The 142,342-nt window shown below is 44.1% G+C and overlaps 6 protein-coding genes and 2 long non-coding RNA genes across 26 annotated transcripts in view; 4 read left to right on the top strand and 4 right to left on the bottom strand.

Moving 5' to 3' along the window:
* LOC139532484 (uncharacterized) overlaps positions 1-4,714 on the bottom strand; it is a 6,919-nt gene extending 2,205 nt beyond the window's left edge. Inside the window, exons 1-2 of the long non-coding RNA XR_011666582.1 lie at positions 4,579-4,714; positions 4,069-4,256 (exon numbers count right to left, since the gene is read on the bottom strand). This is a non-coding gene — a long non-coding RNA (uncharacterized lncRNA). The remainder of the gene's footprint in view (positions 1-4,068; positions 4,257-4,578) is intronic.
* spega (striated muscle enriched protein kinase a) overlaps positions 1-13,417 on the top strand; it is a 59,024-nt gene extending 45,607 nt beyond the window's left edge. For 6 of the 10 annotated variants that reach the window (XM_071330107.1, XM_071330106.1, XM_071330109.1 and 3 more), the window contains 15 exons: positions 99-125; positions 396-548; positions 703-814; positions 926-3,572; positions 4,632-4,775; positions 4,942-5,058; positions 5,397-5,564; positions 7,948-8,070; positions 8,875-9,039; positions 9,210-9,912; positions 10,097-10,336; positions 10,463-10,686; positions 10,833-10,908; positions 11,019-11,168; positions 11,800-13,417. In XM_071330107.1, coding sequence (XP_071186208.1) covers positions 99-125; positions 396-548; positions 703-814; positions 926-3,572; positions 4,632-4,775; positions 4,942-5,058; positions 5,397-5,564; positions 7,948-8,070; positions 8,875-9,039; positions 9,210-9,912; positions 10,097-10,336; positions 10,463-10,686; positions 10,833-10,908; positions 11,019-11,168; positions 11,800-12,028 — 5,278 coding nt within the window. In that variant the 3' untranslated portion in view covers positions 12,029-13,417. Of the gene's footprint in view, positions 1-98; positions 126-395; positions 549-702; positions 815-925; positions 3,573-4,631; positions 4,776-4,941; positions 5,059-5,396; positions 5,593-7,947; positions 8,071-8,874; positions 9,040-9,209; positions 9,913-10,096; positions 10,337-10,462; positions 10,687-10,832; positions 10,909-11,018; positions 11,169-11,799 lie in introns of those variants that run through there. The other 4 variants (XM_071330108.1, XM_071330110.1, XM_071330115.1 and 1 more) reach the window with 4 other exon arrangements.
* Positions 13,418-14,432: 1,015 nt separating this feature from the next.
* Positions 14,433-23,872, top strand: LOC139532483 (carboxy-terminal domain RNA polymerase II polypeptide A small phosphatase 1-like). Its single transcript, XM_071330121.1, has 7 exons — positions 14,433-14,780; positions 17,716-17,861; positions 18,199-18,300; positions 18,813-18,869; positions 19,436-19,528; positions 20,119-20,304; positions 20,762-23,872. The coding sequence occupies exons 1-7, from the start codon at positions 14,717-14,719 to the stop codon at positions 20,888-20,890; spliced, it is 777 nt and encodes a 258-aa protein (XP_071186222.1). The 5' UTR covers positions 14,433-14,716; the 3' UTR covers positions 20,891-23,872.
* Positions 23,330-43,423, bottom strand: obsl1a (obscurin like cytoskeletal adaptor 1a). Its single transcript, XM_071330117.1, has 25 exons — positions 42,883-43,423; positions 39,981-41,486; positions 36,561-36,830; positions 36,082-36,342; positions 35,489-35,794; positions 35,089-35,355; positions 34,609-34,884; positions 33,004-33,118; positions 32,569-32,729; positions 32,131-32,403; positions 31,609-31,884; positions 31,051-31,326; positions 30,592-30,867; positions 30,035-30,310; positions 29,376-29,645; positions 28,822-29,088; positions 28,413-28,682; positions 27,883-28,149; positions 26,949-27,215; positions 26,258-26,370; positions 25,929-26,085; positions 25,498-25,659; positions 25,233-25,337; positions 24,768-25,034; positions 23,330-24,560 (listed from the first exon to the last, which is right to left on the bottom strand). The coding sequence occupies exons 2-25, from the start codon at positions 41,365-41,367 to the stop codon at positions 24,283-24,285; spliced, it is 6,843 nt and encodes a 2,280-aa protein (XP_071186218.1). The 5' UTR covers positions 41,368-41,486; positions 42,883-43,423; the 3' UTR covers positions 23,330-24,282.
* A 10,256-nt stretch (positions 43,424-53,679) lies between these two features.
* On the top strand, positions 53,680-126,213 carry col18a1b (collagen type XVIII alpha 1 chain b). Of its 4 annotated transcripts, none has more exons than XM_071330101.1 (42): positions 53,680-53,992; positions 96,911-97,458; positions 98,411-98,491; positions 98,632-98,685; positions 98,821-98,896; positions 99,519-99,575; positions 100,414-100,568; positions 100,735-100,752; positions 100,859-101,065; positions 101,309-101,335; positions 101,528-101,590; positions 101,691-101,774; positions 101,880-101,933; positions 102,039-102,164; positions 102,304-102,360; positions 103,952-103,996; positions 104,191-104,322; positions 104,501-104,572; positions 104,662-104,688; positions 104,786-104,884; positions 105,004-105,039; positions 105,468-105,551; positions 105,647-105,676; positions 105,778-105,813; positions 106,262-106,321; positions 106,420-106,497; positions 106,627-106,662; positions 117,822-117,875; positions 118,146-118,214; positions 118,383-118,448; positions 118,634-118,664; positions 118,775-118,828; positions 118,929-118,963; positions 119,072-119,194; positions 119,347-119,506; positions 120,676-120,740; positions 120,882-121,010; positions 121,119-121,151; positions 121,287-121,874; positions 122,002-122,199; positions 122,314-122,429; positions 122,616-126,213. In XM_071330101.1, exons 1-42 carry the CDS (start codon positions 53,908-53,910, stop codon positions 122,827-122,829), a joined length of 4,362 nt encoding a protein of 1,453 aa, XP_071186202.1. In that variant the 5' UTR covers positions 53,680-53,907; the 3' UTR covers positions 122,830-126,213. The 4 variants fall into 4 exon arrangements, with proteins under 4 accessions (XP_071186202.1, XP_071186199.1, XP_071186200.1 ...); XM_071330098.1 differs by lacking the exon at positions 53,680-53,992 and adding an exon at positions 84,895-86,460; XM_071330100.1 differs by lacking the exon at positions 53,680-53,992 and adding an exon at positions 84,898-85,254.
* Positions 119,289-120,887, bottom strand: LOC139532475 (uncharacterized). The gene is made up of 2 exons (XR_011666581.1): positions 120,643-120,887; positions 119,289-119,601 (listed from the first exon to the last, which is right to left on the bottom strand). It is a non-coding gene; the product is annotated as an uncharacterized lncRNA (long non-coding RNA).
* A 546-nt stretch (positions 126,214-126,759) lies between the features above and the next one.
* Positions 126,760-137,528, bottom strand: slc19a1 (solute carrier family 19 member 1). 2 transcript variants are annotated; one of them, XM_071330102.1, is made up of 6 exons: positions 137,401-137,528; positions 135,883-136,551; positions 133,231-134,032; positions 132,103-132,295; positions 131,785-131,926; positions 126,760-131,670 (listed from the first exon to the last, which is right to left on the bottom strand). In XM_071330102.1, exons 2-6 carry the CDS (start codon positions 136,153-136,155, stop codon positions 131,467-131,469), a joined length of 1,614 nt encoding a protein of 537 aa, XP_071186203.1. In that variant the 5' UTR covers positions 136,156-136,551; positions 137,401-137,528; the 3' UTR covers positions 126,760-131,466. The 2 variants fall into 2 exon arrangements, with proteins under 2 accessions (XP_071186203.1, XP_071186204.1); XM_071330103.1 differs by having other exon boundaries at positions 135,883-137,450.
* Positions 137,529-140,088: 2,560 nt separating this feature from the next.
* LOC139532470 (poly(rC)-binding protein 3-like) overlaps positions 140,089-142,342 on the top strand; it is a 28,996-nt gene continuing 26,742 nt past the window's right edge. For 3 of the 6 annotated variants that reach the window (XM_071330066.1, XM_071330069.1, XM_071330062.1), the window contains exon 1: positions 140,109-140,406. The gene's annotated coding sequence lies outside the window, so the exon portion shown is untranslated. Of the gene's footprint in view, positions 140,407-140,523; positions 140,669-140,945; positions 141,000-142,342 lie in introns of all 6 variants that reach the window. The other 3 variants (XM_071330063.1, XM_071330064.1, XM_071330080.1) reach the window with 3 other exon arrangements.

Below are 142,342 nucleotides of genomic sequence, written 5' to 3'. Positions count from 1 at the left end.
TTAATCTATTTCCTGATTAATCATGATTTTATCGCTCTCTCCCTCTCTCCTTCATCTTGCCCTCTGAAAGTAATTCCTCTCCCTCTCTCTGTTCACAGGCCTATTGGGGTTATCACTTACCTATGGTGAGTTGTTAAGGTTCTGGTTGGACTAAGAACATGATAAATGTGTCTGGTCGAGATATTCTTAGAATTCAATACACCTTTTGCATTACATTTCTGTCAATCTTGAAATGTAATTTTTCGCCACACTCTTTAACCTCAGTAAGCAAAACACCAATGCATATCACCTGCATATTGTTTGCATATTGCCACAGGCTTCAGTTGACCCACTTAAAATGGATTTGACAGCTAGTAAACAGTCTCAGTAAAAGACATAAAATATTTCCCTTCTAGCCTGACTGGTGTGTCTCCTTTTGCTGGGGAGAACGACAGATGCACCGTCCTCAACATCAGGAACCAAAATGTGGCTTTTGAGGAGAGTATGTTTGCTGACCTCTGTAGAGAGGCCAAGGGATTCGTCATCAAACTGCTGGTGGCTGACAGACTGTGAGTGTTATTGATAATAATGCCTTGGTATAAATGGATTGTAATGAATTCCCTTATATTAGGAATACAAACAATTTCAACACAAAATAAGAACAGAAAATAAGTGTTTGGGACTTAGTGTTTAATTCGTCACCATGTGATGTTTTACTCTCAGGAGGCCTAACGCTACAGAGAGCCTTCGCCACCCCTGGTTCAAGACTTCAATAAAAGACAAGAGCATCAACACAGCGATCCTAAAGCAGGTCTTATCTCGAAGACGTTGGCAGGTAAGGCATTAATTATTTAGTAGTACATTGATTAATGCACTTCAATGAATCCCTCTAAGTACCTTCCAAATTACTCCTTTAACACATCCCTTTTTCCCTATCTCTACCCAGCGTTCCCTCATCAGCTACAAATCCAAGATGGTGATGCGCTCCATCCCTGAGCTTCTCAACGACTCGTCCAACCACATCTCCATCGCTGTGGCCCGTCACCTCAAAGAGGGATCGCCCCCACCCTCCTCATCCTCTGACTCGGACGAAGATGTGGACGAACTCCCCTTCATCCCCATGCCTCTATCTATGGTCTTCTCCGGCTCTAGGGTCTCCCTCAACGAGATACCAGGTGACGAGGACGTCACAGGACCGCCTTCCAGGTCCAATGGGACAGTGGAAGGGGCGTGGTTAACCCGGCACAGGGAACAGCCCATAGAGGAGGTGGTGTCCAAAAAGGAGGCCAAGGAATTAGGAGGAAGCAGAGGAACGAGAAAAATGGTAACAACCGAGGAAGATGGCGGGTCTTCGGAAGAGGAGAAGACTGCAGTAAAAACAAAGAGAGTCCCCCTGAAGAAGGGCTCGAGTGTGGAGGAGGATGACACTCAGACAAAGTCCCGGAGAGCGACGATGAGAAGGGGCAGTTCAGCTGACTCGGCTCTGCTTCTCCACATTGAGCCAGAGGAGGGGGCTGTGGAGGAGGGCAAGGAAGACAGCGGCAAAAAAAGCCTTAAAAAGGCAGTTTCCATGGAGCTACCAAATCGGAGCCCCAGCCCTGGGGCAGCTAAGATGAGCCAGGAGGACTATGCCCTCAAACTGGAACTGATGAGACAGAGGCTGCTGAGGGGAGGCAACAGCAAAAGCGGCCTGCGAGGTCCTCTGCTGGAGACCCTTGGAATGGACGACGAGAGGCGAACCTCGTCCTTGGACCGAAACTTGAGGAGATCCAGGGTGGGGGCGCCAGAGCGGTCGCTGGCCAGAGCAGCCTCTACTGAAAGTGCAGTGGAGGACACATCCAAAACCAAAATGTTCCAGAAGAGTTCCTCTTTCAGTCAGGGAGACTCGGAGCCCATGCCCCTACACCGGCAGTTTGGAGCCCCCTTAGAGATCCCCACTAGCACATCTAGCCAGAGTACTGAGAGGAGAGACAGTGCTGAAAGGACCCAGAGCATTGAGAGGAACACACAGGGGAAAGACCTCCAGGAGGCCACTTCCATATCAGCAATTACGGAGCAGACCAGGCTGGATTCCAGACCTTACTCTCATGGGCCCTCCTCCTCCATACAGCCCACCCCAGTCAAAGAGGACCAAGGAGCGAGAGAAGAGAAAGAGCCAGAGGAGAAGAAGAAGAGCAAGTCTGAGGAGACTTCTGAAAGAGATGAAGAGATGGAGAGAAGGACCAAAGCACAGGAGAGGGTTGATAGACACGAGTCGAAGAGGGAGATTTCCCAGGGCAGGTCTCCTACTGTGTTAGCTCCTGTGGTCGTCATAGAGGAGGAGAATACTGAGGAAGATGAACAGAAAGAAAAGCAGGAGATAGAGTTAATGAAAGAAGAGATGAAAGCAAAAGGTTATGATTCTCCATGGGTTACGCCTACAGAAAAAACGTCTGCGTATGCCAATGTGATGCAAACTATTGTAGTACCATCTGGAAAACCTGACAGCAGCCGGAGATCTCAATCAACACCTAGCCCCACATTTCCTGAACACCCTGCCGTCTTCGCCAAGGTGGCCACCGAACGCCCAACAAGCCCAACCATCTCGACTAGCTCGTCTACGGTCCCAGACCGCCCCACCACCCCACGCCAACCTACCACGCCACTCAGAACAGATATCAAGGACATCGACTCGGAGGAAGTCTTTGAATCCAGGTTCAAGAAGCGTGAGTCATCCCTTACCCGTGGGCTCCGGAGACTTACCAGGACCAAATCAGAAGAGAAGTCCCCGACCCTTCCCCGTAAGACAGGTGAGGGTGAGGAGGTATACCGGCCGGGGCGTCTGGGGGCGCCGCTGGAGATGGTGCCCCAAGGATTGCAGGAGAAGTCCAAATCCGTCCAGGACTTGAGGGAGGTGGAGAGAGACACAGGGTCCCTGGGCATCATTGGACGGTTCTCCATGCGCACCAAGAGGACCCCGTCCATAGATAAAAAGGAGGAGAAGTCAAAGGAGACTGAGCCTGCGGCCAGTAAGCGCAGGGTGTCCTGGGCCATAGGCCGCAGTAAGAGTCTGGACACGACAGAGCTGGACAATATAGAGGCTCGGAGAGAGCAGGAGGCGAGAGAACGCAAAAAGATGGAGGAGTCGTCTGTCTTCGCCATGCGGCGGAAGTTCGAGAACAAAGTAGCGGGTATCTCAGCCAGTTTGAGGAGCAAGTCAGAGGAAAGGAAGGAGGAGAAAGAGGCCAAGCGACGCGTGGAGGAAGAGAAAAGTCGGAAAGATGCAGAAGAAAAGGATTTTAAGAAGGTCAGCGATTCCCCCGTCTTGGCGATGAGGAAGAAGTTTGAGAACAAGGTGGCAGGAATTTCTGGGAAAGTCCGAAGCCAGTCAGAAGATAGGAAAGAGATGGAGGAAGAGAAGCCAGAGGGAAAGAAAACTCCACTGTTTTCCCGTCATCGACATTCCCAGTCCGAGGGAAGAGGTCTCAAAGAGATGGGGATCCCAGAGAATCAGCTAGCCAAACAGACAAACAAAGAATCCAAAGTGTCCAAGGAATCCATTGGGTCTGCATCAAGCCTTCATTCCGAAAAGTCAAACAGTCAAAAGTCGCTCAGTAAGTAATATGTATCTTGTTATATTATGCTGGCTAAGATGGCATTGGCAATTTCCATCAAATATCAATCAAATGTATTTATAAAGCCCTTTTTACATCAGTCCTCTTCTGGCTGTGCAGGGTGTATATTATACAATCTCAGAAAAAAGGATTCCCAAAGGTTTCTTCAGCTGTCCCCATAGGAGAAGCCTTTGAAAAACCCTTTTTGGTTCCAATTAGCACTCTTTTGGGTTTCATGTAAAACCCTCTCGGGAAAGGGTTCTACCTGGAACCCAATAGGGTTCTACCTGGAACCAAAAAGGGTTCTTCAAAGGCTTTTCCTATGGGGACAGCCAAAGAACCCTTTTAGGTTCTAGATAGCAATTTATTTTCTAAAAGTGTAAGAGTACATGGCTATTAAGGCCAGATCATTCTTCAACATGTTCAAACGTTCAAAGATCACCAGCAGGGTCAAATAATAATCACAGTGGTTATAGAGGGTGCAACAGGTCAGCACCTCAGGAGTAAATGTCAGTTGGCTTTTCATAGCCAAGCATTCAGAGGTCGAGACAGCAGGTGGTGGGAGAGAGAGAGGGTCAAAATAGCAGGTCCTGGATCAGCAGCACAACCAGGTGGACTGGAGACGGGGACAGCCAGGAGTCATCAGGCCAGGTAGTTCTGAGGCATGGTCCTAGGTCTCAGGTCCTATGGGACCTGAGAGTGTGTGAGTGAGTGAGTGAGTGTGTGAGTGAGTGTGTGAGTGAGTGAGTGAGTGAGTGAGTGAGTGAGTGAGTGAGTGAGTGAGTGAGTGAGTGAGTGAGTGAGTGAGTGAGTGAGTGAGTGAGTGAGTGAGTGAGTGAGTGAGTGAGAGAGAGAGAGAGAGAGAGATATGGGGGAATTAGAGAGAGCACACCTAAGATCAAAGGGCACAAGATAAGACAGGAGAATTACACCAGATAGGACAGACTGACACTAGCCCCCAGGCACATAGACTATTGCAGCATAGATACTGGAGATATTAGCTCACCTCCTCAGGTTCGTCTGTCTCAGCTGTTTGCCATTATGTCTTGTTCTCCACAGCTCCAGAGACTGACAGGCGGTCGCGGTGGGACAGGTGGGGTCTGGGCAGGAGCAGGAAGGATAAGACCCCCTCTCAGACTGACCTCCCCTCAGCCAAGGGTGAGGGGTCATCAGGCAGCCTGCAGTACTCCCGCACTTCCTCTAGTACTGTCTGCTAAATTCGGCAACCAGTTGCCTTTATGTTGAATGTGCATACAGAGTTGGAGTTTGGCAATGAAATGGAAAAGCTGCACACGGCTTTTACGTTCTAAGTTCATGCTCAATGTTCATGTTCAATATTATTATTAAGCCACACCCTTGTTTTTCCCAGACTTCCCTCCTGTGTTCCACATCAAGCTGAGGGACCACGTCTTATTGGAGGGTGACCCTGTCACTCTTAGCTGCCTCCCGGCTGGCAGCCCCCACCCACAAATCAGCTGGACAAAAGGTAAGAACTCATAGAGCTGACAGACACAACACTCTTTGCAACAGCGCTGTCTAACAAAGCATTACCGTAGGAGCTGCTGCTGAAACGTTGGTTGTTGCCTGTGAGGGGATGATATATTGTCATAACCCATCATAGCTCATACTTACATGGTGCCCTGTGTGAGCACGACTTCCTAAACTTGTGTTGATGTTGATGATTTGTGGAGATTGCTCATTATTTCCATAAAGTTTCTCATCGAATACTAGAGAAACACCTTTTGAAATAGGACTGTAAAATAAGACATTACTTTACAGGATGCCACTGTAATTATTATTGTTGATGGGTTTGATTGTCCACAGATAAGAAACCACTGGAGATGGACGACAGGATGAACCTGATCTCCTGCCCAGACGGCAGGCAGCTCGTTACGATCATGAAGACCAGCAGGAGGGACGCAGGGCTCTATGAGTGTGTGGCCAGTAACCCCTTAGCCAGCGTCACCAGCTCCTGCACACTGTCCCTGGCCTGTGAGTAACATGTTATCTACAAGAAAAGGTTATTATCAACAATAATCCCGTAATTTAGATTTGTGGAGAAACAGGAAAATACCAATTCTTTTAACCGTTATCTTCATGTGATATTCTAATATCCTGGACATGTAAAATCTATTGGATTTGAATTGCATACAAAACCTTTAGTGTAAACATGACATTTACACTGAATCGAGAAAGGGGTATTTGCCCTTCATTCTAAGCAAAAACATTTATTATTAATCTTTACGATGTGATGAACCTTGAAAGGTTTAGGTAATAGGATTTGTATTCGAGTGTGAATGCAATGCATATTAATGACATGGGCATAAATATTAATGTAGTTTACGGCTGATTAAACTAATGGCTTTTTTGCCTTGAATTTACAACCTCTTTATAATCATTCCAAGAGGAGAGTTCTGCTTATTACAAATAGAAAGATGCGCTCCCAGGCTGTAATCCAATGTGTTAGAATCAAATAATCAACTGTCACTAAGACAGTCCATCTAGCTACTACAGATACCGGATCTTAATTTGACCCAGTTTTTCACAGCAGGAAGATAATCCTGCAGCAACAGGAAATGTGAATTATTATGTGGATTATAATTAATATTATTTCTTTGTAGGGGTTTATACATTTTTCGTTAAGGCAAATAAAGTCTGACATTTTAAAGTGGAAATTACAAACTTTTTTTGTTCCTGCAACAACAGGATGATCAAATTATGATTTGGCATCTGTTGGTTCTTGTCCAGACAGCAGGCTATAAATAACAATATCAATAAAAATGTCAAATAGCCATCAGCAAAGCGACAGAACTAGGTGACTCCAGACACCTGATGGCCTCTCTCTCTTATTCAGGTGTCAGACTCAATGCGCTACATTTCAGTTCGATTTTCACAGCTTCAAATTGAATTGCTCTGGGAACACTGTCTGGGCGTCTGCATTGCTAATCCCGTCTGCTGATGCTATCTGTCTCCATTTGCCATCAATCTGTTGGGTGAGAGATTCCCCAGACTGCTCATCTTGTCTGAAGTCTGAGGCCTTGGCTCGATCAGTCTCAGCGGTGGGCAGCCTTCATTAAAATGCATCATCATATCAGGGTGAAAAGCTATTAGTGCTGTGTATGGTTTGCTTTAAAAAAATGCTCAAACCCATCTCTCTGTCCTCTGTGGTTTCTCCTCTTTCCATCGGCTATCTCCATCCTTCCACTCTGTGACACCCCACCCCATCCAAACTCTCCCCTTCTCCAAACCTCCCCCTCTGTGACACCCCACCCCATCCAAACTCTCCCCTTCTCCAAACCTCCCCTTCTGTGACACCCTAACCCATCAAAATATGTGACAATAAAACTTTTTTTATTCAAACCTCCCCCTCCACCATACCCAACATCTCCCTCTAACTTCCTATTGCTCCTAACCCTTCATCTCCCCTCCACCCCACCTTCATCTCCCCTCCACCCCACCTTCATCTCCCTTCTACCCCAACTTCATCTCCCCTACACCCCACTGTCATCTCCCCTACACCCCACCTTCATCTCCCCTCCCCTCCACCCCACCTTCATCTCCCCTCTACCCCAACTTCATCTCCCATCCACCCCAACTTCATCTCCCCTCCACCCCACCTTCATCTCCCCTCTACCCCAACTTCATCTCCCATCCACCCCAACTTCATCTCCCCTCCACCCCACCTTCATCTCCCTTCTACCCCAACTTCATCTCCCCTACACCCCACTGTGATCTCCCCTCTACCCCATCTTCATCTCCCCTCCCCTCCACCCCACCTTCATCTCCCCTCTACCCCAACTTCATCTCCCATCCACCCCAACTTCATCTCCCCTCCACCCCACCTTCATCTCCCCTCCACCCCAACTTCATCTCCCATCCACCCCAACTTCATCTCCCCTCCACCCCACTGTCATTTCCCCTCTACCCCACCTTCATCTCCCCTCTACCCCAACTTCATCTCCCATCCACCCCAACTTCATCTCCCCTACACCCCAACTTCCTCTCCCCTCCACCCCTCCTTCATCTCCCCTCTACCCCTCCTTCATCTCCCCTCTACCCCTCCTTTATCTCCCCTCCACCCCTCCTTCATCTCCCCTCTACCCCTCCTTCATCTCCCCTCTACCCCTCCTTTATCTCCCCTCCACCCCACCTTCATCTCCCACCCACCCACCTTTATCTCCCCTCCACCCCTCCTTCATCTCCCCTCCACCCCTCCTTCATCTCCCCTCTACCCCTCCTTCATCTCCCCTCTACCCCTCCTTCATCTCCCCTCTACCCCTCCTTTATCTCCCCTCCACCCCACATTCATCCTCCCCTCCACCCCACCTTCATCTCCCCTCCACCCCACCCTCCTCCCCTCTGTCACCCCCTCCAGGTGTCCCCAAAAGGCCAGGTACCCCGGAGGTTCCCCAGACATACAACAACACAGCCCTGGTGCTATGGAAACCAGCCGACACCAAGCCCCCCTGTAGCTACTCTCTGGAGAGGAAGACAGAAGGTGGGTTGACATTCATCTCCTAGCCTGGAGTCCAAACTGATGTCACGATTGACACTGAGAATATCAATTTGGATTCCAGGCTAGTCATCTGAACTGAAGCCAAATATTAATTTTGATTTATTTTACAGCCCGCTTCACCCAAATGTATTATCCTTATTGACGGTTGGATAGGAAACACCTTTGGCTGTCACTTTAAACACTACTGTGCAATGAATAACCCAAACACTGGGCAAATAGTCACAGTGGCCACATAGACTGCTAATGAGCCCTATTTCATCACGCTTTAAAAGTCATTATGGTCTCATAATACGGTGAATCATTGTAGAGCCTACATCGTTAGGATTGTATCAAAGTGGGAATGACATGAATGTTAATATGATTTCAGGACTGATTGAATTGGATGGCTTCATACCTTGTATTACCACACAGTTACTGCCAGGCTGGGCTTTGGATGATTGTTGTTGTCTGTGTTTGTTCATTGGATTGTGCCCCACTATCTCCTCATTACCATGTGAATGTTCTTTTGTTATTCTGTTATTCCTCTGTATCAGTTGTGACTATGACAGATAATTATGGCTCCACACCACCTTAGTGTACAACTGATATTGTAAACATAACCTTCATCTGTTTCATCATCAACATGAAACACTATCTCCACCTTGTGTGGATTATAAGTACTGCAACAAATGACAGTGGTGTGTAAAGTCAAAGTGACGCATATAATTTGGGTATTTGACCATATTGATATAACGTAACGCAATTGGCAATCATATAAATGAAGCATTCTTTTCATTCTCCTTTCAGGTGATGCCAACTGGCTGATCATAGCGACTGGAGTGGCTGACTGTTACTACAACGTCACAGACCTGCCACCAGGGGGCGCCTTTAGGTTCAGAGTGGCCTGCGTCAACAAGGCTGGACAGGGACCCTACAGCAACACATCGGACAAAGTCAGCCTGGACTCAACAGGTGCTGAAACACACCTTTTGGACAGGGGGTTCAAATTCTGTAAATTGTGTTAAATTGGATCAAAAGAGGTGGTAAAGAATGTTCTGCCGTTTTTTCTGTATTGTTGCATATTTGTTTCACAAAATGGTTATGATAATATGATATTGAGTAGAGATGTGTTTGCTTTGCAGTAGGCGTGTCCTCTCCAGCAGTGGCCATTGTGAAGACAATCTCCTCACCTCCCCCCCACCCTGCCCCAGCCGCTACCACCTTAGTGACTGTTATCCCAAAGGTCAAACCAGCAGTAATGCAACCTCCTGGTAAAACGGTGTCCACTGTCTCTCCCTCTTCACCCTCCCTTACACAGACCTCTCTAACCTCCCCTGCGCCCTTCCCTACTCCCACCGCAGCTCTCTCTCCCTCTACACCTTCGGCCCCCTCCAGCCCTGCCATCACAACCCCTCCAACTGAACCCCTGACGGTCACCCCTACCACCCCTCCAACTCTCCCCTCCCCGCCTGTAGTAAAACCTCCTCCCTTCGTCCTCCCCAAACCCCAGAGTCCTGTCAACGTGGTCCCACCCATGACCCAAACCCAACCCATCTCTCCGCCTCTCCCTCTCGTTACACCTCCTTCCACCCCCACCAAGCCCGTCATGGCATCCGTTCCTACCTACGCCCCTGCCGCCACTGCCCGTATGGCCCCCAGCCCCCTCCCGGCCCCCTCCTTCTCCCCCCAAGTGCTCCAGGTCAGCAGTCTGAGCCCAATAGGGGAGGGGAGGGGCACCCCTGTTCGAGGGACCCCCAGGGACCGCACCACACTCAAGCCGGGTGAGACAGCACTACGACAGGGAGTCCCACAGAAGCCCTACACCTTCCTGGATGAGAAAGCCAGGTGACTGAGATGTTAGAGATGTGGTCAATATTTCTACAGCTACAGTAGTACACTATTACACTACACAGTATTGCTATTACTACTACTACTACTTATATGGTTAATTTCAGTCAGGGAAACTGGCTTCATGTTTAACCACACATTATTTAGTGACTAAACTGCCGTATTGTCTCTGTCTGGCCAGAGGGCGGTTCGGTGTGGTCCGGGAGTGTCGAGAGAACGCCACAGGACACGTCTTCATGGCTAAGATCGTTCCCTACGACCAGGAGACTAAGAAGTCCATCCTGCAGGAGTATGAGATCCTCAAGTCTCTCCACAACGACAAGGTCATGACCCTCCACGAGGCCTACGTCACACCACGTTACCTGGTACTGGTGGCTGAGTACTGCACTGGCAAGGAGCTGCTCCACAGCCTTATAGACAGGTGTGTGGAGCATGATGCTCACACACACACACATACACATACACACACACACACATACAGACTTGCACACTGCTCTCAGCTGTGCTCTACAACATATCCGTGGAATAAACCTGTTTTCCTGCTAAGGTTCCGTTACTCGGAGGATGACGTGGTGTGTTACCTGGTTCAGCTCCTTCAGGGTTTGGAGTACCTCCACAACAGACGCATCCTCCATCTAGACATCAAGCCTGACAACGTCATGGTCACCAACCTCAATGTCATCAAGATCGTAGACTTTGGCAGCGCGCAGAACTTCAACCCTCTCTCCCTCAAACAATACAATAGCGGCCTGGGCACACTGGAGTATATGTGTGAGTTGGTAACACTTTACTGAATTTACCACTGGTATCTGGAACTGGTACACACCAAGTACTTCTTGGGTAATAAGCTGTTATCATCACATTGATCACTACTTTCCTCTGAACTCTCTCTGCTCCTTCTATGCTGGTGTGAAAAGCTCCGGAGATGGTGAAAGGTGATGTGGTCGGCCCTCCAGCTGACATCTGGAGCCTGGGGGTTCTAACCTACATCATGTAAATATACAACTTACTCATTTCATAGTCACTATTGTCATAGGTCTGTGAAGTTGTGCGATTTCTTTTTTTCTCTCAGAACTCTCATTGTCTATGACACTTTTGTTCAGGCTTAGCGGTAGACTGCCTTTTCAGGACAAAGACCCACACCAGACTGAGACCAAAATCCAGATTGCCAAGTTTGACCCGACCAAGCTCTACCCCAACATCTCCCAAAGTGCCTCGATGTTCCTCAAGAAGATGCTGAGTAGCTATGCCTGGTGAGTGCTTCAAAGAGTAGCTACATCATTATCTTATTTAACAAACCAGGAGTGGAGTGATGATCCAGGATCATTTTAGCCTTTTAGATCATAATGAATAAGATTACATGGAAAGTGGGGTCATAGCCTCCCGAGTGGTGCAGTGGTCTTAGGCCACTTCCACTAGATATCCTGGTTCGAGTCCGGGAGACCCATGGGGTGTCGTACAATTCGCCCAGTGTCGTCCGGGTTAGGGGAGGGTTTGACCGGCAGGGATGTTCTTGTCCCATCACGGTCTAGTGACTCCTGTGGCGGGGCGTGCGCAATGCACGCTGACATGGTTGCCAGATGTACGGTGTTTCCTCCGACACATTGGTGCAGCTGGCTACCGTATTAAGCGGGCATTGTGTCAAGAAGCAGTACGGCTTGGCTGGGTTGTGTTTCAGAGGACACATGATTCTCGACCTTCGCCTCTCCCGAGTCCGTACGGGAGTTGCAGCGATGAGACAAGCCTAACTACCAATTGGATACCCCGAAAAAGGGGTAAAATAAAAATTAAAACGTTTTAAAAAAGTGGGGTCATGATCCTAGATCAGTACAGGACTCCTGTGTTCTGATCCCTGATTGGACAATGTGTTTTATTGCAACGCAGGGCCCGTCCGAGCACCAAGGACTGTATCACCCACGCATGGCTGCAGGACTCGTACCTGATGAAGCTGAGGAGACAGACGCTCACCTTCACCACCACCAAGCTGAAGGAGTTCCTGGGAGAGCACCATCGACATCGCACCGAGGTCGCCACCAAACACAGGGTCCTCCTACGCTCCTACTCCAGCTCAGCTTCTTCAACCACATCGACCACACCAAACCTACCTAAGTGAAGGCATATGCCTTATGTCAGTGTTAACTGGCCACCAGAGGGTGGAGGTATGGAGGATGTGTGGTGCACAACCGTGGGCTCCATGATAGAGGGAGGGCTGAGTCCTCATCCCCCACAGTAAGTTATGGGAGTAGAGACTAGAGCCATGAGCATTGCACCAGCCCACAGACTGCATGGAGTCTCATTCTACTGAGACCTAACAGAATGAATCTTGGACAGTTCATCAACTGAGATTTTCATCCAGTTGTTGGATTGTTGGACACCACGGTTTCAAAATATTGAGTTATCGTTTGTTTTTGGACCTGGCACGATTTGTTTCTATTTCAGGTCTACTGTCTGCTAGTACTACTCCGAGCTTGCTATCGCAATGTGTGTAGAACTTTTAAATATATAAAACAGGACATTTGGTTTGGAAAATTCATTCAATACAATTAACCTGGAACACACATATTTGTCAGTTTGATTTTAGACCACAGCCTTATTTCTGCATCCTGATATTTGGTGGTGATTATGTGAATGTACCATCATTTATGCTGCTAATTTATGTTGCATTTATTTACACATTTCAAAAACGCTAAACCAAAAATAAAAACGTTTTTGTTCATGAAATTGTATGTGACCTGTTTACCTTTTTCATGTTAATTTATTTGCATGTGTGCTTTTTTTCTTCTTTTGGATGATTTTCTAAATACAATGAAAACAGTGCAAAAATATTGCTCACCATTGTGATTATACGGTTCATAAATACAGATAATAAACCTGTGAATATAGTAGAGTATCTTAGTAGTCAGTGGCGCAACCAGATGTCCTGTGGTTGATGCTCAAGTTGAACAACAGTGCAACTTCATTGATGAAAACGGTCAGACTTTGATTATGTAGATTCTAGTCTTCTATTGGATTTGTCACACCTCATCAATGTCATCACTGCGCCAATGGCTGGAGTAGAATTCTACAGTATGTTCTGTTGATTGGACAGGTTGCTCTTAGCTTGACTAGCAGTCAATTTTGCCTAAAATGGGTCAATTTACAAACTTTATCATGTAAATGTGTTGTCCATGTAAATGGCTTACTTACAGATGATGCCCAATATGTGTTCTGTTAATTTATTGAACTATTCATATCATACAATTTTGGGACACTTTTGTCAACCATTAGGCCTACTGCACAAAATGGACATAGGTGCCATGAAGAAAGAATATACAGAAAGTCCTTTTTGGTATACAGACTCCTATGTATTACTTTTCATCATACATACAGTATTTCTTTTTGTATGAATTTGGATGGTTGAATATTTGTAAATGTTTTAATTTGCAGTGTTTATAATGTGGAAATGGTTTAAAATGTTTTTATGAAATAGTCTGTAATAAACTATTGATACAATTGCAAAACACACATTCTCATTATTCTTCCCTTTAAATTGGACTCCTCTTGAACTAAAGCGGTTGTTCCGACAGTGCGTGCACTTGAACGACACTCCCTATCTTTTTCCTCTCGTCAGTCAGTTTCAAGGGTTCCCTAACTGGGCGTTCCTTTGAGAATATAAAAAGTTCTAGAGTACAGTAGGCTACGCAAAGCAACTGATGTACTCTACTACTGTAAATTGTAAACATTCGCATGGCGAATATAATTTTAAGTGTTCGAGAGAGGAGAATATAATATTACATTTATTTGCATTAAATATTAAATACTTTCTGTCAATCAAGCTACAAAGGTAATTAAAAGTGAAGGAAGGCTATGACGAACATAAAAGTCCCCAAGTCAGCGAGGAGGGTTGTAGTCGAGGTAGAAGTAGAATGCGGCGTAGTGCTTTCAACCTGTTAACAGCTTGTGGACAGCTTCTTCTCTGTCGTTAAAAGGTTTCAAGTTCCATTTTGAAAATGTATCTTTGTTTCCTTGTTAATTATGATGCGTTCATATGCAAGTGGGAAGGTGGTAATTACCAGTTGTGAAGTCGTAAATACTTGTATGGCATAAAAGTATGCCAGAGCTGCTTTCACTTTTTCTACTATAATAGATGAACAGAATCAATTTTGTAATAACAATTTGTATTTTTTTCTTACCATAAATAACAATTACTGAAGATGCCGCCATGCTTGCTGTCTTTTTTGTTGACAAACTAGGTCAGTGAGGTGCAAGTGCGAAACTCGGAGCACAGGGATGATAGACGAGTTTCCCACTAGTAATACCAGTTGGAGGTGCGTTCAATTAGATTTCTCCCAGTCATATCCTGATATTTACGAAATTAAAATATGTTATGAACGCAGAATTACAATAGGCCTATAATTATGGTTCAAGGGACCGTCGTAGTCTGTCGAGTACTCTTGCAAAAGTGGACTGCCACTCTCGGTGCACAATCATATATTTGTGTGCCACTTTAAAAGGAATGGGAAGCCTTGAAACCGCCGAGTTCCATGTTTGTATCTTCAAATTGAGAGCGGAGTTGAACTCCATGTTGAAACAAAGTTACCAACTCCCTTTTAAATGTATATAACTTTTATTTGTAGATTTTATACCGGTCTGGTACGTAATTGAATAGCCGAGAAATGTAATCGTTTGGATGCGTAATGTATTTAAATACTGTTTGCGGTTATGTAACTTAGTGCACAATTATAATTGAATGTTCCTAGTCAGCGAACAATCGAAAACGGAACAAAGTTTTTAGTTTCTATTGTGGATAAAGTCTGGTGTAATGGACCACCAGTCCTCAATAATCACGCAAGTTAGTCGAGATGAAGAGGCGAATAGAGAGAAGGGTAAGTTTTGGAGAAAGTTCTCAAGATGCACGTCAGTTGTTTTGCACCACACTCAAAACTTTTCACAGTTAGCTAGCCTAGTTCGTCGTCCATTGGGTGCTTTCAACGACGAGGACAGTGTTTACGAAACGAAACTATCAAATATGCAATCGTCTACTACCATTGTGTGACCACAATAAATGGCAACAACTAAGCTTCAAATGGCAACATTGTTGTGATACGCGACGCAACTTTTTGACAGGCAAGGTTACTGCAGTGAGGACGGACGAGCCCACTCAATCAAATCGCGTAATCTAGCTACAATTAATTGACGAGGCTGCAGTTGCTGTCTGTCATAGACCTCCTAAAAAAGCGAACACTTCTGAAATAACTTGTTGAGAGTTTTAACATTTTAAAACGCAGCTGTGTACTAGGCTACAGACTGATGCATTTATAAACGTGTGTTTTGTTTACATTAACCATTGTTCTAGAAGACTGGTTAACATGTTTTATGGGTGGTGCGTTCTTGAAAAGCTTTTCCCGCTGTTATGCAATCAGTAGTTACCACAAGAGGACTGTACAGCTTCAATAGCCTTGCCCTAGTATCTACATTATAATGACCCATTCAAAACAGAGATTAAGGCCTGCCCACGCACCTTGTACTTCCTCATTGGCAACATAAAACTCGATGGAGATGCCATCAGTTAAACTACAGCCATATACCACGGCTATATGAGAAATGCCATCTTGGTTTGTTGTCCACAACTTGGTCACAACGTTGTCGGAGTGGTAGCTAGTGTGTCTCAGTGATAGACCTCAGAGAAGTCTGGAGATAATGTGTCAAGCAAGGTGTGAGGTGGCACCAAGTAGGGATTGTATTTGGTGTGTGTGATGTAATCGTACCAGGTAGACTGTAGTTTTACTTCCTGGTATGAGTAGCTCCTCTATTTGTTTTGATAACACATTACTATACAGTTATTCTCAGAGAAGGGTTTGTTGCAGTGTTTCCCTATATTCATAGACACACTTTTTAAATGGATAGTCGTTGGCTCAATGACTGGAAGTCTATGGGAACAGCTAGCATGTTTGTAACGCCAGTAGCAATGTACCCCGTACCTTGCCACCATGGCTGAAATAAATCATAAGGGAAGCACTGTGTGAAAGCCATGCCCAGGAGACACAAATGGAGTGAGAGCCCATGACTTTGACGGACTTCCTGTTTAACGCTGTAACTTCCTGTCTCTAGCTGACCTGGGCCAATGGGCAACCTGCGTTACTGGTCACTAACCAACCCAGAGACTCTTGTTTATCAGATGTGAAAGGATTTGATAGGTAGGCAGTATCTACAGTATCTGTGATACAATAAGAGCTCCTGAAAGCTCTCTGGTTGATCTTTCAATCCTTTCATATCTGTTAGGCAGCAGACTCAACCAGGATCTAGGGCTAGGGCCTAGGGAGGGCCTGGTTTGGAATTGGGGCCCCTCTCTTAAAGATACACTATGCAGAAATCGCTCTACTATTTCCTGGTTGCCAAAATTCTAATAGTTTGTCTAATTTCAGTTTGTGACAAAACAAGCATGTATAGTGTAGGGAATCATTGTAGCATCTAAACCGCTGTGAAATATATTTCTCCATAACCAAAAACATTGTATTTTCAGCTGTTTTGAAGCTGGTGTACAAAACCAACAGTAAAAACAAAACTTAAGAATGGGAAGCATAGAAATAGTGTACATAGAACAGATCTACTGCTTCTTCAACCTGCTTTCAATGAGAATGACAGATTTATAACACACATTTATATGTGAATTTGTTCAGGTCGCCCAAAAAGTTACATATTGTAGCTTTAAAGGAGAGGTAATGGATTAGACGTATCCCTGCTGAGGCCCTATTCCCAGGCCGCTGTCTGCTCTCTGTAACCTGCCTTGTTGTGTGACATCTGATCCTGCTGCGTCAGTGATGGTGGGCTGACACGATCTGTTTCCCCCTCTGATCTGCCCCCGCATTTCCCCTTCCTGTTTTGGTTTGACCTGTACGTGGCAGTGGGCAGAGGAGGGTCACAGGTCTGGAACGGGCCGGAGAGGGATAGAAAGAAAGGGGGGACAGTGAAAGAGTTTGTAACACGGTCACGTTGCGAGTGAGAGAAAGACAGGGAATAAAGAGAATGAAAGGAGAGTTTAAGGAAAACATTTGTCCCTTTTCTGATTGGGCAGAAGTTTGCAGAGAGTGAGTAGTGGAACTCTAGAGCTTTATTATATTAAGCAAAAACTCTACATAAAAGTGAAGTCTGTTTAGTCATAAGAAAATGTTTTATTCCAAGACTGGCAGTCATAGTCAGGCAACGCTTAGAAATAGAGATTCGACATTATAATAAATTGAGTTAGATGTAATGATTTAAGTGGCTACTCAAACTGTCACTGATTTGAAGTGACATGCCCCTCTCATGACTTTCTTAGCTAAGTTTACATATTCCTCATGGAAATATTAAAGCTGCACAATCATGTCTCTCGCCTCAAGGACATTCCTCTTATAACTAATAAAACAGACTTTACTTGGTTATCTGTTAATTGTTTTTCATTCAAACCATTGGGAAAAGGGCATCGGGTTGAAGCGAAATGACCGCAATGAGGTCAAAGACTAAAGATGCTATACATTACATAAATTCTGCTGGAATGAACTTGAAAAACAACCATTACATCACATGTATTATCCTTTGAGCATACAGTATATCTGCAGAAATAGGTTGTTCGCATCGGGACAAATCCCAACTCGGGCTACAGGAATTTCCACGCATACGTTCAATCGACATCACCCCACAAGTTACGCAAGAGTTCAAACTACAGCATGTACATGTGTCTCAAGTTAAGACTCGGTGAATAAACCACATCAGGGAGAAGTGAGAGTAAATAGATACGGGAAGACTGTGTGACTGACGGATGGACCCATTCTTTTCTTCCAGGTCCCCCACCCTCGTCGTCTAAGAAGCCCAGGAGTCGAGGCCTGTTCCACAGCCTCTTCTGCTGCCTATGTCATGACCAGGCTGAGCCCCCCCCGGTCAACAACAACGCCCCGCTACTGGTGGAGGAGAACGGGACTGTCTCCAAGGTATGTACCACTGCTCTCTTTAATGGTTCAGGGATGTTTTAGAATCTATGTCTATGGTTTGCGTAGGTCCAGGTAAATGCTCTGGTCTATTTTGTATATGCAGTGTTTGTGTCGGTCCAGGTAAATGCTGTGGTCTAGTTTATATATGCAGTGTTTGCGTAGGTCCAGGTAAATGCTGTTTGTGTGTTTATGATGTCATAGTAAATGTTACCAACTAGGACGTGACTTCATGTTGGAGGTTTTTTAGGTCTATGTCACAGTGTAGTTTGTATTTTACATGTATCATGACAAATGTTAGTTTTGTGGTTTGTGTACGTTAATTGGGTGTGTGGTTCAGGTCCAAGTCAGACCGCTGCTGCCTCAGGCCAAGTCAAAAGACGCAGGGAAGATCTGTGTTGTCATAGACCTGGATGAAACACTGGTCCACAGCTCATTCAAGGTAAGACCAGGAACATACTGCCTCACCATTTACACTAGTAATATTATATAGTCACAGATGCATTTTCCCATCATCCATGAGTTCTAAAGCTATTGGTGAACTTTGATACAATTGCTGTACCATTTAATTTTGGGTTTAAGCTTTTCTTAAAAACATTTCCTATCCCTCGCAAATGCAATGGACACATGTTTTTGTGTGCCTTTTTGCATCTCCTGTTTTCTTTTTATGGAGAGAGATTTTTCCCCTCTTGTGAAAGCATGACATCACCAGGCAGTAATGTCCAATAGTAATGAGAAACACTGAGAGTGAGGAAAGAGATTGGTTTCTCCACAGTATTATTGTTGGCAGTCACAATGACATCTCAGTCTGGATGTGTGAAAGTGGCAACAATGACAATCTGTTTTTTTATTCTCAGTACACATGGTGTCTCTCATGTATACTGCGTTTCTGGTGTTTAGGATGTCTTTTCAAGTGGTTTTGTTCAAAATAATGTATCTTTATTGTTCCCACAGCCGGTGAACAATGCTGATTTTATCATTCCCGTAGAGATCGATGGAACTGTTCATCAGGTGAGCCTATCACTACGCATGGTGAAGAGCTTAACTATCACAGACCATGCAATTCATTGAAATACATTTTCACAGACCAATGCTACCTTTCCATGTTAAATCCTTTAGTATTATTAAGGTATATCATGGCTCCCTACAATACTGTATATCTGTATGTTACCAACTGCCCAGTCAGTAGCCGCTTTCCCCAGGGCTGGTTCTGGGCTGGGTTAGAATGGCATCTGAGGCCTTGGGTTTTCTACCACAAAAGGAACGTTCGAGTCACGGTGAGAGACTGTCACCACCTACATTGTTCTGAAGTTGGAGCCAACAGTGTATCTTGGGCCTGGGCCTGATTCAAGTAATCCAGGATAGGTTTGTTCAGAAAGGTAAAGCCTATTCTGCATGACTTGGTTCAGGACCATGACCCTCGGCAGCAGACCACTACGGAAAGAAGAAGTGAAAGACGGCCCAATGCATCTGAGTGGGGGGGATGTTTTTCATTTTATTAAAGACGAGAAGTGGAAAGATAATGTATTTGGTTATTTGTTTAAACCTTAAACTTAACATACAATGTATCCATCCAGGTATATGTGTTGAAGCGACCTCACGTGGATGAGTTCCTGAAGAGGATGGGAGAGCTGTTTGAATGTATTCTGTTCACAGCTAGCCTGGCTAAGGTGAGGACAACACCATGTTAAACCAGCAAATGACTCAATGCAATCAAAACAAGTTTGTTTAAAAAGGCCCATTGCTGTCAAAAGCGTGATATTTCTGTGATTTATATTTCCACGCTGTGGTTGGAATAGTAGTGTGAAAATGATAATGCCCTTTTCATGTAAGAGCTGTTTTGATAAGACTGCCTTAAATTTCAGCCTGTTTTGGTGGGATGAAGTTTTGGCCTGCCTGATGACATCACCAGGGAGTAAATTAGTTAATAGACCAATAAGAAAGAGTTCCAAACCTCACTGCCAATAACAGAGCGCATTCAGTTTCCCCTCCACACTCAGACCACTACCAAACATTTCTAGCAAAATTCTTGCTAGAGAAATGACTCTTTTCTAAAAAGCTATTTGTTTCATTTTTACAATTTTAATTGAAATCAATCACAGTAAGGTGCTTTAATTGTTACCCAAAAATTATTTGATATTGAGATGAACAGCTGCATTGGACCTTTTTAAGGCTGGTCAAAAGCTGCAAAAGACAGGAAATCACAAATGTTACTTGTTTTCCTCACCTGATACGGAGACACCTATGTGTGTTTCTCCAGTATGCTGACCCAGTGTCAGACCTGCTGGATAAGTGGGGTGCGTTCCGCGGCCGTCTGTTCCGTGAGTCGTGTGTGTTCCACCGGGGGAACTACGTGAAGGACCTGAGTCGTCTGGGCAGGGACCTGAACAAGGTCATCATCATAGACAACTCCCCAGCCTCCTACGTCTTTCACCCAGACAACGCTGTAAGAACCAATCTCCTCCTCCTCCTTGGCCCCCTCCTCTTTCTGTTCCTCCTCCTCTTTCAGCATCCATTACTTTAAAAAAATAAGATGGCAGATGTTGGCTGACTGGCTTTATCAAAATTTTAGTTATGTGAAAATGTTTTACAATTAACATTGTATAGATAGTTTCTAAATCTGTAGTTACCTATAAACGCTTTATAAACCTTTATGAATCATTTATAAACTATACCATTATATGACTGAAGGACCATGTAGAAGCAGGACGTCGTACCACTTGAAGGAAAGTGCCATCAGCTGTCTCTCTAGCTGCATTCTAACTAGCTCACTAGTTCATTGAAACCAGAGCCTGGCTCTCGTTGTGACTAGCTGTATGACCGACTCTGGTGCCTCGCCATTGTAATTATCTCATTGTAACTACATGCATGTCTGACTCTGTCCCGTCTGTGTGTGGCTGCAGGTGCCTGTGGCGTCGTGGTTCGATGACATGGCCGACACCGAGCTCCTGGATCTAATCCCCTTCTTCGAAGGGCTCAGTAAAGTGGAAGATGTCTACACGGTGCTCAGGCAACAGAGGGACTCCAGCTAGCAGTGCTGTCAGTCACCCTACCCCTCTACTACCGCCATCTACAGGACAGACCGAGAACCGCGGCCTTAAAGCATCTTCACGCTAACCGTACACCCCTCAGCCTACCGTCCACCAGATCAACCACAAGACTTTCACCTCCAAGCCCACCCCTCTTCTTCAACCCTTCAGAACCACGCTAGTACTGCCCTCTATTGGGGAAACAGAGGACTTGATCCTCCAGAACACGATCTACCATCCCTCAACCACAGATGGGCTTATGTAGATGGATGTTGTGGGTTATAATGAGTTAGGTTTTTATAAAGTGCCTTTCGTCAAATGTCATTGGAACATACAGGACAGTCAAGTAGAGGGAATCTACAGCGTTCTTCACAATGAAGAAAAAACTTATAGCAGGAAGGTAATGGGAGAGAACCCCCATGATCCAATCAGAATCAGTTCTACAACGCCGGGTTGGAGTCGATAAGTTTTCGGAAGACCGAACAGTTCTAGAACTCTGTATGGAAAAGCAAATGATAGCTGTATGAATGGATATTTACTACTTTTAACACTTTAATGTGTTTTTTTATTTTATTCACTTATTCCCCAAGAGACAATTTAACATTTTTAACAAGCAAAGTATTGGCTTTGTGTAAGTCAAGTGGTTTTACTTCTTTCATCGCTCAGCTAGTATCATAATGACTAGCAGAATGGGCATCAGTACTTGTTAAGGGGGACGGAACCATAGAGAATGACATTTATCAGTTACTGCAGCTATCAAAACGTTCCATGTCCCTTAATCGTATTTGTTTAATTTTGTTTTTTATTAAAACCATAGGAATATGTGCGATAATGTGCCAGATAACATTTAAACGGTTAATGGACCCGTTTTCATAACAAATACAGTAGTCAGATGACTGAACTGCACCTTAAATTACAATATAATCTTTTAGGATTTTTTGGATTACATTGTCTGTCTGGGTTGAGGTCCATAGTCCACAGACTAAATGCTCCAGCTCAGACACATGGACACAGTACCAGTCCCAGTCAATGGCCTGGAAAACCATTGGTATTCTGCAAGAGGACCTGGATATGTGTTGGAAAAACATATTTAGATTATATCCAGGCAAACTGTTGGTCGTCCCTTTGCTGCCGTATCAACGCTACATCCATGGAGGAGGGCTGGGTGACTATAGTGTGAATACCGGTATGGATCTGCATACCGCTATATATTTTTACAATAACAGAATTTTGATACAGTGCTAAATTAAAGGAAAAGTTCTAGAAATTGGACTAGTTCACTGTCAGTTTTGTCCTTGTTTGGTTGAGTATAAAACCATCAGAATGGAGAAAGCCCATTTAAAATCACTAAGAATTGATTTGTTGCCATTTTAGGTCATGCGCTAATCATTAAACACATTTAGACAAAAAATATATTTAGGCTGTAACGCCCAGCCTTACCATGGAGGAAAGGTGTTGAGACAGTGTGTGTTAGCCATCTGGTTTTGACAAGCACACTTCTCCCTCCTTTTACTGGAAACAGTACTTGAATACTTTCTATTTTTGATGACCTCTTTTTAAAGGACTGCAAATACTATGCTTCTTTATACCAGATTGTAGGATTTGGGTAGTTTGGTTTTTAAGCTTCTTAAGCTTCTGATACAAGGTAGGACTATATTAATCGCTACTTACCTGGGTTTGGAACAATACAATAATTGTTATTTGTAAGTAAAAACTAAGAGATGGTCTATCAGGAAGTGAGCTGGAAGAGTAGTTTAATGGATTGAGTGATTCGTATTGATTGACACAGTTTCATGAATGCATGGGGAAAAGCCACTGTTGGAGTTGACTAAAGGCCTACTAAAATACCTTGTGAAATAAGATGATTCAGAGTTTAAATAACCAGTAGACCCATGATAAATCTATCAGTATTAAGAAATAGTACATAAAAAAAAAAACATGTTTTACTAAATTTCACATTCCAACTTAAAACACTCACCAAGTGCCTGTGTCAATCAAGTTAGATACAAAAGACAAGACACTTTTAAAATTGTATTCATCTTTTTCTTTTGGAAAGTGGGTTGGCCCTTTGTTAGTATTATCGAAAGGACGAACAGAAATCACTGTAGTACAAATCCAGAATGTTGCGGGCTCTCTAACAATGCATTCATGGATTCACACACACACACACACACACACACACACACACACAATAGGAACTGGGCGAATCCTGGTTTGAAATTCAAGCCACCCCCAGCCATTTAGATAATGTGACATCTAGATACGCAAAAAAAAAAAAAAAACATTTAAAATGTGTGTAAATTGTATCTCAAGGCATGATTTCTGTCATAAAAACTCAGTAGGGATATTTACTGTTGTAGATCCAGTCCCTTTCAACTGCTTCAGGGCTATTCCCTAGTCATTCACAGTGCTTTGGAAAAGAGAGCTTTCTATCACCATGGGGACCTTGACCTATTGCTGTACCTCTTCTTCCTGTATTCAAACACATTAAATAATATATGCATATATTATACACATATGTATATTTTGTTTTGCACTGTAATAAAGCAAACAAAAAAGTGAAATTAATATATTATGGATTATTCATGTGACTTATGATTGAATAGCTGTAACGTAGTTTGTGGACAGTCTTTTTATCATACCAAATTGTATTGAACTGTTTAATTATGATATCTTCCATAAATGCAACATAATTCAATAACCAGTGCAGGTGCTTTTGTGTTCAGACACTCTATCCTCAGCAATACAAAAAGCCACGATTTGACATCGAAGCACATTCAAAAGTAACAATGTTTGTAAGCTCTATCCTAAGATATTGTCTGACGGTTTTATTGGATAAAAACCTTCATTCAAACTATGGAAGTCAGTATTTAATGACAGTAGGGAAAATATAACATCTTTAGATTTTTTTTTTTTAAACTTAATTATAGAATTAAAATGTTAATTTCCAATCAATATATTTTCAAAATAAATATGTGTAACAGATGTGTACAATTTCTTTATATCCATCCACACAGGCATTCATTCCCACCATTATAAACCATTATTACACCTTCAGACACCCGAGTGTTGCATACCGACTTGACTGGAATCCACCCTTCTTAACATTTCTCTCCAAGGTTACTTTCTGCCCTTTACAACTGACTGAAGATCAGCTTTGCTCATAACCCCAACCATTGAGTAAAACATCGAAACTGATCCTGAAACAGTTGTTTGGGGCTTAAGTACCACATTTCATCACCACATTCCACTTTTCTGTCTCGCTCATTACATGCAGCTTTACTAGATCAGATAGACCACATTCTTATATAGTACCTTCAAACCCTAAAACAGTCTCAGACATTTGATTCCTGATCATAACAGAATCAACATTTCCCATTCTCTCCCCCTTGCTTCTACTTCCACATCACGTTCAGTTTGGCGCTGCTCTTGGCCTTTCCCATGGCGAAGGTAACCGTCCCGCTCATGTCTGGTCTGGTCTGTTTCAGGTTCAGTTTGTGGACGGTTCCATGGTTCTCTAAGCGGACATCAGGGCTGGACCGGATGGTCTCTCCGTTCAGAGTCCAGACTGGGGGCCTGCTGATGGCCACGGACACCTCACACTGGAAACAGGCCTGGTCAGGAGCTGTCACCGCCACATCCTCCAGCTCTGTCTCTATCACCAGGGACTGGGCTGGAGAGGCAAGGGGATGGAGGGTTAAAAGAGATGGGTCACTTTTTCCACAGGAACATCATTCTACGTGTGTGAGGGAGAGAGAGAAATGTGAAAAGGGTAAGGTGAGTGATTGAGAGGAATAAAGTGACAGAGGGACATGTCAAAAAACAGCAACAATATGTCAATACGGACATATTGTTTTACAAGAAACCACAATCCACTCACCTTCCACCAGGAGTTGGGCTGTGGAGGTGTGCTCCCCAACCTCTATACTATAGGTACCCTCATCCTCTACAGTTGCCTCGTGGATGGTCAATTTATGGTAGCAGCCGTCACTGTGGATCTCTAGCCTATCAGAAGACACCAGCTCTGCCTTGCCTCTGTACCATGTGAGTTCACAGCGCGGCGTGGACACGGTGCAGTCCAGAATCACGCGGTGCTTCTCCAGAGCCGTGCGGTCTCTCAGAGGCTTCACGATAGACACGGGGGCCTCTGTGAAAAAATATAAGAGAAGTGCAGATATTTCAGTGAAGAGAACTGATTTGAGGCCAGATCATGGACACAGGGAGTTCTGTCACCCACAACAGAGGTTTGGGTTTCTGTCTGCTTATAAGAACTGATGTCAGATCAGCTGGAATATCACACAGAGATAGGTGAGGTAGACCTGCAGCCCGGTAGGTAAAGCCCTACCTTCCACCTCTAGGTAGGCTGTTGATTCTGTCTGTTTGGTCACAAAGCGGATCTCCCCAGAATCCTCAGCTTTAACGCTGCACATGAGAAGGAAGTGTTTGGTCCCTGAAGGAAGAAACAAAGACATGGAATTTCAATGTTTATTCTATTATTTATTTGACCTTTACTTTACCAGGTATGTCAATTAAGAACAAATGATTCACCGCAATCATGAAGTTTAACGGTTTGCTGGATTAACTGATTGATTGACTGGTGTATCACTAACCCTCTGTGCGTATCTTGATGGTGCTAGTGGGTCGTATCTTGTGTCCATCCTTGTACCACTCCCCGGTCACGTCCTCCATGGACACCTCACACATGAACACAGCATTCTGGTCCTCCTGGACATACAGGTCCTCCAGCCCATGTAGCACCTCCAGTTCAGGCTCTGTGGAAGGAGATTGAAAGATTGGTTCAACACATTGGAACATTGGTACGTAGTAACCAACAATGGAAGAGCATTAGTCAGGCAGCCATGACCTCTAGGTGGCAGTAGCACGCAGTACAAGGTTGGCTGTGTTGGCCTGTTTCAGCCTTCCTGTCACTATAACTGAACACTAGAGGTCAATGAAGAGTACCGTACTGAGATGTTTTACATGCACTTGGAATGAAGACCGTTCTGCGGTGATTTGATAAGGAGAGTGTACAGTATATTACCATAGACCTCCAGGTTACAGGATGTATTGACGTCTCCTACGTCACAGGTGTAGGTGCCTGCATCAGAGAGGCTACACTGCAGCAGCTGACAGAACCTCTTCCTCCCCATGGAGTAAATACGGTACTGGGTCTTCCCTGGCTTCAGCTCTGTCCCATTCTACAGTCAAGAAGAAAGACAGGGGACCAACATTATTACCGTATTCTCAGGGATAGACAACACACATGTAATGAGATCAAACTGTTTACTTCCTGTCTCTGCCTTTTCTACATAACATGGTAATACACTACTGACACAAATACGGCAGGTCTATTGGTTGTATATCTATTACCTTCAGCCACTTGACCTCCACGTTCTGTCTGGACAGCTCACACTCCAATGTGGCAGGAGAGCCCTGCTCCAGTCTCATGTCTATCAGTTTCTTCATGATAGTCACTGGAGTCTCTGGGAAAGAACAACAACATGGTAGAAATGTTAAGAAATGTTCTATACTATAATATCCAATCCAGCCACAACTCTCCAGGGTTAAAGACCCCTGTATTAGATAACTGGATATTCATGATGATGTTCTCGACCCTCAACCCTCTCCCTCCCTCTCTATCTCTGTACCACAAACGCTGTCTCGGCCTCTGAATAATCGGCTATGAAAAGCCAACTGACATTTACTCCTGAGGTGCTGAACTGTTGCACCCTCTACATTACAACCACTGCGATTATTATTTGACCCTGCTGGTCATCTATGAACGTTTGAACATCTTGAAGAACGACCTGGCCTTAATGGCCATGTCCTCCCGGCACAGCCAGAAGAGGACTGGCCACCCCTCAGAGCCTGGTTCCTCTCTAGGTTTCTTCCTAGGTTCCTACCTTTCTAGGGAGTTTTTCCTAGTCACCGTGTTTCTATATCTGCATTGTTTGGGGTTTTAAGTTCGGTTTCTGTACAAGCACTTTGTGACATCTGCTGATGTAAAAAGGGCTTTATAAATATTTTTGATTGATTATTGATGATGATGATGATACCTCACCCTTGACAGTGAGCCTGGCAGAGGTCCGGACTCCCTCCGCAGAGAAGACGATGGTGCCCGTGTCCTCCAGGGTAAGGTTGGACAGGGTGAGGCCGTGGACCAGCCCGTTGCAGCTCACCCGCCAGTGGTTGCTGGGTTTGACCCGGATGCCGTCCTTCTGCCAGACGCCCTCCACGCCAGTGTGAGACAGCTCCACCTCGAAGGAGGCCGTCTCCCGCTCAAACGTGTCCGTCTCCGCCAGACCCTTACGGATGGCGATCTTACGGGCTGTAGAGGTAGAGACATTGACAGATGGTTAAAATATAACACACCTAAAGCCAGGAGACATTTTTGCCACAGCATCACTCTATAGTCTATAGGTTATTATTGTAAGATGATATACCAACATTTCATCCATCTCTCACCCACAGGGCTTTACCCATTGTTATTTTAGTGCCTGACGGCTGGCGGCACCATACATGATAGTGTTGGCCAACATTCATTGTAGCTGTTGTTGACAGCTACTATATATAAAGGCACAGTAAATTCAGTTGCAAATAGAATCCAGGACTCAAGCTGTTGTTTTATTAGCTAAGCATAACAGGACACTGCCATAGTGTTGAAGACTTTGGTTCCTTACTCTATCTGATGAAATCCTATTCATATCAATAATAATAAACTGGGTGGTTTCGAGTCCTGAATGCTAATTGGCTGACAGCCGTGGTATATCAGACCATATACCATGGGTATGACAAAACATTTATTTTTACTGCTTAGTTACGTTGGTAACCAGTTTATAATAGCAATAAGGCACCTCGGGGGTTTGTGGTAAATGACCAATATTATTGAAGACTTTGGTCAATATAAATGACCAATATACCACAGCTAAGGGCTGTATCTGATGAAATCCTATCATTATCAATCAGTATGACATGGTGTTTGGACATTGTCTTACGCTCCACGTTGAGTTTGACCTGCGTGCGGTCGTGTAGGGTTTCACAGCGGTAGGTTCCGCGGTCAGAGAGGTTGAGGTTGCAGATGGTCAGGCTGCGTTTGCGTCCGCTCTGGCCCAGGGTGTGTCGGGGTCCTGGCTGGATGACCACACCCTGCCTCATCCACTGGACCTCGCCCGTGTCCAGACTGACCTCTGTTTCCATGGTAGCGTCTCCGTACTCCTCGGCCATCACCGCCTCCATCTTCTTAGTGAAGGTCACCTGAGCTTCTGGATAACGCCGGAAGGACAAAACATGACTGTTAAAGGGATGGTTGACTAAGAATACACATTTGTATGGTAATTCACTTACTTAGGCTTTGTTTAAGTTATTTATGTAGGTATGTCGACTGAGAACACTTTTTCATTTACAGAAACAACCTTGTGAGAGTCGCCTGCTCCCATCTGACACTCAGGTCAAGCTAAACAAGTGCATCTCAAGTATTTGAAAGTATTTGCCATATATATTTGACCCAGGTCTGCTGTGGACTCACCCTGTACTTTGAGGCTGGCCTTGGACACGTTCCCCTCAGCCTCCACTGTGATCTTAGAGGAGTCCAGGACCTGACAGCTCTTGATCACCAGGGTGTGACACAGGCCGTTCTGCGTCGCCTGGAAACGGGCACCCATGACGACGAGCTCGCCGTCCATCCCCCACACCAGCTGCACGTCCTCTGGCGACACCACGCACTTGAAGGTGGCGTCCTCTCCCTCTAACACCATGGTGTTGTGGAGCTCTGTCAAGAACTCTACCACGCGGGGCACTGGGGGGAGGAGGGGACAGGGAGAGAAGGAAAGAAAAACTAATGAAGGGCTCGAAGGTTTGTTGATTCATTTAATTAGGGGTATTAATTCTGGGCTGGAACCACAACCTGCACCCATTTTGAGGGCTGTACTACTTACTCTCGACTCTGAGCCTGGCGGCGGTGCGGTCGTCTTTCGACTCGCAGGCGTACTCCCCCGTGTCCTCCCTGGTCAGCCTGTGGATGGTCAGGCTGCGTTCCACGCCGTCGGCCCGGATAGTGAACCTCCGGCTGGGGACGATCTCCACGCCGTCCTTCAGCCACTGGACGTCCGCCTTGGGCTTACACACCTCACAGCGTATGGTCACCATGCCGTCCGCATGGGCCACGGTGTCGTGGAGCGGCTTGGCAAACTTCACCCTCATCTCTGAGACCACAAGTGAGAGAGAGCTGTTAAGATTGGTGATACCTTCTATCGCCCTCCGAAACCCCATTCATACTGCATTCTTTCAACCCCACGGTGCTTTACAAGACTTTAGTCATTCACAACAGCTTGTCATTCACAACAGCATTTTTCTGTCACCTTTTCTTATTGGGATTTGGCTTATAGCATCATATTAATCTCTGTTGGTTAAAGAAACACAGTGCTCCCCCCTGATCTACAGCTACTATATAATTAGATAAAGACAGAATGGGAACATGGAAGTTAAAAACCTTTGACTAGCAGACTGAAATGCATCTCGTCTGTGTTGGCGTCTACTGTGTACTCTCCGCTGTCCGACCGTCTCAGCGGGTCAATGGTGAGGAACCGGTTGGCGCCGTCGACCCCCGTGTGGAAGCGGTCCCCTATGACGTGCGTCCAGTCCTTGAGCCAGCGAACGGGAGCGTTCTCCTTAGACACGACCCCCATCAGCGTCACGCTCTCTGCCTCGTAACCCGTGATGATGTTCACTGCCTGTTTGTCTACGAAGGTGACGGGGGAGTCTGTGACAGAGAGTGAGGGAGAGAGAATAAAGAATGAGGTGTAAAAGGTTCACACCCTGTAGTATATAGTATACATTTTAAAGTTAAAGTTCATTCCACTGTAGACAGGGTCTCGTTTCGACTTAATTTGATCACTCTTTTGTTGCTGAGAATTTTCCTGCACAAAAGGTTTCTAAAGTGTGTAATTTCCACTTTAAAATGTCAGAATTGATTTCCACGAATGAAAAATGTATCAACTCCTAAAAAAAATAATAATAATTATAATCCACATCATTCACATTTCCTGTTTCTGCAGGATTATTTTCCTGCTGTAGCGAACTGGCTCAAACTAAGATCCTACATCTGTAAAACTGTAAACACCCTTTTGTCCATATAGCCAAGCCAATTACCTTGGATCTTCACCATGGTGACCATCTTGTCATCGATAGCATCACACATGTACTTCCCAGAGTCGGAGGGCAGGATGTCAGAGAGGATGAGTTTCCTCAGCGTGCCGTAGCTCTCGATGTAGGTCCGGTCATCGCTAGTCAGCTGTCTGTCGTTACAGTACCACTGGACAGGGGCATTGGCCCGGGACACCTCACAGGCCAGGATCAGGTCGTCCCCGGCAACCATCTCCTGGTAGTCTGCGTCCTCAGAGTTCCCCAGGATGGTCACTGGAGGCTCTGGAGAAGGAGGAAGAGACTTACGTTTTTTTGTTGATTTAAATCAGATGCAGTTTTCATAGGTATTATCAATATGTTAACAGATCTTGCCCTCTGAAAGGCTAGAAGGAATTATTTTCACCATAGTGCTTAGTTTTACACCTATCCGATCCTCTAAGATCTCTACAAGTACATAGGGGTAAGGGGTAGGGGATGAGAGGTAGAGGTATGGGGTAGGTGGTAGGGGGTAAGGGTTAGGGGATAGCAGATAGGACTTGATTTGTGATGAAGTGATTCTTTACCTTGCACAGTGACATGGAAGGTGATGTTGTCATCTCCAGCATCAAGGAAGTAGTCTCCGCAATCTTCCAGCTCAGCGTTAAGGATCACCAGGGAGCGGAACGCCCCTTCTTCCTCCTCACAAAACCTCTCGTCCTCGTTTAACCGGTGGCCATCTTTGTACCACTTAGCGACGGCATTGGCCCTGGAGAGTTCACACTCCAACTCGATGTCATTAGAGGGCAGGGACTTGACCTCTGTCTTGACTTCTGACCTATTCACGATCTTCACTGGGGGCTCTGGAGGGAGAATGTTCACATTTGGAGAGTGAATTCCATTTGAATTCAGTCAATTTAGGACATGAAATCCTCACTTCTTAATATATTTTAAAATTTTTGCATTAGTATTTTTATAATCTCCTGATTGAATTCAAATGGAATTTTGTGAAAACAAAGTACCATTCACCTCCAACCATCTCTTACCTGACACCTTGACCTGGAAGTCGATGAGGTCATCTGAGGCAAGACAGGTGTATTTCCCAGAGTCCCCCGGGGCGGGCGTGCGGATGGTGAGGCGGCGGATGAGTCCATCCTCAGTGATGGTGACATCACTGCTCTCCTCCACCTCTCCTCCATCCTTCATCCAAATCACCTCAGCGTTGAACCGTGACACCTCGATCTCCAGGACGATGGGGTCTCCAGAGAAACAGTCCATTACGTCAGACATTGTTTCAGAGCGCGCCAGCTTCACAGGAGGCTCTGAGAAGAGGGGATTTATATGGTTCATTTCTATTCTTTGAACAGAATATTGCAATATGGGAAATTAGCAGACAGCAGAAAGCAATACATCAAAACAGCATAATATAGATACCTAAAATCTAACTTATTTATAAGAAATCATAGTGAACAGTTATATTAATACTATTATGTATGTCCATTCATCTCACATAGTTGAAAAATACAAAATCAAAGATTGAAATACTTGCCCCTGACATAACTAAACCTCTTACGCTGAACAGAGTTAGTTCACTGACCACATACCTGTAATAGTGACCAGCCATGTGACCGAGTCATCCTCTGTGTCACACACATACTCTCCTGTGTCCTCCACAGTGGTCGTGGGGATGACCAGTGTCCTGTGGGCTTCCTGGACCTCCAGGATGAGAGAGGCACTCTCCTCCACCTCCAGCCCGTCTCGGTACCACCGTACCTGGGCATCAGGCTGGGAGATCTCACAGCTGAGCTCCAGCCTCTCAGAGGTCAGGCTGGTCAGCTCCAGCTCAGACTCAGTGGGGGAGACGATTCGCACCGGAAGCTCTGAGAAAGGGAGAACAACTTGCATTTAAAAGGAAGTGATTAAAAAATATATATATATATTTAAATAGAAGTTTGGATATGAAATAGTCTGACATAAGATTAAATTGTGTAATAGTGTACAAAAGGTAAATTAAATAGTTGTCTTCTGATAAGGGGGATTGGTTTGGTAGGAGACCCCAAAAAATGAAACGATTACACTACCACTCAGAACAAATGAACCAGGTATGGAACCTTGGAGTATCTTACCTGTGATGGTGACCTGGAAGAACACAGAGTCTCCATCCGTGTCGCAGACGTACTCTCCGGAATCTTCTGCCGAGCCGCAGAGGACGGTCAGCCTCCTGTACGGTCCCTCGGACGTCAGCTGGACGTTCTCCATCTCCAGGACCTGAAGGCCGTCCTTAAACCAGTGGACCTCACCGCTGGAGCGGGACAGCTCACACTGCAGCACCACCTGCTCAGATATATGACCCTCCATAACCACGTCCTCCTTGGGCTCCACGATCATCACTGGAGGCTCTTGGTTTCAACAAGGGAAAAGGAGCATATGAATGAGCATATTCTACCACCAGGATAGGAGAATTGAGGTTTGCATCATCATCAAAGTCTCATCTTTGCTCAACACAATGGAGTCAACTTCACCGGTAACATGACATGAAATGTAGGCTAGTGTACAGTACATACCTTTGATGTTGACAGTGAATGAGAGGCTGTTGTCTCCTGATTGACAGCTGTAGGTTCCTGCGTCTGAGGTCTCAGCACAACGGATGATCAGTCTCCTCAGGGTGCCCTCTGTTTGTATGGTGATGTTATCACTGGCCTGGACCTCAACCCCATCCTTATACCTGGAGGAAGGTCATGACGGACAGGACAATGAACCTTCAGTATTCTTGATTAGTTGAATCAGGTGTGATGGTGCTTGGCTGGAACAAAAGCCTGAACCCAACTGGCCAACACGGCTCTCGCAATTGTTGAAACTTCGTAATAAGCCTACTTATATTTTTTACAGTCTGAACATGATCAGATCCCACTAAATGAACGATAGTCTAAGCAGAAATGACATCCAGGATAATGACATCCAGTTTGTGTTTCCTAGCGGTGTGTATGTTAGTTGTGTACCAGGTAGCGTTGGCGTCCTCTCTGGAAACCTCACAGGTGAGCACCACAGGATCCAGCTCCATGGCAGACTTCTGGAGCTCCTCCTCAGGGACCTCACTGAACTGTACAGGGGGACCTGGTGGGAGAGGGGGAGAGGGAGGTTGGATGGTTGTGGTTAGAGTTAGCGTTTGGTTGTGGTTTGGAGGAGGAGGCTTGCTGGGTTGGAGGGGTTGGAGTGAGTAGTGGAGTATTTGTTACAGAGTGATCAAACTAAGCATGCTCTTCAAGAGGTTTGTTCAGATACATATCAAAAAGATCAGGACAGTGAGTGAGAGGAAGGAAATGGGGGTGAAAAACAGGTTAGAGAAGACTCAGAGAACATTTTGTTACGGGATTTTTATGAATAATGACTAAAATATGTATTCATTTGACTTAGAAATATAACTAAACAGAATACTACTATATTACTGTATGGATGAATGAATCTTATTATAATCATAATGCTGAATATAATCTGTTCCTTGTTAGAACGAATGGAGTTATCTTCAGACAGGCTGGAATGATGTGTTCCTTACAGGAAATTCTGTCTCTACCCAGGGAGGGGAGAGACCTTGGGTTGGTTGCAGGTTGTTTAACAGGTGGCAGACAGTAATGTGAGAACGCTAACTGTACTGCCATTGTATCCGAGAGGAGGAAGGACATTTTAAAACCTATGACATCATTATTATTATATAACCTGATGTAAATTGTACTAGGATCAGTACTCTCGAGAATAAACGCTATTGATTGATTGATTTTGAGACTGGTTTCTGTCCATTTTATGCTAATAAGTATCTTACAAATTCTTATGTATGGGCAGAGTGTTTTAATTGAATTGGTTGCTAACATATAGGAATTAAATTCCTTTAACAATTTTCAAACTTGCATTCGTTTTAGAACAGAAGCCACCACACTGGGTTACAGGACCAAGAGAATCCTGTCAATAACAACAACAACAACAACAACAGAAGATGACTTGCCAGCACAGAGGAAGTACAACACAGTATTAAGATTCCCTCAGAGAAAACACAGAACAACGATCTCCGTTGTTCACCTTTGACCTCCCCCTGAAACACACTGACATCATCAGCTGTTGGACACATGTAAACGCCCGAGTGGGAGAAGTCAGGCGATTGGATAATCAGCATCCTTGTATGCCCATCCTCCTGAAAGTCTACACCAGGCAGGTTGAAGATCTGCCATCTTTGTACCAGTAGACCTGGGCATACGGGTCTGATAGGTCACAGTGGAGAACGATGGGCTCGCCAGCCTCAGCGGCCTTGGTCCTCTCCTCTTCAGGGAGGTGGGAGAACATGGCTCCCGCAGCTAGGGGTGTTATGGGTGATTGGTTAAGGTGGCAGATATGGGATGCTCAGTTAGCTTGGGTGATCGTCAGCGTGAATCAGTATGACATCATGGCTGATGGTTGAATAAATTCATGTGAAATTGTGAATTCAAAGAGATGGTCAAATTCTGAAAAACCTCCAGTATAGAAAGTTGATGTTTATATGGAAAATGGAACATTTCTGGTTGAGAGTGCATGTCAATGATCTCCATGACGACCAAACATGACATACAGCAACTCACCTTCAACCTCCACGTTGAATTTGATGACATCACCCATCGTCTCGCATGTGTACACGCCAGAGTCGGTGAACTCAGCCGATTGGATAACGATCCTTCTCATGTTGCCTTCTGATTGGATGTTGAGGCCGTCTGTCACCTGTAGCTCCACCCCATCCTTGAACCAGGCCACCCTGGCTGAGGGGTGGGACACCTCACAGTACAGGACCACAGGGTTACCAGTCTCCACCCTCTTGTTACTGTCTGACTCTGACATTGGGCTGAACTTCACCACCGCAGCTGGAATGGAATCATTACTAAAAGATATGTACAAGCAGTATTCAGTATTCTAATATCATGCAATTGCATATCATTACAGTACAAACAAGCCTAGTGTAAATGTTAAAACAGTCCTTGTTATAAGGCCTCCTCAATACAGATTGTCTAGCTTGACGCCATTATCATGTTATTTCTCTTTACACTCCACCGTTCTCCAACACCTACCTTGAACCTTGAGAACCGCTGAGTCTCTGACTCCGTCGGCGATGAAGGTGACCTCTGCCTCGTGGTCTTCCACCTTGGTGCTGTGGATTACCAGGGAGTGCTGTGTCTTGGCCTGTTGGATAGAGTAGTGTTGGGTATCCTGTAGCTGGGTGCTGTTCAGGAACCAGGTGCCCGTCACCGTCACTGACAGATCGATGGAGAACAGGGCGTCCTCCCCCTCCGTCACCTCACAGCCCCGGAGAGGGGTCCTTATCTTGGGACCTGGCACTGAGAGGTGAGAGTTCAAAACTAGTGACATCCAATGAATTTCCATAGCTGCAGAGTACACAAATACCATAGTGCATGACAGCCTTTCATCCCTGATCACATCAACATGGTTTCTCTTCAATTCAGCACTCACCAAGATGGACGACTTTAGGGAACTCCACGTGTCCACTACGACCATACTTATTGATGCAGCAGACGCGGAAGCGGTAATCGCCCTCGCACGGCACGCTGTCGCCCATGACCTCTGCGGAGGTCGCCGTGTCGGAGGTCGCACACCTCAGCCACTCCTGTGATCCCACTTCCTGTCTCTCCAGGACATAGACGGAGCGCGTGGTGGTCTGGCTGGTGGGGGCCGGCTCCCAGGAGAGGAGCACGCTGTTGGGCCTGTCCACATTCATCTCCACCCCCACTGGACAGATGGGAGGGCTGTGTCTGGCAGCTGTGGAGAAAACCGAAACAGGGGGAAAGGTACAAAGTAGGTGAGCAACGGTTGCCATAATGTTTGTAGCCTGTCGTACGTTTGTTAGTCTCTAGCAGCTACATTAGGATATGTTGCACAGTATAGCTGGAGTTTTCACCATACTGCCGTTCTAGTCCTTTCGGATCTACATGGGTAAATCCCAAAAAAGTCAACTGTAAACTGTGTACGTGACGATAAACGTTGATTTGATTTGGAAAGTCCCTAAGTAAGGGGCCATGGGTCACTTTGGTCGACATCCACCTTACCTTTGACTCTGAGCCGGGATGTGGTCTTGGATCTTCCCACAACGAAGGTCACGACCCCAGTGTCCCCGTGGCAGACGTTGACGAACACCAGGATGTGGGTTTTACCAAAGGACTTGAGGATAGTCTGGTGGCTCTCGCGTAGCTTCAGGCCATCTTTGAACCAGTGGACATCCATGTTCTCCTCCTCTACCTCCACACAGAACACTGCGTTCTCCCCCTCCAACACGTCTAGTTTTCGAGGAAGTTTTTTAACAATTGTGCCTGTGGGTGAGAAAGAGAGTTGAGGGTCATGTACTGTATGGATGTATATCCTGGAGAAAAATCATTGGGTTTATAGAAAATAATTTCAAAACATTAAAAAAAAAAGAAATACGTTTTTTTCAATAGTTCTGATGCTCAAAGATGTCTTTCCTAGACTGTATTAAATGAGTGAATGATACACTGCCATACTTCTTCCATACTATAAGACGCCTACCTACCTTTGACGGCCAGCTCAGCGATACTCTTCCCTCCATCAGGCATCTCACAGAGATAGACCCCATCGTCGTCTGCTCCTACATCTCGGATAGTGAGCCTGCGCCTGGTTCCTTTCTGCTCTATGCCGTATTTACCTCCTGGCTGCAGTCTCTGGTCCTCCAGGTACCAGGCAGTAGGGATGCCCTCATTAGGTACCTCACACTCCAACACGGCCATGCCTCTCTCTTTCACCTCCACGTCTTGCAGTGACCTCCTGAACCGCACCGCTGGAGCTGCACACGGGTGGAAAGGGAGGTAGTTGTGGATTGGTTTATACACTGTCTGGAAAACATATTGCGCTATGTCTCTGTGTAGTATTTTTTCAGTGCTTTAGGCACATTTTAAGTTGTTTTTACAATGCTTTACGCACATTTTAAGTTGTTTTTACAGTGCTTTACGCACATTTTAAGTTGTTTTTACAATGCTTTACGCACATTTTAAGTTGTTTTTACAGTGCTTTAGGCACATTTTAAGTTGTTTTTACAATGCTTTACGCACATTTTAAGTTGTTTTTACAGTGCTTTACGCACATTTTAAGTTGTTTTTACAATGCTTTACGCACATTTTAAGTTGTTTTTACAGTGCTTTACGCACATTTTAAGTTGTTTTTACAATGCTTTAGGCACATTTTAGATTGTTTTTACAGTGCTTTACGCACATTTTAGGTTGTTTTTACAGTGCTTTAGGCACATTTTAGGTTGTTTTTACAATGCTTTACGCACATTTTAAGTTGTTTTTACAGTGCTTTACGCACATTTTAAGTTGTTTTTACAATGCTTTAGGCACATTTTAGATTGTTTTTACAGTGCTTTACGCACATTTTAGGTTGTTTTTACAGTGCTTTAGGCACATTTTAGGTTGTTTTTACAGTGCTTTAGGCACATTTTAGGTTTACAGTGCTTTAGGCACATTTTAGGTTGTTTTTACAGTGCTTTAGGCACATTTTAGGTCATTTTTACAGTGCTTTAGGCACATTTTAGGGTGTTTTTACAGTGCTTTAGGCACATTTTAGGTTGTTTTTACAGTGCCTCATGCACATTTTAGGTTGTTTTTACAGTGCTTTAGGCACATTTTAGGTCATTTTTACAGTGCTTTAGGCACATTTTAGGTTGTTTTTACAGTGCCTCATGCACATTTTAGGGTGTTTTTACAGTGCTTTAGGCACATATTTGGTTGTTTTTACAGTGCTTTAGGCACATTTTAGGTTGTTTTTACAATGCTTTAGGCACATTTTAGGTTGTTTTTACAGTGCTTTAGGCACATTTTAGGGTGTTTTTACAGTGCTTTAGGCACATTTTAGGTTGTTTTTACAGTGCTTAACCCACATTTTAGGGTGTTTTTACAGTGCTTTAGGTACATTTTAGATTGTTTTTACAGTGCTTTAGGTACATTTTAGATTGTTTTTACAGTGCTTTACGCACATTTTAGGTTGTTTTTACAGTGCTTTACGCACATTTTAGGTTGTTTTTACAGTGCTTTAGGTACATTTTAGATTGTTTTTACAGTGCTTTACGCACATTTTAGGTTGTTTTTACAGTGCTTTAGGTACATTTTAGATTGTTTTTACAGTGCTTTACGCACATTTTAGGTTGTTTTTACAGTGCTTTAGGTACATTTTAGGTTGTTTTTACAGTGCTTTATGCACATTTTAGGTTGTTTTTACAGTGCTTTATGCACATTTTAGGTTGTTTTTACAGTGCTTTAGGCACATTTTAGGTTGTATTTACAGTGCTTTACGCACATTTTAGGTTGTTTTTACAGTGCTTTAGGTACATTTTAGATTGTTTTTACAGTGCTTTACGCACATTTTAGGTTGTTTTTACAGTGCTTTAGGTACATTTTAGATTGTTTTTACAGTGCTTTACGCACATTTTAGGTTATTCCAGTCATTGGTTGAGTTTTGATCAAGGTATAACACATTTCCTGAGCACATTTCATGACTTATGCTATGATTGACTGCAGGATTTCAACTAACAGTAATTTCAACTACATTTCAAGTAAACTTTTAGGGTTATTTCTACCAATCTATCGACATTGCTGTGGACTTTGGCCATGGTCAACATGGTCAACATGGTTAACAACACAGCAGAAAATCTGTATTCAGGACACATACAGGACACATTCCTCAACTCATGATTCAGTCTCTAAATATAGGGACACACGGAGGCAGTGGGGTGGGCAGGGGAGACATGCAGGAGGTAGGGAGAGAAGGAAAGCTAGGGGGAGAGGGGAAGAAGGGAAGCTAGGGGAAAGAGACTGGGGGGAGGTAGGGACACACAGAGGCATTGGGGTGGGCAGGGGAGACATGCAGGAGGTAGGGGGAGAAGGGAAGCTAGGGGGAGGGGGGAAGAGACTAAGGGGGAGGTAAGGGTAGGAAGAGGGAGGTAGGGTTAGGAAGACTCGTGTTTATCTCCACCTATCAAGACTCTATGGCAATAGCTCCCTGGTAGATTGGGGATGTGGATGCCTAGACGAGACAGATACCATTTAATTTACATAGCCAGCTGACTCAGTGTGCTGTGCTATGGCTGGATCACCCTGGGATTATCCTATAATGATGACTAAACAATTACCAATTACGAGGGTGACTCAACTGGGACCTTTTAGCAATGCATGTCCACAGTCTACTGAACTCTATAGAGCAATTAGTTGTGACAGCTGAAGATCTAACTCTCTCTCTGTGGCATTTCTATGACGTAAGTAACATTGTGGCAAACCCTCATGCTAGATGAGGGTTTGCCATAATGTTATTCCTTCAAAATGATGATCAAATTAGGCAGGTGAGAGCATGCTTTCATCGTCTCAATCAAACCTGATTGTTGATCATCATGGCGAAGGAATTAATTAAGGAAAGAATGATGGTACAGATGTAGGATCTTAATTTCTTTAACCTTCATTTAACTAGGCAAGTCAGTTAAGAACAAATTCTTATTTACAATGACGGCCTAGGAACAGTGGGTTAACTGCCTTGTTCAGGGACAGAACGACAGACCTTTACCTTGTCAGCTCAGGGAATCGCTCTAGCAACCTTTCGGTTACTGGCCCAACGCTCTAACCACTAGCCTACCTGCCGCCCCAATTTGACCACCCTGTTGCAGGAGAACTTTCCAACAATGCAGGAAATTAAAAACTTGTAGTGTATTTGAGGTTTAAAAAGGCTTCTGAAGTTTGTAATTTCCACTTTGAAATTCAAGACTTGATTTTTCCTTATGAAAAATGGGTAATCCCCGACAAAAATTTCCATTAATTATAATCCACATAATAATTCACATGTCCTGTTGCTGCAGGATTATTTTCCTGCTGTAGCAAACTGGCTCAAATAAAGATCCTACATCTGTAAGAAAGAAAAGAAGAGAAGTCCTGAAACACTGCTAAAGCCCTACCTTTGACCGTCAGGTAAACTGAGCTGAGGGTGTGTCCCAGAGCGTTGGACGCAGCACACACGTACAGCCCTGTGTCCTGATGTTTACAGTACATCACTTTGAGCGTGTAGTAACCCTCTCTGTCCTCAAACAGAAGGTGACGCCGCCCAGCCTCTAGGGGCGCTCCGTCTTTCTTCCAGATGATCTCAGGCTTAGGTTTCCCTGTCACGAAGCAGCGGAACTTAGCATGTTTCCCCTCTGACACCGTAAATTTCTTCACATTGGCAGAGTTCAGATTGGGCTCGTCTGGCTGTCTCGACAAACCGTGTCTTCCCATCCTGTGCCTCATACTACGAGGTGATGTCTGCCCGTTGCTGTACCCATTTGACGTGGACGCCCCGCTCTCCTGCCGTTCCGGGACGAGCTCCACAAGCAGCACTGCGCCCGCCAGCGCCCCTCCCTGATTGTTATGGGCTCTGCAGGTGTAGACACCCCCATCGGGCATCCGCGTCCGAAAGATCTTCAGCTGGAACCAGCCTCCGTCCTGGCTGCTGACGTTGAAGTGGGCGCTCTCGAAGATGTCGCTCAGCTTCTTCCCGTCCTTCTCCCACACCACCTGGGGCAGAGGGTTGCCCGACAGCTTACAGGAGAAGGCTGCGTCCTCGCCCCGGTCCACCCTCAAGGAGAGGGGCTTGATGAGGAAGTGAGGTCTGTCGTCTGACAGCAGGGGCTCCCCTTCATAGCGCTGCTTCTTTTTCTCCCGCTCACTCCCCTCTCCCTTTTCCTTCTCTACCTTTCCGCTCTGTTGGTCTACCTCTCCGCTCTGTTGGTCTACCTCTCTGCTCTGTTGGTCTACCTCTCCGCTCTGTTGGTCTACCTCTCCGCTCTGTTGGTCTACCTCTCCGCTCTGTTGGTCTACCTCTCCGCTCTGTTGGTCTACCTCTCCATTCCTCTGCTCTACCTCTCCATTCTGTTGCCCTCCATACTCCCTGTTCTGTTTCCTTCTAAACTCCCCATTCCGTTGCCCCCCTAACTCTCCATTCTCCAGCCTGGTTTGCTGCACCCTATTGACCTCTGTCTGTTTCTGTACCCCTTCCCGCTCCTGACTGTTCTCCTCCACCTTCAGTGTGGCAGGGGCGCACGTCTCACCGACGGTGTTACTGGCCTTGCAGATATACTGGCCTGCGTCCTCCAGCCTGACCCCAGTGATGTGTAGGAAGTAGGCCTGGCCCTCCTCCGACAGCCTGTAGCGTCCCTCTGACAGGATCTGTACATTCTTCTTCTCCCAGACCACCTCAGGACGAGGGTCGCCACCGATCTTGCATTGCAGGACGGTGTCCGTGCCACACTGTGCCGCCATGGGGCGCGAGTAGCCCAGTACACGGGGGGCACCACCGAATATGTCCATGTTGGCTTCCTGCGTCTGTCTCAATCCCTTCTTCTCACTCTGATGGGCAAAACAAATGGGGTCCGTAGTAGAAGTATCTTGTTGATTGTGTCACACGGTTGTCTCTACTGCATATCAATCTGCAGAGAAGATATGAGTCGTAGTAAATTAATAATACAGTTACTACATAACTCTCATACTGTATCTAGTGATGTCTTTTATACGTAATTTAGCAATAAGGCCCGAGGGGGTGTGGTATATGGCTAATATACCACGGCTAAGGGCTGTTCTTACGCACGACGCAACGCGGAGTGCCTGGACACAGCCCTTAGCCGTGGTATATTAGCCATATATCACAAACCCCTGAGGTGCCTTATTGCTATTATAAACTGGTTACCAACGTAATTAGAGCAGTAAAAATAAATGTTTTGTCATACCCGTGGACCTTACAGTCTGATATACCATGGCTGTCAGCCAATCAGCATTCAGGGCTTGAACCACCCAGTTTATAATGCCTTATATACATCCCATCAGCTTTGTCTTGCAAGAAGTACTACAGCCTTTCACTCTGAATGTTCTGCATCTAGTGGACAATGTATTCACTGCTTTGTGATAACAGAAGGACATTGAATACAGCCCCAAGCTGAAGGACAGTGCTTTCTCCTCAGTCTAGTGGTGTTGACCCAGTAAAACAACCCATGATAATGTCTCTGAGAGTAAAGTGGAGGTTTGAATTGACAGTAAAGTAGCGTCTCAGTCAGAACCGAACAGACCACAGCCCTCCCAGCTGGTGCTGTAGCTCAGCCAGAGGAGTATTTCAAGTAGTCTGTCCAAATAAAGACCCTGCCTGGAGGCCTTGTGTCAGATAACAGAACATCCACACAGTAACATGCAGTATGTACACCTTTACTCTCCAACATAAGAGTTACTATATACTAAAGGGAAAATATGATACCTCCTGGGATTTTTGGATTACTGTTGATGTGCTACCTTACCTGAGAGACAGTCACAATCTGAATGCCCACAGGGATTGGTATCAGGAAAAGGGAACTCTAGAAATGCCTAATACTTGCTGTCATTGTTGCTATACTAGTAACCCCATATCAGGTTCAGCTGTAGCCTTACAGATGCATTGTGGTGCAGTTGATGCTCTTATAGTTTGTCTGTAGCAGCTGTAGGGTTCATCTCTGGCAGGCAGGGGCTATTTCCCAATACGGAGATAACTCTCTCTCTCTCTTACATGTGAACACATGGCATTTGAGACTGCAGCCAATGTGTCTAGGTGCTGCAGTATATTCCCTCCAAAAGGCTGTCCCACAGTACATTCTACTGCATCATTGCCATTGACCCAGATATTTATTTGGTTACCATGGGGGCAAAGATCCTGTTGATAAAGAAGCTCTTTTATCGACTTCCAGTGTTCTCCAAGAGTTGCTGAATTTCCTCTTCACTCTCATAGGTGAGGTGAAATGATACACAATCCGCGTCGCTTAAATAATGATACAATCGTACAAACTATGATAATCAGAAACTTACCAGTGATTCCAGAGTGACACTTCCTCTGTTCCACATTGACAATATAGCCCACAAATTAAAGCCACTCTTCAGAAACTCCTCCCAGGGTTCAAAAAGACTTGGAACTCTTTGATTGGAATGACTTTTGACCCAGGTGTAAGTCTGGTTCAGCGTCCCTTAAAATGGCCGCCGTCTGCTCGGTCCGGTAGGGATATGTTTCCCGCTCTCAGTGGTTTGCTGCAGTCCTGCTCTTTCACTAAGACAAGAATGTCTCTCAAGATGTCCTTACTTAATAAAATCTAAACGAGTGTCTTGATCAACTTCAATCCTCTGTTCCAAACAGCATCAAACAGATCCACAGCTCTCAAGGCTCGTCCTGTTGCTGTATCCGTCCATCCAGTGAGTTGGCTGTGGCTTCTGGAACTGGTGGGGGTCTGAAGCTCCTGTACAGGGACCACACAATCCACTCTGACTGCCTGGTGGTTTGCGTCACCCGGTCCTAAGGCGCCCGGTGTGTCAATGTCAGGGAGAGAGGGAGAGAGAGAGGGGGAGGGAGATGAACAACCGTTAAATGCTTGTGCAGCTGCTACCCTGCCACTGCTAGCCGCCCCTAAAAATACTACAGGTTTTGATGACAGCCAGTCAGATAAGTCTTGGCCCTCCATTCACAGACCCTACAGGAGCTAAAGATAGACAGAAGCACTGAGCAGCACTGCTCTGTGACTGATCAATCAGCTTCCTAGAGATCCTCTGTTTAATCTCCACAGAGGACACCCCACCTGCCAAGACAGTGACTCCCGGCATCAAGCACACTAGCTCATCATCCGTAAACACAGATGATGTATGATGTGTCATAGACATAGATGTTTACATGTACATTCTGGAAGGGCAGTTGATAATTGCTAAACTCAAACTCTGCTTATAAACTATTTGTGAAGCATTTAACCTTTCACTGCAGTGAAAATCAGGGTCACACAGAGTGATTATTGGTAGTCTTAAACAAATCTACTTTGAAACAAAAGTATACACCTCACACACATGGTTATGGGCTTAAAACAAGAAGACACCTGTACCATGTCAGATATAGAGTTGAAATGTATTACATTTTGAGTTTGCATCCCAATTTTACACTTTATATACATCACAGAAGACTGAAATATAACAAAACTGTTATACATAGAAACACAAGTTTATTAATTATGAAAAATATGAAAAACATTCCAGCTAGGAGGCCACTAGGTCATTTGACTGCAGGAAAAGCTACGTAGGCCTACATAAATAACTAGACATATAGACAGTCAATCATTACTAACACCGCATATGCTATGGTAATGGCCTCCCCTATCAGTGTCTGTCAGCCCCCACGCCCCCCATCACCAGCCCCCCCTGCCCCAGCCCCAGCCCCATGCCACCTCCTGCCCCCCCAGCCCCAGAGCCTCTCTCTGGGTTAGCAGACATAGACTAGAGGGTGCTTGTAGGATAGTGTTGTTCGTCAGAACCCATTACCATCCGGCATATCAGAACTTCACCACCACCAGAGTGACCACCCGAGTCACCACCCGAGACTGCCATGACATCTGTTTCATAGAAACACAATACATACAGCTGGTGTTGTTTCATGGAAACACAATAAATAAAACTGAGGTCACTGAAGCACTTTGAATTGTTGAAGTAGCTACAGCTTAACTACTACAACACGTACTAAGGTACCACCACAGAATATCAAATATGTTCTATTGCACTACGGATGGGTCCATGAAAGTCTACATGGCATGGAGAATCCTGTTTGTTTTACACATTAAATTTATATAGGAGCAACAATGGGACTTTCCTTTCTTCTGTCCCATTCATGCCAAAATAAGTAAACTACAAACTCTATGCTTGTATGTGAGTGACTGGGCCCATTACAACAGTTTGACTACAGTTTGTATGGTGAGTGACTGTGCCCATTACAACAGTTTGACTACAGTTTGTATGGTGAGTGACTGTGCCCATTACAACAGTTTGACTACAGCTTGTATGGTGAGTGACTGGGCCCATTACAACAGTTTGACTACAGCTTGTATGGTGAGTGACTGGGCCCATTACAACAGTTTGACTACAGCTTGTATGGTGAGTGACTGGGCCCATTACAACAGTTTGACTACAGCTTGTATGGTGAGTGACTGGGCCCATTACAACAGTTTGACTACAGCTTGTATGGTGAGTGACTGGGCCCATTACAACAGTTTGACTACAGCTTGTATGGTGAGTGACTGGGCCCATTACAACAGTTTGACTACAGCTTGTATGGTGAGTGACTGGGCCCATTACAACAGTTTGACTACAGCGTTGACATATAACCACCACATTCTCAGACCATAGCGGAATGTCCACCACAGCCAATTCACAAACACTCGTCATCAGAGGAAGATGACCCCTGGAAGGTCACATGCTGTAGCTTCAGGATCCACTCATTTCATTAGGATGATGATTGTTGAGTGACACACTTGACAACCCTCTCCACGTTGACCCTATTGGGTCTAAATGGATCCACCATCATCATCATCCAGCTATTCCCTGATGTCTGTCTTTAGGGGTCTTTAAAGGTTGGCCTAGATCTTGGTTCTATATCTTAGTGATATCTACAATGTGGTATATGATATAATGTGGGATATGATATAATGTGGTATATGATATAATGTGGGATATGATATAATGTGGGATATGATATAATGTGGTATATGATATAATGTGGGATATGATATAACGTGGGATATGATATAATGTGGGATATGATATAATGTGGGATATGATATAATGTGGTATATGATATAATGTGGGATATGATATAATGTGGGATATGATATAATGTGGTATATGATATAATGTGGGATATGATATAATTGTAACGGCAGATTTCCTCCTCTTCGTCTGAAGAGGAGGTGTAGTAGGGATCGGACCAAAGCGCAGCGTGGTCAGTGTTCATCATGACTTTAATTAAGACAATAAACGTGAACACTACAAAATACGAAAACAACAAATGTGAAAAACCGAAACAGTCCTATCTGGTGCATAGACACAAAGACAGAAGACAACCACCCACAAAAACCCAACACAAAACAGGCTACCTAAATATGGTTCCCAATCAGAGACAATGACTAACACCTGCCTCTGATTGAGAACCATATCAGGCCAAACATAGAAACGGGAAAACAAGACACACAACATAGAATGCCCACTCAGCTCACGTCCTGACCAACACTAAAACAAGGAAAACACAAAAGAACTATGGTCAGAACGTGACAGTACCCCCCCCCCCCCCAAGGTGCGGACTCCGGCCGCAAAACCTGAACCTATAGGGGAGGGTCCGGGTGGGCATCTGTCCACGGTGGCGGCTCTGGCGCTGGACGTGGATCCCACTCCACCATAGTCTTAGTCCGCTTTATTAGCGTCCTTTGAGCGGCGACCTTGGCCTGGGAACCCTAATAAAGGGCCCCACTGGACTGAGGAGCACCTCAGGACTGAAAAACGCCTCTGGACTGAAGAAGCAGCTCCGGACTGAGGGGCAGCTCAGGACTGAGGGGTAGCTCAGGACTGAGGGGTAGCTCATGACTGAGGGGTAGCTCATGACTGAGGGGTAGCTCATGACTGAGAGGTAGCTCATGACTGAGGAGTAGCTCATGACTGAGGGGTAGCTCATGGCTGAGGGCAGCTCCGGACTGAAGCGCAGCTCCGGACTGAAGGGCAGCTCCGGACTGAAGGGCAGCTCATGACTGAAGTGCAGCTCATGACTGAAGGGCAGCTCATGACTGAAGGGCAGCTCCGGACTGAAGGGCCGCTCTGGCGGCTCCTGACTGGCGGGCGGCTCTGGCGGCTCCTGACTGGCGGGCGGCTCTGGCGGCTCCTGACTGGCGGGCGGCTCTGGCGGCTCCTGACTGGCGGGCGGCTCTGGCGGCTCCTGACTGACGGACGGCTCTGGCGGCTCAGGACAGACGGGCGGCTCAGATGGCGCTGGGCAGACGGGCGGCTCAGATGGCGCTGGGCAGACGGGCAGCTCAGATGGCGCTGGGCAGACGGGCAGCTCAGATGGCGCTGGGCAGACGGGCAGCTCAGACGGCGCTGGGCAGACGGGCAGCTCAGACGGCGCTGGGCAGACGGGCAGCTCAGACGGCGCTGGGCAGACGGGCAGCTCAGACGGCGCTATGGTAAGAACTATGGTCAGAACGTGACAATAATGTGGTATATGGATATAATGTGGGTTATGATATAATGTGGGATATGATATAATGTGGGATATGATATAATGTGGGATATGGATAAGGAGATATGAGATAAAGAATGTTTATTTTTACCTATCATTGTTGCATGTAGGAAATATCTATCTGACAAAAGGAGAAACCATAGTTTATATGATTTTGCTTGTTTGTTAAAACAATGACCCACCTGTCCATGTAAGGGGGCTGGTCCCTCTGACATTCTCCCTCATGCAGTCATCTCTAACCAGCTGCTGGGTAAGAGGACAGTCATAGGAATGAAAAGCATAGTGTTAGATTCTGTTCTGAGATTCTATTTCAATATCAAACAGCAGTATGAAGGTTAATCTCTTCACAGGTCAGTCATGATCCCCTCCATCCAAAATCAACAGCAGTCAGGGATGTAAATTAACTTTCTTAATCGGGAGCACTGAATAGTGCTCTAAACTTTAAAAAGTTAGGAGCAAAAAAAAGAGAAAAAGAGATTGATTTAAAATAATGAAGATCTACCATTTGGCCATGAATTATCTGAGTTTGTTTGGCTTGACAGCAATGGAGTAGGCAGGAGCACAAACAGATCTGGGGCAAGGCTGCCGCTAGAGACAAGTGGTTTTCTGCATTTACAGGTGCAACCATAACTTTCGCAAAGATGTTGTTCTCTAGTATGTAGTACTCATTCTGCATTCATAACCAAGTGGGAAGGTGGTATTTACCACATAAGACTGGAAAAAATCCAACTGGTAGTTAAAACTGCAATATGTAACTTTTTGGGCAACCCGACCAAATTCACATAGAAATGTGTGTTATAGATCTGTCATTTTCATTCAATATGTTCTATGTGCCCTATTTCTATGCTCCCATTCTTCATTTTTGTTGTTGTGTCTTTTACTTTTTGTTTTGTACACAAGCTTCAAACAGCTGAAAATACAATATTTAGGGTTATGGAAAATATATTTCACAGAGGTTTAGATGGTACAATGATTCTCTACACTATACTTGCTTGTTTGTCACATAAACAAAAATGTAGCTAATTATTAGAATTTTAGCAACCAGGAAATGGCAGAGCGATTTCTGCAAAGTGCATCTTTAAATACTAGTGGTAAACTGATCTATCATCTCTGAGCTCTGACTTCTCCCACATGCTGAACTCTGACGTCACCTACTAAGGAAATTACCTCAATAACAGTATTTTCGACAGTTAAATGCAACAACAAAACATTATTTATAAATAGCAATCTATTAATATGGTTTTTGAACACTACAATTTGTTTACAAGCATGATAGCTATACTTTTAGTTTATGATTGATGCAGCTTGTTGGCCATTAGCAAATCGCCATTTCTCAGCAAGTTCAAAGCAGGTGAATGCATCCAACTAATATTTACGACTTCACAACTGGTAATTACCACCTTCCCACTTGGTTATGATTGCAGCATTAGAGACTGCGGTAGGCCTAACGATGCCTAATCAGCCTTGCCAGTGCTCATGGTTGTCATAGATGCAAAGAGACCACTGCTGCAGCTACCTCGCTCTCCAACCAAGGTGCATGAAATGAGGGTCAAACATAAGTGAAGAGGAAATTCAGCAACTTTCGGAGGACAATGGATGTTGAGAAAAGTGCTTATTTTTATTTTTAATGTAAAAACTTGTTTTGGCCCTTCCCTCTTTGTTTAGAGATAATGTGTGAATTTAAGTATGCTAACGTTACCTCTAATTCTCTCGCTCTCCCTCTCCCTCCCCTCCCAGAGGACCTGAGCCCTGGGACCATGCCTCAGGACTACCTGGCCTGATGACTCCTTGCTGTCCCCAGTCCACCTGGTCGTGCTGCTGCTCCAGTTTCAACTGTTCTGCCTGTGGCTATGGAACCCTGACCTGTTCACCGGACGTGCTACCATGTCCTGCTGTTTTTGACTCTCTCTCTCTCTACCGCACCTGCTAACTCTGAATGCTCGGCTATGAAAATCCAACTGACATTTACTCCTGAGGTGCTGACCTGTTGCACTCTCTACAACCACTGTGATTATTATTATTTGACCCTGCTGGTCATCTATGTACGTTTGAACATCTTGGCCATGTACTGTTATAATCTCCACCCGGCACAGCCAGAAGTGGACTGGCCACCCCTCAGAGCCTGATTCCTCTCTAGGTTTCTTCCTAGGTTCCTGCCTTTCTAGGGAGTTTTTCCTAGCCACCGTGCTTCTACATCTGCATTGCTTGCTGTTTGGGGTTTTAGGCTGGGTTTCTGTATAGCACTTTGTGACATCGGCTGATGTAAAAGGGGCTTTGATTGATTGATTGACATGAAGGAGGCCTGTAGATATTTAAAAATGGCCTCCCGTGATGTGATTACCAATCACCTCAGGTTTTGTATCCCCATTGTGATTGGTCCCTGAACTCACCGGAGGCAATTTTGAAATATATAAAAACCTCACCTTCATTTTCTTCTGTAAAAACCAAAGAGAGTCAACCTTGATGAAGGTTAGGTCTGAAACCTGTAGGTTTTATGTTTGACAACAAAGAAACTATTTTATCAACATCCAGTGTTCTCCGAGAGTTGCTGAATTTTCTCTTCACTCTCATATGTGAGGTGAAATTATACAACGTATCACCTTTGCACACAATGTGCGCCGCTTAAATAATGATACAATCGTACCGGACACGAAACAACTATATGATACTATTAAACTTTTCTTGCTAGCAAATGGCAAAAAATATAATTTTATAATTCAATGTTTTATCATGACAATTTTTCTAGGCAGAGTTGGACAGATGTGTGCTAAACACTCTATCCCCACTGGCAGCCTCATTCTAACTACACTTGTCAGAAAGAGATACTATGGCTATACTTCTGGCAGAAGCACAGAGAGGGTCTCCTCACTTCCCTGTAGTGAGAGAGTTATAGAACTGCTGTCCTTATCTGTGCAATGTTTGCAATAAAAGACATGTCCAGATCAGGTTTTCCTTTCTGTTAGCCTCTTGTTCAAAATTCCTTTGGTAGTTCTTGATTGAGTTAACAGAGTCAAAGCATATAGACCCCTTATTTGATTGTAAAATAAAATGCCTTTCACTCGGGACATGTCCCTCCACACACATTCTGAAATTGCATTTTTGTCCCCCCCCAGTTTTATCATTGGAATGTGATACAAAACGAGGCAACGATGTGCTTTAGGACCATGTGGACGCCTCCGAGCGGTCGGGTAGGCTGTTTGGAATGTTTATCCTACTGGATAAAAAAATATATATATTATACGTTATACTAATAACGTTCATATGCAGTCACAGATTAAGTGGCACCTTGAAAATGTCACTTCCTGTGCTTTGACTGCCCAAGTTTTGGAGGAAGATGGATGGAGTCTGGCTCTGAAATGAAGGCCCTAGAAACACAACACCTAGATACACACCTCCAGGCTACATAGCTGAGCAGCGTGGTGAAATCTCTCTGAAAGACGAGTGGACCTGCCTGTCTACGTGTGTGGACAAGATTGAGGTCGAAATGAGGTACCCGGAGACTCAGAGTTTCAGACGTGCAAGCTATCTAACCTAACACAGGAGTAGACTAGTCATTTAAAAACTCATTGTACATGGTTCACCTCTCAGAAACGTCAGGCATGTTCTGGCAGCACTCTAAGATTACATGATGACCTTGACATTTTGTGTGAGTTTCGTTGGCTTACTGAACTAAATGACAGGCGAGGAAAATTGGCTGCGTTTCGCAATTCCTGACTTGTTAACAACCGTGACTGTGTTGACCCTCCTCCTGAGAGGAGAGTGAGAGTCATTATGTCTGTCAGTAATGTGTCTTGTTTCCTGCACTTCCCTTTGGGATAAGACAACTATTCCATTCTATTCTATTCCATTCTATTGGATTCTATTCCATTCTATTCCATTCTATTGTATTCTATTGTATTCTATTCCATTCTATTCCATTCCATTCTATTGTATTCTATTCCATTCTATTCCATTCCATTCTATTGTATTCTATTCCATCCCCTTCTATTGTATTCTATTCCATTCTATTGTATTCTATTCCATTCTATTCCATTCAATTCTATTCTATTCTATTCCATTCTATCCTATTCTATTGTCTTCAATCCTATTATATCCTATTAAATTCTATCCAATTTTATTATATTCCATTCCAATCCATTCTATTATATTCCATTCCATTCTAGCCCATTCTATTCTTTTCCATTCTATTCTACTCCATTCTATTATATTCTATTCTAGCAGCTCAAGCCAAGCCAAGGGTAGGATTGCCCTCTACTGACGAAGAAACGCCATCACTGATCTATTGGTCAGCAGATCTGACCACACCACACATAGTACTGTAGCTAGCAGTGCAAGGCTGAACTACGCAACCTGCATACAAACTACATTATGTACAATTAATAACATGGGCATATGATGTCCGTTGACATAACATGAACCATTTTAAAAATTTGCTTGAACCACATCAATCAATGCCACTCTTTAGGGATTGGGAACTCCCTCTTGAGGAGCAATTCAACTGGCCATACAGTGCCTTCGGAAAGTATTCAGACCTCTTGACTTTTTCCACATTTTGTTACGTTACAGCCTTATTCTAAAATCTATTAAATATTTTTTCCCCCCTCATCAATCTACACACAATACCCCATAATGACAAAGTAAGACAGGTTTTAAGAAATGTTTGCTAATTTATAAAAAATAAAAACCGGAAATATTATTTACATAAGTATTCAGACCCTTTACTCACTACTTTGTTGATGCACCTTTGGCAGTGATTACAGCCTCGAGTCTTCTTTCGTATGGCACTACAAGCTTGGCACACCTGTATTTGGGGAGTTTCTCCCATTCTTCTCTGCAGATCCTCTCAAGCTCTATCAGGTTGGATGGGGAGTGTTGCTGCACAGCTATTTTCAGGTCTCTCCAGAGATGTTCGATCGGGTTCAGGCTCTTGCTGGGCCACTCAAGGACATTCTGAGACTTGTCCTGAAGCCACTCCTGCGTTGTCTTGGCTGTGTGCTTAGGGTTGTTGCCCTGTTGGAAGGTGAACCTTCGCCCCCAGTCTGAGGTACTGAGCGCTCTGGAGCAGGTTTTCATTGAGGATCGCTCTGTACTTTGCTCCGTTCATCTTTCCCTCGATCCTGACTAGTCTCCCAGTCCATGCCGCTGAAAAACATCCCCACAGCATGATGCTGCCACCACCATGCTTCACCGTAGGGAATGTGCCAGGTTTCCTCCAGACATGACGCTTGGCTTTTAGGCCAAAGAGTTTTATCTTGGTTTCATCAGACCAGAGAATCTTGTTTCTCATGGTCTGAGAGTCCTTTAGATGCATTTTGGCAAACTCCAAGTGGTTCTGTCATAAGTGGGCTGCCACTCTATCATAAAGGCCTGATTGGTGGAGTGCTGCAGAGATGGTTGTCCTTCTGGAAGGTTCTCCCATCTCCACAGAGAAACTCTAGAGCTCTGTAAGAGTGACCATCGGGTTCTTGGTCACCTCACTAACCAAGGCCCTTCTCCCCCGATTGTTCAGTTCTGCTCTAGGCAGAGTCTTGATGTGTTCCACTGTGTTCTTCAATGCTGCAGAAATGTTTTGGTACCCTACCCCAGATCTGACACAATCCTGTCTCGGAGCTCTACGGACAATTCCTTCGACCTCATGGCTTGGTTTTTTCTCTGACATGCACTGTCAACTGTGGGACCTTATATAGACAGGTGCCTTTCCTAATCATGTCCAATCAATTGATTTTACCACAGGTGGACTCCAATCAAGTTGTAGAAACATCTCAATGATGATCAATGGAAACAGGATGCACCTGAGTCTCATAGCAAAGGGTCTGAATACTTATGTAAATAAGGTATTTCTGTTTTGAATTTTTTATAAATTTGCTAAAATGTATAATAACCTGTGTTCACTTTGTTATTGTGGGTTTATTTTTTATTTAACCTTATTTAAGTAGGCAAGTCAGTTAAGATCAAATTCTTATTTTACAATGGTGGGCTGTAACATAGCAAAATGTTGAAAAAGTAAAGGGGTCTGAATACTTTCTGAAAGCACTGTATGTCTTCATTAGATAATATTGGTTTCCACATGTAGGCTTTAACAGTATGGGTGGGTTGATTTAATGCTAGAGGGACAGACTCACTACACACTGCACACTGTACACTCACTGTCTGTCAGCTAAGCAGCTTTTCCTTTCTCTCTGGGTGGAATGCAGGGTTTAGGGGCATGTGTTATATGCCATCATGTCTCAACATGGGGACATGTATAAGCCAACTAAATGCTGATAATACAGTTTTCCTGCAGCCTTTGATTCGTTTTAGTCAAATGAGTCTTGGTGTACAGAAAGCTAATTGAAGAACTTGCATATTGTGTAAATAATTGTTTGACTGTGCCCCAGGTTGGCTTACCTGATTTTGAAAAGTATGTGGATATCATGAAGTCATAAAAGGCGCCAAATGTCAGTGTGTACATTATGTATTTTAGATTGGACCTGTCAGTCACGGAGGTTTGGATGAATCTACCAAATCGTAGGACACTTAGGACCCAGGGGAAAATCCCGTGGATACATTTAGGTTTTGTCCATAGCGCCCGCGAACTAACGTTTTGCTGTAGATTATACTGTCAATTCTGTTTCGGTACTCAAGGTTCCGTGCGCAGGCAGAGAACTCACCTTGGAACTGTGCAAAGGCTGCGTAGCGTACCTGCCATTAATTCCAACGACACTGTTCTATGACCGAGACAGAGATGCCCAAATGTGCATGAACCTTTTAGCTTTTTGCCTACCAAACAAAAGGACTTATTTTACGCAAATAAGCAGAAAAGCATGCCTTGTGTTGACAGGTGGTCGTTGGGTCTGCATACCTGCGTACTTCTGCTGGTTGTCACACGGACAGAAACTCAAAGGACAGGTAAATATGTCGGATACATTTTTGCAATTTCTTCGAAATGTACAGGCAAAAGTTAAGCCTTTTGAGACTTTAACTGCAAGTGACTTTGTAATTGAATACTATTGCATCTCTAGTTGGTAATTACAACATAAAATAACAGCCTACTATGTTACATTTTGTGAATAAAAACATTTTACATCTGCGTTATAGGAGATTATAGATTTTATTTGAACCCCTATTGAACATTAGTTCATTACAGCTACTCTTGATGGCATACCCATTGTAGACCATATAAGGAAAACATTTCGGTTTCTATGACACCTATGCTGTGGACTGTTCTGGGCATAATCAGGTATAGTGATATTTGATCCATCACTCAAGGGAGGAATGAAGTGTGGTGGTTGTGCTAATGGTAATGTATGTCTAGGCTTGTCCGGAACTATGAATAGCTAAAATCGCAAAGACAATCTTCCAACACCAACACCAATAGCACATTCAATAGTTGCATTGGAATAGAAAGTACAATATTAGGTTAGTCTACTATACAAGTCAGAGCTTGTGGTGGTCTTTTAACCTGCTAGACATAATATTGACTTGACGTTTATTAGTCTTTTCATCTTTGTAATGTTTCACTGAAATCCTCAATCAGCTATTATAATTTAAGGGCTTTATTGACATGGGAAATATATGTTTACAGTGCCAAAGCAAGTGAAATTGATAATAAACAAAAGTGAAATATACAAAACATGTACAGTAAGCATTACACTCACAACAGTTCCAAAATAATATAGACATTTCTCTCTCAATTCAATTTAAAGACTTTATTGGCATGGGAAACATATGTTAACATTGCCAAGCAAGTGAACTAGATAATAAGCAAAAGTGAAATAAACAATAAAAATGAACAGTAAACATTACACTCCAAAATAATAAAGACAAATGTCAGTCTCTCCCTGTCGCTCTGTCTGTCTGTCTGTCTGTCTGTCTGTCTGTCTGTCTGTCTGTCTGTCTGTCTGTCTGTCTGTCTGTCTGTCTGTCTGTCTGTCTGTCTGTCTGTCTGTCTGTCTGTCTGTCTGTCTCTCTCTCTCTCTCTCTCTCTCTCTCTCTCTCTTTCTCTCTCTCTCTCTCTCTCTCTCTCTCTCTCTCTCTCTCTCTCTCTCTCTCTCTCTCTCTCTCTCTCTCTCTCTCTCTCTCTCTCTCTCTCTCTCTCTCTCTCTCTCTCTCTCTCTCTCTCTCTCTCTCTCTCTCTCTCTCTCTCTCTCTCTCTCTCTCTCTCTCTCTCTCTCTCTCTCTCTCACTTTCAATTCAATTCAAGGGGCTTTATTGGGATGGGAAACATATGTTTACATGGAAATGGATAAACAAAAGTGAAATAAACAATAAAAAGTGAACAGTAAATATTACATTCACACAAGTTCCAAAATAATAAAAACATTTCAAATGTTATATTATGTCTATATACAGTGTTGTAATGATGTGCAAATAGTTAGTCAAAAAGGCTAAACATACTTAAACATAAGTATGGGTTGTATTTACAATGGTGTTTGTTATTCACTGGTGCCCTTTTCTTGTGGCAACAGGTCACAAATCTTGCTGCTGTGATGGCACACTGTGGTATTTCACCCAATAGATAAAAACATTTAATTATTTGTGGGTCTGTGTAATCTGAGGGAAATATGGTCATACATTTGGCAGGAGTTTAGGAAGTGCAGCTCAGTTTCCACCTCATTTTGTGGCCAATGTGCACATAGCCTGTCTTCTCTTGAGAGCTAGGTCTGCCTACGGCGACCTTTCTCAATAGCAAGGCTATGCTCACTGAATCTGTACATAGTCAAAGCTTTCCTTAATTTTGGGTCAGTCACAGTGATCAGGTGTTCTCTGTTTAGGGCCAAATAGCATTCTAGTTTTCTCTGTTTTTGTTCATTCTTTCCAATGTGTCAAGTAATGATCTTTTTGTTTTCTCATGATTTGGTTGGGTCTAATTGTGTTGCTGACCTGGGGCTCTGTGGGGTCTGTTTGTGTTTGTGAACAGAGCCCCAGGACCAGCTTGCTTAGGAGGCTCTTCTCCAGGTTCATCTCTCTGTAGGTGATGGCTTTGTTATGGAAGGTTTGGGAATCGCTTCCTTTTAGGTGGTTGTAGAATTTAAAAGCTATTTTCTGGATATTGATAATTAGCCGGTATCGGCCTAATTCTGCTCTGCATTCATTATTTTGTGTTTTATGTTGTACACAGAGCATATTTTTGCAGAATTCTGCATGCGTTGTCTCAATTTGGTGTTTGTCCCATTTGATTAATTATTGGTTGGTTAGCGGACCCCAGACCTCACAACCATAAAGGGCAATGGGTTCTATTACTGAATCAAGTATTTTTTGCCAGATTCTATTTGGTATGTCAAATTTGATGTTCCTTTTGTTGGCATAGAATGCCCTTCTTGCCTTGTCTCTCAGATCGTTCACAGCTTTGTGGAAGTTACCTGTGGTGCTGATGTTTAGGCCAAGGTATGTATAGTTGTTTTGTGTGCTCTAGGGCAACGGTGTCTAGATGGAATTTGTATTCGTGGTTCTGGCAACTGGACCTTTTTTGTTACACCATTATTTTTGTCTTACTGAGAGTTACTGTCAGGGCCCAGATCTGGCAGAATCTGTGCAGAAGATATAGGTGCTGCTGTAGGCCCTCCTTGGTTGGGGACAGAAGCACCAGATCATCAGCAAACAGTAGACATTTTACTTCAGATTTTAGTAGGGTGAGGCTGGGTGCTGCAGACTGTTCTATTACCCTCGCCAATTCTTTGATATATATGTTGAAGATGGTGGGGCTTAAGCTGCATCCCTGCCTCACCCCCCGGCCCTGTGGAAAGAAATGTGTGTGTTTTGTGCCAATTATGTGTACATGGATTTTATAATGTCATATGTTTTTCCCCCAACACCACTTTCCATCAATATGTATAGCAGACCCTCATGCCAAATTGAGTCAAAAGCTTTTTTGAAGTCAACAAACCATGAGAATACTTTGCCTTTGTTTTGGTTTGTTTGTCAATTAGGATGTGCAGGATGAATACGTGGTACGTCGTATGGTCATTTGGTAAAAAGCCAATTTGACATTTGCTCAGTAGAGGAAATATACATTTCCTTTCACTGAGGAAATGTACAAGTCTGGTGTTAATGATAATGCAGAGGATTTCCCCAAGGTTGCTGTTGACGCATATCCCATGGTAGTTATTGGGGTTAAATTTGTCTTCACTTTTGTGGATTGAGGTTATCAGTCCCTGGTTCCAAATATTGGGGAAGATGCCAGAGGTGAGGATGATGTTAAAGAGTTTAAGTAAAGCCAAGTCTGTCTGTCTGTCTGTCTGTCTGTCTGTCTGTCTGTCTGTCTGTCTGTCTGTCTGTCTGTCTGTCTGTCTGTCTGTCTGTCTGTCTGTCTGTCTGTCTGTCTGTCTGTCTGTCTGTCTGTCTGTCTGTCTGTCTGTCTGTCTGTCTGTCTCTCTCTCTCTCTCTCTCTCTCTCTCTCTCTCTCTCTCTCTCTCTCTCTCTCTCTCTCTCTCTCTCTCTCATTCTCTCTCTTGTCTATCTGTCTGTATGTCTCTGTCTGTCTGTATGTCTCTGTCTGTCTGTCTGTCTCGCTCTCTCTCTCTCTCTCTCTCTCTCTTTCTCTGTGTGTGTATGTGGTGTGTGCGTGTGCAGCATTGTTTGTGTGTGTCCCTCCAGGCTAGTGATTGATGGTGTGCTCAGACTTTCCCTTCTCCAGGGAGGGTTGAGGGTTGGCCAGGCCAGTCTTTCCAGGGAAACAGATGCCAGTTCATCTTGTGGCTCCTGACTTCATCTGTCTTTGTTTCCTTCTCTTGTTGACCATGCCAGGGTGGCAGTGAACACATTGTCCTTCAACCCCGTTGACTCACATAGAGTTCAACTCTGTTGGAACGCTGTGTCTTTTGTATGGGCTTACAGACAATTCATATCATCAGGGGTTTCAGAAATTCCATGAATATTCTTTTTAGCAACATTTCCACATAGAATAGATGTGGCATCCCTGTCCATGTTACAGTAGGTGTCTTGGAAATGATTGGTTGTATTGGAGCTGTGGTCTCGTTCCTTACAGGATGTTTCTGAGTGGAAAGGCAGTGGAAAGTTGATGTATTGTAGGGTAGCTTCTATCTCATGCTGTAATTATAATATAAACTCTGTTGTTTCAGCCAACTTTTGTTTCATAGGGCTTCAAAAGATCTGTGTACTTTCCTGGATCCACAGCTGTTCCAGCAACCTGCATGAACATGAGGTCCCAAACGCTGTCATAATCATACCAGTGTAACACCGTAGCAGCATAATGTTTTGTGTTCGTTGATTGATGGATGGTTGGGTCTTGTGGAACTATATTATTAACACATATTGGGGGAAGATTATATGATGAATGTCTAAGTAACATACACATTTTATTTCTGCTAATGTAGTAAAATAGATTTCACATAACTATTACCAAACTATCAAAAAAGGTATGACCATACTTCTGAGGTCTTTCTGCAGGCTAGTTCAACTGGGCTCTAGGCCCAGACAGTGGCTTGGAATGTGACGTTGGATGTTTGAAAGACGTCCCTTCAACTTGAAAATTGCACTGCTCATTTTACTGTGCAGACCTATAAGCTGTGCTTAAACTATGATGAAGAATCTACCCCTCTGGGGTTTGGCTGGAAAACATGTCTGCTTCAGTTCTGAACTAGAGACAGGAAGGTTGTTCTAGTCTGTAGCTAGCTACTGTACTGCCATATAGTTCTGAACTAGAGACAGGAAGGTTGTTCTAGTCTGTAGCTAGCTACTGTACTGCCATATAGTTCTGAACTAGAGACAGGAAGGTTGTTCTAGTCTGTAGCTAGCTACTGTACTGCCATATAGTTCTGAACTAGAGACAGGAAGGTTGTTCTAGTCTGTAGCTAGCTACTGTACTGCCATATAGTTCTGAACTAGAGACAGGAAGGTTGTTCTAGTCTGTAGATAGCTACTGTACTGCCATATAGTTCTGAACTAGAGACAGGAAGGTTGTTCTAGTCTGTAGATAGCTACTGTACTGCCATATAGTTCTGAACTAGAGACAGGAAGGTTGTTCTAGTCTGTAGCTAGCTACTGTACTGCCATATAGTTCTGAACTAGAGACAGGAAGGTTGTTCTAGTCTGTAGCTAGCTACTGTACTGCCATATAGTTCTGAACTAGAGACAAGATGGTAGTTCTAGTCTGTAGCTAGCTACTGTACTGCCATATAGTTCTGAACTAGAGACAGGAAGGTTGTTCTAGTCTGTAGCTAGCTACTGTACTGCCATATAGTTCTGAACTAGAGACAGGAAGGTTGTTCTAGTCTGTAGCTAGCTACTGTACTGCCATATAGTTCTGAACTAGAGACAGGAAGGTTGTTCTAGTCTGTAGATAGCTACTGTACTGCCATAGAGGTCTATCATGATCTCTGTGACACTTTGGTGAATTGTGTTTTGAGTTGGGTGTGACTAGGGGCAAATGAAAGGGAGCTGACAAATCAACCAGCTTTACCTGTCACTGTCTGACTCATCAAAGGACTCTGGTGTTGGGCAGGGCTCAGGTTCAATAAGAGAGACAGGAGGACAGGACATCTGTGTTGGGCAGGGCAGGGCTCAGGTTCAAGAGTCATGGTGGACATATTGTTAGGACAACAATGGTGGAAGAGTCATGGGGACATGCTGTTAGGACAACATTGGTGGAAGCGTCTTGGTAGACGTGTTGCTCTTAGTGGTCATGATGAAAAGAAAACCAGAAAGGAGACTGTATTGCTATTTGGGACAAACAGGTCAAATCCTGAACTACACCTCTGTCCTGTCCAGGGAAGTAGTAAGAACTCTGTCCTGTCCAGGGAAGTAGTAACACCTCTGTCCTGTCCAGGGAAGTAGTAACACCTCTGTCCTGTCCAGGGAAGTAGTAAGAACTCTGCTCTGTCCAGGGAAGTAGTAACACCTCTGTCCTGTCCAGGGAAGTAGTAACACCTCTGTCATGTCCAGGGAAGTAGTAAGAACTCTGCTTTGTCCAGGGAAGTAGTAACACCTCTGTCCTGTCCAGGGAAGTAGTAACACCTCTGTCCTGTCCAGGGAAGTAGTAAGACCTATGTCCTGTCCAGGGAAGTAGTAACACCTCTGTCCTGTCCAGGGAAGTAGTAACACCTCTGTCCTGTCCAGGGAAGTAGTAACACCTCTGTCCTGTCCAGGGAAGTAGTAACACCTCTGTCCTGTCCAGGGAAGTAGTAACACATCTGTCCTGTCCAGGGAAGTAGTAACACATCTGTCCTGTCCAGGGAAGTAGTAAGACCTCTGTTCTGTCCAGGGAAGTAGTAACACCTCTGTCCTGTCCAGGGAAGTAGTAACACCTCTGTCCTGTCCAGGGAAGTAGTAACACCTCTGTCCTGTCCAGGGAAGTAGTAAGACCTCTGCTCTGTCCAGGGAAGTAGTAAGACCTCTGTCCTGTCCAGGGAAGTAGTAACACCCCTGTCCTGTCCAGGGAAGTAGTAACACCTCTGTCCTGTCCAGGGAAGTAGTAGGAACTCTGCTCTGTCCAGGGAAGTAGTAACACCTCTTTCCTGTCCAGGGAAGTAGTAACACCTCTGTCCTGTCCAGGGAAGTAGTAAGACCTCTGTCCTGTCCAGGGAAGTAGTAAGACCTCTGCTCTGTCCAGGGAAGTAGTAAGACCTCTGTCCTGTCCAGGGAAGTAGTAACACCCCTGTCCTGTCCAGGGAAGTAGTAACACCTCTGTCCTGTCCAGGGAAGTAGTAGGAACTCTGCTCTGTCCAGGGAAGTAGTAACACCTCTTTCCTGTCCAGGGAAGTAGTAACACCTCTGTCCTGTCCAGGGAAGTAGTAACACCTCTTTCCTGTCCAGGGAAGTAGTAACACCTCTGTCCTGTCCAGGGAAGTAGTAACACCTCTGTCCTGTCCAGGGAAGTAGTAACACCTCTGTCCTGTCCAGGGAAGTAGTAACACCTCTGTCCTGTCCAGTGAAGTAGTAACACCTCTGTCCTGTCTAGGGAAGTAGTAAGACCTCTGCTCTGTCCAGGGAAGTAGTAACTTCTCTGTCCTGTCCAGGGAAGTAGTAACACCTCTGTCCTGTCCAGGGAAGTAGTAAGACCTCTGCTCTGTCCAGGGAAGTAGTAACACCTCTGTCCTGTCCAGGAAGTAGTAACACCTCTGTCCTGTCCAGGGAAGTAGTAACACCTCTGTCCTGTCCAGGGAAGTAGTAACACCTCTGTCCTGTCCAGGGAAGTAGTAACACCTCTTTCCTGTCCAGGGAAGTAGTAAGACCTCTGTCATGTCCAGGGAAGTAGTAACACCTCTGTCCTGTCCAGGGAAGTAGTAAGACCTCTGTCATGTCCAGGGAAGTAGTAACACCTCTGTCCTGTCCAGGGAAGTAGTAACACCTCTGTCATGTCCAGGGAAGTAGTAACACCTCTGTCCTGTCCAGGGAAGTAGTAACACCTCTGTCCTGTCCAGGGAAGTAGTAACACCTCTGTCCTGTCCAGGGAAGTAGTAACACCTCTGTCCTGTCCAGGGAAGTCAAATCAAATCAAATTTTATTGGTCACATACACATGGTTAGCAGATGTTAATGCGAGTGTAGCGAAATGCTTCTAGTTCCGACCGTGCAGTAATATCTAACAAGTTCTCTAACGATTTCACAGCAACTACCTTATACACACAAGTGTAGAGGAATGAATAAGAATTTGTACATGTAAATATATGGATGAGCGATGGCCGTGCAGCATAGGTACAATGCAGTAGATGGTATAGAGTACAGTATATACATATGAGATGAGTAATGTAGGGTATGTAAACATTATATAATGTGGCATTGTTAAGTGACTAGTGATATATTTATTACAACCAATTTTTAATTATTAAAGTGGCTACAGATTTGAGTCAGTATGTTGGCAGCAGCCACTCAATGTTAGTGATGGCTGTTTAACAGTCTGATGGCCTTGAGATAGAAGCTGTTTTTCAGTCTCTCGGTCCCAGCTTTGATGCACCTGTACTGACCTCGCCTTCTGGATGATAGCGGGGTGAACAGGCAGTGGCTCGGGTGGTTGTTGTCCTTGATTATCTTTTTGGCATTCCTGTGACATCGGGTGGTGTAGGTGTCCTGGAGGGCAGGTAGTTTACCCCCGGTGATGCGTTGTGCAGACCGCACTACCCTCTGGAGAGCCTTACGGTTGTGGGCGGAACAGTTGCCGTACCAGGTGGGGTTACAGCCCGACAGGATGCTCTCGATTGTGCATCTGTAAAAGTTGAGTGTTTTTGGTGACAAGCCAAATTTCTTCAGCCTCCTAAGGTTGAAGAGGCGCTGTTTCGCCTTCTTCACCACGCTGTCTGTGTGGGTGGATCATTTCAGTTTGTCTGTGATGTGTACGCCAAGGAACTTAAAACTTTCCACCTTCTCCACTACTGTCCCGTCGATGTGGATGGGCTCCCTCTGATGTTTCCTGTAGTCCACAATCATCTCCTTTGTTTTGTTGACGTTGAGTGTGAGGTTATTTTCCTGACACCACACTCCGAGAGTCCTCACCTCCTCCCTTTAGGTCGTCTCGTCGTTGTTGGTAATCAAGCCTACCACTGTACTGTCGTCTGCAAACTTGATGATTGAGTTGGAGGCGTGCATGGCCACGCAGTCATGGGTGAACAGGGAGTACAGGAGAGGGCTGAGAACGCACCCTTGTGGGGCTCCAGTGTTGAGGACCAGCGGGGTGGAGATGTTGTTTCCTACCCTCACCACCTGGGGGCGGCCCGTCAGAAAGTCCAGGACCCAGTGGCACAGGGCGGGGTCGAGACCCAGGGTCTTAATGACGAGTTTGGAGGGTACTATGGTGTTAAATGCTGAGCTGTAATCGATGAACAGCATTCTTACATAGGTATTCCTCTTGTGCAGATGGGTTAGGGCAGTGTGCAGTGTGATGGCAATTGCGTCGTCTGTGGACCTATTGGGGCGGTAAGCAAATTGGAATGGGTCTAGGTAGGGTGGAGGTTATATGATCCTTGACTAGTCTCTCAAAGCACTTCCTGTCCAGGGAAGTAGTCCCGTTCCTCTTTGTTCCTAAGTGTTTCTGTAGACAGCTCTTAGCATGTTAATACCTGTGTTTTGTCCCACTCTTAACTATAATTACTACTTTACCCTTGTGTAGCCTAGTTGACCAAACCCATCTCGACTTTTAACTTTTAAGTCACTCTAGGTAAGGTAGTAGAGGCTGCCCCTAACCACAGCTATGGGATCTGATTACCCTACCACGAGTCTTAACATAAATCCATTTGGTTAATAACAAATATCTGACCCCGGACCAGCAGTTAGTGAAAACGTCAACGACAATCCCAGGATGCTTTGGAGAGCCACAGGAAGTGTAATAATAGTGTAATAGTAACATAAATGGATGATCTAACAGGGAGAAGAGGATGTTTTCATACCCTCTGCCACCTTTCTTTGTGTTTATATCAGCTCGCCCATCTAAATTGGTCTTTGAACAGAATAGGTCCTGTTTGATGGTACGGAATGCAATGTTTTCCCATCTGCAGAGTCAGATTGGACAGGCTGCTTTGAGGTGGTGCTAGGGGTGATGGTGGGGACAGGGGAGACCGCAGGCTGGGGCTTGCATCACCTCCCCTGCTCCTCACGACATGGCCCTATTAACATAGCTTAATTGTCATGGAAACCATTAAGAAAACATGTAATAATACACTGAGTGTACGAAACATTAGGAACACCTGGTCTTTCCATGACATAGACTGACCAGGTGAATCCAGGTGAAAGCTATGATCCCTTATTGATGTCGCTTGTTAAATCCTCTTCAATCAGTGTAGATGAAGAGGAGGAGACAGGTTAAAGAAGGATTTTTAAGCCTTGAGACAATTGAGACATGGATTGTGCATGTGTGCCATTTAAAGGGTTAATGGGCAAGACAAAAGATTTAAGTGCCTTTGAACGGGTTATGGTAGTAGGTGCCAGGAGCATCGGTTTGAGTGTGTCATGAACCGCAGCACTTCTTTTTTTTATGCTCAACAGTTTCCTGTGTGTATCAAGAATGGTACACCACCCAAAGGGCATCCAGCCAACATAACACAACTGTGGGAAGTCTTGGAGTCAACATGGGCCAGCACCCCAGTGGAATGCTTTTGACACCTTGTATAGTCCATGCTCCGGCGAATTGAGGCTGTTCTGAAGGCAGTAGGGGACTTAATAATAAACATCAGGATTCACTTGTATGTATACTTCATTGAATGGTTAACAGACTATTTAATGGTTAATAGGTAGTTCACACACCACTGCACATATCTTGCTGTGACCAAGCAGCCAATCAAAACATAGAAGGCATTTACCCTGAATTCCCTTCTTTGCTAGTCAGTCACTGTATCAGAGAAACCTCTATGTGTTGAGTGACTCACTGGTCATGGAAAGCCGGTTTCTAAAGCGTTTGATCAACACAGAACAAGACAATTGTCTGAGCTGCCTGTATTCAGCATAGTGGGAAAGGAACTCAGATAAGATAGCCTAGTGTCCGTTTCCACTGGAGGATCTATTGTGTTTTGGGTACTCTACGTCTCATCAGGCCTGGTGGAAAGGGGAATGGAAGAGGATGCTCTCATTCACTTCCCACATGGTGGCCAGACTGGATCCTAGCCGACTGGGGCCATTGTCCATTTAAGATACAAGTGCTAGATTCACACGGCTATTTGTCGCCATGAGCCTAAAGGGTAGAGGGTGGGGCTTAGATTTACTCCCTAGGGATTAATCATTGGAGTTGTATTTTTGGGGGGTGAGAAACTGCAGATTAGTTTAAAACAATGTAATACTGTTTATATGCATTTTATAAACAGAACATCAGATTAATTGTGATGGTACCAATGACTATGTATGAATAGACAAAGCCATTGATCACGTGACACCATTAATTCCTATGTGAAGGCTCAATAGCGCATTAAAGCCAAATTAAGTCAGTTAATATGACTTCTCATGGAGGCATAACGTGCAGTTTGAGCTACTCCAGGAAGTGACGTTGCAGGCTAGCTCAGTGCTGCCCCCTCTCATTGAGTAACTCAATGTGAAGGCCGACCGGGGTACTGCAGGCTGTCATTAGCAACTAAATTACCCCTATAACTTATTCTGTGTGCGATTTTAAAATAATTGTTTCTATGACATACACCTGGTGCATTAACTAGTCCCCCCTAAGAACAATGTCTAATTGCTAACACAAAAAGCAACATTTGGAGAAAAAAATTGGTATGTGGATGAAGATCATGCTTAGGTGAATAAAGTATAAAGGGAAATAATTGGCTACAGTTTACACTTTTAGTGATTTCATGAAATGTTGTTTATAGAAAAGGGGCGTTTTTTTTAAGTACCAGGGTAACTGGCCGATTATGGCATAGGGTTTCACACAAGTGTATTAAAATCAATTTAATTTGTTTTATTTAGAAATTATTTAGTAAGTAATACTTAAAAGCTAAGTCTAGTTGTCTAAGTCTAAGCTAAGTCTAAGTCAAATCCTATGGTCGTTTCTTTAACCTGGTCCCAGATCTGTTTGTGCTGTCTTGCCATTTGCCAACACCAATGGTCGTTGTTGGCAAGACAGAACAAACAGAGCTGAGACCAGGCTAGAAGTCTGAGCCTGTGACTGGGAACTTAGTGTGAATTGATGTGTTGTGACACATGCTGCAAGGGAAAAGGCCCATCTCCGGAGGAATGTGATCGCAGTATTGAGCTGCAGCTCTATGGCCCGTGGGTCTTGGTCTTTCCACTTGACTTTGATGTCACATCCCCCTAGAGTCTCACACTAAAGACAGCAGTGTCTGTCAGATGAACAGTAGCCTATAGCAGGGTTTCCCATCTACAGCCCTCCAGTACCACCAACAGTACACATTTGTGTTGTAGCCCCAGACAAGCAGCCCTGATTCAACTAGTCAACTAATTATCAGGCCCTCAATGAGATGAATCAGGTGTGCTTGTCTGGGGCTACAACAATAATGTATGTTGTTGGGGGTACTGGAGGACTGGAGTTGGGAAACACTGGCCTATAAGCAATGGAGGAGAGAGGTATTATGACGTTTAACTCAATACGTATGTATAAAAGAGGGAATAAAAGAGGCCTTAGATGCTTTGTTTTGGTCTCATATTTCAGATTTCAGTAGGTCAACGGAAATATAAGAATCGCAGCGTCCCTCCGAGAGAATAATTGTTTTATCTCCTATTCATGTGGCCTGCTGTACTTCATGGTGTTGTCAGCTACAGGTGCGGCCCTGGTATTATAAAGTTACACCATTCAACATACTCTCGTCCTAGATACTGTAGGTAGTCATTTCTAAAGCTCCACTTGCTCTTTGGCTGTCTGTGTTTACAAAATGCACTCATAATTGTAGACAAGAAACAGTGTTTTAGTCATGTCTTAAACTAACACCATTTTCCCAGTCTTTCCTTGAAACAACCTGATTGTAGACTAATTAAAATAGTGGGAAATTACAGACAGCAGAAAGGAGACCTGAAAGCTTTTAATGGTGCAACCAACACCCAATATCCTTCTTCCCTGCTTAGGGAGTGAATGTTATTTAAAATCTGACTTCTCTGAAATGGAAATGGATAGAAATGCCTTTTCTTCAGCAAAATATATTTTACCTAAAAAACAAGTGACCCTCCCCTATACCCAAAATAATAATGAAAACATAAAGTGGATAGCAGAGAACATGCCTACCGTTTACCGTCACTTTTTGGACACACCAGAGCCTTAGATATGCCGTTCTGGAAACTGTTCTTTGTCCTGTAAGCATTAGGCCTATAAGGCAACGCAGGATTTTTTTTTATAGGGCACAGGGCTGCGGGCCAGACAGTTGTGGGTTCACAGACCACCATGGACAAGAGTTAGAGTAGAGGTGTAAAGATCTCCTTTATAGTAAAAGCATTGCATGAATCTATCACAGGATTTGCAGGTCTGAGAAAAAATTGCCTTTTATAAACATTTCATGCAATTCTATATCATTTTACATATTAGCAGAGTCTTTTTAAATAACACACACGTTACTGAAATTACAGATTCGGAATGGACAGAGAGATAGGCATATGTGTTCATCTTATCATATTTCTCCAAGGCCAAATCAACGAAACTGTCTCTGTTTGCAAATAATGAAATCTGAGACATCATTAGGAATCTAAGCATGGTACTTTAAAAAGTTAGGCCTACCTTTCCACCTCAGACGGAGTAGTACTATCGACGCAGAAACATTTAAGCTTTAACTGCTGGCTACTTTTCTTCCATGGCTAAACCCAGTGAGAGAAGGTCACACGTGTTTCCCTAAAAGCTGTCTGGGTTTAAACATCTTCTATTGTACAGAAAGTGAATAGCTTAGTCAATTGAAAGTGACAGAATTAGATTACTTCTCAAGCAAAGTAAATTTTTTGTCTCCCTGGCTATAGAAGGTTGTGAATGCCAAAGAAACGAAACAATGGTATCCCCATATGCATCGGAGTCACGTCTTTCCCGGGTATTTTACAACTTGTTTCTAGCATAAAGCATCGGGGACCAAAGCGCTGTTATAGATCACTTTACATAATCGGATCTGTAAATTTTTTTCAGCATCTTAAGCTGCCAAGGGATAGGCCTGTGCTTTTTGTTGTGTTCTTCTGACCACTGTTCTAACAGTCATTGAAGTCATGATTCCACTACCATGTTTTTGAGCCAGGTCGTTTGTGCCAAAAGCTATGGGCACAGTACTCCCCCTTTATCCTGAGCAGAATACCAAAGTGTTGGGACTACTTAACTTTTTTTCTTGTGTCTCTTCTACTGAGTTGGGGAATGTCAATATATTTGTGGTCGATGACAGTAGATAAGCTAAATATGGAATATCTATAGACGGTTGTTTTTTATCATACAATATGTTGACAGATCTCGACAGATTTCTTTCTGCTGTTGCCTGAAACCAAGGTCCTCTTGTACTCCAATTAAGATACTTTACAACAAGCATCTTATTGTGTTGCTTTCCTCTCCTCCTATCTCCTGTCTTCTCTAATGAATCAGGCATTGATACTTGAGAAAAAAGACAGTGTCTTTCAGTTTTACACCCTCTTCTCTGAATATTCCCTGCTTCGCTCTCTGAAAAAAATCCCATTTCGAAATCCCACTGTGGGTTCAACCTCCAAACACAACCACAGACGGTTGTGTTTGGGGGGAGGGCATTGTGTTCGAGGGGGGGAGTGTCACACAGACGGTTGTGTTCGGGGGGAGGGCATTGTGTTCGAGGGGGGCAGTGTCACACAGACGGTTTCTGCCACATTACTGCCAATATAATGCCTGAAGAAGGTCCTCTATTTTGCTCTTCATCACTTTTGCATGTCCATCAGGGCACTCTGCAAGTAGACCATGGCCCAGTTCCATTTCAGTCCCTACTGCCTAGCCCCCATCCCTTCAGTCTTCACAAATCTGAAGGGACTGGACAGATATACAGTTGAAGTCAGAAGTTTACATACACCTTAGCCAAATACATTTAAACTCAGTTTTTCACAATTCCTGACATTTAATCCTAGTAAGAATTCCCTGTCTTAGGTCAGTTAGGATCCCCACTTTATTTTAAGAATGTGAAAAGTCAGAATAATAGTAGAGAGAATGATTTATTTCAGCTTTTATTTCTTTCATCACATTTCCAGTGGGTCAGAAGTTTAAATGCACTCAATTCGTATTTGGTAGCATTGCCTTTAAATTATTTAACTTGGGTCAAATGTCTTGGGTAGCCTTCCACAAGCTTCCCACAATAAGTTGGGTGAATTTTGGCCCATTCCTCCTGACAGAGCTGGTGTAACTGAGTCAGGTTTGTAGGCCTCCTTGCTTGCACACGCTTTTTCAGTTCTGCTCACAAATTTTCTATAGGATTTAGGTCAGGGCTTTGTGATGGCCACTCCAATACCTCGACTTTGTTGTCCTTAAGCCATTTTGCCACAACTTTGGAAGTATGCTTGGGGTCAATGTCCATTTGGATGACCCATTTGCGACCAATCTTTAATTTCCTGACTGATATCTTGAGATGTTGCTTCAATATATCCACATAATTTTCTTTCCTCATGATGCCATCTATTTTGTGATGTGCACCAGTCCCTCCTGCAGCAAAGCACCCCCACAACATGATGCTGCCACCCCCGTGCTTCACGGTTGGGATGGTGTTCTTTGGCTTGCAAGCCGAACATAACGATGGTCATTATGGCCAAACAGTTCTATTTTTGTTTCATCAGACCAGAGGAAATTTCTCCAAAAAGTACAATCTTTGTCCCCATGTGCAGTTGCAAACCTTGGTCTGGATATTTTATGCCGATTTTGGAGCAGTGGCTTCTTCCTTGCTGAGCAGCCTTTCAGGTTATGTCGATATAGGACTCGTTTTACTGTGGATATAGATACTTTTGTAACTGTTTCCTCCAGCATCTTCACAAGGTCCTTTGCTGTTGTTCTGGGATTGATTTGCACTTTTCGCACCAAAGTACATTCATCTCTAGGAGACAGAACGCATCTCCTTCCTGAGCAGTATGACGGCTGTGTGGTCCCATGGTGTTTATACTTGCATACTATTGTTTGTACAGATGAACGTGGTACCTTCAGGTCTTTGGAAATTGCTCCCAAGGATGAACCAGACTTGTGGAGGTCTACAATTTTTTTCTCAGGTCTTGGCTGATTTCTTTTGGTTTTCCCATGATGTCAAGCAAAGAGGCACTGAGTTTGAAGGTAGGCCTTGAAATACATCCACAGGTACACCTCCAATTGACTCAAATTATGTCAATTGGCCTATCAGAAGCTTCTAAAGCCATTACATAATTTTCTGGAACTTTCCAAGCTGTTTAAAGGCACAGTTAACTTAGTGTATGTAAACCTCTGACCCACTGGAATTGTGATACAGTGAAATAATCTGTCTGTAAACAATTGTTGGAAAAATTACTTGTGTCATGCACAAAGTAGATGTCCTAACCGACTTGCCAAAACTATAGTTTGTTAACAAGAAATGTGTGGTGGTTGAAAAACAAGTTTTAATGTCTCCAACCTAAGTGTATGTAAACCTCCGACTTCAACTGTATGTGAGTATTAGTTGAACTCATGAGTGAAATAACACACACACTAGACACAGTTAATGCAAAATGTGAACCTTCTTAATGAGCTTTTTCCTCATCTCAGTGTAGTGTGTGTAGTCCATTCGACAGTAGATGGCAGCATTTCATGCATATTTGTTAATTTATTTGCACTCAGATTCCCAAACCCCTCTCCATAATGATGGTGCCGAAATGCAATGGTTCCCTCTTCAATGCTCCCCTCTACTGGTGGCTGTGTTCATTGTAATCTCTTTACAGTAAATCAACTTCTCATAGCTATAACCCACAGGTACATCAGTGGAGGCTGCTGAGGGGAGGACGGCTCATAATAATGGCTGACATGGAGTGAATGGAATGGTATCAAACACATGTTTTGGATGCCATTCCATTCACTTCACTCCAGACATTATTATGAGCCGTCCTCCCCTCAGTAGCCTCCACTGAAGTACATGGACAATTCATGGGCTACAAATCAATCAATTAATCTACTATTTATTGTCCCATTGCCAATCTCATCTTGTGAGGTGCTGTTGTAAATGATACTGTGTTCTCTGTTAGGGTAAGGGTGAAATATAAATACAGTACAAAGTAGCGTGCTGAGCTGTCTTTGTGAGGCTCTGGATGGCCTGGGAGTGCTGAGCTGTCTGTGTGAGGCTCTGGATGGCTGGGGCGTGCTGAGCTGTCTGTGTGAGGCTCTGGATGACTGGGGTGTGATGAACTGTCTGTGTGAGGCTCTGGATGGCCTGGGAGTGCTGAGCTGTCTGTGTGAGGCTCTGGATGGCCTGGGAGTGCTGAACTGTCTGTGTGAGGCTCTGGATGGCTGGGGCGTGCTGAGCTGTCTGTGTGAGGCTTTGGATGGCTGGGGTGTGATGAACTGTCTGTGTGAGGCTCTGGATGGCCGGGGTGTGCTGAGCTGTCTGTGTGAGGCTCTGGATGGCTAGGGGCATCTGTGAGCTGTCTGTGAGGCTCTAGATGGCTGGGGTGTGCTGAGCTGTCTGTGTGAGGCTCTGGATGGCTGGGGGCGTGTTGAGCTGTCTGTGAGGCTCTGGATGGCTGGGGTGTGCTGAGCTGTCTGTGTGAGGCTCTGGATGGCTGGGGTGTTAGAAAGTGTTGTGTTGGGTCCAATGGCGGACCGGACAGAACTGGAGATGGTGGTCAGTTCAGAGTCAGACTCAGAGCAGGAACCTTCAGGTACAACTTAAAGGCACAAACCTAAACATGTAGGCTATGGTTTTAGATTAATATGTGCTTTATTTATGAGATTATCAGTAGGACTGTAATCGGGGGGCATACCTTGTACATTCCAACTAAATTTGTATGTGCTATGATTGGTGTATTCCTAGTGAGTTTTTGAGGGTGCACCCATAGCCATAGCATACCTTGAAAACTCAGTGTTCAGATAGGCTACTTGTTGGTCTGTCCCAAATGTTTGTATTTTGTAATGTGGATAACTTTCTTCCCGGATGAACATAGTGGCCAAATGTATAACTAGTTTGGTACCCGTTGCATCAACAAATATAATTATCCTACAAAATTAGCAGTCTGGTGGTTTGCATGAACAGGGTGGCCTGGGATGGAGTCAAATTCCCGGCCTGAATGATTGTTTCAGTCCGCCCCTGGTTGGGTCCATACAGCTGTGGTGGGGGTATTTAAGAATGTGGGGTCCTGGCATGCTCTCACTGTAATCCCCTTCCATAAACCTTAACTAATTATTTGGCAGATCTCTACAGTCCTCTAGTACTGTTTGCCAAGGACTAGAGGATGTGTGTGTGCGTGTGCGTGCGTGCGTGCTTGCGCATGTGCGTGAAGGAAATTTGCTTTTAAACAGCATTTTTTTCCTCTCAGCTCCATGGCAAAATGTGTAGATGTGCAGGAAATTACCTTGAAAACAGCAAAATGTCTTCTCGCCTACCAAGATGGAGGCCTCTAAAATGTTATTTCCATGTAGAACCCTAGCTAGGCAGTGTCAGTTATTTAACCATGTAGACCCCCTAGCTAGGCAGTGTCAGTTCTTTAACCATGTAGACCCCCTAGCTAGGCAGTGTCAGTTCTTTAACCATGTAGACCCCCTAGCTAGGCAGTGTCAGTTCTTTAACCATGTAGACTCCTAGCTAGGCAGTGTCAGTTCTTTAACCATGTAGACCCCTAGCTAGGCAGTGACAGTTCTTTAACCATGTAGACCCCCTAGCTAGGCAGTGTCAGTTCTTTAACCATGTAGACCCCTAGCTAGGCAGTGACAGTTCTTTAACCATGTAGACCCCTAGCTAGGCAGTGACAGTTCTTTAACCATGTAGACCCCTAGCTAGGCAGTGTCAGTTCTTTAACCATGTAGACCCCTAGCTAGGCAGTGACAGTTCTTTAACCATGTAGACCCCTAGCTAGGCAGTGACAGTCTTTAACCATGTAGACCCCTAGCTAGGCAGTGTCAGTTCTTTAACCATGTAGACCCCTAGCTAGGCAGTGTCAGTTCTTTAACCATATAGACTCCTAGCTAGGTAGTGTCAGTTCTTTAACCATGTAGACCCCTAGCTAGGCAGTGTCAGTCTTTAACCATGTAGACCCCCTAGCTAGGCAGTGTCAGTCTTTAACCATGTAGACCCCCTAGCTAGGCAGTGTCAGTTCTTTAACCATGTAGACCCCCTAGCTAGGCAGTGACAGTTCTTTAACCATGTAGACCCCTAGCTAGACAGTGTCAGTCTTTAACCATGTAGACCCCTAGCTAGGCAGTGACAGTTCTTTAACCATGTAGACCCCCTAGCTAGGCAGTGACAGTTATTTAACCATGTAGACCCCCTAGCTAGGCAGTGTCAGTTCTTTAACCATGTAGACCCCTAGCTAGGCAGTGACAGTTCTTTAACCATGTAGACCCCTAGCTAGGCAGTGTCAGTTCTTTAACCATGTAGACCCCTAGCTAGGCAGTGTCAGTTCTTTAACCATGTAGACCCCCTAGCTAGGCAGTGTCAGTTCTTTAACCATGTAGACCCCTAGCTAGGTAGTGTCAGTTCTTTAACCATGTAGACCCCCTAGCTAGGCAGTGTCAGTTCTTTAACCATGTAGACCCCTAGCTAGACAGTGTCAGTCTTTAACCATGTAGACCCCTAGCTAGACAGTGTCAGTCTTTAACCATGTAGACCCCCTAGCTAGGCAGTGTCAGTTCTTTAACCATGTAGACCCCTAGCTAGGTAGTGTCAGTTCTTTAACCATGTAGACCCCCTAGCTAGGCAGTGTCAGTTCTTTAACCATGTAGACCCCTAGCTAGACAGTGTCAGTCTTTAACCATGTAGACCCCTAGCTAGGCAGTGCCAGTCTACCTGTCTGATGAGGATGACCATCAGTCTGTCCATCCTGGTCTCAGTGGTCCCAGCTGTCCCTGTTACCAACACACAGTGTCTGAGACAGGACCACCTGGTTGGCCCTGTGGTTATGTATCATGTTTCTCTCCCTTTGTTGTGTTTTGGTCAGTTTCACTATTCACACAGTACAAACACTCACATAGTCCTGACTGGACCATTTCCCTCCATCTACGCATATGCATTCACACGTGACTATAGGAATACTCTTATGCATTCACACATGTTACTATAAGAATACTCAGCGTGAGAGACAAGTGTGTGTGTGTGTGTGTGTGTGTGTGTGTGTGTGTGTGTGTGTGTGTGTGTGTGTGTGTGTGTGTGTGTGTGTGTGTGTGTGTGTGTGTGTGTGTGTGTGTGTGTGTGTGTGTGTGTGTGTGTGTGTGTGTGTGTTACATATGCATGTGTGCCTCAACCTGTCAAACTGTGTAGTGGTCTACCAGCTGCTTCTACTCATCACCTCTCACTACTCCTAGTCGCTGAACCATGATCCTCCAGTTTGTTTATTTACCCTTCTAATACCCCAGTCCAGGTCAGCATGCTTGGTTGACTAACGTAGATGAAATGGGTTTGAACTATCAGGTCAGAGAATAGCACAGACAGGGAGGGAACAGGAGGGAGGGGATGGAGAATGTCTGTGGGAGGTTGTGGAATGCTCATAAAGTCATATTGATACACTGACTATAGATGTTCATTAGGAGCGCGTGTCTCTCTGCTCTCTATGTAAAGGGTGGGGTTTTAATCTACTGTAGATTGGGTATAGAGTACTTGCAGGTACCATTACCAATGAACAAGCAGCAAAGCACAACCAAACAATCATATTTTCTGTTGTCCAGTGTTACACTCTTAGTAAAAAAAAAATTCCAAAAGAGTTCTTCGGCTGTCCTCATAGGAAAAACCTTTTTGGTTCTAGGGAAAAACATTTTTGGTTCCACTTAGAACCCCTTTGGGTTCCATGTAGAACCCTCTGTGGAAAGGGTCCTACATCTACCTGGAACTAAAAAGGGTTATTCCAAGCGCTCTCCTATGGGGACAGCTGAAGAAACCTTTTATGTTCTAGATAGCAAAAACAATTCTAAGAGTGGAGCAATGTTTATTATGTGGTTTACCCTTCTATCTGTGCTCTAGCTACAGAATAAAGCTGAATGTCATGGAAGATGTTTGGACTGTTTTTTATTTTTTTTATTTCACCTTTATTTAACCAGGTAGGCTAGTTGAGAGTTCTCATTTACAACTGCGACCTGGCCAAGATAAAGAAAAGCAGTTCGACACATACCATAACACAGAGTTACACATGGAATAAACAAACATGCAGTCAATAATACAGCAGAAAAAAAAGTATATATACAGTGTGTGCAAATGAGGTGAGATAAGGGAGGTAAGGCAATAAAATAGGTCATAGCTGCGAGGTAATTATGATATAGCAATTCATCACTGGAGTGATAGATGTGCAGAAGATGAATGTGCAAGTAGAGATACTGGGGTGCAAAGGAGCAAAATAAATAAATAAATACAGTATGGGGATGAGGTAGTTGGATGAGGGGTGTTAAGCATGTCCCAGTTTAGGTCACCTAGCAGCACGAGCTGCCAGGTGGGGGGCAATCAATTCACATATGGTGTCCAGGGCACAGCTGGGGGCAGAGGGTGGTCTATAGCAAGCGACAACGGAGAGAGACTTGTTTCTGGAAAGGTGGATTTTTAGAAGTAGAAGCTCAAATTGTTTGGGCACAGACCTGGATAGTATGACAGAACTCTGCAGGCTATCCCTGCAGTAGATTGCCATTCCAAACCCTTTGGCAGTTCTATCTTGTCGAAAATGTTATAGTTAGGGATGGAAATTTCAGGGTTTTTGGTGGTCTTCCTAAGCCAGGATTCAGACACGGCTAGGACATTAGAGTTGGCAGAGTGTGCTAAGGCAGTGAATAAAACAAACTTAGGGAGGAGGCTTCTAATGTTAACATACATGAAACCAAGGCTTTTACAGTTACAGAAGTCAACAAATGAGAGCGCCTGGGGAATAGGAGTGGAGCTAGGCACTGCTGGGACTGGATTAAACTCTACATCACCAGAGGAACAGAGGAGGAGTAGGAGTAGGATAAGGGTACGGCTAAAGGGTATAAGAACTGGTCGTCTAGTACGTTCAGAACAGAGAGTAAAAGGAGCAGGTTTCTGTGGGTGATAGAATAGATTCAAGGCATAATGTACATGGCAGGATGGCAGGATGTGAATACAGTGGAGGTAAACCTAGGCATAGAGTGACGATGAGAGAGATATTGTCTCTAGAAACATTTAAACCAGGTGATGTCACCGCATGTGTGGGAGGTGGAACTGAAGGGTTAGCTAAGGCATATTGAGCAGGGCTAGAGGCTCTACAGTGAAATAAGACAATAATCACTAACCAGAAGAGCAATGGACAAGGCATATTGTCATTAGGGAGAGGCATGCGTAGCCGAGTGATCATAGGGGTCCAGTGAGTGTAATTCTTGTCAATATGGGGGCGCTGTTTTCACTTTGTAAAAATTAGTTCCCAAATTAAACTGCCTCGTACTCAATTCTTGCTCGTACAATATGCATATTATTATTACTATTGGATAGAAAACACTCTCTAGTTTCTAAAACCGTTTCAATTATATCTGTGAGTAAAACAGAACTCAAGTTGCAGCTAACTTCCTGTCAGGAAGTGAGAAATCTGAAATCGGGCACTCTGTTCCAGGGTCAGTTTATTAATTTGCATGTAATCTATGAGTCGACATGCACTGCATACGATTTCCCCTAGATGTCAGTAAGCAGTGAGAATTGGAATGGTGTTGCTAGGCAGATCTGAGGCCATATAAAGGGTCTTGGAACGTGGGGTGCACTCTTTTCAACGTTCGTCATGGCGCAAGACAGACCTCAGGATGGCATTCTGAAAAGCTCTCGTTATAGAACTTAGATATATCCGGCTCTGATTTTATTCGATATAGGTGTTAAAGACATCATAATGTAGTTATTTTAAACCGAGTTATATCAGTTTATATCAGTATATTGCGATTTTCGGATATTTCTTTGTGCTGCGTTATGAAGAGTTGGACACGTCTGGGTCACATAGCTAATGTTTGCTGCTAATTCCTAAGTTGAAGACGTCAATCTACAACCGAGCAACGATGATTCTGGACAAAGGACCACTTGCACAAGATTCTGATGGAAGCTCATCAAAAAGTAAGAACTATTTATGATGTTAATTCGTTGTTCTGTTGAAAAATGTAAAACTACTATTCCGCCATTAATTTCGGTGCGGTCTCGCTTTAACGCACGCTGTATGTCGTAGTAACGTTAATTTTAAAAATCTAACACAGCGGTTGCATTAAGAACTAATGTATCTTTCATTTGCTGTCCAATCTGTATTTTTTAGTCAAGTTTATGATTAGTTATTGATTAGATTAGGTGCCTCTCCCAAGATTTCTCCCGACATTTTGTTGGCAGCTTGGCTACTATTCTCATTGTATAACCACGATTTGTCCCGCTAAATATGCACATTTACGAACAAACAATATATGTATTGTGTAATATGATGTTATAGGACTGTCATCTGATGAAGTTTTGAGAAGGTTAGTGAAAAATGTAATATCTTTTGCTGGTTTATTCGCTATCGCTAACGTGCATGAATCAATGCTGCTGTGTGGTTGGCTATTGTAGTAAGCTAATATAATGCTAAATTGTGTTTTCGCTGTAAAACACTTAAAGAATCTGAAATATTGGCTGGATTCACAAGATCTTTGTCTTTCATTTGCTGTACGCTGTGTATTTTTCATAAATGTTTTATGATGAGTATTTAGGTAATTCACGTTGCTCTCTGTAGTTATTCTAGTTGCTTTGGTGAGAGTTGTGATGGTGGCTGCAATGTAAAACTATGATTTATACCTGAAATATGCACATTTTTCGAACAAAACATATGCTATACAATAAATATGTTATCAGACTGTCATCTGATGAAGTTGTTTCTTGGTTAGTGACTATTTATATCTTTATTTGGTCGAATTTGTGATAGCTACCTATGCAGGAAAAAAATGGTGGAGAAAAAAAAGTTGTGTCTTTTGCTATGGTGGTTAGCTAATAGAAATACATATTGTGTCTTCCCTGTAAAACATTTTAAAAATCAGAAATGATGGCTGGATTCACAAGATGTGTATCTTTCATTTGGTGTCTTGGACTTGTGATTTCATGAACATTTTATTATATGATATCCCTGTGGCTTTAGGCTAGGCTATGCTAGTCAGCTTATTTGATGGGGGGGATCCCGGATCCGGGTTTGTGACTCGTTAGAGGTTTTAAGCTGGCTGGAGACACGGCGATTCAGACAGCTAGCGGGCCGGGGCTAGCAAGCTAGCAGAAGGGCCTTAGAGGTACGTAAAGAAGGAAGAAGTCTGTTGTAGCCTCCTCGTGTGGTTCCATCGGCAGAACAGCCGTGATGGATTAGTAGGGTTCCGTGAAGTAAAGGTGCCCAGTCCAATTGGCAAAATAAGCAGGTTGTTGTGAGCATGTTGTTGGGTAGCATCCAGACATTTTAGCTGCTGTGACTTCATAAGGAAGGTATTCACTCCGTTCCATGGATGATTTACCCTGAGAGGAGAGAGTTACCTGGGCACCATGTCAACTCATAGAGGGAGGGAGAGAGCGAAGGGAGAAAGCGAAGGGAGGGAGAGGAGGGAGGGAGAGAGAGAGCGAATGGAGGGAGCGAGGGAGGGTGCGAGGGAGGTAGGGAGAGGAGGGAGGGAGGTAGGGAGAGGAGGGAGAGAGGGTGGAGAGAGACAGAGAGAGACAACTTTGGTGTCCATCTTAGCTATGAATTCAGCTGGATTTTGTAAACGCTATTGTACAATTTGAATGTGGTTTACTGGTAAGTGGAATAGAACAGAACGATTGTATTATGCCAATCAGATTGAGAAACTTCTCTGGGTTTACTTTTGAGCCAATAAATCAACTTATTTTTGACTCCATTGGAAATGAACAGTGTGAAAACCCAAGATCGGTGGAGAGAGGCCCATGCCAGACTGGCAAGCCAGAAGAACATCCATTTAATTACCATTTCAAACCAGTCCAACTGAACCATAACAACCTACAGTTATCATCACACCAGTTCAAACCAGTCCAACAGAACCATAACAACCTCCAGGAATCATCACACCAGTTCAAACCAGTCCAACTGTACCATAACAACCTACAGTAATCATCACACCAGTCCAACTGAACCATAACAACCTACAGTTATCATCACACCAGTTCAAACCAGTCCAACTGAACCATAACAACCTACAGTTATCATCACACCAGTTCAAACCAGTCCAACTGAACCATAACAACCTACAGTTATCATCACACCAGTTCAAACCAGTCCAACTGTACCATAACAACCTACAGTTATCATCACACCAGTTCAAACCAGTCCAACTGAACCATAACAACCTACAGTTATCATCACACCAGTTCAAACCAGTCCAACTGTACCATAACAACCTACAGTTATCATCACACCAGTTCAAACCAGTCCAACAGAACCATAATAACCTACAGTTATCATCACACCAGTTCAAACCGGTCCAACTGAATCATAACAACCTACAGTTATCATCACACCAGTTCAAACCAGTCCAACTGAACCATAACAACCTACAGTTATCATCACACCAGTTCAAACCAGTCCAACTGAACCATAACAACCTACAGTTATCATCACACCAGTTCAAACCAGTCCAACTGTACCATAACAACCTACAGTTATCATCACACCAGTTCAAACCAGTCCAACAGAACCATAATAACCTACAGTTATCATCACACCAGTTCAAACCGGTCCAACTGAATCATAACAACCTACAGTTATCATCACACCAGTTCAAACCGGTCCAACTGAATCATAACAACCTACAGTTATCATCACACCAGTTCAAACCGGTCCAACTGAATCATAACAACCTACAGTTATCATCACACCAGTTCAAACCGGTCCAACTGAATCATAACAACCTACAGTTATCATCACACCAGTTCAAACCGGTCCAACTGAATCATAACAACCTACAGTTATCATCACACCAGTTCAAACCGGTCCAACTGAATCATAACAACCTACAGTTATCATCACACCAGTTCAAACCGGTCCAACTGTACCATAACAACCTACAGTTATCATCACACCAGTTCAAACCAGTCCAACTGAACCATAACAACCTACAGTTATCATCACACCAGTTCAAACCAGTCCAACTGAACCATAACAACCTACAGTTATCATCACACCAGTTCAAACCAGTCCAACAGAACCATAACAACCTACAGTTATCATCACACCAGTTCAAACCAGTCCAACTGTACCATAACAACCTACAGTTATCATCACACCAGTTCAAACCAGTCCAACAGAACCATAACAACCTACAGTTATCATCACACCAGTTCAAACCAGTCCAACAGAACCATAACAACCTTCAGTTATCATCACACCAGTTCAAACCAGTCCAACTGATTCATAACAACCTACAGTTATCATCACACCAGTTCAAACCAGTCCAACAGAACCATAACAACCTACAGTTATCATCACACCAGTTCAAACCGGTCCAACTGAATCATAACAACCTACAGTTATCATCACACCAGTTCAAACCGGTCCAACTGAATCATAACAACCTACAGTTATCATCACACCAGTTCAAACCAGTCCAACTGAATCATAACAACCTACAGTTATCATCACACCAGTTCAAACCGGTCCAACTGAATCATAACAACCTACAGTTATCATCACACCAGTTCAAACCGGTCCAACTGAATCATAACAACCTACAGTTATCATCACACCAGTTCAAACCGGTCCAACTGAATCATAACAACCTACAGTTATCATCACACCAGTTCAAACCAGTCCAACTGTACCATAACAACCTACAGTTATCATCACACCAATTCAAACCAGTCCAACTGAACCATAACAACCTACAGTTATCATCACACCAGTTCAAACCAGTCCAACAGAACCATAACAACCTACAGTAATCACATGCATATGCTCATGCGGAACGACGAGAGAGACAAGTGTGTGTGTGTGTGTGTGTGTGTGTGTGTGTGTGTGTGTGTGTGTGTGTGTGTGTGTGTGTGTGTGTGTGTGTGTGTGTGTGTGTGTGTGTGTGTGTGTGTGTGTGTGTGTGTGTGTGTGTGTGTGTGTGTTTGTGTGTGTGTAACTTTTCCAGCAGAATGAGATATCAGTGCTTCTCTAGGAGTCCATCAGTCATGTGGTTGGGGTGCATTAGGGGTTTAGTAGGGGTGTAGCAGGGTTGTGGGAGGTCTATCTGTGTCAGGAGGAATGTGCCACAGCTGGATAGTGAAGGCGGACAGGGACGGGGGTGACGGGGTACGGGGGCATCAGGGGCACCCAGGACTGAGCCAGGCTGTGGGAACCATGGAGCGGGGCAATTACTGGAAGTTTTTCTCAGATGAGGCTATGGGCTGGCCGTTTGGCCCCTGGGGGCCGAGAGCTTAAAACATCTATTGAATCAGATACGCTCCTCCTGAACCTCTCCGCTCTCAGCTGTTCTCCCTTGTTTTCTTCATCCCTCGCTCTGTCTCAGTCGGTCGGTCACTCACTCACTCACACAGCTGTAAAATAATGAATCACCTCAAAGGTATGGCCAGTTATGTAATATATTTTTACAAGAGCTGTGAGTAGATGATGGAGTTCACCAACCTATTCACATTTGTAATGGTAGTGGTCTCTCTCTCTCTCTCTCTCTCTCTCTCTCTCTCTCTCTCTCTCTCTCTCTCTCTTCTCTCTCTCTCTCTCTCTCTCTCTCTCTCTCTCTCTCTCTCTCTCTCAGTCCCCTTTCAGCCCAGGGGGAGTATTAGGGTTCTATGAGTCAAACCTTCCTCAAGAGAGCTCTTCTCACAATATCGCTAACTTGATTGATAGTTAATTAACTGTAATACACTTTCTGACTGGAGTAGTGTTCCGTAGACAATGAGGAGTAATCACAACATTATTTTTGGAGCTGTGGACTCTTTTTATTTGATTTTGGAAACATTGATTGAACTGCTTCATTTGAATATCAACCAGTCAGCAGAGACTGTTTAGTGTTCCCTATCAAACAACCCAGAGATTTTCCTTCTAGGGAGGGAGTGTGTGTGTGCTGTGTCTTCTGTCTGGGTGTGTGTGTCAGTGTGCATGTTCTCTTCATTGAGGACTGTGTGTCTGAGGGGACCCACTCATCAACCTAGCAACAGGTGGGAGGGTTCAGAATGTGAGGGAGAAATTCATATTTACCAATGAAGCCCCTCTCCAGCACAGTAACCCCCCCTCCTCATGTGGATTTCCCTGTGTGTGTGTGTGTGTGTGTGTGTGTGTGTGTGTGTGTGTGTGTGTGTGTGTGTGTGTGTGTGTGTGTGTGTGTGTGTGTGTGTGTGTGTGTGTGTGTGTGTGTGTGATGATTCTGCAGTGGGCCGGTGCATGGAGTGAAACAGTGAGCTGTGATAGAGGGAGGGTCAGTGTGTGTGTGCATGCTAACAGTGTGCCTTATGGACAGAGGGGGCTTGAGTGGCTGTTGACTAGCCAGCTAGTAGGTGGAGGAACAGTAAGAACACAGACAGAACTCTGTGCTTGTTGGATCCAGTGTTTGTTGTGGAATCTATACTCTCAGACCAGGAGGTTCTGGGTGACGGTGGGTTGAAGGAGCGGGATGTCTAAGATGACGTTGTGGTTGGGCCTTCTCCTGGCTCTCAGCGCAGGTCGTCTGGATGCTTGGTTCTGGAACAAGGACCCTGATCCTACTACCCAAGCCCCAACGAAGGCTCCGCCGCTGGGCAAGGCAGGAGGACAGCCTAAGAGAGGTGAGGAGAACCTGGCAGGGGTTGGGGCAGAAATCATTAACGTGGCTGATGGGATCCGTAAGTTTGTGCAGACGTGGGACGCGACCCCAACCACTTGGACTGACGGAGGAGTGGCGAGCCCTACCACACAGACGGTTAATAAAGAGGAGTCTGGGTCTGGGGAAGGATCTGGGTCTGGGTCTAAGGAAGGATCTGGGTCTGGGGAAGGGTCTGGGTCTAAGGAAGGATCTGGGGAAGGATCTGGGTCTGGGTCGATGGAAGGATTTGTGTCTGGGTCTGGGGAAGGATCTGGGTCTGGGGAAGGATCTGGGTCTAAGGAAGGATCTGGGTATGGGGAAGGATCTGGGTCTAAGGAAGGATCTGGGTCTAAGGAAGGATCTGGGTCTGGGGAAGGATCTGGGTCTGGGGAAGGATCTGGGTCTAAGGAAGGATCTGGGGAAGGATCTGGGTCTGGGGAAGGATCTGGGTCTAAGGAAGGATCTGGGTCTAAAGAAGGATCTGGGTCTGGGGAAGGATCTGGGTCTAAGGAAGGATCTGGGTCTGAGACGGGTTCAGGATCAGGGTCTGGTTCAGCATCTGGTGTAGGGTCTGGGTTTGGATCGGGGGCTGAGTCTGGTGTAAGTTTAGGGACCGGCTCGGGTTCGGGGTCAGGGCTTGGAGAAAGGAAAAGCTTGGTTCTCCCCACTAACCTAACAGGGGTGGTGGAGGATGACCTCACAGGGGTTGAGGGGGTGAAACAGGGTGAACTAAAGACCAACCTTTCTGACATCACTTCTCATGACCACAATGGAACCTGCCAACTCGTGCCCTCTGATTGGCCGATCTGCATATCAAGGGGGTCGAAGCATTTCTCGCTGCCCAACTTCCTGAACCACACCTCTGTGGAGGAGGTTGGCGTGGCCCTGAGAGAGTGGGCGTGGCTGGCCAAGGCGGGTTGCCACCATGGAGCCGAATGGTTTCTCTGCCTCCTCCTGGTGCCCAGGTGCCCGCTGCCTGGCCAGGTGCTCGCCAAGGTTCCCCTTCTGCCCTGCTGCAGCTTCTGCCAAGTCCTGCAAGACAGCTGCTGGCCAGCCCTGGATGAGGGGCGACTTCCTATAGAGTGTAATTTGCTGCCCGACAGGGATCAGGAGGCGGGGTTGCGCTGTCCGCCATGCGTGTCAGTTAGTAATCGGAAAGGTAAAACTACGGGTTAGAATGTATCCTGTTTGGAGATACATTTTGAATCCGGTTGTCTGGTTGTGTGTGTGTGTGTGTGTGTGTGTGTGTGTGTGTGTGTGTGTGTGTGTGTGTGTGTGTGTGTGTGTGTGTGTGTGTGTGTGTGTGTGTGTGTGTGTGTGTGTGTGTGTGTGTGTGTGTGTGTGTGTGTGTGTGTGTGTGTGTGTGTGTGTGTGTGTGTAACTTTTCCAGCAGAATGAGATATCAGTGCTTCTCTAGGAGTCCATCAGTCATGTGGTTGGGGTGCATTAGGGGTTTAGTAGGGGTGTAGCAGGGTTGTGGGAGGTCTGTCTGTGTCAGGAGGAATGTGCCACAGCTGGATAGTGAAGGCGGACAGGGACGGGGGTGACGGGGTACGGGAGCATCAGGGGCACCCAGGACTGAGCCAGGCTGTGGGAACCATGGAGCGGGGCAATTACTGGAGGTTTTTCTCAGATGAGGCTATGGGCTGGCCGTTTGGCCCCTGGGGGCCGAGAGCTTAAAACATCTATTGAATCAGATACGCTCCTCCTGAACCTCTCCGCTCTCAGCTGTTCTCCCTCGTTTTCTTCATCCCTCGCTCTGTCTCAGTCGGTCGGTCACTCACTCACTCACACAGCTGTAAAATAATGAATCACCTCAAAGGTATGGCCAGTTATGTAATATATTTTTACAAGAGCTGTGAGTAGATAATGGAGTTCACCAACCTATTCACATTTGTAATGGTAGTGGTGGCTCTCTCTCTCTCTCAGTCCCCTTTCAGCCCAGGGGGAGTATTAGGGTTCTATGAGTCAAACCTTCCTCAAGAGAGCTCTTCTCACAATATCGCTAACTTGATTGATAGTTAATTAACTGTAATACACTTTCTGACTGGAGTAGTGTTCCGTAGACAATGAGGAGTAATCACAACATTATTTTTGGAGCTGTGGACTCTTTTTATTTGATTTTGGAAACATTGATTGAACTGCTTCATTTGAATATCAACCAGTCAGCAGAGAGTGTTCCCTATCAAACAACCCAGAGATTTTCCTTCTAGGGAGGGAGTGTGTGTGTGCTGTGTCTTCTGTCTGGGTGTGTGTGTCAGTGTGCATGTTCTCTTCATTGAGGACTGTGTGTCTGAGGGGACCCACTCATCAACCTAGCAACAGGTGGGAGGGTTCAGAATGTGAGGGAGAAATTCATATTTACCAATGAAGCCCCTCTCCAGCACAGTAACCCCGCCTCCTCATGTGGATTTCCCTGTGTGTGTGTGTGTGTGTGTGTGTGTGTGTGTGTGTGTGTGTGTGTGTGTGTGTGTGTGTGTGTGTGTGTGTGTGTGTGTGTGTGTGTGTGTGTGTGTGTGTGTGTGTGTGTGTGTGTGTGTGTGTGTGTGTGTGTGTGTGTGTGATGATTCTGCAGTGGGCCGGTGCATGGAGTGAAACAGTGAGCTGTGATAGAGGGAGGGTCAGTGTGTGTGTGCATGCTAACAGTGTGCCTTATGGACAGAGGGGGCTTGAGTGGCTGTTGACTAGCCAGCTAGTAGGTGGAGGAACAGTAAGAACACAGACAGAACTCTGTGCTTGTTGGATCCAGTGTTTGTTGTGGAATCTATACTCTCAGACCAGGAGGTTCTGGGTGACGGTGGGTTGAAGGAGCGGGATGTCTAAGATGACGTTGTGGTTGGGCCTTCTCCTGGCTCTCAGCGCAGGTCGTCTGGATGCTTGGTTCTGGAACAAGGACCCTGATCCTACTACCCAAGCCCCAACGAAGGCTCCGCCGCTGGGCAAGGCAGGAGGACAGCCTAAGAGAGGTGAGGAGAACCTGGCAGGGGTTGGGGCAGAAATCATTAACGTGGCTGATGGGATCCGTAAGTTTGTGCAGACGTGGGACGCGACCCCAACCACTTGGACTGACGGAGGAGTGGCGAGCCCTACCACACAGACGGTTAATAAAGAGGAGTCTGGGTCTGGGGAAGGATCTGGGTCTGGGTCTAAGGAAGGATCTGGGTCTGGGGAAGGGTCTGGGTCTAAGGAAGGATCTGGGGAAGGATCTGGGTCTGGGTCGATGGAAGGATTTGTGTCTGGGTCTGGGGAAGGATCTGGGTCTGGGGAAGGATCTGGGTCTGGGGAAGGATCTGGGTCTAAGGAAGGATCTGGGGAAGGATCTGGGTATGGGGAAGGATCTGGGTCTAAGGAAGGATCTGGGTCTAAGGAAGGATCTGGGTCTGGGGAAGGATCTGGGTCTGGGGAAGGATCTGGGTCTAAGGAAGGATCTGGGGAAGGATCTGGGTCTGGGGAAGGATCTGGGTCTAAGGAAGGATCTGGGTCTAAAGAAGGATCTGGGTCTGGGGAAGGATCTGGGTCTAAGGAAGGATCTGGGTCTGAGACGGGTTCAGGATCAGGGTCTGGTTCAGCATCTGGTGTAGGGTCTGGGTTTGGATCGGGGGCTGAGTCTGGTGTAAGTTTAGGGACCGGCTCGGGTTCGGGGTCAGGGCTTGGAGAAAGGAAAAGCTTGGTTCTCCCCACTAACCTAACAGGGGTGGTGGAGGATGACCTCACAGGGGTTGAGGGGGTGAAACAGGGTGAACTAAAGACCAACCTTTCTGACATCACTTCTCATGACCACAATGGAACCTGCCAACTCGTGCCCTCTGATTGGCCGATCTGCATATCAAGGGGGTCGAAGCATTTCTCGCTGCCCAACTTCCTGAACCACACCTCTGTGGAGGAGGTTGGCGTGGCCCTGAGAGAGTGGGCGTGGCTGGCCAAGGCGGGTTGCCACCATGGAGCCGAATGGTTTCTCTGCCTCCTCCTGGTGCCCAGGTGCCCGCTGCCTGGCCAGGTGCTCGCCAAGGTTCCCCTTCTGCCCTGCTGCAGCTTCTGCCAAGTCCTGCAAGACAGCTGCTGGCCAGCCCTGGATGAGGGGCGACTTCCTATAGAGTGTAATTTGCTGCCCGACAGGGATCAGGAGGCGGGGTTGCGCTGTCCGCCATGCGTGTCAGTTAGTAATCGGAAAGGTAAAACTACGGGTTAGAATGTATCCTGTTTGGAGATACATTTTGAATCCGGTTGTCTGGTTGTGTGTGTGTGTGTGTGTGTGTGTGTGTGTGTGTGTGTGTGTGTGTGTGTGTGTGTGTGTGTGTGTGTGTGTGTGTGTGTGTGTGTGTGTGTGTGTGTGTGTGTGTGTGTGTGTGTGTGTGTGTGTGTGTGCATGTGCACGTGTGTTTAACACACCTTTGTGAAGCAGCATAAACACGGTTATCCTCACATTTGAGCGACTTCAAAATGCTTGGCGGCGGTGGGGACTTTCAGTCAGGGACTGCTGATGATTGTACCTTGTTTTGGGTCAATCACACTCCACTGCACGTGCTCAGAAGTGTGACATGAACACAAGCATGACTGACCGCCACTATAGACCACCAACCTGGGAGCATTTGCATGTTGTGTATGAATGTTAACGTTAATAATAATGTTTTCTGCATAGAGTGGAGACAACCCATGAAATATACATGAAGCATTGGACAAAATCATGCTACAGCATGTTGTTTTCCGACTGTGGAAAATTATTTTCCTGCATTCTTCTCAATGCAGCATTTATGAGTATTCAGATATGCTCGTACTGTAGGGTGGACTTGTGATTCGTGTGATGCAGTAAAGATGTATATGGAGAAGTGGAAAATGCACACTGTTTAGAATCTGTTCTCCAGACTTCTATAAGCTCTACCCGGGCTTTAGCTCAGCAGGCTATGGCAGCTCAATAAATCATTCCCTGCTGAGTATGCATGGGACAATTGATTGTCTGAGTTCAGAGTCACAGCACATAAAACGCATCAAGCCATATTTATCACACAGCTGTTTTCCCATGGGGATTTGTAAGTGCTCAGGTTTCTTAGCATGTTATTGAAAACGTTTTGTATTGTCCGTGTTAACTTTACTTTGACCAAGTAGAGTAGGAGTTTAGATAAAGTCCTATAAAATAGGGGTTAGGCAAATGCATAGCAGTGTAGCAGTATACATAAATGTGACTGTTTTCCTTTAGTTGTAATACATGACAGAATAGGTCAATATGAGACATGATAGAAAGACTGTTCCTTATATTGGCTGGACTCATTTCATCGTAGTTTGCACTCGTCGTGTTTTTGCCCGACAAGATAAATTACTTCAGCACATGTTCATTTGTGATTTACTTGGTGCTTCTGTTTGCCAAGCAAAGCTGTGGAATACCACCGTGCTTGTCAGCATGTCCTTCTCTTCTGGGATGCATTCCTAGACTTGTACATACACACTGAATCAAACACACACACACACACAGATGCACACACACACACACACAGTGCACTCTTTCCTTTGTTTACTTGAGTTCACTTGTCATTTGAGATGGGAGTTTAAATGGAAAGTCCCTGTTTTGTTGTGGAGTTGACGTTAGTCTGTTTTATGGGGACTGTCCCTTAGGCCTCTCTACCACTGATGTGCCTTTTTCTATTCCAGTATCCTGTTTTCCTGAGTTCACTAAGTTTGTCCTATCAGCATGAGAGGTGGAGATGGATGAAGGGATGCATGGGTTGATGGGTAGGCTGATGATGGACCTATAGGTAGAAGGATGGAAACAAACTATTACAAACAGCCATCTTAAGATTTGACTCAACTATCTGGCTGAAGAGGGTCAACCATCTTGTCTCTGTCAATCTACAAAGCATTTTCACACCACTATCTGTACCAATGGAATTCGGCTTGGTGGGCGACAATCAATCCGACCCTTATCGAGATTCGCCAGCTTCCTTTCATTGCCATCTTTATATTACACAGCCTCCATACTGTATTCTAGTATTTCTGGGACTCAATCAATGTCTGAAATCAGTGAGCATGAGGGTTGGAATGTAGAATGTTTCTAGGAGTGGATGATGCCTTCTCAGCAGAGCAGACCACTGCAGTCTGAACAATGGATTCATCTCATCCACACTGGTGCTGTTATGGACAGTCTGGGGTGCGTGGCCGGGGGTGGTAGATTCATGGACAATGATCTGCTCTGGGGAAGAGTGTGGCGATTGTGCCCTCTGGTTTGGGAGAAAGGGTGAGGGTGTCTGCGTGCCCCCTTCCAACAAGGAGCTGTCTGATTCGGACCAGACCGGGGCACTGAACCTCCACGAGGGGTCATGAGTCGCACCCACATTTTTACACAGTCTGTCAGTGACAGTTGGATGTAAAGGGTCGAAATGAGTCAATGAAACGTCCGGTCATCCATGTGAAGAAGAGTAAAGAGAAAAACAAGGAGAAAGAGAGAGTCGTTTGTGTCGGGGATTTACCAGTTCATTACATGTGAAGGTTCACGTTGGTTCACTGGGAAACAAGTGGGTGGTATAGCATTCTTGTTGCCCGCATTGATGTTATCATGCAGTGGATCTTGTTTCGTAATAAACAAGTCTTGATTTTTGTAATATCTGTTATTTAAATGGTACTGTATGTAGGTAGCAAAACCCTTGCTCTACAGTATACCAACTCAAATCACTGCAGACAGTTGAATTCCCAGAGGATTCCAAGTATGGGCAAAATCTCTGAAAGATGGGCCCTTGCCAGAGAAAACCTAGCTGCTATGGCGCCAAATGTTATGTTATGTATGACCAATCCAACCATTAGCTTGAATAGCAGAATGGGGCTGATTTTCAGCCAATTGAGCCAATGTACAAGGTTGGATTTAGTGATGTCATCTTTGTGGAGTGCTCTGCTTTCTTGTTTCCTGTTCCACCATCAGTCATCTTTAACTGACCATACCCGGGGTTTGGCCAAATATGGATTAAGGGCTGACCTGGGAACAGTGGAAATGCCATAGATGTCACAGCTGTGTTGCCTCACTCTGAAGTGTTAACTGATGGCCTTTCAGTTCTGGCACTGCTCCCCCTTTCTGTAGCTCTCCAGGTCCAGTTGGTCTGGTCCCCTGGGATGTGTCACAGCTGGAGAGGTTGGACCATTCAGACTTTCTAACAGGGGGGTCCTTGAAGAGGATGGAAAGTGGCGTTAGATACTTTATATCTCAAACACCAGCTGACATCTGTCTGTTTCTGGTACAGCAAGATCAGTGTTTCACATTACAGCCTGTTCCAATGGTCTTTGATGGGCTAGTCACCACTTGTAACAAGCATTGCAAGTTAGCACCAATAAACAATGATGATGGTTTCACTTTTGGCTACTTACATTTATTTAATACATTTTTGTACCCCTTTTTCTCCCCAATTTCGTGGTATCCAATTGGTAGTTACAGTCTTGTCCCATTGCTGCAACTCCCGTATGGACTCGGGAGAGGCGAAGGTCAGGAGCCGTGCGTCCTCTGAAACACAACCCTGCCAACCCTGCCTGTTGCTTCTTGACACAATGCCTGCTTAACCCGGAAGCCAGCCGCACCAATGTGTCGGAGGAAACACCGTGCACCTGGCGACCGTGTCAGCGTGCACTGTGCCCGGCCCGCCACAGGAGTCGCTAGTGCGCGATGGGACAAGGACATCCCTGCCGGCCAAACCCTCCCCTAACCCGGACGACACTGGGCCAATTGTGCACCGCCCCATGGGTTTCCCGGTCTTGGCCGGCTGTGACAGAGCCTGGACTCGAACCAGGATATCTAGTGGCACAGCTGAACGGTCTCGAGGCAATGAAGGCTTTTACAACGAGGTAGCTTTCTGTTAACTTTTTTATTGTTCACTGTGACATACCTAAGTTTATTTAAAACAGAGTGAAACTCAGGCATGAGGTAACTAGATGGACTGTAGTTGAGTCAATGTTTGGGTTGCGGGACATTTTAGGTATGCCCTCTTGGCTTGTTATAAGAGGAAGCTCTTTGCTAGGATAACAGAAGTGAAGAAGAGAGGATGAAGATAGGATAGAGAGGCGAGGGGATAAAATAACGTTATACAGTACATACGGAAATTATTCAGGCCCCTTGACTTTTTCCATATTTTGTCAGATTACAGACTTATTCTGAAATGGATTACATTATTTTTTCCCCTCATCAATCTATACATATTACCCCATAATGAGAATGCAAAAAAACATTTTTTGTTTTTGTTTTAGTTTTTAACCCAACAGAAAAACCTTATTTACATAAGTATTCAGACCCTTTGCTATGAGAGTCGTAATTGAGCTAAGGTGCATTCTGTTTCCATTGATCATCCTTGAGATGTTTCTACAACTTGATTGGAGTCCACCTGTGGTAAATTAAATTGATTGTACATGATTTGGAAAGGCACACACCTGCCTATATAAGGTCCCACAGTTGTCAGTGCATGTCAGAGCAAAAACCAAGCCATGAGGTCGAAGGAGTTGTCCGTAGAGCTCTGAGACAGGATTGTGTCAAGGCACAGATCTGAGGAAGGGTACCAAAACATTTCTGCAGCAATGAAGGTCCCCAAGAACACAGTGGCCTCCATCATTCTGAGCAATCGGGGGAGAAGGGCGTTGGTCAGGGAGGTGACAAAGAACCCGATAGTCACTCTGACAGAGTTCCAGAGTTCCTCTATGGAGATGGGAGAACCTTCCAGAAGGACAAACATCTCTGCAGCACTCCACCAATCAGGCCTTTATGGTAGAGTGGCCAGACGGAAGCCACTCCTCTGTAAAAGGCAAGACAGCCTGCTCGGAGTTTGCCAAAATGTACCTAAAGACTCTCAGACTATGAGAAACAAGATTCTCTGGTCTGATGAAACCATGATTGAACTATTTGGCCTAAATGCCAAGCGTCATGTCTGGAGGAAACCTGGCACCATCCCTACGGTGAAGCATGGTGGTAGCAGCATCATGCTGTGGGGATGGTTTTCAGCGGCAGGGACTGGGAGACTAGTCAGGATCGAGGGAAAGATGAACGGAGCAAAGTACAGAGTGCCCAGGAACTCAGACTGGGGCGAAGGTTCACCCTCCAGAAGGACAATGATCCTAAGCACACAGCCAAGACAACGCAAAAGTGTTTTCGGGAAGAGTCTCAGAATGTCCTTGAGTGGCCCAGCCAGAGTCCGGACTTGAACCCAATCGAACATCTCTGGAGAGACCTGAAAATCGCGGTGCAGCGATGCTCCCCATCCAATCTGACAGAGCTTGAGGGGATCTTAAGAGGAAAATGGGAGAAACTCCCCAAATACAGGTGTGCCCGAACTTGTAGCGTCATACCCAAGAAGACTTGAGGCTGTAATCGAGTAAAGGGTATGAATACTTATGTAAACATCTTATTTATTTATTTTATTTTTAATACATTTGCTAAAATGTCTAAACCTTTTTTTGCTAAGTCATTATGGGGTATTGTGTGTAGATTAATGAGAGAAAAAAATGTTTAAGGTTGTAACGTAACAAAATGTAGAAAAAGTGAAGGGGTCTGAATACTTTCTGAATGCACGGAAGATTGATTAATTCTCAGTGTAATGTATTGTTATGGATATGAATGAATGTAGGTTGGTGTATGTATCGATTGGCAAGCAGGATTTTTGTAGCTACAAGATTTCTCACGTTTTTTCTAGATTGTATTCGTATAGTGCTTTCCACCATGTCTAAAAGTACTTCATACCGTAACTCACCCTCATCCACTAGCACCTACCTGGGTGATACAACATGGCAGCCATTTTGTGCCTCACAGAAACCACCCACCACAAATCAGCTTAGTCACGGTTTGAGAGCCAGTCGTTAGCCCTCGTTCCGAGCCACTTCAGCATGTTTAGACTGGCGGGCCTGTTGTGCTGGGCTCTGGGCCCAGACGCTGGGTACTGTACTTAACAAGCTTATTGGATTCCCACATGGCGCACTACCGTTGCGGTAGTGTTGGGTTAGTGTCTGCGGTAGTGTTGGGCTAACCGGGCCACAGCTGTGACTGCCCTAGCGCCCTGTCAGATGGACCAATAGCAGGTGCATCCGATGAGAAGCTGCCTCCCCCTCGCCCTCTCTGCCTCCCACTAATTGTCTGAAATCCCACGGGATCTTCAGCTAAGCTTCGGCTGACTTGCAGGTTTAGAATGTAGAAAGCATAACCACAGTGTCCAGTGAGACCCTAGCTGGCTTAGCAATATGGTGTGGGAGTGAGTACAGACTGTACAGACTAAGTGGTGTTGCTGTGTTAGTGTGTGGAAACATATGTTTGGGATTAGTCCAAAAAGTGTTGAGTCTCTTGTTCCAATTCATCTTAGGATGTAGTACGATAGTCCTTGTGTATTGGTTGTTGTCAAAGGGCTGCACCCAAGTTTTTTTCCAAAAGTCAAATAAATGCCATTCACACAAGTCACAACTGGAAGTATGATACTAATATGAGACATGATGCATTTTAAAATGTAGGCTTACTCAACCACCTGAAAGGGCATTCATAGATTTAGCCCGTGGTAACTTGTAGAATAGACACTGGCTGGAATGCGATTTTAACCAATCGGCATTCAGGATTTAGACCCACCCTTTGTATAATCTTCATTATAAATTGGGTGGTTCGAATCCTGAATGCTGATTGGCTGACAGCCGTGGTATATCAGACCCTATACCATAGATGTTACTGCTTTAATTACATTGGTAACCAGTTTATAATAGCAATAAGGCACCTAATGGCTGTATCCAGGCACTCTGCGTTGCGTCGTGTATAAGAACAGCCCTTATCCGTGGTATATTGCCCATATACCACACCCCCTCGATCCTTATTTCTTAAGTATGATATGATATTGCACTTACTTATGAATGCCACTTTTGGCCATTGAGAAGTTAGATCCCCTTTAGGATACACTATTAGCTATTGGAATAACTCCTCATGGTTCAGTCTAGATCCTCTGACACTAAATGACAGTGTTACGGAGTTCACTTCCCCTGTTTAAGTTTACATCACTGGAGGGATAGGACATCTCAAGTATCTCTGGTTCGTGTGACATTCACATTGTACAGTGTGGGCTTTTCTGTAAACAGCTGTCATAAATCTACTCTGACAGTTCACCCATGAGAGGATGTCTGTCTGTCCAGTGTTTAGTTCCCTAGAGGTGCTATTTCATGTGAATGTGATGGTTAGTCTCATGTAACTATTCCTCATTTCCCTCTAGGCTATTTGAGTCCATGGGAACTGGATTAAAGTCAGACGGTTTTCCATGCTAAAACAGCCCAAGTTCATTTGACACAGTCTTTGCCTGCTGAACCCCAAAACTCTCTCCATAAAGCCTTATTTTTGCTTTTATTTTACATCTACTACCTAGCTTGGTCAATCAGGCTTACTGCTGCGCTTGAAAGATAATGTGAGCTGTCACGATATCTGCTATCGCCCATCATAGAAAAATAGAAGGGTTCATCATTGACTGCATACTGTAGATCTGTGAACGTTTTGACCTGTCCTAGGTGAGGTTGAACCATTAACTAATAGAGTCTGAAGCCCAATAGAGTCTGAAGCCCAATAATGTCTGAAGCCCTATTGAGTCTGAAGCCCTATTGAGTCTGAAGCCATATTGACTCTGAAGCCCTATTGAGTCTGAAGCCCTATTGAGTCTGAAGCCCTATAGAGTCTGAAGCCCTATTGAGTCTGAAGCCCTATTGAGTCTGAAGCCCTATTGAGTCTGAAGCCCTATTGAGTCTGAAGCTCTATTGAGTCTGAAGCCCTATTGAGTCTGAAGCCCTATTGAGTCTGAAGCCCTATTGAGTCTGAAACCCTATTGAGTCTGAAGCACTATTGAGTCTGAAGCCCTATTGAGTCTGAAGCCCTATTGAGTCTGAAGCCCTATTGAGTCTGAAGCCCAATAGAGTCTGAAGCCCTATTGAGTCTGAAGCCCTATTGAGTCTGAAGCCCTATTGAGTCTGAAGCCCTATTGAGTCTGAAGCCCTATTGAGTCTGAAACCCTATTGAGTCTGAAGCACTATTGAGTCTGAAGCCCTATTGAGTCTGAAGCCCTATTGAGTCTGAAGCCCTATTGAGTCTGAAGCCCTATTGAGTCTGAAACCCTATTGAGTCTGAAGCACTATTGAGTGTACTGGGATTGGTCCATGTGGCCTGGGGTTTGTCATTTCACTCTGCAACAGACCTTTGCTGACATTTCACTGACCTTTCGTTAGGTCACGAGTTGGTACCCACTGGGCACATACTTCAGTTCATCGTCTAGTTTTGATTTACATTTGGTTGAGTTGTTAGCTAAGATGAAATCAACTAAACAATTTACCATGTCATTGGATTTTAGTTAAAAGTTGGGTTAAATAAAGACTAAATTCCCTTACCCTGATGACTTTTAAAAAATCCAATCAGTTTTCCACTTTGTTTCAACATCACCACATATCATTTTTTTTGTTGAAACGATGTGGAAACAACGTTGATTCAACCAGTTTTTGCCCAGTGGCTTTGTTGTTTTCTCCACTGCACATGTATGACCTGAGGCACTCATCACGGCTAAGTCACTTGGTGAAGCACAGCACACCAATCGAGGCATGACGCTTTCTAATCTGCTACTGCACTGTGCCCTTGTACCCTTCGGTAACCTCATGTCACTGATAAAGTACTCTGTGTATGTTTACTCTATGCCCTTAACAACTGACTCAGGATCAGTTTGGCTGTTTAGCTGAGGGTTAAGTTTGGGGGTATGGTAAAGGAAGGTGGTACAGGCTTAGAAAAAAGGGAGCTGTCTAGAAGCTAAAAGAGTTATTCGGCTGTCCCCATAGTAGAACCCTTTGAAGAACCCTTTTTGATTCCAGGTAGAACTAGGGTTGCAAAGCTACCAGTAGTTTACCAAAGTTACCGGAATCGTCAGTCATTTTGGGTTATTAACAGCAAATATATGGCAATCTATCATAACTTTGGTAATTTATACTTGAATAACTTTTACAAAATGTATTCATACAGTATATAGGATTATTTTTTCAAATATCTGTGTCCACATTGGCCACAGGTTTCTAGTATATATACCATCTGGTTCAAGAGAAAATAGCCTAAATAATGAAACTCTGCAACTTGTACAACTAATGACTTTTTTCACAACCTCCACCAGTTTGACACTGAAACATTGTCAAAAAATGTATAGTAAAATAAATAAAAGTGTGTAAAAAAAATTATAAAATATATTTCATGCTGTAACCCTCATATTAAACACCAATGATATTCACTAAATTGATGGTTTATATTTTGGATAATATTTTGCAGCTTTTATATTCAATGTTTTATTTGAAAATCATCTTATTTCATTATTTTATATACTGTATGTTACATGTGGTAAGGTCACACAGCGGGCCAGAGATAATTACAGACACCTGTGATAATCTGAAGTACCCAAAAGGGACACTAGATGTCTTGTGATAGATTAAATAACATCCTTGAAAGATACCAACATTCTGGTAATTTACTGGTAAACTTGTAAAGTTTCACGTAATATACCCTCCCTTTGCAATGCTAGGTAGAACCCTTTTGGTTCCAGGTAAAACCCTTCTGGGTTCCATATTGAACCTTTTTCACAGAGGGTTTTTACATGGAACCCAAAAGGGTTATCTTATGGGGACAGCCAAAGAACCCTTTTTGGAGTGTATAGCTGATCCTAAACCAGTGGTTAAGTGCGTAGCGTAAACAGGAGCTGAAAAAAATGTCTGGTCCAGAAACAACTCAAAGTCCCGAAGCCCTAGGCACTTCATGTAGACTAGTCTGAAAGAAGCCCTGGGCACTTCGTGTAGACTAGATCTGAAAGAAGCCCTGGGATCTTCATGTAGACTAGTCTGAAAGAAGCCCTGGGCACTTCATGTAGACTAGTCTGAAAGAAGCCCTGGGAACTTCATGTAGACTAGTCTGAAAGAAGCCCTGGGCACTTCATGTAGACTAGATCTGAAAGAAGCCCTGGGCACTTCATGTAGACTAGTCTGAAAGAAGCCCTGGGCACTTCGTGTAGACTAGTCTGAAAGAAGCCCTAGGCACTTCATGTAGACTAGTCTGAAAGAAGCCCTGGGCACTTCGTGTAGACTAGATCTGAAAGAAGCCCTGGGCACTTCATGTAGACTAGTCTGAAAGAAGCCCTGGGCACTTCATGTAGACTAGTCTGAAAGAAGCCCTGGGAACTTCATGTAGACTAGTCTGAAAGAAGCCCTGGGCACTTCATGTAGACTAGATCTGAAAGAAGCCCTGGGCACTTCATGTAGACTAGATCTGAAAGAAGCCCTGGGAACTTCATGTAGACTAGTCTGAAAGAAGCCCTGGGCACTTCATGTAGACTAGATCTGAAAGAAGCCCTGGGAACTTCATGTAGACTAGTCTGAAAGAAGCCCTAGGCACTTTATGTAGACTAGTCTGAAAGAAGTCCTAGGCACAGATCTATAAGAATTGGACAAATCAGAATGCAAGGTGCCATTTTTATTATACTGCTTACAGCTATCCAATGTTTTCAGATCTACACAGTGCCCTGGGACCTAAGTAAGGGCTAGTGCTTTGTTTCTGGACTGGGCCAATGGGACTCCTGTACTGTAAGCGCTGGCTTCGTGTGTGTAACCTCACTTCCTGTCCTGTCTCCTCCCCTGCAGCAGAGAGTGGTGTGACTCTACTGCAGCTGATCGGAGACCTGCCTCCTGATGAATCCCGTGCCGGTCCAGGGGGGAAACCCGCCTACTACTTCGGAGGGCTGGACGGGCTTACTGCTGCGGGACAGCCGGCCCTGGCCCACCTCCCCAACCCCTTCTACAGAGACTTCTCCCTGGTCTTCCAAATCATCCCCTCCAGCCCCGGGGTCCTCTTCTCCATCACAGACGCCTCCCAGAAGTTCATGTACGTGGGGGTGAAGCTGAGCGCCCCGGACGCTGACGGCAGGAATCAGAAGATTCTGTTCTACTACACAGAGCCCGACTCTGAGGCCTCGTACCTGGCCGCTAGTTTCACTGTGCCCTCCCTGGACCTAGTCTCCTGGACCAAGTTCTCTCTGTCCGTGTTCAATGACCAGGTGACCTTCTTCATGGGGTGCGACGCCTCTGGGAAGACGGTGAAGTTGGAGCGCTCGCCGGATGACATGGAGCTGGACAGGGGGGCGGGCATCTTCGTGGGTCAGGCGGGAGGCGCGGACCCTGACAGGTTCGAGGTACAGTATGGATCGCCAACCACACCTCTAATGCTGACCTGACCACACATATTTACCTCTAACTTTATTGTTCCCTCATGTAAAATATCTTTATTGTTCCCTCATGTAAAACATCTTTATTGTTCCCTCATGTAAAACATCTTCATGGTTCCCTCATGTAAAATATCTTTATTGTTCCCTCATGTAAAACATCTTTATTGTTCCCTCATGTAAAATATCTTTATTGTTCCCTCTTGTAAAATATCTTTATTCTTCCCTCTTGTAAAATATCTTTATTCTTCCCTCATGTAAAATATCTTTATTGTTCCCTCATGTAAAACATTGGTATAACTCTTCCCTAAAGTCTCTGTCGTTCTGCACCCCCACCCCCAACCCTCGCTCTGGTGTCAAACCCCATGTGACCATCACATGTGGTTAGACGGGTCAGTGACTATGCTGAGTGGTCAAAGTTGAAAGGCCAGACGACAGGACAGGTCAGCAAATAGATTTACTAGAGGGAGGAGGGGTTAGTAGTGCTGTTAGTGAGATGTGACTGGCTGTCTGGCTTTCCTGTTGCCAGTGACACATACCTGACTGAGATTCCTGTGGGAGCGATTAGTGAGGGATTTACCCCCAAACAACGTGTGGGTTTAGGTTTCATCTCACTCACACCTGCTGTTTTTAACAGTGTGTTGAAACGTGCATTCTCATAGTCTAACTCTATCAGGCCCCTGGGAGAGATTTAGAACCCTGTCTGTTGTTTCTGCAAGACTCTGTCTGTTCTGAGTTAGTAAGGTCACGGTCAGTCAGACACATCCTCTTTACATTTTATTGTATATTAATGGCTTAGATCCTGACTGGCATCATTAAATTCATACTGCCCCAATGGCTATACAGTATCTCGTTTCTCACAGTCATCAGTGTGTTTGTCTGTCTCTGTGTGTGTGCCTGTGTGTCTGTGCGTGTTGTGCAGGGGGCGATTGCTGAGCTGAACGTGGTGGGTAACCCTCGAGCAGCTGAGCTACTCTGTGAAGACGATGATGACTCAGACGCTGTGAGTGATTAGACTGTAGAACCAGACACAGTTTAGTAGGAATATGATATGATTCATGTCAACTAACGTTTTCTCAAATGCCTTGACTTGTCTCTGTTTGTCTTGCTGTCTCTCTCTCTCTTTCTCTGTCTCTCTCTCAGGCCTCAGGTGACTTTGGCAGTGGGGATGGGGACAGAAGAGAGACCGGCAAAACTGTAAAGATATCTTCTTTATCCTATTTTGGCCTGTTAATCTATTCTGTGATGTGGAATTAGAAGGAAGGATTTACTGTGAAAGTATTGGATCAGGGTCTGTGTCCTGTCTAACCTTCCTCTCCTCCCTCCTGTCAGACCACCCCTCCATCTCTCCGACCGGTGCCAGAGCCCCCTCTGACATCATCAGTGAGCGACAGGCTCTCAGAGACAGGTCAGTGGGCTGAGTCGAACAATGATGACATCATCTGTAAAGTTATCCTCTAAAATATTACTTAGGTTTATTGAAAATGCGCATATAATAGTCAACCAACCAAGCTATATTTAGAGTAACTGCAGTGCTAACAAAAACTGTTGATGTAAAAACTGTGAAACTATCTGTCATGCAAATATGTACCTAGTGTAATACCACACTACTTGAGAACCTTGTTGCTCGTTAGATACGGTATGCAGGGATATACAGCACACTAGCACCTTCTAGTGGAGAAGGTAGACATTACCTTTAATTTTCCTTCAAGAGTGGCTGATTGTAAAGGAAAAGGAAAGGGGGATACCTAGTCAGTTGTACAACTGAATGTATTCAACGGAAACGTGTCTTCCCCATTTAACCCCTCTGAGGGGGGGCTGCCTTAGTCGACATCCACGTCATCGGTGCCTGGATTAACTACCTTGCTCAGGGGCTGAACGATAGAGTTTTAACTTGTCAGCTCGGGGATTCGATCCAGCAACCTTTAGGTTACTGCCCCAACCCGCCAGTGGATTGTTGATCATTGTTAGTGTTTTCTAGTGTACGAACTAGGCATGCAGGTAAGTGTGTTTGTGTTGATTGACTGTAGGTGACAGGAATCATCAGACCTCAGTAGAGTCCAGACCAGGGTCAGGAGGTCAACCAGGTAGGTCACTGGAAACTTTGTCTGTCCGTCTGTCCGTCTGGCTATGTTATAAACACTCTCCAATGAGGTCCAGTGGAGTTCCCTGACAACCAGTCCCTGATTTCAGGACAGTATACCCTTACCACTCCATGTCAGAATTCAGGGAAGCTGTACTGGATTAGGTTGATGAGATCTCATCATGCCCTCAGCATGTCCTGTCTGCATGGAACTCTGTGGAGTAGGTTGGCATGGAACTCTGTGGAGTAGGTTGGCATGGAACTGTGTGGAGAAGGTTGGCATGAATCTCTGTGGAGTAGGTTAGCATGGAACTCTGTGGAGTAGGTTGGCATGGAACTCTGTGGAGTAGGTTGGCATGGAACTGTGTGGAGAAGGTTGGCATGAAACTGTGTGGAGTAGGTTGGCATGGAGCTGTGTGGAGTAGGTTGGCATGGAGCTGTGTGGAGTAGGTTGTCATGGAACTGTGTGGAGTAGGTTGGCATGGAACTCTGTGGAGTAGGTTGGCATGGAACTCTGTGGAGTAGGTTGGCATGGAGCTGTGTGGAGTAGGTTGGCATGGAGCTGTGTGGAGTAGGTTGTCATGGAACTGTGTGGAGTAGGTTGGCATGGAACTCTGTGGAGTAGGTTGGCATGGAACTCTGTGGAATAGTTTGGCATGGAAGGGGAGGACAAAGGTAGTAGGACGCTAACTGAGGATAGAGGATGCTAGTGAAAGTGATGATGACAGCAACATTCATGCCGATGATGACCACGATGTTACTTCTGACGTCTATTCTAACACCCACCTCTCCCTCTCTCTGTGTCTCTCTCCCTCTCTATGTGTCTCTCTGTGTATCTTCAGGCCTTACTGGTTCTAACAGGGAGAAGGGGGACAGAGGGGAGAAGGGCAGTCCAGGGGACAGAGGTCCCGCCGGGCCAAAGGGGGACTCGGGGTCTTTCTCCAGCTCTGCCTCTTCCTCTGGCTCTTCATCAGGCGGAGGAGAACGTGGAGAAAAGGTACTGCATGCTGCCTGGCACACTACTGTGTGTTATACACCCCTTATAACTGATGACCCCCATAGCTGATTACATCTGATTCAGACAGACCTCATACATGCCTCTGAAACACATGTAATAGTTCCAACATTACATACAACTTGTCTTTGTCTCCTTTTTCTTTCAGGGAGACACAGGCTTGAAGGTACGTTTTGACTTTGTCCTTCCCAGCTTCTTTTTATTTGACTTCATCTTAGCTAGTCATTGAAGTGATCAGATTAAATAGGTAGTTGATTGTTTTCTTCCCACAGGGCAGTTCTGGGTTCGGTTACCCAGGCTCCAAGGGGGACCGTGGCGTACCTGGGCCCCCTGGCCCTCCTGGCCCTGGGGGGCCAGCTGCCCAGGTTGTGAGGCTAGGGGACGGCTCTGTGGTGCAGCCAGTGGCCGGGCCAATGGGACCGATGGGGCCCCCAGGGGTCAAAGGACCAGCAGGACCCCAGGGACCAGAGGGAGAGGCGGTGAGTTGTACTATACCTTCTGACATACAGTGCATTCGGAAAGTATTCAGACTAAAAACCTGTTTTTGCTTTGTCATTATGGGGTATTGTGTGTAGATTGCTGATTTATTTAATCCATTTTAGAATAAGGCTGTAACGTAACAAAGTGTGGAAAAAGTCAAGGGGTCTGAATACTTTCCGTCTCAGTACTTGTACATTTTCTTTGAATTGACTGTAACAAACCATATCTATTTCATTCCCCAGGGGGATCCAGGAGAGGATGGCAAATTAGTGAGTGTCACTTTCTGATGTTTTATCCCATTGATCCCATGTCATGTTTTTTTATTCATTGTTAATTGTGTGAGGAGAAATACAGTGGTAGTCAGATGTCATTATTGATAAGCGGTGGTGGTCAGTAGCAGTGGTCAGACAGTGTCAGCCTCACTAAGCTGTGTCTTCTCTCTCTGTCCCACCACAACTCAGGGACCTGCCGGAGACAGAGGGTTCCCAGGAACACAAGGAGACTCAGGGGTCAAAGGACAAAAGGTAAAGGCCAGAAGCCATTTATTTAAGAGCATGAGTATTTGAATATTATCGGAGGTGCCCAAAGGTTAAATACTGAGTGTTTTCCCTGTGACCTCTCCAGGGGGATCGTGGTGATGGTCACCCAGGACCCAGGGGTCCTCCAGGGCCACCTGGACACCCAGGCCCAGGGACAGTTGATCGCGCTGTGAGTCAACCACTACAGCATCAGGCCATTCAGCCCATTAATTCATGTGGATCAGACATGAATATACTAATATACCACTTTTAATGTTTCTTCATTTGTCCCTAGACATTTGTGGATATGGAAGGCTCAGGAGGATTCCCAGATTTGGAGAAAATACAGGTATGTTTTAGCTGATGGAGAGATTTTGAGTTTGGCCCAGAAAAACAACTTTTCACAAACTGTATATTGTGAAACCCAAGACTGTTGTGTTGACTGTTTCTTTAGACTCTCCGTGGTCTACCAGGTCCCCCCGGCCCCCCTGGCCCCTCAGCCGGTGGTGTCAGCTCCCATGGGTCAGGCTCTTTCGGGCCCCCTGGACCTCCCGGACAGGACGGGGCCCGTGGCCTACCAGTGAGGACCCTCTCTCTACTATATCTGATATGACCATATGTTTTGTGCCTAGTTAACTGTAGACAGCACAACTACAGCATTGAAATGAATGTCTTGATTTGTTGACCATTATGTATTGATATCATGCTGTGTTTTTCAGGGGCCCGCTGGTCCACCTGGCAGGCCTGGAACCCCAGGACCCAGTAGCGGAGAGAAGGTATGAGACAGGGAGGAGACTTATTTTATTTCAGCTCAACTGATCATACTAAACTCAGCAGAAAAATAAACGTCCTCTCACTGTCAACTGCGTTTATTTTCAGCAATCATAACATGTGTAAATATTTGTATGAACATAACAATTTTCCACAACTGAAACATAAACTGAACAAGTTCCACAGACATGTGACTAACAGAAATTGAATAATGTGTCCCAGAACAAAGGGGGGTCAAAATCAAAAGTATCAGTCAGTATCTGGTGTGGCCACCAGCTGCATTAAGTACTGCAGTGCATCTCCTCCTCATGGACTGCACCAGATTTGCCAGTTCTTGCTGTGAGATGTTACCCCACTTCCACCAAGGCACCTGCAAGTTCCCGGACATTTCTGGGGGGAATGGCCCTAGCCCTCACCCTCCGACCCAACAGGTCCCAGACGTGATTGAGATCTGGGCTCTTCACTGGCCATGGCAGAACACTGACATTCCTGTCTTGCAGGAAATCATGCACAGAACGAGCAGTATGGCTGGTGGCATTGTCATGCTGGAGGGTCATGTCAGAATGAGCCTGCAGGAAGGGTACCACATGAGGGAGGAGGATGTCTTCAATGTAATGCACAGCGTTGAGATTGCCTGCAATGACAACAAGATCAGTCCGATGATGCTGTGACACACCGCCCCAGACCATGACGGACTCTCCACCTCCAAATCAATCCCGCTCCAGAGTACAGGCCTCGGTGTAACGCTCATTCCTTTGATGATAAACGCGAATCCGACCATCACCCCCGGTGAGACAAAACCGCGACTCGTCAGTGAAGAGCACTTTTTGCCAGTCCTGTCTGGTCCAGCGATGGTGGGTTTGTGCCCATAGGCGACTCTCTCAGCCTATTGCGGACAGTCTGAGCACTGATGGAGGGATTGTGCATTCCTGGTGTAACTCGGGCAGTTGTTGTTGCCATCCTGTACCTGTCCCGCAGGTGTGATGTTCGGATGTACCGATCCTGTGCAGGTGTTGTTACACGTGGTCTGCCACTGCGAGGACGATCAGCTGTCCGTCCTGTCTCCCTGTAGCATTGTCTTAAGCGTCTCACAGTACGGACATTGCAATATATTGCCCTGGCCACATCTGCAGTTCTCATGCCTCCTTGCAACATGCCTAAGGCATGTTCACGCAGATGAGCAGGGACCCTGGGCATCTTTCTTTTGGTGTTTTTCAGAGTCAGTAGAAAGGCCTCTTTAGTGTCCTAAGTTTTCATAACTGTGACCTTAATTGCCTACCGTCTGTAAGCTGTTAGTGTCTTAACGACCGTTCCACAGGTGCATGTTCATTAATTGTTTATGGTTCATTGAACAAGCATGGGAAACAGTGTTTAAACCCTTTACAATGAAGATCTGTGAAGTTATTTGGATTTCTACAAATGATCTTTGAAAGACAGGGTCCTGAAAAAGGGGCGTTTCTTTTTTTGCTGAGTTTATATATCACTGTATACAGCACACACAGAACTGGACCTTTGTATAGGGATCCTTTTGAGATGATTGTCTCTTTCTCTCTCTGTATCTCTCTTTCCCCATCTCTCTCTCCCTCTCATCCGCAGGGAGAAGCTGGTGATCTAGGTCTTCCAGGGCCCAGTGGAGAGAGGGTGAGCTCTGAAATACACCCATACTATCCCAGCTTAAATGTGTTTCCAATTTTGTGGAATGCTTCTTTATTTGTCTGTTAGTATGCTGTGTCAATTATGTCTACATGTAAATGGACTGCTGATTTTTACACACACACACACACACTTACAATCTCTCTCTCTCTGTCTCTCACCTCTTCGCTCCTAACCACCAGGGTTCTCAGGGTGACCCTGGAGTGCCTGGTCAGGCAGGGCAGGGGGGCTTGGCTGGGCTTCCTGGGCCCATGGGACCAATTGGGCCTCCAGGACCACCCGGACCCCCCGGACCTTCCTACCCCGTGCGTTATGTGAGTACTGTACACAACTCCTGCCACCCACCCAGACTACATCAACTACAGCTTAACCTCCCACCCAAAGCTCCCTTCATACAAATTGTTACCCAATTGACTACATACTGTGTATTTGACGACATATATCTTTGTGGAATAGTCTTTTTTGAACTGTATCTGTGTCCTCTCTGTGTAGGGTGACAGGGAGGGTTCCGGAGTGACGGGGGTCAATGGTGTTGCTGGAGTGATAGGGATTCCAGGACCACAGGTGATCTATAAATTGCCATCCACTCATCATTTGGATTGCCTTTACGATCACGTCAACTAATACATAGTCACATATCCATTGTTTTTCAGGGTCCGCCCGGAATCGCTGGCCTTCCGGTAAGAACCAGGAAATCCCTTTGAATATTGCTAAGTTTGATTGGAGGCCATATCTTTGTTATATAGCAATGCTTACTGTATTCCTGTCATCATCCAGGGAAGATCTGGTTTGCCTGGGCTTTCGGGAGAGAAGGGGAGCGAGGGAGCAAGAGGACAGAATGGAACACCAGGGATGGACGGATTCCCAGGAATATTGGTAGAAGATCATTATCCCTCAGCCACCTCCCCAGACTCTATTAGAACATTACTTAGGCTTTAGAGTAACCCACGCAAAGTGCACTAACCTATTCTGTTATGTTTCTTGTGTATACACAGGGAGACAAAGGGGAGAGGGGAGACAGAGGGGAAAGGGTGAGTTACCTACTCCTGATTACCATATTTTGTTGGTTGATTTTTTAAATTTTATTTTATTGCTTCTTTAATCAGCACAACAGTTTTCAGCTGTTTTCTAATGATCAATTTGCCTTTTAAAATGATCAACTTGGATTAGCTAACGCAACGTGCCATTGGAACACAGGCGTGATGGTTGCTGATAATGGGCCTCTGTACGCCTATGTAGATATTCCATAAAAAATCTGCAGTTTCCAGCTACAACAGTCATTTACAACATTAACAATGTTTACACTGTATTTCTGATCAATTTGATGTTATTTTAAATGGACAAAACATTTGCTTTTCTTTCAAAAACAAAGACTTTTCTAAATGACCCCAAACTTTTAGCGTAAGTCGTCTATTGATTGTCCCACGGCTCTCATGTTGTTGTGTGTGTGGTGTTGTAGGGTGAGCCAGGACGTGAAGGGGGACCCCCTGGACCTCCAGGAGCCCCTGGCCCACCGGGACAGATCTACCAGACCTCAGGCAGTGTGAGTGTGGCTGTGTACTGTACGGTCTAGTCTGCTCTGGATCATAGTGATGTTTCAGTGACACAACTGACCTACCTGTCTCTGTCTCGTTGTAGTTTGATGGAGTTCTTGGGAATCAAGGACAGGTGAGAATTTGACTCATCACACTATGTTACTCTACATGCAGTTTTATAATGTCTTATAATGTTTTATAAAGTCACCCTAACCCTTATTTCCTTTTCTCCAGGGAGGACCAGGTCTTCCCGGCCGGGCAGGATTCCCAGTACGTATCAGTATCACACTGCCAATGAACACACACACACAGTGGAGTGGAGACATTTACCTTTACTGTTTCTAAAGATATTTCACAGTTGAAACACACCAAATAGTGTAACGGACAGTTCTGTACTAGACGTATGTTGGAGATTGCGCCAAAAACGATTTTATAACATGTTAATGGAACATTTAAAAAATATATATTTCACAGTTGAAACACCTTAATAGTGCTCCCTAATATTTCAAAAAACAATGCTGTACGGCCTACTAGTTGTATGTTGAAAACTGCCTAAAACCAGATTTTATACACTAGTTGTATGTTGAAAACTGCCTAAAACCAGATTTTATACACTAGTTGTATATTGAAAACTGCCTAAAACATGTTAATGGAACTCTCTTTTAAAAATATACACACACAAGGTTGTTATTTATACTGATCATAACTTCTTCTGTAGGGGCCTATGGGACCAAAGGGAGATACAGGAGAGCCTGGACAGCCAGGATACGCAGCTAAGGTCTGGTAATAACTTAATTCCTTCATATCTTGTTTTCTGTACAGTACAGGGAAAATTGCATGAAGTATTGACATGTCTCCACCCTGTGTCCTGTCCAGGGGGAGAAAGGAGAAAATGGTATTATCATGGGGCCTGATGGAAGACCCATGTACCTGGGAGGGCTGGGGTCTCAACCGGTGAGAAAAACCACACACTAGATGTATAGTTGGTAGAAATACTATGTATGCTATTATGTATTTGTCCATCTCTTTTATATGTGCCATGCCACATAACATTTTTATACCCTTTGACCTCTGTGTGTGCAGGGAGAGAAGGGACTCCCGGGACCTGAGGGACCTCCTGTAAGTACTCTCCTTTAACAGTGACATGCTTTGTTTCTGATTAGCCATCGATAACCATGGATGTACTGTATATAGTTCTGTCTCTATAGGGTCCAGCTGGTAGATTTATATTGTTCTCTGTCTCTATAGGGTCCAGCTGGTAGATTTATATTGTTCTCTGTCACTATAGGGTCCAGCTGGTAGATGTATATTGTTCTCTGTCTCTATAGGGTCCAGCTGGTAGATTTATATTGTTCTCTGTCACTATAGGGTCCATCTGGTAGATGTATATTGTTCTCTGTCACTATAGGGTCCAGCTGGTAGATGTATATTGTTCTCTGTCACTATAGGGTCCAGCTGGTAGATTTATATTGTTCTCTGTCACTATAGGGTCCAGCTGGTAGATTTATATTGTTCTCTGTCTCTATAGGGTCCAGCTGGTAGATTTATATTGTTCTCTGTCTCTATAGGGTCCCTATGGTAGATTTATATTGTTCTCTGTCTCTATAGGGTCCATCTGGTAGATTTATATTGTTCTGTCTCTATAGGGTCCATCTGGTAGATTTATATTGTTCTCTGTCACTATAGGGTCCAGCTGGTAGATTTATATTGTTCTCTGTCTCTATAGGGTCCATCTGGTAGATTTATATTGTTCTGTCTCTATAGGGTCCATCTGGTAGATTTATATTGTTCTCTGTCACTATAGGGTCCAGCTGGTAGATTTATATTGTTCTCTGTCTCTATAGGGTCCAGCTGGTAGATTTATATTGTTCTCTGTCACTATAGGGTCCAGCTGGTAGATTTATATTGTTCTCTGTCTCTATAGGGTCCAGCTGGTAGATTTATATTGTTCTCTGTCACTATAGGGTCCAGCTGGTAGATTTATATTGTTCTCTGTCACTATAGGGTCCAGCTGGTAGATTTATATTGTTCTCTGTCTCTATAGGGTCCAGCTGGTAAATTTATATTGTTCTCTGTCTCTATAGGGTCCAGCTGGTAGATTTATATTGTTCTCTGTCACTATAGGGTCCATCTGGTAGATGTATATTGTTCTGTCTCTATAGGGTCCATCTGGTAGATTTATATTGTTCTCTGTCACTATAGGGTCCATCTGGTATATTTATATTGTTCTCTGTCTCTATAGGGTCCAGCTGGTAGATTTATATTGTTCTCTGTCTCTATAGGGTCCAGCTGGTAGATTTATATTGTTCTCTGTCTCTATAGGGTCCAGCTGGTAGATTTATATTGTTCTCTGTCTCTATAGGGTCCAGCTGGTATATTTATATTGTTCTCTGTCTCTATAGGGTCCTGCTGGTAGATTTATATTGTTCTCTGTCACTATAGGGTCCATCTGGTAGATCTATATTGTTCTCTGTCACTATAGGGTCCCTATGGTAGATTTATATTGTTCTCTGTCTCTATAGGGTCCCTATGGTAGATTTATATTGTTCTCTGTCTCTATAGGGTCCTGCTGGTAGATTTATATTGTTCTCAGTCACTATAGGGTCCATTTGGTAAATTTATATTGTTCTCTGTCTCTATAGGGTCCTGCTGGTAGATTTATATTGTTCTCTGTCACTATAGGGTCCATCTGGTAGATTTATATTGTTCTCTGTCACTATAGGGTCCCTATGGTAGATTTATATTGTTCTCTGTCACTATAGGGTCCAGCTGGTAGATTTATATTGTTCTCTGTCTCTATAGGGTCCATCTGGTAGATTTATATTGTTCTCTGTCACTATAGGGTCCATCTGGTAGATTTATATTGTTCTCTGTCTCTATAGGGTCCAGCTGGTATATTTATATTGTTCTCTGTCTCTATAGGGTCCTGCTGGTAGATTTATATTGTTCTCTGTCACTATAGGGTCCATCTGGTAGATCTATATTGTTCTCTGTCACTATAGGGTCCCTATGGTAGATTTATATTGTTCTCTGTCTCTATAGGGTCCCTATGGTAGATTTATATTGTTCTCTGTCTCTATAGGGTCCTGCTGGTAGATTTATATTGTTCTCTGTCACTATAGGGTCCATTTGGTAGATTTATATTGTTCTCTGTCTCTATAGGGTCCTGCTGGTAGATTTATATTGTTCTCTGTCACTATAGGGTCCATCTGGTAGATTTATATTGTTCTCTGTCACTATAGGGTCCCTATGGTAGATTTATATTGTTCTCTGTCTCTATAGGGTCCAGCTGGTAGATTTATATTGTTCTCTGTCACTATAGGGTCCAGCTGGTAGATTTATATTGTTCTCTGTCTCTATAGGGTCCATCTGGTAGATTTATATTGTTCTCTGTCACTATAGGGTCCATCTGGTAGATTTATATTGTTCTCTGTCACTATAGGGTCCATCTGGTAGATTTATATTGTTCTCTGTCTCTATAGGGTCCAGCTGGTAGATTTATATTGTTCTCTGTCTCTATAGGGTCCAGCTGGTAGATTTATATTGTTCTCTGTCACTATAGGGTCCCTATGGTAGATTTATATTGTTCTCTGTCTCTATAGGGTCCTGCTGGTAGATTTATATTGTTCTCTGTCTCTATAGGGTCCATCTGGTAGATTTATATTGTTCTCTGTCACTATAGGGTCCAGCTGGTAGATTTATATTGTTCTGTCACTATAGGGTCCAGCTGGTAGATTTATATTGTTCTCTGTCTCTATAGGGTCCTGCTGGTAGATTTATATTGTTCTCTGTCACTATAGGGTCCATCTGGTAGATTTATATTGTTCTCTGTCACTATAGGGTCCCTATGGTAGATTTATATTGTTCTCTGTCTCTATAGGGTCCCTATGGTAGATTTATATTGTTCTCTGTCACTATAGGGTCCATCTGGTAGATTTATATTGTTCTCTGTCACTATAGGGTCCATCTGGTAGATTTATATTGTTCTCTGTCTCTATAGGGTCCAGCTGGTAGATTTATATTGTTCTGTCACTATAGGGTCCATCTGGTAGATTTATATTGTTCTCTGTCTCTATAGGGTCCTGCTGGTAGATTTATATTGTTCTCTGTCACTATAGGGTCCATCTAGTAGATTTATATTGTTCTCTGTCTCTATAGGGTCCAGCTGGTAGATTTATATTGTTCTGTCACTATAGGGTCCATCTGGTAGATTTATATTGTTCTCTGTCTCTATAGGGTCCTGCTGGTAGATTTATATTGTTCTCTGTCACTATAGGGTCCAGCTGGTAGATGTATATTGTTCTCTGTCTCTATAGGGTCCAGCTGGTAGATTTATATTGTTCTCTGTCACTATAGGGTCCAGCTGGTAGATTTATATTGTTCTCTGTCTCTATAGGGTCCATCTGGTAGATTTATATTGTTCTCTGTCTCTATAGGGTCCAGCTGGTATATTTATATTGTTCTCTGTCTCTATAGGGTCCTGCTGGTAGATTTATATTGTTCTGTCACTATAGGGTCCAGCTGGTAAATTTATATTGTTCTCTGTCTCTATAGGGTCCAGCTGGTAGATTTATATTGTTCTCTGTCACTATAGGGTCCAGCTGGTAGATGTATATTGTTCTCTGTCTCTATAGGGTCCAGCTGGTAGATTTATATTGTTCTCTGTCACTATAGGGTCCAGCTGGTAGATTTATATTGTTCTCTGTCTCTATAGGGTCCATCTGGTAGATTTATATTGTTCTCTGTCTCTATAGGGTCCAGCTGGTATATTTATATTGTTCTCTGTCTCTATAGGGTCCTGCTGGTAGATGTATATTGTTCTCTGTCACTATAGGGTCCAGCTGGTAGATTTATATTGTTCTCTGTCTCTATAGGGTCCAGCTGGTAGATTTATATTGTTCTGTCTCTATCGGGTCCAGCTGTTAGATTTATATTGTTCTCTGTCTCTATAGGGTCCAGCTGGTAGATTTATATTGTTCTCTGTCTCTATAGGGTCCTGCTGGTAGATTTATATTGTTCTCTGTCTCTATAGGGTCCAGCTGGTAGATTTATATTGTTCTCTATCTCTATAGGGTCCAGCTGGTAGATTTATATTGTTCTCTGTCTCTATAGGGTCCAGGTGGTAGATTTATATTGTTCTCTGTCTCTATAGGGTCCAGCTGGTAGATTTATATTGTTCTCTGTCTCTATAGGGTCCAGCTGGTAGATTTATATTGTTCTCTGTCTCTATAGGGTCCAGCTGTTAGATTTATATTGTTCTCTGTCTCTATAGGGTCCAGCTGGTAGATTTATATTGTTCTCTGTCTCTATAGGGTCCAGCTGGTAGATTTATATTGTTCTCTGTCACTATAGGGTCCAGCTGGTAGATTTATATTGTTCTCTGTCTCTATAGGGTCCAGCTGGTAGATTTATATTGTTCTCTGTCACTATAGGGTCCAGCTGGTAGATGTATATTGTTCTCTGTCACTATAGGGTCCAGCTGGTAGATTTATATTGTTCTCTGTCACTATAGGGTCCAGCTGGTAGATTTATATTGTTCTCTGTCTCTATAGGGTCCATCTGGTAGATTTATATTGTTCTGTCTCTATAGGGTCCATCTGGTAGATTTATATTGTTCTCTGTCACTATAGGGTCCAGCTGGTAGATTTATATTGTTCTCTGTCTCTATAGGGTCCATCTGGTAGATTTATATTGTTCTGTCTCTATAGGGTCCATCTGGTAGATTTATATTGTTCTCTGTCACTATAGGGTCCAGCTGGTAGATTTATATTGTTCTCTGTCTCTATAGGGTCCAGCTGGTAGATGTATATTGTTCTCTGTCACTATAGGGTCCAGCTGGTAGATTTATATTGTTCTCTGTCTCTATAGGGTCCAGCTGGTAGATTTATATTGTTCTCTGTCTCTATAGGGTCCAGCTGTTAGATTTATATTGTTCTCTGTCACTATAGGGTCCAGCTGGTAGATTTATATTGTTCTCTGTCTCTATAGGGTCCAGCTGGTAGATGTATATTGTTCTCTGTCTCTATAGGGTCCAGCTGTTAGATTTATATTGTTCTCTGTCTCTATAGGGTCCAGCTGGTAGATTTATATTGTTCTCTGTCTCTATAGGGTCCCTATGGTAGATTTATATTGTTCTCTGTCTCTATAGGGTCCAGCTGGTAGATTTATATTGTTCTCTGTCACTATAGGGTCCAGCTGGTAGATTTATATTGTTCTCTGTCTCTATAGGGTCCAGCTGGTATATTTATATTGTTCTCTGTCTCTATAGGGTCCGGCTGGTAGATTTATATTGTTCTCTGTCTCTATAGGGTCCAGCTGGTATATTTATATTGTTCTCTGTCTCTATAGGGTCCCTATGGTAGATTTATATTGTTCTCTGTCACTATAGGGTCCAGCTGGTAGATTTATATTGTTCTCTCTCTCTATAGGGTCCTGCTGGTAGATTTATATTGTTCTCTGTCACTATAGGGTCCAGCTGGTAGATTTATATTGTTCTCTGTTTCTATAGGGTCCAGCTGGTATATTTATATTGTTCTCTGTCTCTATAGGGTCCAGCTGGTAGATTTATATTGTTCTCTGTCACTATAGGGTCCAGCTGGTAGATTTATATTGTTCTCTGTCTCTATAGGGTCCAGCTGGTAGATTTATATTGTTCTCTGTCACTATAGGGTCCAGCTGGTAGATGTATATTGTTCTCTGTCACTATAGGGTCCAGCTGGTAGATTTATATTGTTCTCTGTCACTATAGGGTCCAGCTGGTAGATTTATATTGTTCTCTGTCTCTATAGGGTCCAGCTGGTAGATTTATATTGTTCTCTGTCTCTATAGGGTCCAGCTGGTAGATGTATATTGTTCTCTGTCTCTATAGGGTCCAGCTGTTAGATTTATATTGTTCTCTGTCTCTATAGGGTCCAGCTGGTAGATTTATATTGTTCTCTGTCTCTATAGGGTCCAGCTGGTAGATTTATATTGTTCTCTGTCTCTATAGGGTCCAGCTGGTAGATTTATATTGTTCTCTGTCTCTATAGGGTCCCTATGGTAGATTTATATTGTTCTCTGTCACTATAGGGTCCAGCTGGTAGATTTATATTGTTCTCTGTCTCTATAGGGTCCAGCTGGTAGATTTATATTGTTCTCTGTCTCTATAGGGTCCAGCTGGTAGATGTATATTGTTCTGTCTCTATAGGGTCCATCTGGTAGATTTATATTGTTCTCTGTCACTATAGGGTCCATCTGGTAGATGTATATTGTTCTCTGTCTCTATAGGGTCCAGCTGGTAGATTTATATTGTTCTCTGTCACTATAGGGTCCAGCTGGTAGATTTATATTGTTCTCTGTCTCTATAGGGTCCAGCTGGTAGATTTATATTGTTCTCTGTCACTATAGGGTCCAGCTGGTAGATGTATATTGTTCTCTGTCACTATAGGGTCCAGCTGGTAGATTTATATTGTTCTCTGTCACTATAGGGTCCAGCTGGTAGATTTATATTGTTCTCTGTCTCTATAGGGTCCAGCTGGTAGATTTATATTGTTCTCTGTCTCTATAGGGTCCCTATGGTAGATTTATATTGTTCTCTGTCTCTATAGGGTCCATCTGGTAGATTTATATTGTTCTGTCTCTATAGGGTCCATCTGGTAGATTTATATTGTTCTCTGTCACTATAGGGTCCAGCTGGTAGATTTATATTGTTCTCTGTCTCTATAGGGTCCATCTGGTAGATTTATATTGTTCTGTCTCTATAGGGTCCATCTGGTAGATTTATATTGTTCTCTGTCACTATAGGGTCCAGCTGGTAGATTTATATTGTTCTCTGTCTCTATAGGGTCCAGCTGGTAGATGTATATTGTTCTCTGTCACTATAGGGTCCAGCTGGTAGATTTATATTGTTCTCTGTCTCTATAGGGTCCAGCTGGTAGATTTATATTGTTCTCTGTCACTATAGGGTCCAGCTGGTAGATTTATATTGTTCTCTGTCACTATAGGGTCCAGCTGGTAGATTTATATTGTTCTCTGTCTCTATAGGGTCCAGCTGGTAGATGTATATTGTTCTCTGTCTCTATAGGGTCCAGCTGTTAGATTTATATTGTTCTCTGTCTCTATAGGGTCCAGCTGGTAGATTTATATTGTTCTCTGTCTCTATAGGGTCCCTATGGTAGATTTATATTGTTCTCTGTCTCTATAGGGTCCAGCTGGTAGATTTATATTGTTCTCTGTCACTATAGGGTCCAGCTGGTAGATTTATATTGTTCTCTGTCTCTATAGGGTCCAGCTGGTATATTTATATTGTTCTCTGTCTCTATAGGGTCCTGCTGGTAGATTTATATTGTTCTCTGTCTCTATAGGGTCCAGCTGGTATATTTATATTGTTCTCTGTCTCTATAGGGTCCCTATGGTAGATTTATATTGTTCTCTGTCACTATAGGGTCCAGCTGGTAGATTTATATTGTTCTCTCTCTCTATAGGGTCCTGCTGGTAGATTTATATTGTTCTCTGTCACTATAGGGTCCAGCTGGTAGATTTATATTGTTCTCTGTCTCTATAGGGTCCAGCTGGTATATTTATATTGTTCTCTGTCTCTATAGGGTCCAGCTGGTAGATTTATATTGTTCTCTGTCACTATAGGGTCCAGCTGGTAGATTTATATTGTTCTCTGTCTCTATAGGGTCCAGCTGGTAGATTTATATTGTTCTCTGTCACTATAGGGTCCAGCTGGTAGATGTATATTGTTCTCTGTCACTATAGGGTCCAGCTGGTAGATTTATATTGTTCTCTGTCACTATAGGGTCCAGCTGGTAGATTTATATTGTTCTCTGTCTCTATAGGGTCCAGCTGGTAGATTTATATTGTTCTCTGTCTCTATAGGGTCCCTATGGTAGATTTATATTGTTCTCTGTCTCTATAGGGTCCATCTGGTAGATTTATATTGTTCTGTCTCTATAGGGTCCATCTGGTAGATTTATATTGTTCTCTGTCACTATAGGGTCCAGCTGGTAGATTTATATTGTTCTCTGTCTCTATAGGGTCCATCTGGTAGATTTATATTGTTCTCTGTCACTATAGGGTCCAGCTGGTAGATTTATATTGTTCTCTGTCTCTATAGGGTCCATCTGGTAGATTTATATTGTTCTGTCTCTATAGGGTCCATCTGGTAGATTTATATTGTTCTCTGTCACTATAGGGTCCAGCTGGTAGATTTATATTGTTCTCTGTCTCTATAGGGTCCAGCTGGTAGATGTATATTGTTCTCTGTCACTATAGGGTCCAGCTGGTAGATTTATATTGTTCTCTGTCTCTATAGGGTCCAGCTGGTAGATTTATATTGTTCTCTGTCACTATAGGGTCCAGCTGGTAGATTTATATTGTTCTCTGTCACTATAGGGTCCAGCTGGTAGATTTATATTGTTCTCTGTCTCTATAGGGTCCAGCTGGTAGATTTATATTGTTCTCTGTCTCTATAGGGTCCAGCTGGTAGATGTATATTGTTCTGTCTCTATAGGGTCCAGCTGGTAGATTTATATTGTTCTCTGTCTCTATAGGGTCCAGCTGGTAGATTTATATTGTTCTCTGTCTCTATAGGGTCCAGCTGGTAGATGTATATTGTTCTGTCTCTATAGGGTCCATCTGGTAGATTTATATTGTTCTCTGTCACTATAGGGTCCATATGGTAGATGTATATTGTTCTCTGTCTCTATAGGGTCCCTATGGTAGATTTATATTGTTCTCTGTCACTATAGGGTCCATCTGGTAGATTTATATTGTTCTCTGTCTCTATAGGGTCCATCTAGTAGATTTATATTGTTCTCTGTCTCTATAGGGTCCAGCTGGTATATTTATATTGTTCTCTGTCTCTATAGGGTCCTGCTGGTAGATCTATATTGTTCTCTGTCACTATAGGGTCCATCTGGTAGATTTATATTGTTCTCTGTCACTATAGGGTCCCTATGGTAGATTTATATTGTTCTCTGTCTCTATAGGGTCCCTATGGTAGATTTATATTGTTCTCTGTCACTATAGGGTCCATCTGGTAGATTTATATTGTTCTCTGTCACTATAGGGTCCATCTGGTAGATTTATATTGTTCTCTGTCACTATAGGGTCCATCTGGTAGATTTATATTGTTCTCTGTCTCTATAGGGTCCAGCTGGTAGATTTATATTGTTCTGTCTCTATAGGGTCCCTATGGTAGATTTATATTGTTCTCTGTCTCTATAGGGTCCAGCTGGTATATTTATATTGTTCTCTGTCTCTATAGGGTCCTGCTGGTAGATTTATATTGTTCTCTGTCACTATAGGGTCCATCTGGTAGATTTATATTGTTCTCTCACTATAGGGTCCCTATGGTAGATTTATATTGTTATCTGTCTCTATAGGGTCCCTATGGTAGATTTATATTGTTCTCTGTCACTATAGGGTCCCTATGGTAGATTTATATTGTTCTCTGTCACTATAGGGTCCAGCTGGTAGATTTATATTGTTCTGTCACTATAGGGTCCATCTGGTAGATTTATATTGTTCTCTGTCTCTATAGGGTCCTGCTGGTAGATTTATATTGTTCTCTGTCACTATAGGGTCCATCTAGTAGATTTATATTGTTCTCTGTCTCTATAGGGTCCATCTGGTAGATTTATATTGTTCTCTGTCACTATAGGGTCCATCTGGTAGATTTATATTGTTCTCTGTCACTATAGGGTCCCTATGGTAGAGTTATATTGTTCTCTGTCACTATAGGGTCCAGCTGGTAGATTTATATTGTTCTCTGTCTCTATAGGGTCCATCTGGTAGATTTATATTGTTCTCTGTCTCTATAGGGTCCAGCTGGTAGATTTATATTGTTCTGTCTCTATAGGGTCCAGCTGGTAGATTTATATTGTTCTGTCTCTATAGGGTCCAGCTGGTATATTTATATTGTTCTCTGTCTCTATAGGGTCCTGCTGGTAGATTTATATTGTTCTGTCACTATAGGGTCCAGCTGGTAGATTTATATTGTTCTCTGTCTCTATAGGGTCCAGCTGGTAGATTTATATTGTTCTCTGTCTCTATAGGGTCCAGCTGGTAGATGTATATTGTTCTCTGTCACTATAGGGTCCAGCTGGTAGATTTATATTGTTCTCTGTCTCTATAGGGTCCAGCTGGTAGATTTATATTGTTCTCTGTCTCTATAGGGTCCAGCTGGTAGATTTATATTGTTCTCTGTCTCTATAGGGTCCAGCTGGTAGATTTATATTGTTCTGTCTCTATAGGGTCCAGCTGTTAGATTTATATTGTTCTCTGTCTCTATAGGGTCCAGCTGGTAGATTTATATTGTTCTCTGTCTCTATAGGGTCCTGCTGGTAGATTTATATTGTTCTCTGTCTCTATAGGGTCCAGCTGGTAGATTTATATTGTTCTCTGTCTCTATAGGGTCCAGCTGGTATATTTATATTGTTCTCTGTCACTATAGGGTCCATCTGGTATATTTATATTGTTCTCTGTCTCTATAGGGTCCATCTGGTAGATGTATATTGTTCTCTGTCTCTATAGGGTCCAGCTGGTAGATTTATATTGTTCTCTGTCACTATAGGGTCCATCTGGTATATTTATATTGTTCTCTGTCTCTATAGGGTCCATCTGGTAGATGTATATTGTTCTCTGTCTCTATAGGGTCCAGCTGGTAGATTTATATTGTTCTCTGTCTCTATAGGGTCCAGCTGTTAGATTTATATTGTTCTCTGTCTCTATAGGGTCCAGCTGGTAGATTTATATTGTTCTCTGTCTCTATAGGGTCCAGCTGGTAGATTTATATTGTTCTGTCTCTATAGGGTCCATCTGGTAGATTTATATTGTTCTCTGTCACTATAGGGTCCATCTGGTATATTTATATTGTTCTCTGTCTCTATAGGGTCCATCTGGTATATTTATATTGTTCTCTGTCTCTATAGGGTCCTGCTGGTAGATTTATATTGTTCTCTGTCTCTATAGGGTCCATCTGGTAGATTTATATTGTTCTCTGTCACTATAGGGTCCATCTGGTAGATTTATATTGTTCTCTGTCACTATAGGGTCCAGCTGGTAGATTTATATTGTTCTCTGTCTCTATAGGGTCCTGCTGGTAGATTTATATTGTTCTCTGTCTCTATAGGGTCCATCTGGTAGATTTATATTGTTCTCTGTCTCTATAGGGTCCTGCTGGTAGATTTATATTGTTCTCTGTCTCTATAGGGTCCTGCTGGTAGATTTATATTGTTCTCTGTCTCTATAGGGTCCAGCTGGTAGATTTATATTGTTCTCGCTCTCTATAGGGTCCCTATGGTCCAGCTGGTCTAAAGGGAGATATAGGCATGCCAGGTAGACCGGTAAGTATCTCTGTTCAGCTATCAGCCAAGTGGTGGTCCTCTGTAGCTCAGTTGGTAAAGCTGCCACTGCCAAGACAGTGAGTTTGATTCCCAGGACCACCCATATGTAAAAATATATGCACACATGACTGTAAGTCGCTTTGAATAAAAGTGTCTGCTAAATGGCACTGAAGTGTGACTTAGAAAGAATCCAAGTGTGCTATTTCCCATTCAGTATTAACAAACTGGTGATGTACTGCTGCTGGATCTAAACCAGTGTGTTGGTTACAGGGTCGTCCTGGGTTGAATGGTGTCAAAGGAGAGAGGGGGGATTCAGCTGGAGGGACTGGAGGATATGGAGTAAGTACGACACCGCTGGTTGGTGATTGATGGGATTCATACATGTAAGACTGTTGGGATGCAACCCAGAGGTCAGCATGTCAAATCATTCATAAAAGCAGTGGTGTGGTTAGACCGTCATGACCCAGACAGGGCATCAGTTTAACCCAGATTGATCCATGTTTTTAGGGTCCTCCAGGACCACCTGGCCCACCCGGACCCCCCGGGCCAGCAGTACCTCTGGACAGGTTCAATGTGAGTAGATGTCTGATCCAGTATTGTATCTTTCCCAGACGTTTGGTGTTGTGATAGTTATATGCTGTAGTCAGTCAGGTTGTTAAAACCCACAGAGTCACTAATGTGGGTTAACAAATTGATCTGGTCTCTTTCCAAGGTACAGTAGTGTAACTCTTCTCCCCTTTGTTCTGTTTCACACTCAGAGGTATGATGATGTCTCACGGTTATATCCTGGTAAGTCAACTCATTCTCATTGGCCAGTCTTGCACCATGACACAAAACGTTACATGTAAAACGATGTCATGTGTTCGCTTACATGTTGGCCTTTTTCCTCCACTCATCAGACTCCAAAGGAGAGAAAGGTGATCGTGGAGTACCAGGAATACCTGGGGTACCAGGTACAGTAAAACCAGCTAGTTAGTACACCTAAGGGCAGCGGTAGTAAATAACACATGAGATTGAGCTGATTGAACTCACGTTCTATCGTCTCCACTCTAGGTCTCACGTCCAACTTTGACATCTACACCTTCAAGGTAAGTGACGTAACTAGAAAAGGCGATCTACACTCACAACCCGCCATGCGTCTGTATGTGTTTGACGTGAGGTCAAATGACGTGGTGTGTGTGTGTGTGTCCCTGCAGAAGGAGATGACGGGAGAGAGAGGAGACTCGGGGATGAAGGGGGAGAAGGGCGAGCCAGCCGGAGGATATTATGGTGGCGGTTACAGTGGACAGGGTGGTCAACCTGGACCTCCAGGACTTCCAGTAAGAATAACCACTGAACAACAACAGCCATTTTATTTTACTGCATTCTCCACGTTTTATCAGTGCCTTGCAACAAAAGACATGTAGAATGGAGTTCAATCAGAAAGTTTTAATGAGCAAGACAAATATCTATCTAATCTATCGATCTCCAGGGGCCAAAGGGAGAGTCCATCATCGGTCCTTCAGGGCCCCAGGGCCCTCCAGGTAACCCAGGAACAGGGTACGAAGGCAGGCAAGGGAACCCAGGCCCACCGGGGCCCCCCGGACCTTCAGGATCATCCTCTTCACCTGGAGCCTACAGGCCAACACAGAGTGAGGCGTACTCTCTCGCACACTCATACATACATACAGTACATAGGCAGAAACAACTTTCTGGTGACATGAAGTGCAGTAGCGCCTTGGTTAACCTCTCTGGGGCACGTGGGACGCAATCGTCCCACCGGCCAATAGTCAGAGAAAATACAGCGCGCCAAATTCAAATAAAATGATATAAAAATCTAACTTTCATTAAATCACACATGTAAGATACCAAATTAAAGCTACACTCGTTGTGAATCCAGCCAACATGTCAGATTTCAAAAAGGCTTTTCGGCGAAAGCATAAGATGCTATTATCTGATGATAGCACAACAGTAAACAAAGAGAGTAGCATAATTCAACACTGCAAGCACGACACAAAACGCAGAAATAAAATATAAATCATGCCTTACCTTTGACGAAATTATTTTGTTGGCACTCCAATATGTCCCATAAACATCACAAATGGTCCTTTTGTTCGATTAATTCCGTCGATAGATAAACAAAAGGTCAATTTATTTGGACCGTTTCATCCAGAAAAACACAGCTTCCAACCTTCACCATGCCACTACAAAATATATCAAAAGTTACATGTAAACTTTACCAAAACATTTCAAACTACTTTTGTAATACAACGTTAGGTATTTTTAAACGTTAATAATCGATCAATTTGAAGACGGGATGATCTGTGTTCAATACAAAAAGAAAACAAACTGACGCAACTTTTTTCGTAATGTGCCTCTCAAAAAATTAACTTCATGTGACCCTCATTTACGATAGCCCTACTTCTTCATTACACAAAGGCATAACCTCAACCGATTTCCAAGGACTGGTGACATCCAGTGGAAGCGGTAGGAACTGCAAGCAAGTCCATTAGAAATCTGGTGTCTCTAAGAAAACTCATTGAAAAGACAGTGACATCAAAAAATATATATTCTGAATGGTTTGTCCTCAGGGTTTTGCCTGCTACATAAGTTCTGTTATTCTCACAGACATGATTCAAACAGTTTTAGAAACTTCAGAGTGTTTTCTATCCAAATCTACTAATAATATGCATATCTTATATTCTGGGGATGAGTAGCAGGCAGTTGAATTTTGGCATGCTATTTATCCAAAAGTGAAAATGCTGCCCCCTGCCCACAAGAAGTTAACAGCTTCAATGAATGTGATCTTTTTACATCTCAGCCATCAGCATCCCTGGACCTCCGGGCCCTCCTGGCCCACCTGGAACTGATGGACACTCCTCTGGGGTGAGTCTGTTAACCCCTCCATTCCTAGTGTAGGGTCTAGGAGGTTAGGGCCTGTTTCTGGACGGGGCATCACTGTGATGATTTATACACCACTTCCAGGATGTGGCATCTTTTAGCTCCTTGTCGTCCACATTTGAACAGGTGATGGTGCTGAGGTCATATGACACGATGACAGCCACGGCCAGACGACAGGCAGAGGGGACGCTGGTGTATCTGGTCGACCAAACAGACTTTTACATCAGAGTACGAGATGGCTTCCGGCAAATCCAGGTGCAGTGTTTACCAGTGTAATGAATGCAAGCCACTATATTTATAAAATACAACACCTTCATCCTTTGTTAATGTTTACATGATTAACTTGGAAGTTTTACCTTTCAGCTTGGACCATACATAGCTTTACCCCCTGACCAGGTAAGTTGTTGGAAATGTGCACTTGAGAAATGCTGACAATACACTATTGTGACAGTGAGGGAATCACTTAATGAAGTTATTAATCACATTAGTGAATCTTATTGACATGATTTCTCTGTCTGTATCCATCTGCAGGGTAATGAGGTAGCAGCTGTCGACCCTCCTCCAGTGGTCTACTACCAGCCAGATCATCCCTCCAACACGGCCACAGAGCAACCCCCCAGACAGCTAGACCCCCACCAGCCACAGCCTGAGGGACAACACCCTACTTACCCCGACCCACGTTACCCGACTCACCCGGATCCACGCTACCCAGCCCAGCCGGATCCACGCTACCCAGCCCAGCCGGATCCACGCTACCCAGACCAGCCGCATCCACGCTACCCAGACCAGCCGGATCCACGCTACCCAGCCCAGCCGGATCCACGCTACCCAGACCAGCCGGATCCACGCTACCCAGCCCAGCCGGATCCACGCTACCCAGCCCAGCCAGATCCACGCTACCCCTCACATTCAGACCCCAGATACCCCTCACACACTGATCCACGGTACCCCAGTTATACAGACCGCCAGCACAACCCTGACCCTGTTCAGCCGGTCCAGCCCCAGCCAGCCCCTGTCCCACAGAACCCGGTTTACTCAGACACCCGCTACCCTGTAACCCCACAACGCAGACCCAGACCCCCTGAGACCCCCAGCCACCAACACACGTCAGGCCCAAGCGTGAGTAGCCAGTGATTTAAATGTCATAAATGTAACCTAAAAACATGCCACTGCTGAAATACTTCTGATCGTGGATGTGATGGGAAGCACGTTTTTAAAAGCAGACTTTTCTTCTTTCCTTCTGCAGATTCACCTGGTCGCCCTGAACGCCCCCCAGGGGGGTAACATGCGGGGTATCAGAGGGGCAGACTTCCTGTGCTTCAAACAGGCTCGGGCCATCGGGCTGAAGGGAACCTTCCGGGCTTTCCTCTCCTCCAAGCTCCAGGACCTTTACAGCATCGTCCGCAAGTCAGACAGAGACCGCATGCCCATCGTCAACCTAAAGGTACTGTCGGCTAAGACTGAGATGCATTTTCAGATTCAGAATCCCAGTATCATTCCATATCATTTAAGTAATTGGCAGCAACTGTCCCTAACCATTTGTCTGTCCCCTCTATAGGACGAGGTCCTGTTTGACAGTTGGGAGGCCATCTTCAGTGACTCAGAGGGCAGAGTGAAGGACAATGTACCCATCTACTCCTTCGATGGCAAAGACATTTTCACAGACGGCACATGGTGATAAACTACACTTCTACATATCACTCACAATACACAAAATATCAAAACCTCTCTTTTTACCACATCCATAAGGAGGCATTGATAAGTTATATAAAGTTAACAGCTGAGAAAGTGAATGGAAGCAAAGATATGATGATTCATCCCTTCATCTCATTCTCTCCCTTATTCCCTCTCCTCACCCAGGCCAGACAAGATGATATGGCACGGTTCGACCAGCAGGGGGCACGGCCAGGTGGATAACTACTGTGAGACGTGGCGTATAGGGGAGCAGGCACTGACGGGCATGGCCTCCTCTCTACAGGGGGGCCAGCTCCTCCAACAGAGAACCAGCAGCTGTCACAGCTCCTACGCCGTGCTCTGCATCGAGAACAGCTACATCGAACAGTTCAAGAGATAGGACTGACCGACCAAACGCACACACACACTACAGCCAGATCAAGAGATAAGCCTAATGAAACACACACACAAACACATCAGCCAATCCAGGAGGCCTAACAAAACGTACGTACCAGTGGAGGCTGGTGACTTAGAAAATGTATGAGGATGGTAGACCCAGGGTATAGGCGCGGAACGCACGGAGACAACAAAGTGTGTTTCAAAAATCGTCAAAGAATAATTATTTTAACCTAAAGCATTTAATAAAGACATTTATAGTACACTATTATGGGGAATGGGAATGAGAGGGCTACTTACACAGTGTTGGAAAGGGACCACAGCAGTGATTGTATGAGGCATGAGTTGAGGTGTTCAGCGGCTTGACCGGTGCAGAACAGGATTTGCCTGGAAAGACAAACAATAACACAACACACTACACAGTTAGACAAAAGAGCTCAGAATGAGTTAGTCCAAGCAAAGAGTAATAATCATTGATGTGTAATAATGTGATTGTGTATGTGATTGACTCTTCATACAGTAATGAGAGAAAATTGATAGGGGGACTCACAGAGCTTCATGAGCGGGCACATGAGACGTGGCTTCAGTTCATGTCAGGAGAGAGTTGACAATGGTAGTGGAGTGGAGTGGTCATCACCTCTTAATCAGGGAACAGGAGGGGACTTAGCTGTAAATACAAATAGCAGATACATTCCATTACAGCTGCGCCATCATAGGTTTGGACAACAGGTTTCTCTATGAAGTTAAACTCAGACATCTCAAAATTCATTAAGTCAAACACAGACTGGGCATCTCGCCCACTTGACACATCAAAGTAGCCCAAGACACGTTCCTGAATAAAGACCTGATCATACACATAACTGACCATAACTGACAACTGCAAGCAGACTGGTGGCACCGTAGGTCCCAGAGCAGTGGGGAAATTTTTACCCCTTGGGGCCTGGAGTTTTTCCTTATATGTTAACCTAACTAGGAAAACTCTGGACCCTATAAGGTATGCCAGTGATGAATTAGTTGTAAAAAGGTTTTATATGGGCTATGATGGGACCAGTTTTCCCTAATCAGGTCACATGTTGTTTTTAAACTCCTGGCCCTGGGGGGATGAAACCCCTGTCAAACTGCAGCTACCTTACACCTGTTCATATGAATGATTTTTAGACTAGATTAGTAGGGGGATTTCCTCTACCCAGACAACTGGGCTGAGCTTGCTTTATGCATGTTTGCATCATGTAGGCCTATGCAACTGTAGGCCTTATAAAACATTTACTCACATCTATCATCCCTATTATGTTGATTAATTCCAGTTAATAAGCCTAGCCAGCCCAGTTTTGAATATAAACTAAATTTGATCACATTCACATTTTCTCCTGACACACAAATGGACTATAAATACATAACATTACCAATCAGTTTACCCGGGCCAGATAGGATGCATAGGCTATATGCAGCTGCTCTTATTAGGAGCCTACAGTTGATCAGACTGAAATATAGTCTCGTTTTCATCCCATACAGCATGTCCGATTTCTAGCGTTTGGTGTAGCCTAGGCTGCTGCAACATTTATGTCATGAGTTTTTGCTTGTGTCTGTCCAGAGTGATTGTGTTATCATCTTTGCTAAATAAATACCGGAGGAAAGTGGAAAGCTTACTTGAGCGCGCTGTCAACCTCTCTCTTTAATCGAAATGTTTATGGATGATGCAATGAAGCTATCAGATCATTCTGAATTGTTTTCGACACCCTAGAAAAGACAGTCGAAAGTTCGATATGTTCAGCAAGTAAAGCATCGTAACGAGCAATTACCTCTGCAAGCTCCGTGTAGTTGCCCTTGTTGGCGGGAACTTTCCCTCTCGTCATGTCCTCTTATCGATGCAGTTTTTTCCCAGAAGCTTGAATGTGATGTCGGCATTTATATGCTCCCTGCTTTTGGTTGGCCGTTTAGCTGAACGATCGATGTTCTTCAGGTCACTGTACCCACCTTTCGACCAAGGCTCAGACTTTCCCAAAAGCAGGCAAGGCCAGCAATACAGGTAGCTTGATAAAAGGCTCCCTGTTACCAGCTTTACTTTTGATACCAGTTGGTATTGAACGCCCTCACCTTTTCATCTTTCTTCATGAAACTGATCTCAGGCAGAGGTCGACCCTCCCTTTTCCATGTACCCCAGAGAATGAAAGGGGTTCTTCAACAAAGTCCACAAACTGCACACTCACGCCGGTAGATAGCCTCGCTAACTTCAGTAGCTAGCTAACTTTTCAAAATGTTAAATCAATTGCACTAACTGGACACAAAAATTAAGTTCTAAAACCAAGAAAACTATTTATAATATACCTCGTCTCCTGTCATTTGAAAAAAACAAAATGCCTAACTATCACTGTTCACTCTTAATCTCTATCCAACAATGTCACAAAGCTTCTCAACACATAGTAAAAAAAAAAAAAAAAGTCCATAATGCTCTGTGGCACAATCCCAATACAACACACTAGGTTTGTTCTCTGATCCTCAAAGCTTTGATCGTTTGGAGGACTTCCCCCGGAAGTGGTCATAATTACCATGTCTATGGAAGGGGGTGAGGCCTACGAGCCTCCTAGGTTTTGTATTGAAGTCAATGTAGCCAGAGGAGGATGGAAGCTAGCTGTCCTCCGGCTACACCATGGTGCTACCCCAGACAGTGCTGTTGAATTTACTGTAGATCATTGCAAAACAATGTATTTTAATCAATTATTGTGACATATGAATATATTTAGTATAGTTAATATCTAAAAAGTATAACTTGAATGTTTCTAATGTTTACATTTTTATGACATTTCACTGAGGATGGTCCTCCCCTTCCTCCTCTGAGGAGCCTCCACTGGTACGTACACACACAATGGTGCTTTGTATATAACAGCTACATTCCCCTTCTCCAATACACTCAGTCCAGCTGGCCAAATAGGACCACATGTCCATAATATGGGGTTGATCAAGAACAGCGACAACCAGGCTAAGAGATGGACCCCCCTAAGCCTCAATCCACCCCCCTTTATACACTGATTGCAGCTGACCAAACAGCCCACCACGACCCCCTGCACATACGTCTAAATCACTGTTCTGTAAACACCTCAACACTGCAGTTTTCAGTAGAGTTTGTATTCATTCCACTTCTCCTTTCACTGTCCACTTCAGAAAGCCATGTTCATTGGGGGTTAGAGGACAGACTATCACAATGTACATTTATTTTTTTGTGGTCTTACCCTCAAAAGCATAATACCTGCATTGTAGAAAGTCTATAGCCTTTTAACAGTTTGCCCTAGAATCAAACCACACCACAGACCACACAGGAGACTATTTCTGTTCTCTATGAGTCCAACAAGCTAATTGTTGCAGTATTGTACATTAAATGTTTATTATCCAATGTTGTAATTTTTTTATTCACTTTACTTTTTTGTTGTAATCAGTACATATAATCAGTTTTTGAAGCACTATAACATTGTCGTAAATGTTGGACGGTTTTATTTTGCTAGCGGACATCAAAGGGAACAGGATATTTTAAACGTTTTGATAACAAAGGGAGTATTTATTTTGCGATTAACATTTTTTAAAGTAGTTTTAACATTAACACTTTTCAGTAATGGACTCCATGGATCTATGTAGTGACAGGAATAGATGAGTCTGGGCCAAGAATCATGACATTTTGTATCAAAAATCGAATTACTATGTTTTTGTTTTGCAATGTCCTTTTGCGTTTCAAAATCCTCAAAAGTGCTCTTAAGTGTTTTTCATGTCTATGCACTGTCATAGAAATTAAATAAAGCTTTTTATCCAAAATCCAAAGACGAAAGCATTGCAGCTCACTGAATTAACCGGTGTATGACACTGACGAGGAGTTTCCTGAGGTGACATGTACTGTGCCATCTCTCTCAATGTCATCAACGTTTATTGCAAACAAACAAATGCTACATTGTTTTTCCAAACTGATTTATTTGTAAATCAAAAATAAAATGTTGACATAAGTCTGTTTTTTTACAGCAACAAAATAGGTTCACAGTCATTCACCCAAAGTGTATATTCGGCATTGATTGAAGTCAGTGTGACAATAATAAACATGAACAATTCTGACAGTTAACGTTACAAATCTTATCCTATACTGATATCCAATACTGAACTCGTTGGCTAGTATAATGCACGGCATATAGACCATTAGGTGCAATTAATCTGATACCTTTGTATTTGTTTGAGGCCATATGACCATGTAAAAATCATTGTATACTCTACAACCTCATCACTATAGGCTGAAACCTACCTTAAGATATGACCTTTTAAATCAATTAGAGAATAGTGCAAAGTTCAAGTTGCGTATCTCGTGTTCCGGACCCATTGTACATGTGTTCTCAAGTTAAGTGCTTGTATTGTTCACGCACATCTTTTATCCACCCTACATGTAATTAATAGGCACTCAACTACTATAGTCTATATTCTGACATGATTTCTCAGTTTTGTATGCGTTTTGGTAAAATGGTCCTAAGATTACTCAAGGGGACAGGAATTCAGCAAACCACTTCCTATGCACAGCAATTAAATTAAAGGCAACTTCAATAAAAATAAAAAAGGGTAGGTGTAATCTGCATTTATGGGCGTACTTTGAGTATGGTATAAACACACTTAGAATGTAAAGGGTACACCAGACATGAGTTCCTAGAGTTGTCAGATTCCAAAGAATAAACATATAGGCCTAAAAGATATTTACATTTTTTCAACTTCATTTTGCATTTTATTTCCTCAGTGCCAAACATTTAAGAAAACCCAATTTCACTCTTACGCACACAGATAAATAAATTGTTCCATTAAAACAGTAGTTCCCAAACTGGGATGGGATGCAGAAAAGAGAACAGACCTATACATTTTTCAATAATAGCCTATAATCTTTGAGAATTTACAATCAACAAAATAAAAACTAGACAATCAGGCCCCCACCGATGTTGTTTGTGCATAAGAACACCAGCCATGTCAAAATGCACAGAATTGTATGAAATTTGCTTAAAAGCAAACAAAATCTCAGCTCCATGGCAAAATCCACAGAATTGCAGGAAATTGTTTTTAAAATTGCAAAAATGTTATTTCAGCTCAATGGCAGGATGTGGAATTGCTTTGAAACTGCAAAATAGTGTATCCGCTGCCAAGATCATATTTTGTATTTATGCTTTGGTCTGTGTATGTTTTTTTTACCACTCAACCCTTATGGTGGGTCGAGACTCAAGACAGCTCAATTGGTGGGTCACGAAGCAAAAACGTTTGAGAACCCCTGCATTAAAACAATACAAAATAGCTAATTCTAAAATTCTGGAAAATAACATGCAGAATAAAGGTCTGCCAGCTCATAGCTAAATCCTCAAACTCATTTGCAGTACTTCATAACAACTATACTCCAGTTTACACATTCACAATCATGTGGGATTCCTATTAGAAAAGATGACAATGAGCGTATGATTAGCACTGCTGGGGGAGAAAAGACAAATCTGCATGAAAACATTTAAACAAAAATAGGGGAGAGTGGGGTAAGTTGAGCCAAAGAGGTAAATTGAGCCACCCTTGTTTCTAGGAAACTATACACAAAATGTTATAATTTGACCAAATATCTAGGAAGAGGGTCATCATTTCATGGAGTCTGAAGGAAGAAGCCATATGGAAAAAGTTAAGTAAAAAAATATATATAAAAAATAAAAGATTTTCACCAAGTCAAATTAATTTCTGTTATAGAGGTTTCATGATGCTTGTATCTAAAACAAAGTAGATAATTTAAAGATTATTCTATACATCAGCATGAAAGAGCCTTATTGTATCTGTGTGTTCTAATATAATCAAAATGTTTGCCTTGGGGTAAAAGTTGAGCCAATGGCAAGTTGAGCAAATTGAAGTGTTTTCTTCCCAGGCATAATGCAAGGCATTATCGCTGGGATATGAGGTAACAGGGCCTGGCCAATGTTAAAAATATATATATAAAGTACAAAGTGTTTGTTAGGAGTTAAGCCTGTGTTAAAATGTGCTAAATTATTAAAAAGAAAACAAAGCAATTGTTTTTTTTAAGGTATTGGTAATATTTCATTCAGTAGAGACATTTCTATGCAGCTTAATTTACCCTATTCTGCGGCTCAATTTACCCTATACCCGGGGTAAGTTGTCCCAAGAGACCACTTTTTTCCCCAGACAAACTAAGTTTTCAAAACTAAAGTTCACATTAATTCTGATTAATTCCAGGGATACACAACATCCTGAAATATATGTAGATATCTTTGTTAGAAAGAATACTATATATCTTGGAGTGATGCTGAACGTAAAAAATGGTTCAACTTACACCACCCTCCCATAAGCAAAACTATACACAAAATGGTAGCTAAAACACTTCCTGACAAGGTGCATTGAATTACTCACTGGCAGCAAGCATAACTTGTTCTCAACTGGCCTACCTGGTTAAATAAAGGTGAAATAAAAAAAGTCCACTGATATTTAGTTTGAAGGCCCTAAAACAATTGACATCTGCTTTGTTCACAAGCAATCGCTGATTAAACCTAAGACAATGGGAGTGTAGTGAACATACACACAAAGGGCTTCATTTAGAAAATCTTTTCACACTTTTCAAAGAAAAATCTTCAGGAAGATTCAGCAGCCCAAAAATGCTTCCTGTCACGTGTCTGCTTAATCTAAAGCAATGCTAATGTGATCACATAGTAATCATGATCCTGTGGGGCACACACCTCTCTCACTGGAGGACTACTATACAGCTAACAATATATACACAGATTCAAAAATATGGTTTTCGCTAATTAATACAATTGCAGCAATTGTCAAGAATTCCTAATGATCGCAACAGTGAATCATTTGCTGAATATAACAGGCTATTGTTCCATCAGTAGAAGTAGTCCAGTAGAATTAGTAAGACTGTTTCTGTAGATCATTTCATATTGGTCCCCTCTACTTGAGATTATTATTTTCTCAGTCAGTTATGAAAATAAATGTGCTTCAACATTATCAGGGAACATATGATTACTCTGTATTTGGAAAACTGTGAACATAATCACCAGTGGATAACACCATTTGGGATGTTTCTGGGATAAGAAGAGCAAAGCAGCCACTACATAGTACACAGTCTCTCTGAGAACATTAGGCTGACAACTAGGCCCAAACTCTGACTATTAAAAACAAAACACTGTTTCGAGTGTGAAGTAGGGATTGGTCTAAAGCCGAAAAAGGAAATTCTTTAAATTGAGCTACTACAGTAGCTATATGCTGGTCTATTGTACTTCGAAACAATGTTGAGGCAGGTTGCTTAGGATGCAAACCTTCTCAAACAGCCTAATTCATTCTCTAAGAGGTGCTCCCACAATAATGTGATTTGTACCGCATACGAGGTCATGTAATGCTACTTACAAGCAGTGGTGTAAAGTACTTAAAAATACTTACGTACTACTTAAGAACTATCTGTACTTTACTATTTATATTTTTGACAACTTTTACTCCACTACATTCCTAAAGAAAATAATGTACTTTTTACTCCATACATTTTCCGACACCCAAAAGTACTCGTTACATTTTGAATGCTTAGCAGGACAGAAAAATGGTCCAATTCACACACTTATCAAGAGAACAACCCTGGTCATCCCTACTGCCTCTGATCCGGCGGACTCACTAAACACAAGTGCTTAATTTGTAAATGATGTCTCAGTGTTGAAGTTTCCCCCTGGCTACTGATTAATAAAAAAAATGTATTGTGCCATCTGGTTTACTTAATAAGTCATTTGAAATCATTTATACTCTTACTTTTTAATACTTAAGTTTATTTAAAAACAAATACTTTTAGACTTTTACTTGAGTCATTTTCTATGAAGGTATCTTTACTTTTAATCAAGTATGACAATTGGGTACTTTTCCCACCGCTGCTTACAAGACCATTAGGCTTGATCGAGTGAGCTTTTTTTATCTTGTAGTAATATAGGTGGGCCCTGCCTGTAATTCTTTAAACATTGAGAGAAAAAATATGTATTCCATAATAACATCCTTTTGGTGAACTGAATACACGTTGGATATAATGGATAAGGCACTAAGGGCTGAGAACAGTGACTGTTCACTAATACTGGTAAACTACACTCCACCAACACATCCAATGAAGTGTCATGAGGTCTCGACTCACCTCTAAGTCTCATCTGTCCTTGTGCAGCGTGTGGAAACCGTAGCGAGAGATTCCCAGACCGTTTAGACCACTCAATGTCAGTGTAGGGGGTTTAGGTGTTGATGTAAAGATGACACAATGTTCAAGGGATAGTTGAGGATTTTGGCAACGAGACCCTCTATCTACTTCCCCACAGTCAGATGAACTCATGGATACAATTTTTGTCTCTGTATCCAGTATGAAGGGAGTTAGAGGTAGTTTCGCGAGCCAATGCCAACTAGCGTTAGCTAGCGCAATGACTGGAAGTCTACAGGAACAACTTGCATGCTAGCTGTTCCGATAGACTTCCAGTCATTACGCTAACGGCAGTTAGCATTTTGGCTAACGCTAGTTAGCAAATTCCTTCAAACTGCATGCAGATACATAAAAATGGTATCCACGAGTTAATCTGACTCTGGAGAAGTAGATAAAGGGCTTCATTGCCAACATTCCGGAATATCCCTTTCAGGCCTTCACGTTGTTCCCATTGGACAGAGGTTCCGTCTCCGCGGGGTTTGATGGTACGGAACATAGCTCAGTGGGCGTGGCCTGGTCGGTGTCCCCTCCCCCTCCAGCCGATTGGTTCCTGTAGTGGCGAATGATGACCCAGGCAGCACAGCCCAGGTAGATAACCGTCAGCAAGGCAAAGTAGAAGAAGTAGACCAGGAACTATTGGAGAACAGAACAGCACTCATTAAAAAACATATGGTGTTCCCATATGGGTGACGTCAGCTTGCAGGAAGTCGTCTGAGCGTGGTCGTAATCAGAGTGTGTGTGACTGACCTGGGAGTGCACGTCTAGTCCCAGACCCTTCTTGTCAGAGACGATGAGGGTGATGATGGTCTTCAGAATGGTCGCCAGGAAAGTGTTGACCCCAAACACCAGGGCACACAGCTCCTTGGTGAGCGACGAGGCGATCTGGAAACTACAAACACCACAACAGGATAGTCAGCAGATTAAATGTACAGCCTAAAGTAAGAAAGACGTGACAGTTCTATGACAATGCATTCATATACTGCACACATCTGAACATCAAAATCCTCAAAATCCCATTATATGTATACAACGACGTTAAATAAAAGTAGACCTAAAGAAACGTACATGGCGATAGGCACGAGGAACTGGTAGAAACCCTTGAAGAGGGAGTAGGCCACATAGCAGACCCAGATGTTGCTGGTGGTCCCCATGAGGAGCAGCAGGCCAGCCTGCAGAGCCGTGATGACACCGATCACCAGCTCAGACCACACGTTCCAACGGATCTTCACGAAGCCTGCTGCAAACGACGTGATCGCACCTGGGACAGAGTTAACGAGGTGAAGTTAGTCGAAGAAGATAAGCTGACTAAGTTAATGACTGAGTAGGTGATTAAGGCTTGGGGGAACTTCATTTAATAAATGCTGTGTGTGTGTGTGGACTCAGGGTCACAGTTTGACGACATCATATCAAGGCAAACAGAGGGGATTGCTGGTTCGTAAGCCTTTGTTATTATTATGCATCAATAAAATAATTATACCAAATGACTATGGGGAGCAGCACATTGTCTGGCGTCATCTCCCTGTGATCAACATCTAAACCACCGTCATCTTCCACCACCTTTCAACAGAACGTGACTGTTTAGTCTTCTGTTGTCTCACCACATTCTGCTTCATGGGAATTCCTCTTTCTAGATTGATGGGCTTTGTATGTCTCCTGTCCTTGTCAACTGTTTAGGTCATGTAACTTCAGTCATAATTAAATCATTGGAGAGGGGTCAGTCTAAAACAGGGTTTCCCAACTCCAGTCCCCCCCCAACAGTGTACATTTTTGTTGTGGCCCCAAACAAGCACACCTGATTCTACTTGTCAACTATTCATCAACTATTGAATCAGGCGCGTTAGCCTGGGGCTACAACAACGTGTGTTGTTGGGGGTACTGGAGAACTGGAGATGGGAAACCCTGGTCTAAGACAAACTTATTGACCTGACGTCACGTGATGCCGGAGAACTCATTTGACTGAGAAAACATGTACCTTGAAGCATGTTGCCATGGTGGTCTCACTACTACCTCTGCCAACTGCTGTAGGGGTGTTAATATTTTGTAGGAATCATTGACTTGGACAACACAGGCTCCTACCCTGTCAGACAGTAAAGTCCCAGGTGAATACTACACATTGGTTATTAAAACACTTGTATACCTGGCTTTGGAGGGCCTTTGTACCCAGACTTAAACCTAGGGAAATGGATCCCTCACCCAGTAGTGTGGAGACAGCCTCCACCCCTCCGTTGTAGACGTGTTTGTTCTCCGTGGCGGGGTACACCTTGTTCCACAGGACATGGACGTACAACAGCACCAGGTAGTAGCCAGCGGAGTTGAACACCCACCACAGGCTCCACAGTCTCAGGCTGGGCCTCCGCGGCACGTTCCTCAGCTCCTTCAGCATCTGAATAAACACAGAGTCCCTCCAGGAGGAACCAGAGCTGAGAGGAGCCAGGGAGGGGGTATCACCTGAACCCAAGCCCGCTTCGCCCTGCTTCATCCTGGCCAGCTCTGACTGGGCGGCAGCCTGCTCCTGGAGGTTCCTCTGGGCAGCGTGGTGGGCCCTGTTGAAGAACAGGGACCTCTTGGGCCAGGGCAGGCAGCAGGAGAGCACCAAGCCGAAGGACACCAAGGCCAAGGAGACAGCACTGAGCGTGGCGAAGGAGAGCCTGCCCACGGATATCAGCACCTGGCCCAGCACCGAGCTGGCAAACACCCCCATGAGGACGCAAGAGCGCGAGTAGCTGGCCACGCGTTGGTAGAGCTCTGGGGTGACCAGGGAGAAGATATAGGAGGAGTAAGCCACGCGTGCTGCCATGGTGATGCCGTAGAAGAACTCCATGAACTGCATCTCTAAGAGGGAGGAGCCCAGGAGGAGGAGCAGCCAGATGGCCACGTGGCTGAGGCTGGAGAGGACCAGGACGGGCTTGTAACGCAGGACGTCTGTCAGGAGGAAGACTGGCACCAGCACCACCATGTAGGAGTAGGACAGGATCGGGTTGATCTCATTGGTCACCTGGAGGAAGAGAATGGCAGGTATGAGAGGGGGAGACCACATAGAAGAGACAGAGGGCTACATGGAATCTAATTCTCCTTGTAAAAAGTTGTTATAGCTGAAGGCTATATAAAATGTGCCGGTAGGTGTTCTCAAATTGCATATTTAGGCTAGTTTCCTGTGAGTCCTCGAACACTGACAAATGCACATGCCTCATATGCTGTTCAGAATAACCTTGTCGCTGTGCTGACACCTTTTGCCAATGCAACAACGTTAATCCCCCTCTACAGGAAATGAGGGGAGCAAAAACCTTCACTGATCCCCTTCATTTGAACTAAAGCTACATTGTATGCAAGGACACCTTCCAATGAGTCTGCAGACGTCAGGCCATTAGGTTCATTAGTTGATACTGAGCCAGACAAGCCTATAGTAACCAATCAGAAAAAGAGACTGACCTAATTTGTAGGAATGTGAACTTTGACCATACCGAGGAGGGGTTACTGCACTCACACTGTGATAGCCTTATTACAGTCCAGTGGGTTCCATGACTAAGGAACACTGGAAAATAATAAACTGGCACTTTTTTTTCAATTACTATAGGATTGAGCAGTTGTAGTTCAAGCTCCTAGTATAAATTCAGATGGAACTCGTGTCAGCTGATATAGCTTATATCAGGGTTGTCATTCTACGTGTCATACAAGGCTATAGCCTCCAGCGCAGGACATTGCCTTTCATATCCCTCAAAATCAATTGGGCCTCAGGTTGAACTGACATGCCCTGGCCTTTAAATATATATATATATCATTTTCTTTTTACATTTAACCTTTATTTAACTAGGCAAGTCAGTTAAATAAAGGTTAAATACATACTTTTTTTTATTCAGTAGAAGACCGATAGCAATAGTTGACACGACTAACAATATACTTGTTTACTAAGCAAGAGTGAAGATAAGTTTCTCGATCCTTCCTACTAGTGCTCCAAAATTATTGAACTCACATCGTAATCAAAATATTGACGTGCAATATCCATATCGCAAGATCCATATCGCATGCAATATTTTGAAACGTGTAATGGACGTTATTAATAGTTTCCGCCATTTTTTTCTCCTCTTGCGGCTGCTTCCCACCAAGCAGTGCAGTTCCTCCTCCTTGCTGTTAAATTCACTGTAAGTTTGCATGCTATTCTGTTAGGTCAATGCAGTCAACCAATCGTTCCAAACAAGAACAATGCCGCTTTCCACTTTGGTTCTTAATAGCGATGGGGGACAAAATTTAAACAGTTACATATCGGGATATTATTTGTGACTGTATATCATACCACTGACAATATCGCCCCCCCAAAAATTGCACTGTTCTCCATCTTCTATTTAAACAGGGAGCCAATTTGTTTTCAGCACTTTTATTTCCATGACTGATCAAAATTCATTTTCTCATGGCTCTCTCTCGTTCCTCTGCAGCAGACAAATGGTGAGCAATATGTTTGGAACATCGAATCGCAATGAAATCACAGTATCGTATCGGCACCTAGGTATCGTGATAATATTGTAGCGTGAGGTCCCTGGCAATTCCCAGCCCTACTTCGTAATATAAGTTATTCCATTTCTATGATTCCAACAGTTCACCCTAGTATTTTGATCTTTAACATCAAATCGCAACATTTGGTAAGAATTCTTTTTTTTCTCAACTCGATTATTTACCCACATCGTGCAGCCCTACCTCCTACACATCTACCCACCCTTAAAAACTGTGGTTAACTTAAGACACACACACACGGATAGTTGCACACACACACTACACACATTGCACTCTCATGCAAAACACAGCACACCAACATTCCAAACTGTTATAGGGGGATGACTGTGCATCACTGACCTGTTCCCTGGTGAAGTTCTTCTCCATGCTGAGCAGGTTTGGTGTTATAAAGGGCTCCCCAGGCTTCAGCTGCACCATAAACCCATAGAAACACAGGAACACCACCGACATCTCCCAGGTCCGGGCTGTCTTGGTCTGGCCGTCTGAGGAGTCCTCGGGTGGGGGAAGAGCCATCTCAGGGTCAGGCTCTCCAGGGGCGTTCTCCTTCAGGTCCAGTTCAGCCTCTTCCTCCACAGCCCTATCCCCACTCACCATAGCGTCTTTGTCCACCATGGTAGTGGCCTGACAGTGGACACTGGAGTCCCAAGTCTACCTCTGACTGTATCAAACGACTAAGTGGTATTGCTATAGTGAAGAGGCTTGCTATACGAATTTTCATAGAAACCAGAGAGTAGGGCCTAAACCTCCAATTCAGATGTTCTAAGCAGACAATGAGTAGAGATTCCTGTTAGCACTCCTCCCTTACAAGTTCCACAAAGGATCCAGTGTTAAACATTACAGAGGGGGTGAGAGAGAAACCTTTCACAATGACGAACATGGAGTTAAAGTGCTACCTGCAGCCATTTTCATACTGTATGTATGAGAGAATGTCAACCTTTGCTCCATTCCAAGGATTAACAATGATTGAAAGCAAGCTAGTTTACAGCTGGACTTATGGTCATTGTGAACCTGTAAAATACAAGAATGTTTGCAAATAGTCATTTAAAGTTTGTTTTCTGACAGAGTGCTGTATTCTTCATTATTTTGTGGGATGGTGCTCAACCAAACTCCCTATGTCCAAAGCTGTCCTTTCCCGGGCAGGGACATCAAATCACACGTATTCTAGTAACAACCATGGTAAACAACAACCCTAACAGATCGGAGCTGTCAGGTCACGAGTATTATTTGGGTGCAGTCAGTGTATTATAATTGTGTTGTTCTCTCTTGGACTGATTTATTAACTTAGGGTTGACACACTCCAAAAATAGATTCACAACGAACGACTTTTGTAACGTCTACCTCTTGACCAGCTATTGCATTTCAGTTTACCATAGTTAAATAGCTTTGTAATTGCAATGCTGCATGCATGTGAGACCAGACATAGTTACTTTAAAACGTTTTCGCTAAAACAGGGGTGCAACTTCTGCACGCATGGCTGGCACGAGCCATATTCAATGTTAGCTAACTAGTTACGTTAGCTAACCAGATTCCAGTCTGGCATACCTAACGTCAGTTAGCTAAAGGTAGCTAAGCTTGTCTGGAAGAGGTAGCTGAGCTTATTTTGATAAGCCCCTTGTTAGTGAACAATGTCAGAGAGCTAGCTACAGCTAACATCAACTAGCCTAGACAATTTAGCTAACTGTCTACAGTAGCTGACATTATCTAGTTAATGTCAGCTCCATCATGCGAGTTAATATTATCTTATTGCAGGGAACATTGGTGAACTTGTTATCTAGCTGAAGTTGACACCAATAATTGGGTTTTAAACAATGTACATACAACTTTATAAATTGACAAGGAAAGTAGGTAAAAACCTACCTCTAAATTCTTCCCCGACTGAACTCGTGTGCGCGCTGTTGTTCAATGAATGCATTTCAGAGCAACCGAGTCTGTGAGATTTTGCAAAGGAACTATGGGGGCTGTAGTTTCTGTTGATTGACCGGAGATAACCCAAAATGCACCTTAAAAGGTATTTAATCAATTAACATTAGTATATCACTCAATGATCAATACTTTTCACTAGTTTCAATATCAATGGCCAATAGGCTACATCATGTATTCCAATATATTAGGACATAATATCACATTAACATTTAATGAATAAAGACAAACACCATAAACAAAACATAGAGCATTCTACTGAGCACGCAACTGAACATTGCCCCATGGATAATCATTGTACGTGGCCGTCGCGTGCTGTGAAACGAGGGAGCTCTATTTTCCTGGCCCGGGTTGAACCGAGCAATGGCGCACCATGTCATCGGGGGAAAGCAGGGAGGGAGGAGCGCCCTCTCAAATCAAACAGCAACCTGCCCCCCTCCGCCAATCGTCCCGAAACATACAACATCTCTTTTCCATAAAAATAAATGTTTGAATGTTCAAACTAGTTTTCATTGGGAAGGCAGATAAAGCGTTTTTATCGCAATCACTTTTGCACAGAATCCGACTCATCACTAATCCGATTTATCACTCCACGTGCTTAATTACTTCACTTTTGTTTAGAACCGGCTCACGCCCGTCAGGCCGCACCTTCACCCGATACAAACTCCTCTCATCGGGGTAACCCGGGCTAGATAAACGAATCCCCTCAGTGTGAACGTCCATATTAAATCTTTGGTTAGTAGGCTACATGTCGGCGTTACAATGTAACTGAATAAAGTAACGTTGTTAGAGTATGAGGAGAAAACGTATGAGAATGTTTGTAAACGTTCTTTTCGCGTCACGTGTGAGCTTTTATATACAAATTTGGAATACGTCTACCAGTATGAATATGCTTGAAAACGCCTGCAACATCATAAACAAACTTCAGCAAACATTTGCAATCTGAGTTTGACCTTTGGTGCTATAAATGAGGGCATAGCAATGGAGTGGCGACTGACACTCTCCAGTGCGCATGCCACAAAAACCTATTGTGCATTTGCCTACTTATTTTTCAAACTGGGTTCTTTTATGGGATTTGGTAGGGTATTTATAACGTATTTACTACAAGTATAAATAGTTCTCCAAGTATGGCATGACCAATTTGATTATCATGTGGTTGGTTTTAAGTAAAAAACTGTCTCAGGCTACATGGAGAGAATCAGTCCATTGTCACAGCACTTTAAATGTTATGTGATTTAGCCAGTCATGAGATATCTTCTGTGCCCTCAACAGAACCCCAAAAACACATATCTGGGGATTTGGTTGTCATGCAGTTATCCTAAGACAGTCCAACAGTGTGCCTTGATTTCATGGACATCACAGCCATAGCTGTGAGGAAGGCCTCACTGCAAATTCTGGATCCATCCAACCTTTCCTTTTCTAACCAGGACCTGTCTGCGTCTAGTGCTGTTTCCCAGACAAAACACTTCCTTCTGTGTCACCTCCTTTGAGAACCAGACCCCAATGTGAAAGGATAGCATACATGCATACATGCATACGGTGGCGGCCATTCTGGTGTATCACTTTCACCCATGAATGTATTCTGTGCTTTCAACTAGGAACTATCCATCTCTTTCAGATTTACATTTACATTTAAGTCATTTAGCAGACGCTCTTATCCAGAGCGACTTACAAGTTGGTGCATTCACCTTATGATGTCCAGTGGAACAACCACTTTACAATAGTGCATCTAACTCTAAGGGGGGGGGGGGGGGGGGGGTTAGAAGGATTACTTTATCCTATCCTAGGTATTCCTTAAAGAGGTGGGGTAACCAGATCTGTGGTTATAAGGAATCAGACAGATAGGGAAATAAGTCTTAGGACATAATATCCACAATATTATCCTGTTACATTGGTTTGACTGTGGCAATATCCTGTATATTATTCACAGCGACCCACACTCATTTCATGGCAGCTGGTAAACCCTGCCTATACTTCCCCTCTGTGCCCATCTTTCCCCTCGCATTTTCTATGAATCTTTTATAGCATCTCCTGTACAGTATAGAGGAGGTACATCCTCTACAGCACAGCCTGTCAGCCGTGTTTTATTAGAGGGCTGAAATACTGCTGAATCAGAGGTTTCACCTCTCCTCCCTCTTTAACAATCAACTCTGTACGTGTGTATGCATGCATTCCTGTGTGTGTGTGTCTGTGTGTGCACGACTGTGTGTGTTCTGTTTCCAGAAATAATGCAACATGTCATGCGTAACCTCCTTTAAGAGGGTAGCCGTACATGAGAATGACTGTAGCATGCAATACAGCACCTGACTGGATCTCAGCTAGTGTTGTAGGGGAGCATGCTGCCTACTGTGTTATCACACTGGTCTAGGTGCATCAGAATCTAATCACTCTAATGTGTCCCAGGTCCAGGTCTTAAATCACTCACACAGGCTAAGTGCACCTTCCTAAATCTGTCATTAAGAGAGAGGGAGGTTCTAAGAGTCCAAAGGCAATTTCTCTGATTGGCTGGATGAGTCATTGCACTTATTGGCCCTGCCTTCAACGTCTCTCATTGGTCGTGCAGTTTTACAGCTGCCTCTCATTGGGCCAGTAGGAGAGAGTGGGCCAGGTCTTACTCTTGCTCTCTGTGTTTGAGTGTCTGTGGATGGGTAAGACACTCTCTCTCCCATCCTGGGAGTAACTGCTTGTGTTAGTTCCTGTCTGTAGGCTGTGTGAGTGTGTGTTTGGGTGTGTGTGTGAGAGAGAGAAAGGGAGAGAGTAGCGTTTACGTTTCACCTCCCTGTCTCCCTGTTCCCTGTCCTTCCTCTCCTCTCTACTCCTCCCTCGTTCCCTCTCTTGGACTACCCCATTGGGACCTACCCAGACCCCTTCCCTGCCTGGACCCTCTACTCTCCATCCCTTTGACTCTCCTCATCTCTCCATCCCTCCCTCTCCTGGGTCAAGGTAAGCACAACTCTTTCCTATTCAGAAAGGGACTTTATCTAGCTTCCTCTAATTTCCGACGTCTGATGAATTACAACCCTGGATAAGTTTACACCATATTGCTGTTTTCTAATCAAGTGCTGTCAGGTCAGAGATATTCAAGACAGTTGGCATTGCATACAGCCAGTGATCCTGGGAAGCTCTCTTCCATTTTCCTCCTTGGCTGCTGTTGAAAGACGCCTGCTTGCCTGGCCCTTCTTCCTCCATGCAGACCATGGCTCTGGTGAGTCTGCTCAGAGGGACGCAGGGAGGGAGAGAAAGAAGCAGGGGATTAAAATCAGCCAGCAAGGCCATATGGATTTCATCTATCCAGACTAAGCTCAGTCTAAAAGAGCTCCCTTATCTCTCTCCTCTTTGAGGTCTTTAAAACATCGGTATCCTGCTCTCTGGGCATGGCAATGTCACCTCATTTGAAAGTTTAAAATAAAAAGTAAATTCATGCTTGGGGTGCAGTGGTGGTTGTTTGTACCAGGCTGACTCGTGTTTTGTTGTTCTTTTAGGCTGTTGTTGTCATAGGCTTGGACCTAATTAGCCCACAGATGCTCCAACAGTAGGTACAAAACCGTATCCCTATTTTCCCTCTTAGAAATGCATTGTCTCCTGTACTGTGGAGGTTGTGGGAGCACCATTAGCTAGCAAATGGAATTATGTTGCACACAGGATAATTGCCTTACCAGATAGTGTAATTACCTGCTAAATTGAATCAAAGCCATGGCTTCACTGCATTCCCAACTGTAAACAGGGTTTAGAGGGAAGGCATGCTGACTGGTACTGAGGATGGACAGGATGTGCTCTGCTGGCTGCCTGGTTGGACTTCCTGTTTTGAATCTAGTTTGGAGGGAGGGCTGAGTGTGTTGATGTAGTCCCTCAAATAAATATTGTTCTGTATACATACGACTGTGCTTTTACTAGCCAGTTAGAACTGGCACATTGTAACTACTGTGACCTGCATGTGATACCGGTTTGTTGGGGTCATCTCGACCAATTTCAAACATATATCAACTGGTGGTGATCATACAAATATTCTCATGGCGTCTTGTTCTATAAGATGCATAGCTATTTGTACTAGAAACAAACAGAGTCAAAATAAACGTTTACTTTTTTTTTCTTACAAGCTTCACACGTCTTTGTTAACAATCCAACGACTGTTGTTTGGAGTAAGAACACCAGAATGCGGTCTCTATGGCTTGAAAAGTCGAGAGTCGAAACGGTTCGCCATAGTGTTATTGACGTTGTATTCTTGACTTCTCACTAACCCTCTGTCTGTACAGTAGGACACTTTGCTGCAGAGTTCAAAAGACATTAAAGATCCAGAACCTGCCATTCAGGCAATACTGTGTCTTATTGTTCCATTGTCAACCTCTCAATAGGATGGATTCATGTTTTCTAACGAGTGTGGGAAATGCAGCTCAATAATGTGACATTTATTGAAATCATAAGAATAGTTCAATTGTCATAATAACTCTCTGAAGTGTGCACGTTTTTGCAGTGGAGCCGCATTATGTTGTAATTTATGTTCAATATCTGCTCTATGCATCCATAGTACTGTAGCTCTGAAACATACCTGCTGTGTACATGCCTCAGGTTTTTGGCAGTTCCATTTACTCCCATATGGCTCTACAACAAGGAGCTGACATGAGCTGTTTTTATCAGGTGTAAGGAGGAAAACTGATGATGATGGCTTATAGAACTCAGGGCCCCAAATGGAACAGAAAACTCAGCCGTACGGAATTTGGAGGACATTTTGACAGATTTGACGTGTAACTGTTTGTGTGTGTGCGTGCTAGCACCTTCTTGTGTACAGTAGGATGGCATGATGATAAATGTGTATTGTCCTGTCAACAATAAGGAAGGAAGGACTTTACTTACCCATTGATGGACATTAGGGATGATACAG

The sequence above is a fragment of the Salvelinus alpinus genome, chromosome 10, assembly GCF_045679555.1.
Source record: "Salvelinus alpinus chromosome 10, SLU_Salpinus.1, whole genome shotgun sequence".
NCBI classification, from domain to species: domain Eukaryota; kingdom Metazoa; phylum Chordata; class Actinopteri; order Salmoniformes; family Salmonidae; genus Salvelinus; species Salvelinus alpinus.
The sequence above is the reverse complement of the archived record's forward strand: the minus strand, read 5'-3'. Positions and strand labels throughout refer to the sequence as shown.

Coding starts and splice junctions, on each gene's coding strand:
- LOC139532483 (XM_071330121.1), top strand. CDS start 14,717: ATGGACCACCAGTCCTCAATAATCACGCAAGTTAGTCGAGATGAAGAG. Junction 18,870..19,435: donor TCGATGGAACTGTTCATCAG/GTGAGCCTATCA, acceptor GTATCCATCCAG/GTATATGTGTTGAAGCGACC. Junction 20,305..20,761: donor TCTTTCACCCAGACAACGCT/GTAAGAACCAAT, acceptor GTGTGGCTGCAG/GTGCCTGTGGCGTCGTGGTT.
- obsl1a (XM_071330117.1), bottom strand. CDS start 41,367: ATGGACATATTCGGTGGTGCCCCCCGTGTACTGGGCTACTCGCGCCCC. Junction 36,831..39,980: donor AGTTTACCTGACGGTCAAAG/GTAGGGCTTTAG, acceptor ACCCGTGTGCAG/CTCCAGCGGTGCGGTTCAGG. Junction 29,089..29,375: donor TTTCAGTCTGCTAGTCAAAG/GTTTTTAACTTC, acceptor TTGTGGTCTCAG/AGATGAGGGTGAAGTTTGCC.
- col18a1b (XM_071330098.1), top strand. CDS start 85,104: ATGTCTAAGATGACGTTGTGGTTGGGCCTTCTCCTGGCTCTCAGCGCA. Junction 121,152..121,286: donor TAGCTTTACCCCCTGACCAG/GTAAGTTGTTGG, acceptor ATCCATCTGCAG/GGTAATGAGGTAGCAGCTGT. Junction 122,430..122,615: donor ATTTTCACAGACGGCACATG/GTGATAAACTAC, acceptor CTCCTCACCCAG/GCCAGACAAGATGATATGGC.
- slc19a1 (XM_071330102.1), bottom strand. CDS start 136,155: ATGGTGGACAAAGACGCTATGGTGAGTGGGGATAGGGCTGTGGAGGAA. Junction 134,033..135,882: donor AGAACTTCACCAGGGAACAG/GTCAGTGATGCA, acceptor CTCTTCCTCCAG/GTGACCAATGAGATCAACCC. Junction 131,927..132,102: donor TTCCTCGTGCCTATCGCCAT/GTACGTTTCTTT, acceptor TGGTGTTTGTAG/TTTCCAGATCGCCTCGTCGC.